The sequence below is a fragment of the Pipra filicauda genome, unplaced genomic scaffold (assembly GCF_003945595.2).
Source record: "Pipra filicauda isolate LSUMZ 115617 unplaced genomic scaffold, ASM394559v2 scaffold27_size4233163_pilon, whole genome shotgun sequence".
In the NCBI taxonomy this organism is placed as follows: domain Eukaryota; kingdom Metazoa; phylum Chordata; class Aves; order Passeriformes; family Pipridae; genus Pipra; species Pipra filicauda.
The window spans coordinates 3,218,246-3,362,424 of NW_024104398.1; the positions used below are offsets into that span (position 1 = coordinate 3,218,246).

Consider the following 144,179-nt stretch of genomic DNA (forward strand, 5'->3'; position numbering starts at 1 on the left):
ACCCAGTGCTGGGTTTTAAAGAACTTAATAGCCTCTCAGTATTTTTAATGCCTATGATATTACACAGCTAACAAATAATTTCAGAATTCAGTTACCACAATTAGGAATTTGAAGCAGGTGGCACAATAATGGGGCTTTTTCATTTCATTTATTAGAAGGGGGAGGAAAAAGCCCAGCAACGCAGAGCTTCATTTATTTTCATCAGCTCCACAGTAAGAGCATGGCAATTTGCAACACCAGAATCATTTCAAGTACAGCTTTGCATACATCATTCATTTCTTTAGTTTTAAAAGCTTCTTATCGTTCAACCAAAATTTGAAAAGATAATTTCCTGTTTAAAGTCCAATCTGGTCTGAGCATCCTGGCTGCTTTTTAACACTATGTTGGCTTTCTTGGTAAGCAGATGGAGTGTCGGTGTTACTGCTGCGTGACCCCCAGGTGAGTGTGACTTTGCCTGCGTGTGCCTGTGCGTAACACATCCGCAAGCAAGAGCTTTGCATGAGATCCAATTTCCAGCTCGAAAGTTTGCCTCACCTTCCCGTTCGCTAGGAAGACGAGTTTAATTTAATTTCGCTTCAGTCCCAAGCCTGACAGCAGAAGCAGCACGCTCCCAGCAGGAGGATGAAGTGTTTGCAGCGCTGCAGCCGCGGGTTCCAGCCCGCCCGGCCCCCGCAGGCCGGGGCAGGCGCTGTGCCCGCTCGGTGCCGCTGCTCCAGCTGCCCGCAGCCCGGCTGCTCGGAGGGCAGCAGCTCGGCAAGGCTGCCGGCAGGGCCGAGGTGTGCACCACCCCTCTTCACACCGCTTTTTACGTGCTCTTGCTGTTGTGCGTGTGAACGTGAGTGGTTTGCGCCTCGCGGAGAGCCCCGCTGCCTTCCCAGGGAACGCCGGTGCCAGCGGCTCCGGATACGCTGCCGGCCCAGGAGTCACTTCGTGACATTTGCGCTAACATGATGTGTTCCTGCTGCTTTGAGAACGACAAAGCTCTGTTGTACTTGTGCCGAAATAAAGGCATTTTACACTGTGTGAACCTGCCTCTTGTTTCTGCACATATAGTAAGGGGTCTGGGCAAGAATAAGGAAGACATTAGTGAAATGTGGTAATAGTCTGGGGCCAGGCAGCAGGTTTTACTGTGCATTAGCAGGGTGCTCAGGTATAAGTAAAACAGAAGCCTTAAACTCGTCCATGGTGTTGCCAGCAGTAGGCTTTGCACCCTCGGAGCATGTCACAATTTAGAGATTGATTCAACACTTCAACCACAAGTGGTGTTGCAGAGTGTGAATGAGCTATTGCTGACCTCTGTGCACTTGGGATCCTGCAGCCCCTTCTATCCACTGGAAACTCCTGTCAGAAACTTTCCTCTGATTCACAAGTCTGCCAGAAACTTTGTTTGGAAGCACTCTTTCTCAAGATTTTGAAGCCCCCCTGCACTGTACCCTGGGCCCTGCGAAGCTGAACCAGCTTGTGTTTGCTACTGGGCTAAGTGCCCAAGCAAAGATAGCCCCTTACCATGGCAGAGAGAATCTGTTACACACGATACTGTATTAAGCAATTAACAGGGTTGTGAATCTGAGCCTAGTGCCTATCCTCTGCAGTTTAATCATTTCTGTGTTTGCAAGGTTTCTAGCAAATAAGACAACCATGTTCCTCGCCTTAGCACAACAACAGTGTCTATGGGGAAGGCAAAGACACAACATGCACTGTTGATCTGATCAGGAAGAGGGTCATATTGGGCACTACTAATCAGAGGAGGTGCAGCTTCTCAGTTGACTGCTTCTGTTCTGATTGCACAGTCAGCTGCCTGCAGACAGATGCCTTTCCAGTAAGACCTTGTCCAAACATGTATGGTTGCACAGAAATTTTGCAATTCTTTGTATGAATGTGTATTTGACAGTAAGAATTACTGAAAAGATTCTCCTTTTGCCCAGAACTTACTGCTTTCAAATCAGGTGGGGAATATTGGTGATAATTTAAAATTAAGTAAAAAGCATATGATTCTTAGCCCTTAGAAACTCTCTTCTGCAGAGGCACAGGAGGGCTACTCGTCTGCACAGTTGTAGCCTTCAGGGCTGTTTGCACCAGCAGCCTCAACACAGCTCCACCAGCCCTCGCAGTAGGAGGGTGCCTTGGCCTCAGTCTCAGATTCTGCAGCCCCAGGGAGCAGTTGCCCGCCCTTGGATCTCCTCCATGAAGTCACACCTCCCGCTCCTGGCACTGCTATCTGCTCTTTGACACGAGCTCAGCAACCTTGTGCAAAACTGTCCTTTCCCATGCTGGAGGGAACATGAACTGATGTTTCACTTTAGATTGAGATAGCCCACAGTGAACATTACCCCAGGATACTGTGTACTACTTTAGTGTAGTTCATTGCAATACTATGAGTAATGGTAGGATTACACTGAAATGTGAACTATGAAACTTGGAGACTGGATCAGTCCATTTACATTAAGGTATTTCTGAATACCTTATATGCTGAATAGCCTGAACAAAGTGAATTAATATGAAGAGAGCAAACCACACCACTCTTTCTTTGTAAACTGACTCACTCTGCCTACAGCCTACACAAAGAGGTAGGTAGGGAGCCTCAGGTAGGGACAGATGCTGTAGAGGATGAAGGAAGATTGTCCAGTGAGTAGAGCACTGCTGCAAAAGGACTGGACAGTACAGACTTGAGCCCCAATCTGAAGGAATCAAGGAAGGATCCTGGGCCTTTCACTCCTCGTGTATAAATGGAGATGTTTTTATCAGTTATCTAACAAAATGATTTCTGACTATAATTGAAATAGAGAGATATGTGTCTAAGATAGATGAATGGACAGATGGTTTACAGTCTCATCCTGCCCACCTGCTGCAGAACACAGCTAAGCCTACTACAACTGTGCTAAATTATTTGTGAAGCATAGAAACTGCTGGTCCAATAAGCCCCTGATGAAAAATGCAATGATAGCAGTAATGAAGGCAGCTCACACATTTGCACAACAGTTCAAATTTTCAAGTAGCTAACAATTACTTCAAAAAGATGTAGTTATGTTTATTTTTTTGGGCAGAAGAAAACTCGAAATCCTGACATGATCTATGCTATGGGTCTCTTCCAAACACTGGTTGTTTTGGTAAGAAAAGTACAGACATCAAGCCTGTACATTGTGACATGGAGTACACCTGCTCCATCATCTGGACGTTGAAGTGACCTGCTGCAGTTAGTTTAGAAAGGGAAACATTGACTAGTGCTTAGTTTGTTTCCAGAACAGAACACTTTTCATCCTATATGACATCCTAAAGTAGCTATACCCAGATTCTGCAGTGATCTATTTGACAGTAGGGAGTCCCATGAAGTCTACAATCGTTCTTACTGACTTACATGTCATAAATTTTACTAGAATGATAGAAGACTTCCATTGCTTTTGTGATCAATGAAGCATCTTCTTATTAACCAGGGATACCAGAGACTTTCAGTCCTGTCCTTTGCAAAGTTAGTGCGAAATATTGTTGCTTCATACATACTTTTTTTGTAAGGCCTTACTATTGCTTCCAGTGCACCAGTGATGAGTTAAATATTGGTAATAACATTGTTGACTTTTGTTAGCTGATGTATTGGTTCCTGGAACCAGGAATGTCATTTCTGGCCATTCTTCTGTTATTATTCTCTCCCCTCAAAGTTTCAGAAGAATGTTGCTACAGCCTTAAATTTATCACTAAAAGCTGATGCATGTTGATGCCATGCAAAGAGGCTGGTTTTATTTAGGCATTCAGAAATTGATATGTAATTAAATTTTGAAATGAAATGCTAAGACCAGTGGGTGACAGACTGTCTGTAGGCGTGTCCCCTGAGGTGCTCCCTATTTCATTTGTTAATGATCTTTCTTCATTGCCCACTCTAAGCCAAGCTCTACCCACAACTCCTATTGCACCATTATTCAGCATTTAATTTATCACAATCTTAAAAAAAAAAAATAAAATTCACACTATACTTACTTATTTGCTCATTTAAGCCCTAAATGGTTGGGTGTCTGCTTCTGTGTATAGACACTTATCTCTTTCTGTTTTAGATGCTGAAGTATTGCTTTGCAGTCACAAGACTCTGGCATTGACAAAAGTGAGGTGATTTGGAGTAAATTAATGAACTCAAATAGTTACAATAAAAATTTGCAGGTGACCAAAGACTGAGGTCTGATTTTAATGACTCTATATAGAAAAGCATAGATGTGTAAAGAAGTGAATTAGGGGCAGATGTGCAGCCTAAACACTGAATTAGAAACTTTTACTTTTTGGAATTTTTCATTGTTTTCTTTCTTTTTTTCCTGTTCCTCTTCCCTATTAAATCAATGCCAAGAGACTACTTCTGTCTAACCTGAAATTATTAGAAATGCTCATCATCTTTAGCTCTTTGCATTTATCACTAAATAGATATTTTTTGTTGCTTTGTTTGTTTGTTTTCTGGGGTTATTTTGGTTGGGGTTTTTTGTTTTGGTTTTTTTTTGGTTTTTTTGTAGACACTACTATATCTCTCATATAAGGAAAGGCACTGGAGAAATGCATTAACATGTATATGCAGTAGTCTTTTCAGCCTGTGCCACTGGATGGCTCAATGTGTCACAAAAGAAATCTCTGTTAGCAGTATAAGTTAAATTCAGTTATTCAGTTTGTGAAGAAACTATTTCTCAAGGAGGATCTGAACATATTTTGCTAAAGATATGAAGATCAGAGCATCCATGATGGTCATGTTATTAAGAACTGTGAAGTTTCCTCTGCCTACAATTCTGTAATACCACTTTCAAAGCCTCCTGTAAAAGATGGATACAAATTAGTCTCCATGGAGAGCAGAAGTGGCTTTGGGCAGCTGAGTTTGCTCTTTGGTACTAAAGAATCAGGAACAGTATGTAAACACTAATTTGGTCATAACTTGATAGCTCAAAATTTGCCTGCTCATGGACTTGTTAAAAAACATGTTGTTGTGGCTGCTCCTTATCCCTGCCTCAAACAGATTGGGACCAAATTAGGTGTATGCTGGAGCACATGCCTCTGTGTGAAATTAAACCAGAAATTAGATAGATGCTTCAGAATAGTTTTGTGCTTAGATAAACTCTAACCCTTTGCTATTCCAAAACTGATAGGGCTGTTTTTTGTTGCTTGTACCCTGTTTTCTGTAGGAACTGTACTAAAATAACCAAAGTATTTGCAGTTGCTTACATAAGTTGGCAACCATTGGTTTCCTACCAGTCTTGATATAGGTCAATAGTTCAAATCCACCCTATGATTAAAAAGTAAAGCTATCCATGCTTCAGATCCCTGAGCTGTCCAGTCTATGTGTTTTGGTTAGTAATGATGGCAGTAAAAACAAACCAAACTTCACCCTTTCTTGTCCTCTCCCATGGATCTTGAAAAACACGATGCAGCTTGTTAATAATACAAACCTTTATTTAAGATGTAGTTCTGTGTACCAGCCTGAAATTTGAACTACTCATTGAATGACAATATATAAATTTGTCTGCATTATAAATATACTTTTGGAGTTGCTCTGTTTTATGTGATAACTGTGTTGGATTCTGAGTGATAAAGGTTATAAAACAGATACAACAGTCTATATTCTGCCACAGAGGGGGTATAGTTCAGCATGACTGAGTCACTGCTCTGAAGAGAGACTACTGAAATTTTATGCAGGGTATTGCAAGTCAAGCCTGAAGTGCACTGGCAGAGCTGCATGGTAGTAGGCAAAAAGCTGCTCCTCAATACGTCCCTAATTTTACTTGTACAATTCTCATTTTTCCAGATACTCCTCTTTATCATACAAACATTCTAAACTACATATTGGCTGCAAGTGACCCAGGATCATTTCATGCAGTGAAAAGGGAACAAGTAAAATTCCGAACCATTGTAAATGGTCAGCTTGGTATGTGCCAAGTGTAGCATGCTAAACAAACTTGGCTGGGAACTTGAAGTTGGCAAGTACCTTCTACCTGCTGCCTTGTCTGCTCCAGTTTCCCTCTTTCCTCAGCTGGAAAATGCTGACTAACAGAGTAATGGAGATCTTTGCAACAGATATGTCTTCTTTTTCCTCCTTCTCCTGCCCCTGCTTGTTGTTTTCTTTTCTAATCAGTGCTGATTTGAAAAGGTTTTCCAGTTGGCCAGGTCTTCTCTCCAGTAATTCCAGTTTGGTTCTCCTTGCCCTTTTCTGTCTGGACTCTCTGCCCTCTTTCTGCTTTACCTATTTCCCAACAACTTTTGTGGCCAGAACACCAGGTGCAATTCTTTTCTCCTTGCCACCAGACCAAACCCCTCAGCTGCCCACTCCAACCTGCTGTCATCTCTGTCACTCATCTGTTAAATCCCCAGGCTTCTTTTATTCCTGGGCAAATGTCCCTTCTGGTTCTTTCTTGGAACTGAAAGAATTCTTTCTTTCTTCTATGGGTTTTCTGAATGTTTCTGTGTGTATATTTCTCGTGATGGTTTTGATTTTTTTGATGTTATTTCCTTTATTAATACACAGCAGGAAGAAGGCCTATTATAATGTCCTGATTATTTTGTTTATTAGTATCCTGAAAGATTTTACAATTTATTATCGATGTGAGATATAAATTCACAATGAATCAAAGGTGAATAAAACACTATTAGAACACACCTTTAATGATTCATATTCAATCCAGGCTTATGTTGCCGTGGCAAAAATGAGCACATAAGGGCAGACAGGTTCACTTATATAATGCTATGTTGTTAATTTGAAAAAAAACCCCTTAATCTAAAAATGGTGTTTCATAAGGAACTTTTTAGGTGCTTTTTAATAATCTGCATCCCTTACCTTATGCTTGCCTTTCCATTGGGGGGAAAAATAAACAAACAGGCTTGAGGCTGTGAGTTAAATATGTCCTTCCATGAAGAAAATGTCCTTTCTGTCTTTTATGCTTTCCATCTTTTGAGGATTTGGCAACTAAAGATTATTATACATAATAAATTAGAAACTTGATAAGTAATAAAACTTCAAATTCTTCTACCCACTCTATTATACATGTTAGGTAAATTAATTGTTCACAGCTTCTGGCTTTTTTGAAACACCAGCTACAAATGTTTTTCAAGATATCTCTGGGAAGGTATGTACACCTATGTGTACATACCTCTTCCTTCCATCCACATTTATGATTCTAGGATGACATGATAGATTTAATATTTCCAGTGTATGGTCTGGAATTCCAGAGATGTGACAAACAACACTTTCAGGAAAAGGTTTTCTTATCTGACCAGTTGTGCACAAAAGTGACAAACGTCCATGCACATGATTTCCCCTTCGGATTCTTTTTATAAGAGAAAGGTTTTTTGAATCTCATTCTGAGCATTCCGAAACACTACCTTTTCTTCTTTCATAAGACACATAAATTGGTCAGTAAACAATTACATTTTGAGCTCAATTTAAACCACAGCACAAAGATATCAGTGTTGAAGTGGCAGAAAGTATATTTTTAGCTGGTTTTATAAAACCTGCCTTTTTTTTTTTTTAATTTATGGAGCAGTTATGCTTGTTTTTTGATGCCTGGGGAGTGTCTGCTGGTTCTCTGTGACGAGTACCATACCATGGGGTCTTGATTAAGAGTTAGAAGCGATGTAGCATCTATGTTGAATAGGCACTCCATGATAGCTGACTACAGAGAAGGAACTTTTCACCCCCAGACAAATGCTTGAATAACAGTCTATACAAGCAGTAGAGAGAGACAGAATGTGCACTTTGGGCTAGTGCAGCTCTATTTGCATGTAAGGTCAAGCAAATAGGATGGATGATTTCATGCCTGAGCCAGGCAGAACTGTCCCTCTGCTCGGAAGGCTCTCTCATGCACAAACAACACAGAGCCAAGTAAAGTACAAACACTTATCAAACATTTTCAACTTTAAAGAAATAACTTAATAAAAAGGGTAAAACACCTGATCAGACAATCTAAGCCTTTTAAAAGTTGTTGTACCCTCTTGAGTTTTCTGAACTAGAAATGCAGGCAAAGCAGGGTCTATTTTGGGGCCCTGCAGATAAATTATGTATTAAAATTATGCTCTTATTTTAAGGATCATTCTCAAAAGATTCTTTGAAAATGAAGGAAAAGCAAAGTTTACTTTGGTCAAGGAGACGGGACACAATTCTAAGAAATATTCAAGTTATATAAAATTCATGAAACTGGAAGAAGTACTCTTTTACCCATCAGTTTGGGCCCAGCTCAGTTACTTTCATCAGAGAGATGGAATGCTTTATACTTATAGCCTTTCTAGCAGTCAATATAGTATTGACTGTATTGCAGCCAATGTAGCCAGTGTGGTGATGAGATACTCTAGTTTTCACAAGCTTTCATTAGGTTTGCTGTGAAATGCCATGTTCTCATATTAGTCATCCTCTCTGCTTTATATCTTAGAAGATGCATTTCAAACTGTTTTTAAAGCACATTATTATTCAGCTGTTCACCAAAATAGACCAATATACATTATAATATGTTTACGAGGTGGCAGCCCTACAATTCAACAATTGAAAACTTACATTCCATCTGACATAGCTACAAAATTGTTTCAAATGGCTGTGCTTACTTTTTGGAGCAAATAGTTGATGACTGCAATTTGATTATTAGCAAGTAAAAGAACATCGATAGAAATATTGCAGTCAGTATGTTGATATTCCAGGGAGAATGAAAAATGTTTAGTGGACAGTTTAGAATACTGTCAGTATATGGTGTCATAGAAACTGCTGAACTTGCTTCTTTATTTATATCATTGATGTAGGTTTAATACCATTTAAATATCTTCAAAGCCATGTCTTTACTGAAGAAATTAGTTGTTTCAACAATAGATAGTAAACACTTTCTTCCTAATATGCTTCAATTGAATGCTATTGGCAGCTGTGGGGGGGACAAAGCTTGGCATCTCCTGTCAAAAAGCAGACAGCCTGCAGGGAATGCAGAACTCCTCACCTCCACTATGAGATATGCAAGGTCATCTTTTGAATGTGTGGATGGAGTCAGGTTCAAGTATGTGAAGGGAAAGAAGGAGGTGGAGGAATGGAAGAAAAAGGAAGAAATTTAACCTATTCCCCAAGAACAAATCATAAAACAGAGAGCCCATCAGATTCTATATGATTTATCTCTGCCCTGGTAATTTCACTGTGGCAGAGGACAAAACTGACTAATCATGTTTTCCTAGTTGCTACTACTACATTAATTAATTCAATGCTTTCAGCAGATGTCTGCATGAAAATATGGCAACTCGACTTGAAAAAACAGATCTTAAAAACAGAGGTCTTAGGAGGTGAGATAATACTCAAGTAAAACAGTAGTTCTCTGAATAACAGGGCCAGTGGCAGTGATATGGAAAATAAGCAAATCAGACCCTGAGGACAGAAAGAAGATAGAGAGAAAGAGCAAAGTTACAGTGTGTCTCCTGAAGTTGAGGGTGGAAAAGTGCTGAGATTGTGTGTGAAGCTACATGTGTGTTTCTGCAACTTCTTAAAAAGCCTTGCATATCTCTCCAGTGAAAAATGTGCTTGCAGTTTTCCTCACCTGCCATTGGAAAGAAAGAATGTACTAATTTACTATCAGACAAGAGATCCATGCACATTTGGATCAAGTTATTCTTGTGGAATACCTGTCTACATATGTCCAAACAAGTGGCTTTTAAAGCAAAGAGCACTGGTCACATAGAAGATGCCTGCATTAATGGTGCTGCACACTGAAAATGCAGCACTGTTGGTTGTATTGCAAACATCCCCCGTCTTCACCTGCCTCCTTGTAGTGATGAAGATACTCTCCTGTCTCCCATCCATTCATCCTGAGCCTGTGCTGCTGCCAGCATGTGTGACAACTATTGCCAATTGTGACAGTTGTTTTTGTGAAGGGGGACGTCTGTCTACAATAAAATCAGGCTAAGGTCTGCAAACTCATTCACAGAGGCCATGAAATAGTCATCAGATGGTAAAAATTACCTTCTTGGTTAAAACACAAACTGCTGTCCCAAAAGTGAGAGAGACTGTATCTGACTAACACTCACCTGAGCCAGGCTGAAGTTTGTAACATATGTGTTCAGGGGAACCCTTGTAATTGCTGACAGATGGATCGCCATCTAAAGAGCCTTCCACCTCTACATGCATCTCTTATGTTTTGAAGTGTTAACATAAAAATACCTTCCCCACCATACACCAAAAAGCAGGAACATGAAATTTTTGAAAAATGTATCAGTGTGTACTATGGATGTCTTAATCAATGACCTGTTTGCAAATGCCATCCAATAGCCCACCAGTTTTGTGGCTTTTCATAGATGGGGTTGTCTCAGAGGAATTTCACCGTGACCCCAACTCTCTAAATCTTTTGCTATAAGCTTAAAAGCAAAAATGTTCTCTGTACAGTTGGTTCCAATTAAGAAAATTAAATCTATTGATTTTTAAACAAAAATAAAAATCACACAGACAATATTTAAGTAGTTAAAGCACAAGAACAGTGAATGGGCAGGTAGTCATATTAACTCTTGACAATCTACATGATGCAACACATTTGCAGAGTAAACGTATTAGCAGTTCAGAGTTTCTTTAATTTTTGCATAGAAGCACCATTTTTTTTTGTCAGATCACATTTTGTAACACAATATCAATCTTGCCATATCCATGTTCTAGACGGGCTGTAGGGATTCTGCTGTAATTATGTTAAAAATTGAAATATTTCAAAATCTGATTGACAGCTTGATTACAATAATGCATGTGATTAAATTCAGGGTGTACTGGTGTAACGAAGGAGGGAATGTCAGTGGTAATTAACTGTATTTTTGTTAAATTTTGTTGAGCATTTCTTGCTCTTAGGTTGGAGTACATTGAAACAAACCAACGAGACACCTAGTGGTAGCTTCTTTTTAGAGCTTCTTAGTGCCATTTAAGACTTGCAGAAAACCAGTTCTTATGCAAATCATATATTTTGTTACATGTCATGTAAATTTTATGTAGATTAGCATGGTCATGAACACCAAAACTATGCAGTACAGCAGCATGACAGGAAGGATACCATGCTATGCTCAAGTACAGAACAGCAGTTCTGTAAGTATTTTTTCTTCTCCAGACAGCTATTTCTACATAATAAAGCTTGCCAGAAGACAGAAAACTATAGATTATAATGAAATGCACTGGTTTATTTGTAATTTTCATTGTATCATGTCTCCTCCCAAGGAAACAATCAATGATTTCTGCCCCTTCTACTTCCTCAAAGAGAGTTTGTATGAGACAATTAATCCACCAAATACCTATTCATATTAAGATGGATTAAATTTTTTGATATTAAAAATGGATGCAATGTGTGCTTATGTTCACTAACTTTTTGGTTATTCTTCTCTGAACAACAAGGTCCTTGGACAAAAACTGCTGTGTCGAACCTTAAAAGAGATCTTAAATATTTAGAATATTGTTTAGAAATAAAAATGTTACCTAAATGATAAATTTTTAGTGCTCTCTCTCATGAAACTGACGGATAAATGCAGACATGAGAAACTATGATATCCTAGATTCAAATAATTCAAGGTGTTTTGCCACACAGTATAATAGACTCAAATCTGTGTTCCTACACTGGTCTGTCGGTATCTTCTAACCTTGATATTTTGCCTGCCCATCTCTTCCACAAGTTTTATTGTCCTTTCTAATGTCTCCCTTATGACTGCAACATCTATTCCAGACCAATACTCTTCCGTTGACCCAGATTTTATTCTCTTTTAAAAGACTGTAACCGCTGACTTGTCAGAAACCTGGTTACTCATATTTGTTCTATTTTTGGGAGTAAGGGGATAGGGTAGAGCAATTAACAAAGCTTTGGAATTTATTTGGTACCTACTGACTGTAATATCTTTCAACAAACGTTATGCTTTCCTCTGTATCTGGGTAACATTCAGTAAACTTTGCTTCCTAGCAAGATATAGATGGTAAAAATAGATAAATTAGATGCAATGTAATATAATAAAGTGAAAGATAAATATATAAAGCTGACATTCTGTGGTGGGTTGACCTTGGCTGGATGCCAGTTGCCCACCAAGCTGCTCTATAATTCCCCTTTGCAGCTGGACAGGGCAGAGAAAATAAGCTGGAAAACAACTCACAGGTTGGGACAAGGCAGTTTACTAAAGCAAAAGCGAAGGTTTGTGCATGAACAAGCGAAGAGAAAAAAAAATAGTTTTATTCTCTGTTTCTCAGCAGCAAGCAATGCTCATCCACTTCCCAGAAGCAGGGCTTTGCCTGCTTCAGAAGGCAAACACCATTGCAAATAACAAACACCCCCACTTCCTACTCCTTTCCTTAGCTTTTATATCTGAGTTGAATCATATGGTATGAAATATCCCTTTGGTTAATTTGGGTCAGCTGGCCTAGTTGTGTCCCCTCCCAGGATCCTGCCCACCCCCAGCCCCTTGATAGGGGAGGAATGTTGAGACAGCACTATGAGGGCTGCTATGGGGAAATGAACTCCATCTCAGCCAGATCCAATGCACGTTCTCGTTTATCTTCTATGAAAGGAAAGGAAGAGATTGCTAGAGAAAGTACCAAGTACATGGTGATTCTTTATTTTTCCAATCACACAAATACATTTTCAAAAAGTGGGCAGAAAGATGTTATTTTTTCTGTTTTCAAGCAAAAGAGTTAATATTGCATTGTTCAGAAATCCACTGTAGAAAACCTGTGACAGCTTGGTGACCTTGGAAGTGATAGTGATGTCTTTAAGCAGCGGGAAATATGGGACTGTAGATAGGGAGTACAAGGCGCAGAGCTCTGCCTGTTTGCATCAAAAGAGGATTTTAAAAAATATAACCTCATTCTTTCTTGCATTTTGCTATAGCCTAATCACCTAAAGAGATCACTATTTGATCAGTAAGTGTACAGCTACGTATAAGCTCACCTCATTCAAGAGATTTATATCCTCTGAGCTACAAAGGATAACAAATAATAAGTTTATAGAATTCTGGTTTCTTATTTAAATAGTGTGTAGTGATAATACTAATATTTAACAGAGTAGAGTTTGGAGGTATGCTAATGACCACAAGAAAATTTCAAACCTCCATAATGTGCTTTAATCACCAGCTGGAGATCAAAAGCCACCATGTGATTTTATACAGCATGGGCAACTTCCAGAACTGCCTTACATGGAAAGAGATCAATGGTAAAATTGGTAGATACAGCAAAGCTTTGCAGTAAAAGCATTTTATGTATCTTGTTCAAAGTATTTAAGTGCCTTTTAGATCACTGATTGAACCATAGACATTATAAAGTGGAACCTTTTAATACCAAAATAAATTTGCAGAGTAAAATTCCATTATAGGGAAAAGCATTGCACTGCAACAGGACAGATAATAATTCTTTCACATGTAATGGGATATATGAAATGTTTGATGATAAACAGAAGTTCTTTGCATCGTTCGAGTTAGATTCCGTGTGCTGTTGTTTGGGCGCATGTGAGTGTATCTACAGCGTAGGAGAGACAGGGCCCCCCACATAAAATGCATGCCTACCTATAAATATAGCTCTAACTAAGATGGGTGAAGACACTTCACAGTCAAGACAATTCAGTCATTTAAGTAGAAAAAAACTGTCCATGCATATGAGTTTGGACCCTGACCAAAGAAAACATACAAATGCTTTAGAAACTCATGAAAGTCCTTTAATTTGGATTAATTCAATGCACTTCAAACAAACGCTAGCCTTAGAAGCTTCAAGTTATTTAAAATTATTCCCTTTAACAGCTTCAAATCACATGTCTGTTAGCATCACAAAACTGCCAGAAAAAAGTGAAACTTTCAATGGATCTCACTCTGTAGCTTTTCTTCCACAACGTTTTCATTAATTCTTCTAATGCTTCATCCCCTTTCCCAATTAAATTATTAGGTACTCTGTAGAGATGGGATCTCTTCTACCCCATATTCCATTCCTCCCTTTAATGATATAACTACTTAATTTGGGGAATGAATACAGAGGATAGATGATATTTTCAAAGAGCTGCAAGATTCACAAAGGCCTTTCCTGCCTCAGTATTTTAATTTTGAATTTAAAATGTTTTGAATTGTATAATTAGTAAATATTTAATGCATAATATAAAGTTAGGAGTCAAGAAATCCGGGTCTTACTTCAACGTTTGTAAAAATTTCCTTTGTCACTTCAAGCTAAACAAATTTTACTCAGCATCTCTGATTCTTCATTTTTAATAAGGGGTAAATATTTATTTGCTGGAGTGATTCTTTATTAAGTTCTTCAGGAAGTTGATCCTATCATAAAACAATATTGTACCTTCCCTCGGTGAAGAAAACTTAGGTGACAACCTTATCTCATATGTAATTTTTTAGACAGATGTGCAGTAACTGTACTGGGCAAATAAATTGTCTTATCAAATGGATTGAGTATTTGAGATAATAGCTGTATTTTCAAGGAATTAATAAGCAAAAATTTAAATTCCTACCTAAAAAATACAAAAATGAGTCTAACTCACTAAAGACATCTGGAAATTTTGTTCCTAGCCACCTTTTAACAGCACTCTGCAACAATAGGATGTTGTACTGTTCTCCTAAATGATGCACAAGCTCTGAGGTTACTGGGCAGATCCCTTTAAATTCTCTTGGAATGTATATTAGTGGATAAATAAGACAACTCTGGAGTGCCATACTGCTATTCCTAAAGAACGGTCATCACTCTTCTAAAGTTTAATAAAAACACATTAGAGAAAAACCCCCACATTTAATTTATATATCTCTTTCTACTGAGGAAAATAGTGTGAAATGTCAATGGGAGGAAAAAAATAATTTTTTCCCTACTGTCAGCATATTCCCACTGCAGTATAACACGTAGATATGATGGGGAGCTAAATACCTTGTACAACACAGTAGGTGCACTGTGGGCAGATAGTAACACAAAGCTACTGAGTCAAGAACTGCTTCTTGGAATGTGATCATACCACTGTTCCTTCTCAAACTGTTTATAAACTCTGACCACAAGATTTTTAGCAAAACTGTTTTGGTCTAGCACTTCATGAAGACTTTAATTTGAAGCAAATGCCATGGTGATTTTTAGGAACAGCAACCTTAATCTCTTCTCCCATCTGTGGTCCTCAAACCTCAGTTAGGACAGCTGAGCGTAGTGCATATATACTCTTTTATCAAGCCTCTGTGGTGGCACAGTCTCCCCATTCATTTTGGAATTGTCTGTTGATTTTTTATTTTTTACTTTTTGCTTTCTTTAAAGCCTTATGTGTAGTATGGCAAGGTGTTTGTGAAATTTATAAGTGCTTTTCTTATTTTGCAAATTAAAAAAAAGGCTGCAGAATGGAAACACATCCTGGAGTTCTGAGACATTTAATTCTATAATCTTTGGAATAGAGGAAATGTGAAGAACATAATGTAAAAATACTACTGCATCATTTAATAACTTTTGAAATCCAAAGGTAATTTAATATTTTTTAATAAAAAAAATAAACAACAATCTTATGATGTTTCATGGCTCTAATTTTCAAGACCAAAATGTACTACTTTTACATTTCTTGATTGTTCCTTGCTTACTTGCATCTGTATGTGAAAAATATGTGCACATCTTCTGCTCCAATATGCCATTCTGATATCTTGCAGAACTTTAGCCCATGAATCACAGCTGAAAAACACTATGGTGAAGCAGAAATAAGCCTAACCGAAGTATAAAACACTGTCCCACTACCTGCAGATATTTGGCACTTTTTTATTTGATGTTTTCACTGGAACTCTCACATTCATGCATTCCTGTGTTGCATTCTCTAAACCTTGTGAGAAGGCACTGAAACAACTCAAGAGATTTCACCTACCCTTTGACCTTGTCTAACAATTTCTGAAAACTTTGAGAAAGTATTTTAGTCAATTCATGCCTCAGACTTATTACTGTAGAATGAAATTGTGAGGATAAATAATTTGAAACTTTTTAACTTTTTTTTTTCCCTTTTTTATTGTGAGGTAGGAGGATTCAAATATTCTTTGTACTATTTTGAGTCTTTTGAGGAACATTCTTAATTTTCTTCTAGTAGTGAGGATGTAAATTGCATATCTTGTGGAACTGATAAGTACATAAAGCTATCCTGAAAGAATAACCATTTATGAAATGGCTATTCTCCATTTATTCTTGAGTTTCACAAAACTGAAAACTTTCTGAAAATTTTCAAGGTCATTCTAGGTAATTTTATGACATGCTGGTTTTGAAGAATTTACACTGTAGTTTGATCACTATTTCTTCAGATGTTCTTGTCAAGACACTTTCAAGATGTGATACCTTTTAACCTATTGCTAAATTGTGTTTCCAACTTCTTATATACTGTAGTACACCATATACTGCATATTTACTACTACTTAAAAGTAGCATTTGAATTCTTCTTAACAGCTGTAACTGTAGTGCATACATAGATTTGATTGCCCATTTCATTTAAGATTAGAGATCTTTTTAAGTAAAAGATACACCGGCCTCTCTTTGGTAAAGAACCAAACATGATTATCAAATTTAAAATAATTCTTAAAGCATGTTTGAGAGTTGCAGTCAGCATATTTCAGGAACATTCTTACTACCTATTACAGTGAAGAATGATGCTGAGAAACCCATTCTATGCTTTTGATCATCCCCCTGTACTCAGCACTGGTGAGGCTGCACCTCTAATCCCATGTTCAATTTTGGGTCTGTCACTGTAAGACAGACATTGAGGTGCTGGAGTGTGTTCAGAGAAAGATAACAGAGCTGGTGAAGGGCCTGGGGCACAGTGATGAGAGGCTGCCGAGGGAGCTGGGCTTGTTTGTCCTGGATAAAAGGAGGTTCAGGAGAGACCTCATTGCTCTCTACAACTACCTGAAAGGAAGCTGTAGACAGGTGGAGGGGTCTCTTCTCCCAAGTAACAAGCAATAGGGCAAGGTGAAGCAGCCTTAAGTTGTGCCAGGGGAGGTTTAGATTGAATATTAGGAAATTTTTTTCAGTGAAAGGGTTGTCAAGCATAGGAACAGGCTGACCAGTGAAGCATGGAGTCACTGTCTCTGGAGGTATTTAAAAGATCTGTAGATGTGGCACTTAGGGACATGGTTTAGCAGTGGACCTGGCAGTGTTAGGTTAACAGTGTTAGGTTGACAGACGAACTCAATGATCTTAAAGGTCTTTTCCAACCTAAAAGATTCTATGATTCTATGATTGTTTGGTCAATACTTGCTTTTCTATGATCTAGACAAACCACTGACAGTATATAGGGAACATGTGAGAAAAGTTGTGGCCACTCCAAGTTTGGTTAATACTTGAAGAATTTCCAGCTGTAGCTGTATCAACACAAATGCATACAGATTGGCTAAAAAAGCCCCATCTCTTTAGTGTATGGAAATGTAACACAAAAAAGTCTCTGCCCTGATAGTTTATTGGCAGAATTTTATGATTTTTTTAGCAAGAAGTAGGACTGACAAATTGAAACTGTTCCTTTTGCTTAAATCTGAACTGATTATTCTGGCTCAACAAAGAAAAATCAGAGGCAGAACAAGGGTCATGTTTTATTCTTCCTGCAAGAAAGATATTCTTTTTTTGACCAAACTTTTATATAGAATAGCAGAATTTACTTAGATCTCCATGGCCTCATCGTTAAGACTGTTTGCAGAATGATATCCTGAAGCTCAGCTTTTCACTGATGTTCTACAAATTTTGTTTTGGAACTTGAAGCCTACATTCTATTAAATTTAAATGTGATTTATGTATAGAAATGTAATATTTAGTAGATTTCTCATTTTATTTTCTCTATCTGAATCTTAGAATGGTTTCATGATCCCAATAATTCAATACTAAAGAGAATGGTGCTTCAACTGAAACGCTACCACATGTGAGTGTTCACTTCTTTCAAACACATTTTTGGTCTTTCCTATGAGCAATAATACCCTAGAACATTCAGAACAGTTCAATTCTTGAACATCTGCAGGACTACCTGGTATTTCTAAATACATTTCTATTATTCTTAATTTAGACGAGGTTTTTTAAGGAAATCTATGTAAGTACTGTCATGATGACCATACTATGGAATTATAGTTCTTTGTTTTAAGCTATTTAGTACTTCTAAAATTGCAGCATGTGAAGATGGTGGCTATGAAAACATAATACCATTTTAAAGATTTAAAACACCCAGCAAATTAACAAAACAAAACCACTGTCCTTTCATTTTTCTGCCTCATCCCCTAAATTCCCTGTTTTGGCATGCCTTTAATCTTCTATGCCTGTCTCCCACTTCACAGCTTGGCAGAAGCAAGTATAGGTGGGAAGACATTTGTACCTGACAATAAAAGAAGAAGGTGTAGATGTAGCACTTAGGGACATGGTTTAGTGTTGAACTTGGCAGCGTTTAATGTTGGAACTAGATGATTTTAAAGGTCTTTTCCAACCTGAGTGATTCTATGATTCTGTGTAGTGACACCAGGTGACAAATAGGTCAGACCTGCTCCAAGAAGCAAAATTCTATGATTTGACTGGGACTGGGGTGGCTGGAGGGGTTGGGTTTGGCCAGGGCATCAGTCACACGGGATGAAGAATCACTTCATGACCTTGGTCCTTGGAAACCCAGTGGCCTGTGTTTTGACCTGTCTCCTGAACAGGGGTTATTGCCACACAGTAAGTGACTCCACCACCTTGGAGTCGACACTTAGTGCTAAGTTCTAGTTGATGTGGTGTTCAGTCATAGCTTAGACTTGATGATCTGAGATCTTTTCCAAGCCAATCGATTCTGTGATTCTGTGGTATCAAAGTCCTTCTTAAAATCATTGTGAATTAAAACACCGTGTTTCCTTATAACTTTCAAAAAATTTCCACTGAGAGGGTTGTGAAGCACTGGAACAAGCTGGGCAGGGCAGTGACCGAGTCATCATCCCTGGGAGTGTTCAGCGAATGTGTGGATGTGGCACTTGGGGACATGGTTCAGTGGTGAACATGGTGGTGGTTCTGGGTCGACGGTTAGACTTTTCCAACCCAAACAATTCTGATTCTAAAAGACCTCAGCCCTTGGCCCATCGCGGGCGCTGTTCCTGCTGGGAAGTGTAGTCCATGATCTCTTCGGGCGGCCATGGAAGGGGCCGTTTCGGACTACACTTCCCAGCAGGTATCGCGTCCAGGGCGGGGCGAGGGCTGACGGCCGCCCGGGGTGGACCAATGGTGGCGGTCGATGCTGGGAGGTGGCGGTGGGCCGGGCGGGCCGGCGGGACCGCGGGCAGTGCGGGAATTTCGGACCGGGAGGAGGGAGCGGCGCCGGGCTCGGCGCGCGGGAGATACTTGGGACCGGCGGCTGCTTCTGCGGTGTAGGTTGTTTGTTTTTTGTTTTAAGAGGCGAGTTTTAGGGCGCTGTTTCGCTTCCCCTTTGCCTTGCCGAGCGTCCCCCGCCCTGCTGGCGGGTCTTCCCGCGTCCCTGGCTGAGGAGGCCGGTGGTGCCGCCACGGCCGCGCCCTGTTCCTCCTCCTCGTCTGCCTCCTGGGGTAGGGAAGGCGCCTTCCTTTCCCTCCCCAGCCCGTGGCGCCGGAGGATCTCCGTGGGCCGGCAGGGAGGGAGAGAAGGGGGGCAGGTGTGGCAGAGCTCCCTCGGTTTCACCCTTGGGGTCTCCTGCCCCCCCTTCCCCTGCCCGGGTTATGGGCTCTAAACCTGCCTGCGGTCGCACCGGTCTAAGTTGCTTTCCTTCCTGTTTGTTTGTTTTTTTAGCCCTAAGGCGAGGTGGGGAAGGCTGAGCACGAGGTGTGCTCGGTGACTCTTGAAGGTTCGTCACCTTCAGAATCATCCCGGTGAGGCATCACCTTGGCTGGGAGGCGTTCCTGGGTTGTGCTTTGAACATAAATTGTTTATTTATTTTTTTAAATACAGGCCTACAAATAACAAAAATCTGCGATTTTAGGATCAGGACAGGCCTGTTGTGTAAGAATTGGGCTAAACTGGTTTCTGCCTGTCAGTGGTCGTGGTTTCTCTTCGTTTCCTATTTTCTGGCCATTTGCCTTCCTTGTTTAAGATTGAAGCAGTCACAGGCAGGGTGAACCCCGTTGTTCTCTTTGTTTCTCGATTCGTGCTCAAGAACTAATAAAATAAAAATAAAAGCTTTTGTTAGTTCATAGGGCATCCATGGGCCCTTTTTATCACTAACAAAAATATCAAAGCTGTTGTGAAGCTTCCTGTAACTATTACTGTGTCAAAAGGCATGTGCCTTCCTCTGTAGGAATTAGATGTCCACTTAATTCTTGGGGATAATCCCTAAGTGAGGTAAGATTCCTAATGAATTTCAGAGCTATTGATCTTTATACAATGGGCCAAATGATCAAAAAGCCTTTAAGTGTCTCACTCACATGTATTAGGCATTTGCAGTTGGTTTGGTGGTGAGGTGATTTGAAGTGACAGATGAGTTGATACCTTACAAGGCTCAGTGGTTTTTATTGCAATAACTGAGTAACGTTCAGGATTTTGAGAACAACCTTAAATAGTGTTCAGAAGAAGGCAATTTAAAATTAGTATCACAGTAATTCCTCTTGTAAATTACTATTTCCTACCTCTGAACAAGCCGCATTCTAGAATTCTAAGCCATCTTGGTTTGTTTAGAAAAAGAAAGGAAAAAAGGTGTTTATTTGGTCCAGTGTGCTGCTGTTGTGATGAAATGCTTCTCAGTAATAGTGGTCCACCAGTTGCATTTATTCATTTTGTCTAAAGAGACATTTTTTTTTATTTCTTGGGCATAGAACCCTAATGCCTCTTCTTCCCTAAGTGCCATTAATTGTCAGATGTCTTAATCATAAGGAAATTAGATTATAGAGGTTTTCACAGGAGAAACACAGTGATAGACCAGTCACAGAATGCCTGATTTATGCAAGAAAGTCTTTTTTCACTGTCTACCTCACTCGGTGTGACAAGCCACTGACGCTTCAGTTATTGTTTTGTGTGGTCCCTCCTGTGAAACAGTTCTACAGTATTCAGAAGCCTTAAACTGTTGTGTTCTTTCTTTCCCACTCCTTGAGCAAACATTTGGTTTTGTTTTCTCCTTGTCTTAATTTATTTTTTTTTTCGAAGCAGACTTAAATTTCTTGCAATGACTGATGAACAGTGTTAATGACAGATAGATTTCAAGGCCTTGCTGTGGGACTACCTACTCTTGAAGAGGAGCACAAGTCCCCAGCATGCCTTCTCTGGGCTGAGAATGAAAATAGGTTCTACTAAGATAAACAACTGTAAAAATGACAATTTCCAGAGAGTGAAAGAGGAGGATGAGGAAGAAACCAGTCTGACTTGACACACAGCAGAAACACTTATTTCAAAATAAATTTGTTTTACATTCATTTCAGAGATTTATTGATAATGGATGCCAACAAGAATTGAGAAGTGGCTATTCATATTTATTCAAAGAGTTCAAGTATCTCTCAAGTAGCAGCCATTGCAGACAGCATTTGTAAAGATAACACCACTGATATGCAGACAATTTTGTATCAATAGTGCTATCTCAAGTACAGTGTATTCTGTTTCTTCCAAGATGTTTTATTAGGGAGAAGAATAAGAACCTTTGTAGTAGTAAGAGGCTTTTGGAGAGAGTTTACACAAATAGACTTCTGTTATTCACACTTCTTAGTAGCAAAATCTTTGTTTTGAGCACATTGTAGCCACATAAAATGCTGCTGTTTACAATCACGTACCTTGAAAATTGTTCTTGTCAGGCACCTTAGCTAAGTAGGGGCAGGTCTGATACTTGAATGATAGCACAGTACTTGACATCCATGGCACTGTTTCCAAGGACTTTACCATGATTGCAGGCACTAATGAATCAAGCTTCACAATACCTGTGGGATAGAAGATATTTCTGTTTATTGATGGGAAGAAGTAATTGAGATGCGGAAAAGTTTAAGATGTTTTTTTCTTTTCTTGGAGGAGTGGCGGTGGTGAATTTTTAAAGGTGACTTTAGGGAGAAGTAGATAACTTTATTCCAGTTGTGCAATCTGTGGTAGGCAGCTCTGTGTAATGTTTGTTGGTTCATAAGTTTCCTGACAAACCCCCCATATTTGCTGTATTGTGAATTGAAAAGCACATAGAATGATAGAATTTGCATTAAAATGTCATTATCTTTTTTTGTGGTTTTTGTATTTTTTTTCCTAGCTCTGTATTTTCACATAGCAAATTTTTGCAGTTTCCAGGTATCTTTGGTTTCAAGCAGTAGAGGATACATGAATGCATTTATCCAAAGAAATGTGAAAGCATGTGCAGCCATTGCTAAAATGTTTCCTTGGATAACAGCTTTTTTTGCAAAAGAGTCCTCAGTATTGTGCATGCTGCCCATTGCAAGCGATCACTGTTTGGCACCTATGACCTACTGATAGCTTGACCAACTTGTAAGTAGGCACAGTGCCATCCTAACAGATGGGTGTGAATATAGACAGCCAAGAAACCATGTCTGTGTATCTAGTGTATTTGTTAAGGGCAGGGTTCCCAGCTGGGGACGTTCAAACTTATGTCCATTTTGAATTTTTGCATTTATGGATAAAGGGAAGTTGCCATTAATGAATTTTTTAAAAAAATAAATATCTTCAGGCATACAATTATTGACCATGTTGAACAAAATAAGGGAAGAGGGAAGTACCAGCTCTTCCTCTGATACCCTTGAGGAGCTATTTTAAGTAAACTTAATTCCCCTTTAAGTGAGGCTGCTATCAAGAGTCTCGCTGTGACTGTCAGAGATGTGAAGCATATCAGTAGGTTTGTTTCAGGGGCCTGCCAGCCTTATTGTAAAAGAGGCCATGAAATCTTTTATGGGCAGCAATCTGTCCAGCACTCAAGCACCTAAGTGCACCTGTCCAAGTCTAGACAGAATTATTTGTAGTAACTCAGAGGTCAAGGGGTGCAGTCCTTCAAGCCCTCTTCATGTCTCTTATATTGACAAGATATTGGCAATAAATTGCCTCTTAGCTTGAGGACAGTATGCTCATTTTGGATACGTTTTGGTATCCTTTAGATGGCAGTGAGTGTGATCTTGTCCACATGTGAGTCATTAGGCAACACTACTGATTTTTGCACTTTTTCTCCTTGTCTGAGTCAGTCTTGGGGTTCCAGACTTCTGGTTTATTATTCCGTTACCACTTCTAATGATTCCAGTCCTTTATTTTAATCCATTTCCTGATGTGGGTGTCCTGAGAAGCTGGTTAAAGGTCTGCAGTGATCTTTTTGGCCTGCTTTTATAAGTGATATCAACGTGTAGCATTTCTGCCACTCTGTTCCTTCTTGCACTTTGACACCATGGTATGGTCTTATCTGAGCTGGTTGGAATTGCACTTTGTGCTTGAAAGTCTCATTTTTCTCTGTAGAAAATCTGGAGAAAGGATCTTCCTCTAAGACAGTAAAGTATGTATCAGCTTGAAGATAAAAAAAAGATGAAGGAATGTACAGAGGAGTTTCTTGATGATCGTGGATAAAGCTGTGGGGTAAAGTTAGTCTTAAAATGTAAGTGTAAAATGTGTCTTGATTGTAGGGAAGAATGTTACTGTGCAGAAGCGGAAATATGGAAGGTAATGCAGAATTTAAACATCCTATTTTGTGATAATGGGGAAGCTTGTGCATTGTAGGTATTGATAAATACCACTCTCTTCCTGTGATGTGAGTTATTTAATTTTGTTTTGTTGAAGTTACTCTTTTAACCAGAGTAGGTATTCACATGTGGTTCTATGACACAAAGATACTTCCCAGATTAATAAGGACTCTGAAAAAACAGAACTTCAGCATAGAATGATGCACCTTTTCTGAATTTGTTTCTGTATTGAATGACTGGTGTCTGCAGACTGCTTTCTGCCAGAGTCCTCTACTGTCTGACCAGATTCTTTTAGATCTTCCATGTATGAAGGATGCAATATTTAATATCAAATTTACTTATTTGAAGATAGTTGGTGCAATACGGGATTTCCGATTTAGGAGACTAATACAAAATATACTAAAAACAATACAATTTTAAGTTACACTTGGCAAACTACAGCAATGGCAATACACAGTTCAGTCACAATACTGATGTGATTCTCAATACTGATCTCTATAATATGTTCACTCTCGTGATTCCGATGTCCCCAGCCGGACGTTCCAGGGAAGGAATATGTGGATTGCAACCAGCTCAAGCCCATTGTTCTCTTCGAAGTTCTTTTGCTAGTTATTTAGTTTTTGCATGCTTATATTGGACCGAGCCTCCTATTTACTCCCCCCACACTGGCCAGGCTAACTCTGGGAGACATTTACACCTCCATTTGATCCACTTAACAATTTTAAGCTCCACTCAACTGTTTTCCTAAAACAAAGACCACCCATCAGCCCCCTTTGTGTTGAGCTCAAGTGCATTATTGCCAGAGCTCCTTGGGCATATCACCATTTTCCATCTCCACGTAGTATTTTATCCACTGTTGGGCTTTATTCTGTCACACTTTGTTTTGACCACACTTCGTTTTGGTCAATCACAGTTGCAGACTTGAGTATTAGGGGACGGAATAACATTTTCAGGAAACTTGACAGTTATTCTTGCATTTAATAAGTAGAGAAATGTTTATGGGCTGCCCTCTTCAGATGTTAGTTGGATAACAGACATTATTTGAGGAAGAAAATTTCCTGAAGATACTACCCAGTCAGAAGAGTCTTGTAGGAGGGGGAGTGCTTTTGGAACAGCTGTTATAGTTATGCAGTTTTCTTTTTGGGAAATTAAAATAAGTCCTAAAGGGACATTAGAACTGAAAGAGGAAAATAACTGATATTAAGGTTATTGTATTGAGGAGCTAGACTAATAGGAAATAGGTATTTTGCTATCCAGAAACTTCCTCAGTTGTGTATTAATATTCCTTTCTGCTTCCAGCAAAATCATAAAATCCCACCAGTCAGAATGGTATCTTTTAGAAAATAACTGTGACTCTACATGACTTTTATCTGCATAAGGTAGAGGGAAAGATCACTTCTTTATAAAACAATTCATGTAAAGACACCCAGTGCACTCTTTGCCATGTCATGGCTACATATTCAGTAAGTTCTTTTACTGCAGCAAAATCTAACTGCTAAAAACTCACAACATTTATTTGCTCAAAATAAGGCCTTCTGCTCAGAAGGACTTTGGGGTGATGGTGGATGAAAAGCTGGACATGAGCAGTCAAGTAGCTCAGAAAGCCAATTGTATCCTGTGCTGTGTCAAAAGCAGCACGGCCTGCAGGTCCAGGGAGGGAATTCTGCCCTTCTGCTCTGTTTTGGTGAGACCCCACCTGGAGTGCTGCATCCAGGTGTAGGGTCCCCAGCACAGGAAGGACATGCACCTATTGGAGCGAGTCCAGAGGACACCCACAAAGATGATTAGAGGGATTGAGTACTTCTATTAGGATAGGCTGAGAGAGTTGGGATTATTAAGCCTGGGAAAGAGAAGGCTCTGGGAAGACCTTGTTGCAGCCTTTTAGTACTTGAAGGGGGCCTATAAGAAGATGGGAACAAACTTTTTAGCAGGGCCTGTTGTGACAGGACAAGGGGTAATGGTTTTCAACTGAAAAAGGGTAGTTTTAGATTTGATAGGAGAGAGAAATTTTTACAATGAGGCTGGTGAAACAGTGGAACAGCTTGCCCAGAGGGGTGGTAGATGCATGAAAACATTCAAGTTCGGATTGGATAGGGCTCTGAACAACTTGATCTGGTTGAAGATGTCCCTGCTCACTGCAGAAGGACTAGATGACATTTAAAAGTTTCCCTGCAATTCAAACTGTTACAAGATTCTATGATTCTGTTCTGCAGAAAGATGCATGTTCCAGTAGGCTGTTAGGTTATTTCTGGAAATACTGCTTGTCTGACACCTGAGGTTGGGGGAAGGCAGCAGTTATACTTTTATTCTTAAGATCTCAAAATAGGTAGTTGTGTACTAGTTTTTTGATGACCCACTCGATGCTGCAGACTTTGATTCTTGTTGCTTGCAGTTATATAGGAGAAAAAAATAATTAACTGTTTGGATAGCTTTTATAAATTTTTTTTGGTGTATTTTTTACAGCTAAGAGGAATTCCTTATATTATTACTGAAGACTTGGAATTTTTCAATATGCAAGTTTAACTCCAGGAAAACTGAGATTTATTTCATTAGTTTACTTTTTTTCCAAGGTTTTGCCACCTGTGATTGGTTGTGATTGATTGAATATGCTAGATTCTGATATTTTTTTAGCATGTAGGTTACAGAAGGTCTTCTAATAGGTTTCTCTTGTGAAGATTTTCACTGTCAAATTTTTTTTGTGATGCCTGGAAAAATGTGGGTTTTTTCACTTAGAATTCATGCCAATGAAACTGCTTACTGCATTTCTTTTAAGGTATCTTTGTAGTAACATATTATAACTTAAACAACACATACTTTTTCATGCTTCTAACAGATTTCTACATAAAACAAATAGGATCAGCATGTAACCTGTGGGTTTTTTTTTTATTTTTCCTTCCCTTCTCTCTCTCTCCAGGGAAAATGCCATATAATAAGAAGACTGCTGGAAAAAGAGTCCCTGCAAAAAGGAAACTTGCTGAAGTTTTTGCTCTGGGGGAGGTTCTAGTAGATACATCAAGAAAAGAATGGAAATTAGGTGTCCCTATAGGGCAGGGAGGCTTTGGACGCCTATACCTTGGTAAGTGTAGTTATCTTTGATAATGCTATAAAATGGAGAGTGAGATGTTTATCCTTATTCAAAACAATGAAACGTTGACTCTGAATTAGAAATACAAAGTGTCTTCATGTGATCTTTGCTAGAACCTTAGCTTGGATCATGATTTTGGAAGAAGATAACAGGACTAAACAAAAAGTAATTTTAAACACTAGTTGTATGATTTTCCAGTGGTAGTTCCTGATTTTTTTAAACCAAAATCTTTATTACTTTTTAGCCATGGAAAAGGTAGTTCAGTATTTATTTAAATTTGATTTTTGGTCTGGCTGAAATATTGGATTTTTGCGTGAGTGTCTTTTTAATGACAAATTCTGACCTGAAGCTGTCTGAGTATGTTCTGTGGAGGCTACTGATCAGCCAGTATTTGGGCTGGTTTTGACTTCGGGGTTGCTTTGATTTTTTCATTGCCTTGTGAACTTCTGACAGGTCGTATACTTTTTTTAATGTAACTAATGTTCAAAACAAATCAAAATTTTGGACTTAATAGTTTAAACTGTCAGTACACTTCTTGTTTTGTGATGCTGTTACTGAATACAAGGGAAATTTCTTAAAGTGAATAGTGTTCCCTACTTAGTTCCCATCTTGAACAGATGCACAGATAAGAGAGGTCTTGAGACTATCTACTTGATTGCCCCAGTCATTTTCCAAACATTTTTGAACAGATGAAAGTTAATGTGATTGCTATAATATGGTCTTCCTCATCTTGGTGAAAAAGTTGCACTGAATTCATACCGAGTTGGAAAACAACAAAAAAAAAAATCTGTCCTGCTTTTAAAGTGAACAGACTGCAGCATAAGTGGGTTAAGAAGAAAAAACGGGACCAGTGTGTGGCTTTTTGCCAGAGAAGCTTTCAATTACTTACTCAGCCTTGCTCAATGAGCTACTAAATTTACTGGAGTTCCAACTCATTCAAATTGTGTAGTTCTTCATGTTACGAATGCCTGCTTTGTGGAAGCCAAAGCGTGCCCTCTGCTTCCCCATCATTTGCACAAGGCTGTGACCCTGACTGTTCTTGTACTTCGTGCTTGCCTAACTTGATGTCCTTCATACCTGTATCTTCTGTCACAAATATCAACAGCTTATTACCAACAGAAAGTCACTTCTGGATACGTGACATGGCAACTCAGCAGAGAGAATTTATTTTTCATCTTTATGTCCACAGATGTGTTATGTTTATCAGAGTCCTAGAAAACAAAAGAAATACTATTGACTAGGGAAAAGTTACTGGATAGTAAAAAATAATTCCTTTATTTAGTAAACTGCCTATTCTCCTCAAACAAAAGGTAGAATGCAAGACCATACCCATATAGCCTTGTCCTATAGAGTAGTTCTTTTACCAATGCTAAGGTACTGGTCTGTGTTCATGTCAGTACTTAATTAGTTTGTCATGTGTTTGTCCATTCTGCATAGCAAATAAGTGTGTGCTTTGTGACAGTTTGCTCTCCTCCTACTAATAAAAGCTTCTTTTTTAACAGCTGATGTTAATTCTTCAAAGTCGGTTGGCAGTGATGCCCCTTATGTTGCAAAAGTGGTAAGAGAGCATTTGAATCTTCACAACCTGAAAATATTTGTTCTAGAATAGCATGTGTAATTTAAAACATCTTCTGAAAATAATGCAATTGCTGTTTAAAATAAAAGTGTGGTGATACAGAGGAATGCAGGTGAGAATTGGGACTCCTATGTATGAGGAACATCATAGTGGAACATCAGTGTAGTTGAGAAAGATTCATTAAATGGATCATATTCTGTTTCATTTCCTTCCTATAAACAGCCCAGATATCACCAAAGGAATGAAATCTGTCTAGCTTTTGGAGAATTTCTGTGATTCAACAGTGAGTCTGTGTGAACTGTTGCTCACCACTGGATGTTGGTAAACTGACAGATGGCTTGGGAATAGAAAAAGCAAAACCTTGATTCCCAAGGTCTCCACAGTTACAAAGTCCTTTAAATGTTTTATCATAAACCACATACCTGTTCTAATTTCTATTGAATTAAAATAGCATTGACACATAATTTTTTTAACCTAATGATTAGAGAGAAGAAAAAGAATTGTTGATAGCTCATTTTTATCCCTCTGTAGCAAATCAGCGGATTCTTTTTATAGCTTGAAATTTTTTTATGTTTTTAGTGTTAAAAAAAGAGTTATTTCATTTGGTTTAGCTATTTCTCTTCCTAAGGTAAAAAGTATTTTTCTTATATTTTTCCAGAGTATTTGGTATAGATCCTACTATCATATATGATTCCTGGTAAAGTCTTAGTAAAAAAACCAGGGAATATGGGAATAGCCAGACCCTTGATTATCTTGGTGGCGCTTCTGTTCCTGTGACAAAAACAAATACCAGAAACCTCTACAAGACAACTTCACAGTGTAAAAGATTAGTTTTTCAGCATAGTTCAGAACTACACTGTTCTAACATTTTATTTATTAAACTATATGATGATACTGAAATGCTTTGCTGCAGTAGCTGGCCACATTTTAAATATGTTAATACTTTTAACATTTGTTCCTGAAACTAAAAGTTCAGGTTAAATTAGAATAAAATACATTTTAGTTAATATGTGCCTTTAATCTTGATATTTACCTCTGCTGACTAAAGGGAAATTCTAGAGTACTGGTTTTGATACTGTTCAGAGGCCCCAAGGTGCAGTTTGTGATGACCCTGTTTCCGAAATGTTGTCCCTTGCTGAAGAAAGCACCATGCTTACCACGCAAATGTCAGACTGCCACACTTTCAACATCAGCCTGCTGCTGCTGCCTTAGGTGTTGTGGGCAGGAATTCTGCACAGACCAGGACCCCCAGCCTGCAGCTGGCAGCTTCAGTATGTTCAGCCTGTGCTGTTGAGGGCGGGGGTGTCCATCATGCAGGAACTGTGGCCTGTTTCAGAGGCAGATAACAGATAGTGAGACCACCAACAGTGGCTTGCCTGTAAGAGGCAGTGGCTTCTAATTGCTGGCTCCTGCTGAGTTTGGACTGATCAGGAAGCAGAGTGCCATTTAACCTTGATGGAAGAATCTGGTTTCACTTGCTTGGAAAATCATCAGATATGCATTAATTTATGCTGTGAGTAATTGCTATCCCCTTCTTTCCCTGATTTGAAACCTGCCCATCTGCTTCTCTTCTCCACTTTAGGCTCTGAATATAGGAGTTGCCCCAACTTTTGGGTTGCCTTTATGCTAGATTCACTTTGCCACAGCATTTTGTAAATACTTCCATTGCTAATATCCCAGATGGCTACTCACTTCTAATTTATCTTTCATAATTTTGTCTTTATGGCAATAAAGAGTAGGCCCAGTCTTTGAGCTAGCCTCACAAATGACCCATAACATATTATGTCTCTACAGTCTAGTATAACACAACTACGGATAAGAGCCCATTTTCTGATGCCTGGGTGGTTGCTAGTTGATCCATCAGCTAAGCAAAGTGGTTAACAGCTTTGAACAATTATTAGTGTTTAACAAAATATGTGCTTCTATAGTAATGTTCTTCAAATTAAGCTATTAAAGCAGGATGGAAATTGGCTTAGTCTTTGACATATCCTCATAGTATTGATGTCTCAACAGTATGAAATGAATCACAGCTTTTATTAAAAAAAGAAATGCTTTTTAACATGTGGACCTTTCAGATGTCATTGTTCAGGAGTGGATGCAGAGTTTAATTACACTTCATTAAATTTCTCACTGAAAAAGATCAGAATTCTTAAAGTACTACTTGAAATTTGTTGGGTGTCGACATGTACTCCATAATTGCTTTCATTACAATATCTCTTTGAATAAGGCATTAATTTCAGTTGTGTAAGTCATATGTTTAGAATGATCCTGGGCATAAAGCTGTAGAAGTTTGGGAACTAGTGTAGCAAATAATGGACATAATTGTGTGAACTTTTTTAGCATAGCTTATGCATTTATTTGTCTGTATGTAGAATGAATGGTATTGTGGGAAAACACCTTCACAGTCAACCTGAAGAACTATTTTGTGGTTAAATCATTTATCCATTCCCTCAAGTATGAAAAGGTAGCAGATTTTCAGCATTTGCTCTGACTAGAGAAAGATATATCTCTTTTTCAGCACTGCGACATAATTTTTTGTGGCATAATTTATTTATAGATAAATATTGTAAGAATTTTTAACACCTACAGTTTTTTGCTGTATTTTAGTGACAAAATAACATTCATGCCTGTGTAATCTGAATAAAAATTATATATAAGATAATTTGTATTTTAATTAAAATAGAGTATTAATGGATTATGCTACACAGAAACAAGTGAATGGGTCAAATAACATCTGCTTGAGATAACTGCAGTGTAGGAATTTAGCTATTTATCGCCTCTGGTCTGCTTATGTAATCTCTGTATTGCCATTTTGTTGTCCATTGTGTATAAATAAAAATCTGTGTGTGTGTTGATCAGTTAGTCAAGCTGGTTTTGGTTTTGTTATTTTTTTCTTGTTCCTGGCTGAAGTCTGACTGTTGGTCCCGCAAAGAGGGAGCCGGAAAACTGTTGTCTTGGCTCCATTGTTTATCAAGGTAGTGCTGCTGGAGACAGTGAGGTGGAGATAGGTGGTAGGTTTGTAATTGAGGGTCCAGGCCTGCGAGTGGTGCCCAGGCCGATCTCTGCTCTCATTCTGACCTGTCTGCCTGACTCTGCCCTGCTCCCAGACATCAGTGTGTGCTGCAGCCCACGGTCATTGGCGTCTTTGATCTCTTTACATTGCTACCTTAATGTCAGACAGCAGTAAACCTCTATTAGCAGAGTGGTATAGTCTGCCCCTTAGCAATTTTCTGGATCATTGCATCTGCATTTAAAAGTTAAAAGTTAAAATTAAAACTGTTTAAAATTGACGTGTATCTTAGAACTTCTCTTAATATCGTGTGATTGTATTATTTCTGGGTTTCTTTGCCAGTAACTGCTTATGTGTTGTTATTTCTTAAGTGTAGGATGTTCCAAAACAGGTATTTTCACTGAGATAGAATTGAATGTGGACATATGTGAGTAACTAGACTAAAATATATTGCTTAAGCTCATCTCAAAATCAATTACTCAAAAATTACAAGAGTTGAAATCACTGTTTTTTTCTGTACCAAGTTCTGGAAATGTAGTGTCAAAGTATTTGCCCATTTGCTATTTTCGCACTTTGGTGTTTTCATACAAATTTGTCCCTTGAACTTTACTTCTTACATGGTTCCCATAGATTTGTCCCTTGAAAATGGAACTGAAATAACTTATGTTCTGTTAAATGCAAGATAGGCTCTGAAGACAAAATAGGTATAGTTCTTATAATTTAGTTTAAGACAAATTTTGAAATCCTCTGTAATTTTTATCTCTGTCATCTAACATGTGAAGGGAACAAAATGCCTTATGTTCAGCAAGAATTTAACTTTTGTTAAGGTTTTTTTTATCAAGTCATTACAGGTGTTATTTCAAGATCACTGATGGCTACTGCAATTGATGCAATCCAACTTTAATCTGGAAAATCTGAGATAATGAGTGTTGTTTAATGTTCTCTGCTAAACTTTGCCAATTATTGGTAATATTTCTATACATTTCAGTCAATTTGTTATTCTTTAGTCTTTTGTTATGAGACAGTATTTTTTGATACCCCTGCTGTTAAGCAATTTATAATAAAAATAACTTTTTAGAGCTAAACTTCTTTTCTAAAAAGAAGATTAAGTTGAGTTTATCAGCACTGGGTAGAGCATTTGAGGGAGAATATGTTTTTATAGGGTGAATGTTATATTTTGTAAGCTTTTAATAATTATTAGACACTAACACAGCAGTTTTTAACCAATTTTAAATTGTCTTAAAGGAACCCAGCCAGAATGGACCTCTTTTTACTGAGTTAAAGTTCTACATGCGAGCTGCTAAGCCAGATGAAAGTAAGCAGTCTATTAAAATGTTTTTAATGAACTACAAGCATTTAGGAAAATAGAACCCATAGGAGTAAGGTCAAACTTTAAGGGAACCTCTTTAGGTAATTTTCAAAATTATTTTTAAATTATTGACATCTAATTCAGACATAAAGTAAATTAGAGATTTTTGGTAAGAAGTTCTATGTAGTTCTGTTGATGGTGATGTCTAAATTGAAACTTGAGTTACATCTCTGTCCCTACAATGAATAAATATGTTGTTAACTTTCCAGTATACTTTGTGTACGTTTCCATGAAATAAGCAGCTCACAGGTATGCAGAAACTGTAAGCAATGTGACTACTCCCTTTTTATGTAGGTCTACTGATGCAAATTCATGAACTTTACTTTATTTGTGTTTTCAGTTCAGAAGTGGACTAAGTCCCATAAACTGAAATATTTAGGTGTACCAAGATATTGGGGTTCTGGCTTGCATGAAAAAAATGGAAACAGGTGAATATATCTTTTGTTGGCATATATTGGAACTTATTTCATTCACAACCACTATCCCTTTTAACCTAATTTACTTTGTAAGGTGTATTTCCCGCGTGCCTTCCTGTTGTTCTCTTTTGCTACAAAGTTTCATGTTCATGGCAGGGTGCCTTTAGGGATTATATGAATAGATACATTTTATCTGTATTCTGTTTTTTTTGCTCCTATTTGTGTCTATTATATTCTTTCTAATTTAGTTTTCATTTGTCGCAAGAGTTGTTGTACTACAGTGATGCTTTATATGTATATGTGGTCTAGAAGCTTTTTATATTTTAATTAAAACAAAGTCAACTTCTAATGTGCAAGTCCTTGAATAATATGACTACCTTTAAAGTTTTTCTTGTGTGCACCTAAAGTATTTTCACTCACAAATATTAAGGACTTAGTGCTCTCTCAAATCTATTTTATTTTCTCTAGGATAGGTTTGGTTTTGTTTTTTTTTTTTTTGCTTAATCTGTGAGCTAGAATAATTGCTAGTCTCATATTAAATTTGTTTTAACTCTAGGGATAGTTTTTAGTATTGTTCCCTGTCACGAAGGGTTTTTGTTACTTGGTCTTTAATGTTAATGCCTCTTTATGTAATAGCACTTGTTTCCTAGTGGGTTTTCTCTAAACATCTGTGCTGCAAAGGAGTTTTAGTACTTCTCTGGCAGTTTAGAGTAGGTCAGGCTTCTCTGTATGGATCACTGCACAGGGCAGTCAGTATGTATGCCTTAGTGTATCAGAAATATCAGTGTTTCAGTATGTCCTCAACTGTAAAACTAATTAATGTAAAACCAACATTAATTTTGAGAAGCAAAAATGAATACAGCAATTTTTTGTTTTTATCCTGCAAATAAATGTGCCTTTGCATTCAGTGTTTAATGCATGAATTTCTTTAATATAGCCACTGTGAATTTTTACAGTTCTTACACCAGTTTGGCTATGGCAGTGAATGTCAGAACACCTTTGGCAGCTGCAGGTCTTTATGGTTAATAATAGGTTAAAAAGTTTGCAATAGATTTCAGTAAATGAACATTTTAAGTAACCATGTTGAATCACTTAAGTAATTTATAAAGTAAGGAATGTATTTTTATAAGTAATTGGTGCTTGGTTTTGCCTATAGTGAGTTACAATAGGATGCTTTCTTCTGTGAGTACTTGTTACTGTGTTGCATAACTAGAATAAAGAGCAGTTCTCTTGATGGACAAGCTTTTGACTAGCTGATGTAAAAAAAAGGTAAGAATTGATGTTCAGCATTAAAAAAATAGTCAAGTATTTCCCACAATTACTTTTGAGAGAATCAGTAATTTGTACAGTTAACACACAGATAAAATACTTTGCTAAGTGCTATTCAGTAACTTTGCTGTTTGGTCTTTTTATTTTTTTTGAATTTAGTTATCGATTTATGATAATGGACCGATTTGGCAGAGATCTTCAGAAGATGTATGAAGAGAATGCAAAGCAATTTTCCCGTAAAACTGTACTACAATTAGGCCTGAGAATAGTAAGTTTAAAAAATACATTATATTTTCACAGTCTGTCTTCCCTGTGCAAGTCTCAGTTCAGTCCCACTTTTGTGCTGAGTCCAGGTCCTCTGCTGGGCGGACCTGGGTACTGCATTTCCATGACTTTTGTTTTGTTAGCTTGATATTCTGGAATACGTCCATGAGCATGAATATGTGCATGGAGACATCAAGGCCGCAAACCTCCTTCTGAGTTACAAGAACCCTAATCAGGTATTTCTGATGCATTTTATTCCTCATGTTTTAAACCTTCTATTTGACAACACATACAAGTGCTTTGAACCTGTGAAATCTAGCAGAAGCTCATTTTTAAGAATGTATATGGTAACATTATTTCTGCTTGACATTTATATCTAGTTAATATTCTATGATTTTTTAATGCTTTTTTCTGGGCAGTTATCAATTGACTATTTGGCCTAAATAATATTCTAGAGAAATTCTTGAGATTAAAAAAAAATTGACTCACAAATAGGTATTTGCAGGTGGAAGCCTAAAATTATATAGCACACTGGTAAATTATGTTTGCCTGTCTGCATTGTTACCTCATTCCTTTGTTCAAGAAATCCATCAGATAAGTGTTCTGTTACTTGGAAAAATTGGTCTTTAAAGTGTTTATTGTTCCACTTGATTTATGGAAGTCTTTCATTTTTCTGCATTTTTAACTCTCTTTACTATTCAAACAGTGCATATTAGAGTTTCAGAATTATGTATGTGTTCTTGCCCAAATGTTTTAGCTTGTGAAAGATGTAAAATAATTTCAGTTCTCTTAAAGTAACTGTGGTGTTAGTGAGTAGTAGTAGTGTTGTAGTATTGTTCAAAGGAGACAGCTGACTTTATAGAGGGTAGCACGGTAAGTGCATTTATAACTTTAGGGACATTTTTTCCTTTTTTGCTTGTTTTTTTTTTTTTTTAAATTTAATTTTACTGGTAATAACTGACAATTTTACTGGTAATAACTGACTATTTTACTTTACTTGGCTTTTGCATCAACAAGAAATGACTTCCACATCAGACTGCTGTATGAAAAATAATAAAACCTATCTGGCATATTGTTTTCAAATCATAGATAGTAAGATTAATACAGCACTGAGAATCATTTAAAGTTGAACAATCACCATTTTTACTACTTTTAAAGAAGTTATGAGAATGATTGGGAGTTGCATTTATTATTTGCATATTTTTTGTATTTATGGTTCTTTAACCTCGGAATTCTTTGTGGAAATTACTAGGTGTACTTGGTGGATTATGGACTTGCTTACCGATACTGCCCTGAAGGAGTTCACAAAGTATATAAAGAAGATCCAAAAAGGTGTCATGATGGAACTATTGAATATACCAGTATTGATGCACATAAGGGTGTGGGTAAGGATGTAAAAACTCTTCTCAGCGATAGGCATTTGTATATCCTTTTTTTATAAATACAAAAGACTTTTAAAAACTCAATGCAGCAAATAAACAAACCAGGTTTCTGAATCTATAAAAATGTTTTTGTTATTTTTCTTTTGTTCCCTATGGATTATGCTGGCCTTTTTTTTTCCAATTCACTAAGTTTTACTTACTGTATTTTTAATGTAACTTTCTTAACTAGAGTTTCTTAATTTATAAAGATGTTTAACATAGTGCTTTTTACTAAGTAAGTAGAAATGGAATAGTGCTTGTGAGATCTTGATAAAAAATAGGGCCTGTTTTCAGGAGAAAAATAGTTTCTGTTATCATTGTGGAAATATTCTTGTTTTTAAGTCAATAGTTAGAATTTTTTTTAACAAAACTTCACTTAATTAATTATACCTATTGTCACTGAACATCAGAAGGTAAGAAGTGAGAAAAGGTTGAACATGGAAAGTACAGGTCTATGTCTGATTAAACGTTTAGGATTTATAGTGAACACTAATTTAATTTTCTTAATTCTTAAATTTTGCTTTATTAGCATAAAGGTGTGTTCTGCAAAAATGAAAGTTGTTGAAAATGATTATTTACTTTAGGATGAACTGTTGCATCTATGCTTAAAACTGAACATGACTTGATTTGCCTAGTTATACTTCTAGTAGTCTGTGGTCAATGTACATGTGGTACATGTGGTTATTTTGGGTTTTTTTTTACTGGTTTATTTTTGGGTGTGTTTTTTCTTGTGAAGACTTAGAGATCTGATCTCTTACTGTCCTCTGTTCAGTTTTCAGGCCACATAAAATAATTCAGCATTGTAGAATATTTTTTCAGGAGGTGGGGTTTCAGCACTATTACATTTTTATGGAAGAAGGGAAGCAAAAACTGTTTTGAACAGAAAGTCAATCACTTTGCTAACTTGTTCTATTTTTTTCCACAATTTGACTACTTAAAAAGCTTCCCAAATTGGGATAAGTGCAGCATGTCATGTTTTTGAATAGAAGAAAGAGATTAATAAAGGGCTTGAAAATGAAGTTATCCTTCCAGATGTAGGAATAATATTTTTTCCTTCCTAGCTTTTATGCTAAAATAAAGAAATAAGTAACAGATACAGAAATGTTACATTTTTAGCATTGACTTTCTATTGTCTTAACATATTTACAAATTTTTAGTGTTGTTAAACTGTGTGTGCTTTATTAGCTGATGTAATGGTTGGTTTTTTATGTGTGGATATGTATTTAGCACCATCGAGACGTGGTGATCTGGAGATCTTGGGTTACTGCATGGTTCATTGGCTTAGCGGCCATCTACCGTGGGAAGATAATTTGAAAGATCCAAATTTTGTCAGAGACTCAAAAATCAGGTGAGAAAACTACTTGTTTTCTTTCACTTTTGAAAATGAAAATGTCTTACTGTAGAAATGCTTTGTACTTTAAGTATGTTCCCGTTTGGTGAGTAGACTATTTTGTATACCCTCCAATTTCCCTTCATCATGTCTCATGTATCCTTGACTTGTAATTACACTTCACTTGTGCTGTTCTGCTGTCTTCTTTTGCATGTGTGAGATGCTTATTTTTCCACCACAGTATTGTCACTTTAGAATACTGCCATCAAAAATCACTCATAGCAGAATGCAGGTAACCATTAGTCCTGCTTTACAAGTGTGGAGTATGAGTGCTGTAGCACCATACGCTGAAGTCAGTGGCAGAGATGGAAGCTGAAGGGGAATCCTAAATGTCTTTGAGCATCATTCCACCTAGAGCACTACTGCTGTGGGATTTTTAAATTATTTTTCATTTTGTCCCCCAGCCTCACTGTTAACATTCCTTCATCTTCCCTCAGCCCCAAACAACCTTCTCATGTCAGGTATTTAATATGAAGGGAGCTGTCCCAGCACAGCAGTTTCAATCTCATTAATAAGTATTCATCATCGGGCTTCCTAAGCATTGGTATGTGAGGGTTTAAAATGGACCGGTTCTTTTTCTTCAGTCTTCTACTTGCTTACTTTTATAAGAATCAAAAGCTGTTGAACAAAAACTTACTGTATTTCAGGTAGCCCATCTGTCATTTGTCAGGTTCTCAAATGTACTGCACACCTAAAAATGTCCATAATATGTCATACCAAAGATTTATGTAGTAGTGTTTCCTGTGTCTCACAGTGGCCCAGGCTGGGTACTTAGAAAGTTTATCAGAACAGGACAAGACTAAAAATTCAATAGAAACAGTAGTTTTGAATAATTTTGTTTTTCAGATGTAGAGATAATATTTCTGTTTTAATGGACAAATGCTTTCCTGAGAAAAATAAACCAGGTAAGAGGAACTGTTTTTAAATACTTGTTTACTGAAGTTTGTACCTATTTTTCTTCTTCCTTTCAGTCAGGAACAACAGTGGCATGAATTAGAATGTTGCTTAAGAGAAGTTTAGGCTCTTCCTTTTGGGTGTAGTTGTATGAACTGCAGACACTGCGTTGCTTCTGGCTAAGGACAGTATTAATCGCAAACGTGGAATGTGTAAATTGATTTTTCACAACTGAATTTTAGAGTGAAAATTAAAAAGCATTGCAAACTTGAAGTATAGATTGTTCCTATTTGGCATTGGTGATTTGCTGAGTACATTAACAAAAGCTAAACCCTAACTCTATTGAAATACACTTTCTTGATATCCTAATATTTAGTTATTTCCAGCTATTCCTGGTGATCAGAAGAGTTTTCTCTGTCAAGTGTGACTTGCCTGTTTTTAAAATGGTCTAATGTTTCATATATTATTTAATATATGTTTCAGCCTTGAACTGATTAAGTTCTGAAATAACATTGAATTTACTTTTCCACATTTTTATATACAGATGTAAGAAATACAATGTAAACAAGCATTCATTAGTGAAGATTGGCCTATTACACTTTTTTATGACTTACTCTTCATTGCAATGAACAGGTGAAAAACAGTGATGCTGTCATCACTGGATAACGAACCTTGGCATAATTTTTTTCTAAAACATGCTGTAGTAAAGACACAATTATTAGGAGTTTATAAATAAAACATTTCAAAAATAGCATAAGTAGTGCATGCATAATTTCTGTCTCTTTTGTTGTAACAGTGAATGATTAAAATGTTTTCAAATAGAAATTAATTGGAGATGCCATTTCTTTAGATGAAATAGCCAAATATATGGAAAAGGTGAAGCTACTGAGCTATGAAGAGAAACCTGTTTATCAGCATTTCCGAGAAATACTTCTGCAAGGTCTCAAAGCCATTGGGCAAAAAGATGATGGAGTACTTGACTTCGGCTTGTCAGAGAATGGAGACTTTCAAACAAATCCTGTACAAAAGGTTTTACTCTAAAAATTCTTGTCAGCTTTTATTGCATTTTGTTGAGCTAAGTAAAAGTTAGAGTGATGTTGGAATTAGGTGCCGTGACTTCATCCAGTAGGAAAGAATTAAATAATTAAATGTTTAAGTCCTAGTCACACGCATTATTTCTCTAACTCAACTTCACTAATTGATATTAAAACTTAATGCAGAATGAAATTTGTAGGTGTACTTTCATAATAGGTAGTACCTTGGACAACAACATTTGTATATCTAAATATAATGACATTTGAATAGATGAACATTTGGCTAATTTACTTATTTCTTTAAATTGGTAAAACTCCAGATGGATCAAAGTACATGTAAGGTAAAATTGGTCTAGTATTTGTTTCATATTAGTTTTCTTTCTGTGACTAGTTCAAAGCTTAGTTTTAAGTATGCAATTTTATGCCAGGTATTTGGTTTTGGAATTCACATATTGAATTTACCATGATCTAATATGTTATTTTTGAGTCTTAACTATGTTCGTAGGCCATGGGTATTATATTCTTTGTATTTAAGAAGCCTTAAACTCTGGATTTGAATTCCCATTTGAATATGGCATTAGGAAGTTTTTAAGCTTTAGGGAAAGTGTATGTTAAAATGGCTTCTAACAATAATCTGGTCAGATAATGGGACAATAAATATTATCTCGTACTTCAAACTGCATTTATTAGTTCTTTATTTACATTTGTTAATAGCAGGTGGGTAGTTTATTGGTTCCTTTAGCATGAACCAGGGAACTGAGAATACAGGGTAATAGTACAAGAATGTTGCCTGCTTACTGACACAATCAACAGTGTGTTAAAGATGGAGAAAGAGTAGGAAAGAAAAAAAGCTGTAGGATTCTAAAGTCTGAAGATGTATGTCCAGCTTTTCTTACTTCTTTTTGCCCAGTAAATAGTATTTTGGCTAAAATTGTACAGCTGTGGTCTCTATACAAGTATTTTCTACTGAACTGCATGTAAAGGTCTGTCCCAAAGGAGAGTTCATTAGCATAAGTTCTTCTGTTCCCCCTGTGGTTCGACATGGCTTGAGACCTGTATTTTGGGGAAAAAAGATAATCTGTTTTTAATGGTTGGCTGGTTTCTTTGCTGAATAAGTTGGCCTGCTGCAGAGCCAACATCTGTGACCTTTAATGTCCTTGTCCAGCAGAGATGTCTGGTGCACATTTTCAGTGGAATAAAACTTCAAAGATCTTATTTCTTTAGCCAATATCAATCAAGACCATTCCCAAAGGGTGGGATAATACTTTTTCATAGGTTCTTACCTACTGGCATCAAATAGGAGCTTGTTTTTACATTGGGTTTTTTTTTGTTTGTTTGTTTTTCTTACTCTGAGGAACCATATGCATGGTCAGCTTGCTCAGTTGTCACAAATAAGTTCAAGCATTTAGATGAAACAATGAGTGTTACTGGCCTGTTTGAGTAAGTTTGTTCAGTGATCTGCTTCCTGTTTCAGTGGACTTCATGCTACTTCGTGCCAGCAACTGCTGGAGTGACCAGACAGAATAAGATTGATGGACATCAGGTTGACATACCTTCTTGCTTTTGATCAAGCACTGGAACATATGACTCTTCCTTCTATGTAGGATTTTGTAGGCCTTGTAACAGCAGTGGTATAGGCTAGGATAGAAGAATAGATTGTTTCAGTCCTTTCTAGGCTGAATTTTTCACTTTTCTTCAAGAATGAATGAAAAAAGGGTCTTCAGCAGGATGTCTCCCCTTCCAGAATATATCTTTGGGAACTCATGCTACTCGATTTTCTTCCAGAGGGTATCAGACATTAAGGAGAGTCTAATAGAACAGGAAGACAGTTTGTGCAAGTTGAGAACAGCTAGACACTTAAAAATACGGAGGAAGAAAGAAAGAACGTAAAATGTTAATTAAAATGATATATATTTTCAACTGTGATGGGGAGCTCAACCTGATGACTTAGAGTTTTAAAATAAGCTCCAGATTCCAAACTTTGTTAAAATCTGCTTTCCATAAAGATAATTTACCATTAATCAGTAGTGTCTTACTTCTGAGAGCCAGTATCTTCTAGAACATGCTGGATTTCTTTTGATATGCTTAATGTCTACTTTGGAAAAGAAAAATACAGTCTGGCATCTATCTTTGAGAAGATTGTGACCTCTAATACGGAATATCTGTGACATTTTGGCTCTACTGACCCTTTAGTCATGACAGGTCTTAACACACCCACTCTTCACTTCTTTAGTGCAATCTACCATATTTTCTTAAATCAGTTATATTTGGTGTTCTGAAGTTGTGCTGTTTCATAGCTAGGAGACAATATTTCTAGCTTCTGTGTAAATACATTCTTAGAATGTAGGATTCTCCTGTGCTTTCAGCTTGTATAGATAATTGAGCCATGGTGGGCATTATATGTTGCATATAAGGATGGTTGTTCTGCAATCTCAGTATGTTATCTGGGTAAAATACACAGATGTCTGCTTTATTAAAAGTTAGCATTTTATTTTCTATATCATGACTCAAGTTTTCCCAGATGTGAAAGTAAATGAAAAACAGTCCACCGTTCTGCTCAAGGTTTTTTGTTTTTTGTTTTTTTTTTTTTTACTTCTGTAAATGCATGTTGGTTTGTGTGTGGTATTCTATAATAGTTCTAGCAAAACAAGAAGCTAGCAGTACTGGGAGTTAAAGGAAGTATTTTGAGCTCTTGACTAAATTATTTAGTGCAAGGAGCACATCTTGCCGTTGTTCAGTGCTGAAGAGTTGCTGGGAAATATTGAGAGTAACCTGGAAAAATATAGGTCTTACTGATTTTTGGTTCCTTCTAATGGTTCAGCTGTGCAGGTGCTGCTTTTGTCAGATGAATGCTGCCTGATTTCTACTGCTATGTAATTCACCTGCATCAAGATTAAGAAACCACTTTTTATTAAATAAGCTTGGAAACAAGATAAATGTATTTTGCTTTTGTGTAGCATGTATTGAATATCTGTTTTTCTGATGAGCATTTAAAATGTTTCCTAGTACAATTGGGAGGAATGCATTATCTCTCATATAAAAGCAGTGCAGTGCTGAAATAGTCCTCCTTAATTTTGGTCAGAATGAACAAAAGTGTCTGTGTTTATTCCTGCCTAATGCATCACAAATCTGCTGACATGCTAACCTTGGAGTCTTGGCTGGCGGTAATCAGGCCTGTGCACCGGCAGGAAAGATGTACCTAATGCACTCCATCAGTGCAGTTTGCATATGGAAGTTCTCACAGGGGAGCTGCCCTGTGCCAGCTGAGGGTTACCTGCCCACTGCAGTTATTGTATGTAATTATCGAACCAATCTGTTCAGCCCAGCAGGGTTTAGATGGTAATCATGAAGCAACACTTTGGAAAGGAAAGATGTAATGCACTGTCCCCTTCTCTCGTGAGCTGTGTGAAGTTGTAGCCGCTTTTAAAGCTGTATTAGTAAAGCTCTAGTCTTACACAATTAAAAAAAAAACCCTAAAAAAAAAAGAAAAGGTAAACTCTTCTGTATTCATCACTTTTCATCTGTGTCTGATACAGGTCAACTCATCCTTTGCAAAAATCATGGCTTTAAAACAATAATTTTCAATAACCACTTTAAAAATACTTTGCAACAGCAAGATTAATTGTAATACACAGATAATAAGAGTTCTATCCATTTAGAGGTTTTAAGATAATGTATCTTGAAAAGAGTTCAGATCTCCCAAGTACCTCTCTTTGGAACAGACTGCACAGTTGCTATTAGGAAAAAAAAATAATAATGTACTGTCAGTGGGTATGAGCTACTTTTAAGCTGTGAAAAGAAATCCTTAAGAAACCAGATCCAGATAAACTTGAATTTAATGAGGTGTAATTGCTTTTAAAAAAGCAGGCATTATGAACTTAATGTAAAATGTTTTTGTGTGTTCTTTAAGATTTTTCAGTTTGCTCCTTTGTAACAGTGATTCAATGTAAATAAAAAAAAAACAGGTTTTGATCATAAAGAGTCATGTTTTCATACATTAAAATTTCGACTCCTAAAGTGATCTGCAGATAGGGGAACTGTCCTTTTAAATTATGTATTGCTTAGTACTAGGATTCTTGTGTTAATATACGAATAAATTTTCTCTATGACTGGAGACATTTTATTATATATGAAGAAATAATGCTTAAAATTAGGGAATATCTTGTGAAGATAAGATATTTTCTACTTGGTATGGTCTTTCCTGCTCTTGAGTTCAATTACTTTTTTTCTTATTTTTTTTTTCTTCAGAAAAGAAGAAAGGCAGCAGCTGCAGCCAGTGAGAGCACTGAGGCAGATATGGAAGATACAGGAAGTCCAAAAAAAAAGAAAGCTACTTCTTCTAGTAAGTCAAAAGATTGTTCTGACAGTCACATGTACTGGTGTGGCAGGATACCTTGGCTAAAGGCCAGACTCCCACATAGCTACTCACTCCCCTCCTCAGTGGGACAAAGGGAGAAAATAGAATGAGAAAACTCATGAGTTGAAACAAAGATGGGAAAATTTATAACTCTTTACTGTTGTGGGCAAAACAGACTCGACTTGGGGGAAATAAATTTAATATATCACAAATTAAAATAAATTTGGGTAATAACAAAGCCAAACATTAGGAAAACACCTTTCCTTCCCCCAGGCTTAACTTAACTACTTTACTCTAAACTCATCTACCACTCTCCCTGTTCAGTGCAGGGGACATAGAGGGGAAGTGTGCTGTGGTCACTACATAGCGTTTTCTCTCTGCTTCTCCGTCCTCCTTACATTTTCTCCCTGCTCCAGTGTGAGCTCTCTCTTTTGGACTGCAGTCCTTCAGGGGAAAAAAAAAGAAAGTGGCCCTGTTTCTTCAGGAAATACCCATTTTCTCCAATGTGGGTTCTCCCATGAGTTGCAGGGGCTCCATCCTGGATCCTTCATGAGCTGCAGGCAATATCTGCTCTGGTGCAGTGGAGTACCACCTCCTCCTCTGACTTTGGTGTTCCCTCTGCTGTTTCTCATTCTCTTCCCTGCACAGCTACTCCCTATCTACCTGTCAAGTGGTTTTTTTACTTTTCTTAAATGTTTTCACAGAGGTACCACAAACAAATTTGGCTCAGCATTGGCCTACAGTGTGTTTGTTTTGGAGCCAGCTGGAAAGGGCTATGTTGAACACAGGACAGCAGCTGGTGTCTTCCCACAGAGGCTACCTCTGTAGCCAACCTTAGCTTACCAAAACTCAGCCACATGGCCACAAAATACCCAGTAGAACCATTTACTTGTAGCAGTTCAAGTGCTTTTGATCTTTCATAATTTCTTTCTAGATTAACTCTAATAATGTTGAAATATTTAAACTTTCTGTGTGAGAAAGGATTATGCTCCACTTACATTGTGCCTAAAGCTGGTAGAATTGCTTGGTGATAAAAATTGGTCACTGAACTGTGTTCTTTTGCCATTGTTCATTCTCTGCTCCATTCTCATTTCTGTCATTTCATCTTGTCCAGTTCACTGTTAGAAAATGCTGACTCTTCAGGATTCCTCATCACAGCGTGTTAAAGCCAAGGGCTAGCAGCAGCAGCTTCCAAAAGCAAGCGTGTTTGAAGTCGAGGAAAGGATCAGCTATAAGGATATAAAATGCTGAAGCTATTATTTCCACATAATTTGGCATAGTTTCAGTGTTGTCTGGAAAAAGTCATGGACAGACAAAGTAGGATTATTGAAAATCCGAGATCAGAAATCTTCAGTAGATCTGTGTAGGGTAAGCTGTGGTGGGTGTCCAATCAAACAGGTTTCTGGTTCTAACTTTCTAATGCCTTCATGTAGATCTGAACTGGTTTCAAGTAATTGCAAAGATATTTTTCCTAAAGAATTTTTGATTCATACTTTCAAGTAAAATACCAGATGTTGTCTGTGGTCAAGTAGTCTAAAAATAATAAAGCAGTAGCTGAAATCTACCCTAAAACAAATCTGCTAGTTTAAAAAGGGTTTGGTGAAGGAGTCTGGCAGGATAGGAAACTGTAACCTTTCAAACACAGTAGTAATATTGATAAGGTATGGATTTACCATAGTATATTTACTCCAACTGTATGGTACAAAGTATAAGGAATGAAGCTCATGTTATTTCACCAAGTGATACTACTTTGTTTTCAGTTGTTCATATTATAGAATTCTAATCATTAAAACCAGTGACTATTTCTCTTACTTGAAAGTCTTTTGAATTGTTGACTTCAATTTATTATGAATTCTCTAGTTTGTCAGTGGCTGAAAAAGTGTTAATTGGATTATATTTTCTTTCAAGGCAATACAATTATATTATGCTGACATTTATAGGTTTTTTTGAATAACGTTTTAGATGTTATTCAAGACTTTTTAACAAAATATTTAATGCAGCTGACTATTTTCTGTTTGTGATTTAATACACGTGTGCAGAACATACTTTCATTCTATATAATATATTATATACTTTTTTCCTGAGATTGTAGGTTGCAATTCTCGTAGAAAGAGATGAAAAAGAACTTGAGGAATCGCAATCCAAGTGGTAGCATCAGCTTTTGTAAATGCTGAGTTTTTTCCACAGTAAAGGTACTGGGGAGGCTGTATATATTTTCAACATAAGCTTACATTAAAAAAGCCTCTTCTTGCCAATTCAGTAGAGTTAGAGGTGAAATGCTTCTAATTTCACCTTTTTATATTACTCAATTTAATGAATACCAAGTGGGGGGAGTATATCAAATGATTTCAGGTGAAATGTGATACATGTATTTATCCATTCGGTTCTCTCCAAATTTGGAATTAAAAACTTTACCACCTATTACGTGATTCATAAACCTGTGTTAAAGGAAAGGGCAACTGTTTCATAACCTTCTGATTTTGATGCTTTTGATAATTTGAAAACAGCTGATCATTATAGAAATACAACTGACTAGTTTTTTGTTACCATGGACTTGTTTCTCCATTATGTGATTAATCCTGTGACTAAAAAAGATCCTGAATTCCAGTAAAATGGGTATTTTCTCGGTACTTCTTAGTTGTAGAATTTAAAGTTTAGTCATACAGGAACATTTTAAAAGTTCTTGAAATTCTATTTTATTGGTTTCTAAGGGGGATAAATGTGGTGGGATAGGGATTACTCTTCAGATATTCAAACAACATCTCAAGGAGTGGCAAGAGGAGCTGTGCAGCCTCTTGCTGTTCATCTCATCAGTGTTAACTATATCTGACTATGCAGTTTTTCTAATCCAGTCCAAAAGATTAGTTGTCCCCAAAAGATCCTGATCAGCTGTGCAGCACTTGGAGTACTCCAGGATGGTCAGTGGCTACAGGGACTCTGCCAGTGATTAAATCTGCTGGGGCTGGGGAGCCACCAGACTTGGTGGAGGAGGAAGAAAGAATGGCACTGAGAAAGGACAGACATCTGGAAATTCTTACTTCTGCCGTCAGCTCTCCCTGGTTCTTCTCAGCATAAGAGCGGCCACATCAGATGAGGTCATTGAAAGCCTTCCAGTCGTGTCAGCCACTAGTGTTTCTAGAGCTGTCAAGTCACTCTTCTTTTTAAAAGAAACACAATTTCAGAAAGCCCTTGAGAAACAAGTTCTGCTGTACTTCTAAAATAAGTTGCACAAAATTTGGTGGAATTCTTAAATTGATTTTTATTTACATTAACATGTTATCAGCTTTTTCTGTTTTTTTTTCCTGTGATAACTGCAACCCATGGGCTTTCCTGAAAGGTGAAGTTTTACAGGGTATCCTTTAGAAAGTAATATGGATGATGTTGAAGTATTATATTAGCCAATGTGTCTTCACTAGGAACAATTCTGTCAGAAGACAAGAAGTTTTTTTACCACTCTGTTACAACTCCATTTTCAGTATTAACTGCCTTCATGTGCAGTAGTAAAATACACAGAAAATACACAGGCTTATAAGTGATGGTACTGTTAAAGCAGAACACCAAATTTTGACATACACTGTATGTATGCACCAACTCGTGCAGGGGTGTAGTGCATAACATTAATAGGATTAATATGCTTATTTTTGATTAGTTTGTTGGAAGAGGCAGATGGTATAGGCATCTTCAGTGAAAAATCACATAAATGCTGGAAAAATAAGAGTTTTATGAGAATTTTTGAATAATCCTATGTTGAAAGCTATAACAGAAATAAAATATCTACCCCTGGCAGATATTTTTTTGATCTTGGGGTAAATGTAGATTGGATTATAGCAATACAGAGTTTTTTTTAGAATAGCCTTTTTCATTTTCTGTTGTGAGTTTTTAGGACAGTTTTGGGGTTTATTAATTAGGACAGTAAAAAGAGACATGCTGAAGTAGATATGGCAATAAAAGTACTGTTTTTTTAAATGTAATTTTGAGTAGTCAATACTACTAGGGCTAGGAATTCTGCATGTCTGTATTGCTGGATAGTATCTGCCACGTTAAGGCCTTAACTGGGGTTTTTGGTTACTCCCGCAGTATAAATAAAGAACTAAGTGAACAGTTCCAATCTGAAAACAGTCATACTGATGGATTGGTTAGAAGGCATTCCCAATGACGGTTTAATAGTATTTCTCAATTAATAGGTACTTAGCTTTATGTTTATTTACATTGCATGGCTTTGCATAAATCAGTATCTGGGTTATTGTCGTAAATCTTTTTTTCTTTATTAAAGCAAGATTTATCAGTTAGTGTTGGATTAAATCTTCACTTTGGGGAATTTTTATATTTAGACAATTATTGGCCTTGTTGTCAGGCTTTGGGACAAAGCAAATCATGTTGTTTTTTGAGCTTGTTTATGGTGCCAGTTGATACTTGTCTTTCTACTCCATACCAGTGCCCACATTCTAGGTAGATTTTTTAACCTCATAATCTTATACCCTAAAAAAAATTTTTTTCTGCAAAATCTGTACTGCACAATAGTTCTAATTGTGTTATTCATCTGTTCCTTCTTGTGAAGGATTTGGTATTACCTAGGATCTGTAACAGACTCCAGGAGTAAGTAGGTATTAGTCTTAAGACTGGGTATCCATCTCTGAAAGATCTGTCCTGTTCTTAGCCTTCCCTTACCTGTGTCAGGAATGTTGCAAGTTAAATGTTCTAGTAGAAGAGTTACATGATCTGGTTAAAAGCACGTGCTGTGATGTTGTACCTAGAAATTAACAGGAACATTTGGGTTTTAAAGCAGAGAAATACTGCTTTTGGTTGCCTGCAATATTGACAAACTCACTTCTGTATTTTTCATTAAGTATATTCAAACACAATATGTGATCTGTCTTTTTATGGCCTGCCCCAAGATTGTTTGAGAATCTTTAAAAGCTATTTAAATTAGAAAAGGTATGGTAGAGGGTGCTTTTAAGTATAAAGATTCTTAAATATTATGGTTAGGAAAGAAAATATATTTGGTTTAGATTTAACTTATCTTTGTGGTTCTTCCTGAATAATAGTTTTTCTTGGCAATTTGCAAGTGACAAATTCAGTGAGAAGCATCTTGAACATGTTCCACTTATCTTAATAAAGAGACAAAATTAATGTCCAAGATGTAAAATATGGGAGTGTTCCTGTGTGCTCCTGTGTCTGCTTGGAACACAGTTTTGTACTTAGTCTACCATTATATTTTAAACTTATTTCTGTTTAATATCTTCAGACCATTTCGAGCACATAAACACATTTAAAATGTAAATAATTGAAGTTCCTTGTTACACTTCATGGGACTTTGTTGTGTTTGATGCTGTAAAAAGTATTAAATTAAAACAGAACACCTTCTGAAGAATATTTTCCATGAGTAAGGTTTTGTATAATGACTTTACATGTAGAACTAAGTCATTTAAGAAAAAAAGTGATGTCTGCTTTTTGTGTTGTTTTCCTGTGACCTGAAGATGTATTGCAGTATGCTGAACAAGTATTGCAATTCAAACTCAGATATATAATTTGCAAGTGAAATTTTTCTACAGGAAAGAAAAATTGTACTACAGTGACTCAGAATTTTACAGGGAACTAACCTTTTTCACGATTGCAAGTAATATATTTGAATTAAACTTTTTTCCTCCTGCAAAAAGAGGAGGACTAGTTTTAGACACATTCTGCATGGAACTGCTTATTTATATTATGTGTGTACAATTGTGTTTTGGAATGTCTTCAGTAAAGCAATTTTTTCAAATAGAAGTAAACCAGTTTCAATTTCATCTGGAACAATTTTATATTCAAATTTTTAAAAGAACACTCATAGATTTGATGTTATCTGTAAGAAAGACACAGGCATAAAGTCATCAGATAATACACTCTTGTGTTCTGATGTTTTTCCGTATGAGAATATGAGAATATTCCGTATGAGAATATTTGTTGCAGGAAAGAGAGGACTTGGAAGAACAGAGTACCTAAAGCCAAGACCCATCCCAAAAATTTACAGACTTTTTTCTCTCTCATTCCCACCCCACAATCATATATTCCTTGGAATTCAAGTCCATATTTGCTTTCTTCCAGTCCCTTTGTTCTTTTTTCCTGAGTCATATTTCTGAATTTTTTGTAGAAAAAGAACTGCTGAGATAAGAGAATACACCAGCTAACCAAAACTACTATTTGTCACCCTTGCAATTTCTTCAGCAGCCTTCAGAGTCCTGAAAAATTCTTGTTTGAGAAGTGTTATAAGTTTTTCTCAGTTATGCAGGGGTTCCCTGGCTGAGTTGGGAAAGAGCTTGTCAGAAGACTTCATTCTCTTCCTTATCTCATCTTCTTGAAGGAAAGGTAGATCTTCATTGGCACCATCTTCAAGCTGCTCAAACTGCTTTGAGAATGGTGGTTAACTCTCCTTAAATGCTGCAGCCTGGCTTAAATCCCATTTGATGTTTGCAACTGGTTACTGAGTGTAGTCTTTCAGCTTCCAATACTGGAAATATTTTTTTTCCTTAGTCCTTCCATATGTAAATAGCAATTCCATTCTCTTGTTTCCCTTTTCAGTTTCATGATTGTAGAAGACTTCTAAGGGGCAGTTGAAGGAAAAGATCTCCCAGAGAGCCATCTAGCAAGATGACTTGGTTATTTGATATGAACAAAGACAGCTGAAATATATAACTGAAGCACATTTAGCAAGAGAAGAGGGATACTGTGGTCAGTGGAAGAATTTTGAGTAACTGGCAGTCCTAAATTTATCTGCTTTGGAAATCATGAGTCCATATTTAATTCCTTAAATTAGTAACAAATTATTCTCGGGATTGATTTATTGCACTGAGATCTGATATAGTGGCATATGCAAGGTCACATCTAGTAGACTAGGGACAGCTGTGTTAGGTCAGTGGCCCTCTCATTCCTACTTCATCTCTTTTTAGGTTAACTATGGCAATTCATCATATTTGGCATGAAGTTGCCAGCATTAAAGAAATGTCAGTCCTGTCATAAGACTGTCCCGCTGTGGCACACTGGGTGTCGATACAGAAATGATGATTAAGCTTCAAGTGTGTGGAGTCTAGTCTGAGAACATCTCTTCCAGAAACCACTTGACAACTCTCCACCACATGTCCCACCACTCCAGATTTACTGACCTTTGTTTCTTAAAGGGTTAAACATATAGCGAAATGTGTGTATAAGGTTATGCACATGTGTGCACAGACATTAGGTTTAGAGTTTTTTTTGAGAAAGGAAACCTCGTAATGTCTGAAAAATGTACTCAACCACTTGGGCTTTTTTCAGGGCCAAAGATGTTAGCTCTGTTGTTTAATGGTGACTATTATAAGTCTAATTTAAGAGCTTGCACAGACAATTGCTGGAACTCTTCAGGCATTAGCCAGAGACTGGCATGTACTCACCCTTTGTCAGGTGTAAATTCAGCGTATGCAAGTGATGCAGTTGCTAACCTCCAGCGTGCCTGCTATTAGATATTTTTCACTTACCTGATGTTTGCCTAGAGTCTAAAATCTGTGTGTGGTTCTGTTTTCAGATATTCTGACCTATAATGTACCTTAAAAGTCGCCATTAACACCTAAATCATACCTGTTTCATCTGCTTGGTAGCTGTGTTTTCATGTTCAGAATCTCTCACTGTCCTCCTTTCTATTAAAGAAGGCAGCTAAGTGGGAAATGTAGGACTCTGGTTTTACCAGAGGAACCTCTGTCATTTTATAGAAATTTTCATTTTTTTCACTCGAGCACAGTTGTATTTCTCTTAGTCATAAGACTTATGTGTGTTTCTAAAATGGTGTATGGAGCATTAGAAGATGAGATGAGATGGGACATCTATACACCAGTCTAATCAATTTATGTTGGTGTTAATCTTGGCACATACCAAAATTTTATCTTAAAACTCTGATTAAAATTCTGAAACATCCCTGGTCAATACCACTTGTAATACTTAACTCTCCTTACTACTACAAAGGATTTGATAAGGCAGATTCTTTTCTCTAGATGTTTGTGGTACCTAATACGAATTTTCCTTAAGCTTAGTAGTTGTCCTAGACACTATGGATGTGAAAATAGCTAAATAGCTCTCATTTTATGCAGCAATCCTTTGCACATCACATCTCTCTTCCACTTTTTGGTACCTTCTTCAGATAAACTAGTTAAATTTTTTGTTTGTTTCTGTTAAAAAGCTGGTTTATTGTTTTTGTTAAAAAACTGGAAACCATTTTGTTCTCCATTTTTCTCAGAGCTTTCTTGAAGGATAGAGCCCAAAACTATACACAGTACTGCTGGGTTTCATAGAAATTGTTTGGTTTGCATTGTTCTCTGCCTCCTTGCTTTCCCCAAGTTTACTCATTGAGGTTGAATGATCAGTGACTCATACTGCTCAAAGGCTGTTGTCTTAAGCAAACAGCTTCTGTCTTAAGGACTTCCATGAAGCTCAATTCTACCTTTCTCTTTTGCCTGAACAGTTGACAGGAATGGTGAAATTACATGTAATTTTGCCAGCAAGAACTGAAGTAGTTAGGCATGCTGTCTTCAAGAAAAAAATTTAGGATTAAAAAAAGTGTTAAAAACCCCCCAAAACATGACTAGGAGATGAAAAACATTTCATTGTTACTGTATTTGTAAAAAGGTAGGAATTTTTATTATATATAATATTTTTTGTCAAAGTGACTACAGTTAAATGTGATTCACAGAAATGAGCTGTAGTGTTTTGTTTTCTTCCTTTCCCCTGCTAGTGGGCAAGAAAGAATCAAAGATCAGGCACATTTTTGTTATTGCTTTTAGATATGGTCTCTTTGAACAACCTGCTTGCCAGGTTTACTAGGAGTCTTACTTAGATGTCATTATTCATTACCTTTGTTAATAAAATATTTTCAAGTAGTAGCTTGAATCTGTAGGTAAAGTTACACTGATAGCTGAGCTGATTTAACAACTTGATATTGCCAAACAAAAATCTTCCTTTTTTTTACCTGTGTGCCTTCCACCTCCCCTTGTTTAAGCTGCATTCAGAATGCTTGAAGATGCCACACCTCACTAAACTACGAGAATACCAGACCAAAACAAATGGTTTACAACTGAGATAATTTTCTTCCTTGTAGCTGTTACAGTGCTGTGTTTTGGATTCAGTATGAGAATAATGTTGATAACACAGATGTTTTAGTTGTTGCTGAGCAGTGCTTACCCTAAGTAAAGGACTTCTCAGCTTCCTGTGCTCTGCCAGTGAGGAGCTGGGAGGGAGCACAGCCAGGACAGCTGATCCAAACTGGCCAAAGGGATATTCCACACCACAGAACGTCATGCCCAGTATATAAACTGGGGGAGTTGGCCAGGGGGTCCGATAGCTGCTGGGGAGTGAGCTGGGCATTGAGTGGTGAGCAACTGTGTTGTGTAGGTTGGGCTTTCTTTGTGTGTGTGGTAATGCCTCTCTTTTTACTTTTATTATTATTACATTTTACTTTATTTGAATTATTAGACCCTTCCTATTTCAATCCATGGTTTTTTTTCCTTTTTCTGATTCTCCTCCCCACCCCACTGGGAGGGAGGGTAGGGGGAGTGAGTGAATGAACTCTGCATGGTAGGTAGTTACTGTCTGTGGTTAAACTATGATACCAGGTTATGAGCTGGGTCACCTTAGCACAAGGTCCAAAGAGCACTAAAAATGGCTTAGTACTGGAAGACATTATAGAACTAAAAGTTGGCACGTGGAGAGGAAGGAGGGGTTTAGATTTTGAGAAGGATCTGATTCTTTTGGTGAAAGTGAGCTAAAAAAAGTGGCTCAACTCCATGTAATGCTACTCTTGGAGAAGTGTGCAACATGTTTTTTAGGAGAAGATAATAGCTGTAGATTCTTCTATGTCCATGTTGTGTTCCCTATCTCCCCACTCAAAGTTCAATGAATGATATGAGTTGATCTATCCTCTTAAAGGCTAAAAGTATTTTCTTGTGATCTGTTTTTGCCATTTTATTTAACAAAAGGTCTGTATTTTTGTTTTGTTTGAATTGCAGATGCAGTTGCTACCAGAACCCGGAAGATGACCTCACCAAAATCCAAGAAAAGCACAGCAACCAGAAAGAGAGTCCAGAAGTAAATAATAGATGGAGTGACAAATTAAGTTGTTCTGTGGCTCATTTCTGGTTGGTTTTTTTTTGTAGCACTGGAATCTTTTTCTTTCCTTTTTAAATGATGAATCCTGTAAAAACATGGACTGCTGTTTGTACCTGTTTTTGAAGAATAAATGTTTTATTAAAATATTTGCATAATTTATGTATAGTTAAATACTAATGCAAAATTTTACCAACTATTGAAGTGGGGATGCATTTTTATTCTTTATATAATGAATTCTTGTCTTAAAGGCAAACTAAAAGAAAGTGCTTTTTTTCTGCTTTATAATGTAGAGATAAAGCCTTATTTAATAGTTTCATTACGGGTACTATATGGGGAACAGCAGTGTTGCATCTGATTTCTCCTAGTTTTGAGTAAAGTCTTATTGGAGGTCACTTAGATGTACACTGAGATGAAGTGTGAAACAGCAGAAATATCTTTTAAATGTTTCTCAAGTGTTTGAATAAAAACCAGAACATAAAACAGACATCACATCCTTCCATTCTAGTTTGTACAAAAAGCATTTAAACAATTCTTTGGAAGACAGGTAGTGAATTTTAGCTATTTTTTTGCATACTATTTGTGTTCGTATCACTTTTCTAATTATTCAGAGTTTCTCTGGAAAGAAATAGACCAGACACAGGGCCCAGGGCAAAGAAAAGAACCAACCAAAAACCAATGCTTATTCTTAACAGCCCTCTCAGGTTTTCTTTTTATATTAGTGAAAAGGCTAGAAAAGTTGTAACTGTGAAAAACTTTACACAGTGTCTATTTCCAATGAAATATTGACTCACATCTGCTTCTCATAACAGCATAATGGTTTACCTTTTTTAATAGTTGAGGAGCATATAATCTTCCATATCTTTTGTGAAAGTACTTCCTTGCTTAGCTTTGAGTCTTGAGAGTTGTAAGTCAAAAAATAGTGTTGAATTTGTGTGAAATACCACTACTTTTAATTTAGATACTGCAAAATGCACATAATTAAGGCATGAGCATCATTCTTATCAGGGAGACTACCTTATGAAAGTTTGGTAAACCAAAAGGAATCCATATGAGCCAATGAACATTGTATTTGTGTGGATGTCCAGCTTGCTTGATTGTATAATGTCTGGGTAGCTACTCACTAGAATAAGTATGTTTAAGCATGAAATGTTGAATAAATATGTTTTGTAACAAGGGAATCAAGTTTTTTGAAATAAAACTGGAATACCATATTTAAAAGGTCCTTTCTCTTTTCTGTTGACTGCTACACAAACTTGTTTTCCTGGGGTATTAGCAAAGTGTAGCTGACAACTTTTAAGCATTCTCTTTGTTTCAGATGTAAAAGTAGGGCTGCTAAAGCCTCTCGCATATTTAAAACTCCTCGAATCAAACTATCATTTTAATGACTTCGTTTAATCATTTTGTTCAGAAAGTATGTTACACTATTCTGAATAGCTATTGTCAGGAAGGCATATTATATTCTCTTGCTTGTCACATACTCAAAGTTAATGTCTTCTTTTGTACTTCAGTTGTTTGACATTTTATTTTTTTAGTAACTTATTTACCAGTAAACTTCCTTTCTTTACTTTCCACGTTTTCAAGGAGCATGTTGTATTTTGACACTACCAAAGCCAAATGCAACAAACACAGACATTTCAGGATATCTGAAAAGAATGTTTTGAGGTGCAAATTTCATAAGCCACCCCTACCTCCTTCCATCCCAAAAATGTCCTGGAAAAAGATGTCCTGGCAAGTGTTCTGTGAAGAAAAAAGGTCCTTTCCATTCTAGGTGAATGTTGGTTTAGGGCTTGTCTCTGCTCACAAGACACTGCAAAACTACAAGGCAAGTTACTGCTGTAACTGCTGTGGTGTTTAAAGCGTGGGATGGTCAGGAGGAGCCAGGGGAAGGCTGTGATAACACCCGCAGTGCTGCCGTATGTATGGCATACAGTGTGTGCTTGCACACACATGTTTTTGCTGCTTTGCAGAGCACTGATGGGGAAATACACCACTTTATGAGAGGTGGAGGGTGTAGTAGGATTTTGTTGACATCCCTGTTTGAAAGTAAAGCCCCTAACACAAAAGAGGCAAAGCTGCCTTTAGACTGCATTTACTGCTCTTGATGACTCCAGTTGTGTGTAAATATTAGAAAACAGCAGGGTCCTGCATTCCAAGAATCACTTGAGCAGTGCCATGAAGACAAGTGTCCTTACTAGTATTGTAGTCATACTCCCAAGCTCTCCTGCTGTTTCTAATCTGTGCGCGCAGCCGTGAAAAAACTGGACTGACATTTACAGGCACAGCAGGGAGACACTTGAGTAGGGAATGTTAAAGACTCCGCTACCTATGTTTCAAAGTGGCCACCATACATGATAAATCTTCACAGGAGAACTAGTCGGCACTTCAGCTGATGCTGTAATGAGGATATTGATAATGAAGCTCAGAATGCTTCTTTTAGTGCTTGAACATTTTGCAGACAGATTGTTTATATTTTTCCCCTAATTTAAAATATCTGGTGAGAGAATCAAATTCAGGATGGGTATAAGATATTTTCTAGGTGGTGCTGATTTGATAATTTTTACAGGATTATTTCCCAATAAATTAATATCAGCTAATAGCATAATTCCCAGTACTTTTTTGCGGTTAGCATTAAGAAGGGGGTCAGTTGCTTTCCTGAATAGTTTGACAGACTTTTCTCACTGTTTTGTCCCAGTGAGCTGCCAGATTTGGGATCCCATAATACCAGTAATGCAATTAGGTTTTCTGCACGTTGTCTGGTTGACTTCTCAGTTAAGAGTTTCTTTCCCTTTGGGAATAAGACTAGACAGACTGTCATTTGCTATTACTAATTCTGCTTAGCATTATCACTGGAGCTTTTTTGTAATTAGCTATCTTAGTTGGCTCTTAAATTTTAATAGCCAATTGAAGCTACATTTTAGCCAAGTTCCATATCTAAATTGCATTCAGTCCATTAACAAAGTTGGTTAAAAGCCTATTAAAACAAAAGCCAATATATGGTGGTTAGCGCTTACATCTTTGCAGCAGTAGCAGTACCAGCTTCCAGTGAATATTCTCAAGAAACAGCACTTCCTTCTACCAAAAGAAGTCACGAAGAATGACCAAGATTTCTTTTGGGAACAAAGGCTGATTATGCAGAATAATTGTAGAAAAAATTAATAAATTGAAATGTGTCTTTTCTGGAAGAAGGTGGGAGAGATGGCAGGGGGAGATGCAGAAGGGGGCAATTAATGGTTCTGCTCAGATTTGACAGGTTCTGGAAAAGCCAAATAAACAAAGTGATGTTTTTCTCCATTTCAGCTGATCAAAATTATTAGCAAAACCATCTGAAGCACCTTCTGGTGGAATTGTCATCTTGCTGAGTTTAGTTTGTAAAACATCCTGCCAGACATTAAAAAAACTGTAAGCATGCCAGCACATAGGCTCAGAGCACTGCTTCTCTAATTGATAGACCCTATAATTTTCTTTTTTTACTGAAGACCATGGCTGGATACCTCAGCCTCCCGAGTAATTTAATGTAGCATCAGTCTGAATTTTTTTATCACTAGTAGCATTTGTTTAAATTAGATTTTTCTCCTCTTTTCTTTCTTAAGGTGTAGACAGGAGATTAACAGCCTTTGGTTCATAGTGTGACTAATAATGTCTTTTTCTGACTTTCCTGCTTTAAAAAAAATCTTTACTGTTGTGAAGATATCAGATATTAATACTGCTACAGCTTTAATGGACAGTCTACCAGTTGCTGATGAGATGTTTCAAGTGTAGTTTGCAGTGCCCTGTATAGGTGATGATAGGTGAGTATCAGTAGCTTCATCGTCGGAGGTGTGAGGCAAACCCCAGATTGTGTCTGAATAACCAGTATATAGATTCTTTTACTAGCATATATAGTGAGACATCTAAATTAGAGTTTACAGAATGTAACAGTTCCATGTAAAATGAGACACAGAGCTGGTGCTCATTGAACATGAGTGGCTTATAGCTGCACCGTAACATCAAACTGTAAAATCTCTGTGGCAATAAGTGCCAATTCCTTTGCCTCCCATGATGTTTTGGGGGTGCTGGGCTCTTTGCAATGATGTGGCGCTCAGAGGGAAAAGGAATCTGTTCTGTCTGCCTCAAGACTGATTTTCATGATGTCCTATCTCATAGGCAGAGAGAAAGCAGATGTAGTGTTATCAACTTCTTTGGAAAGTCCTAGAGTCCTATTTGGGAATCTCATGGACAGCTTTATGCAACTGTATGCTAACTCACGTGCATTTCAGTTTTCTTCACTGGTACTTTCAAGATTCAGCAGCTGAAGATTTAGAAATGCGATTCCATGAATTCTTTGCTTCATTTTAGGCCTTAATCTCTGTGGATGATACTGCTATAGCACCATTCCGGAGTTTAGAAAAATGCGACAGATCTAGCTGGGTGCTACAAATGGACTAATTTTCTCTGTGTGGATGTACCATGTTTTTAAATATGAAGTCACAAGAGTATTTCACTTGTACTTTCTAGTTGTCTGTGTTTCTTATCCCAACCAAAACCTATCTTCTTCCAGACTGGAGCATACTCTGCTCATGTAGTCTTCCATGCCAGATTTTAATGCCCTTGCATTAGTTCTACTGTGTACAAATACCTGAAGTGTTGTCAAATGGAACTCAAATTCCGCAGCTGCCTAAGCTGCTGACAAGTGAATCCTGACAGCTTTTTCTTTACCATTGTGAATGCTGCAACAAGTCAAAATTGAGGTTTTGCATTCTCTCAAGGGTACCCCAAAGGGTAAAAGAGTTGTGGAGGAACTGTCATTTGATGGGAGAAAGATTGCCTCCCGTATTTTTACCCCTTGTCTTAGAAGGTCAGCTTTCCAACCCTGCAGACCTTAGCTGCTGTGATGGGCTTTCATAAGTATACTCAAAAGAAAACTGATGAGAACACAATGAGACAGCTGTGAAGTACAGTAGAAGTGACAAGAAAATATAATTTTTTATGAACTTTCCCGAACTAATTCCTTTTGCCAGACCACTCCAGACAGGAAGAAGCTGGCACAGTGGTAATCTGCATCTGAAGCTTCTGAGCGAAGAAAAATACTTCCTTGGCAAATGAAGCAAGAAACACAGAAAATTAAGGATTAATATGTTCATTTATACAGAAGCAGTGAGAACACAATAACATGAAATACAACCAAGGAGGATGCATTTAAAAGACAAAAGAGCCCTGGAAGGGAAAGTACTTAGCTTTGTTCGGAATGCAAACTCTAACATGCAGTTCTGGGAATTGGTGAATAGCACAGCTTAATGTTAAAAGAAATTGCTTCATACCACAAGAAATACACGATCTGTGTCTTGAAAACCTGAAGGTACTTTCCTTTCTCTTTCTGCCAGGAGAGGAGTGGAACACTGGATCTACTTGAATGTAAGTAATCCTCCAGCTAATTTTGTCTATCTGCTGCTAAACCTGAACAAAAAATAGTGTAAGTAATAAACTGAATTCCTTTGACAAGGAATTCCTATCTGAAAACAGATATATCTATAGAAAAAAATTAATGCCTTTATTCTTACATTCTCACTAATCTCTCATTGTGGAGCTGTTTCCTTTGGAATGTGCAAACGTGCAATCCCTAACTCACTTCTAATAACGCTTGGCGATAACCATAGCAGAAAGTAGATAGTAAACAGCACCATATTTAGCAGACAAGGTGATGCTGAAAATATCTGAATGGTTCCTTCTATCACTGACAGCTGATCATCAGTAATTTCTAGTCTTTGCAGTTTTTTAATCAGTGTGGTCAAATATGGAAGGAGGCAGCATTTGAAATTCATCTCTTATCCAGACCAGGTATCACCTGATACACCTCTTTGGAGACTGGCAACAATTTTTGCCTTTATTATTTTTATACATGAACTGGTTCATGTGTAGCAGCGAGTTGTCTCACAGATTGCTTGTTTCCCTTCCTCACGTCAAAGCCCTCCTAAAAACAGTTTTAAAATTTTTCATCCATTTCTGGTAGAAGCACAGCCCAAGGTTTTCTCTAAATCTTTCCAGCATACTTTGTTTCTCTGCATGGAAACTATTCTGTTTTGGGGATGGATTCCAGTTGTTTGTATGGAAAACCTGACCTTTCAGAGGTAGTAGTTCCCCAAAATATTGTTGGAAGCCAGTAAGAACTATGGGTAACCAGTATCTCTGAAAATCAAATTTATGTTTTCTAAAAGTGTACCTTTTGCCTGCAAGGAAGATGATGATATTTTTGGCTGTTAAGCACGCTGCTGAATTATCCTTAAAGATTTGAATTAGAAGTAAAATTGCAAGAGGGGCCCTAACAAGGAATGAGTAATTTATAAGCGAAATTAATTGCACGCTACAACACAGTAACTGTTAAGCTAAACCATGGAACTTGGGCTTGAACTTGACATTCCTTGATTAACTAAGGGTGACCAAGGGAATGAGGGACCGCAGGAGTGAGAAATAAATATATTGAAATGCATTTGTGTTTTTGATGTATTCTTCACAGTTTTTTGCATACTGTCTTTGTTATAAGCTCTTTCAAGAGGTGGTTGTCTTCTTACCCCTCTGTGTAATACCTGGTGTACTAGATTGTGGGAAGTTGAGTACCTGTGGTAAAATGAATTTCATTTTATTAGTTATTTTGCTTACTTCACAGCAAAATGCATCTTCCTTCTGCATTTCAGGGGATTTTTTGATTATTTAACAAGTAGTTATTAGACTAATTGTTTAGCCTCATTAGACTAATTATTAGCTTTGAAATTCCTGTTGCCCTGAAAAGCACTGAAAATGAGGGGAGCCTCAAAGCAGACCTGGGGCTCTGGCAGGCACTGGAGTAGGCCAGGGCACAGCAGACCCTTGTGATTATAGCTGAGGAAAAGGGATTGCTGTTCTGGACTGGCTCTCTGCTTCTTGCCCAAGGCTGATGATTCAAGGTGTGGTCCTTTCCTACAGCAGTCATTGCCTTGCTGCTTCCTCTTCATCATATATGCTTGGCAAAAGCAAGACGGAGCCATCTGCCTTGGGGCTTTCCTTCAGCTGTCTCTTTCAGTCCTGTTCTTCTGATGTCTTCCCTCTTCCAGTGCAGACAATCCTATTTGCTGCACTCTTCTAATAAGAGTCACACTTGCAATGTTCAAAGCCCTGAACCAGAAGTCTGAGTACCTGCACAGGTACTGGGGGACCCACGAAATCACTGTAGGTCAACCGGGTTTCACAGTTTGGCAGGGGCTGTTATATTACATGCAGCTTTCAAGGGGACACAATTAGTAGACAAGGATTTCCTTTCCACTCTCCCCTAAATTCTCACCTTTGATTCCTTTTTTTCCACTGTAACATCTCCTCAGATATTTATAGCTTCTACAGACGTTGTTCTTCCTCTTCTATTAATTTTCCCTCTACTTCTACAGAAACATCTGACAACTCATCAGAGAAGCCTACAGTTCACTGTTTCCACATTATCATGTTGCCTTCAACAATCCCATTAGTTTTTCTGAAAGACCATCAAACTGGGAATGAAATGTAGCGAGGAAGCAATTTCTTCTGGAAAAAGGTTTTATCCAGTACTATGGTGTTTAGCCACCAGAGTATTCTTTTACTTCATAAGCATGATAGTTTTCTGTGTATATGTATAATCTTGGTATGGTTTCTCAGGAGTGCTTGAGTTTCTTAATGTATTAATATTCCCCAAGGGAGACACAGCATTGATTATAAGCCCCTAATTACCTCTTGAATTCTTAAGTATCTAGATTGAAAGATGGACAAAGCATTTTGTATGTCATATCACATTCCACTGGGATCTTTTTTATTCTAAGGAAACCTTCCTGAATGCATGGATAGCCCATATAGGTCAGCAGCAAACACTAGAGTGTCCAGCTTAAAATTGCATGTTTTATTTCTACCTTCAAGATTTCTTTAGAGGAGTGCCCAACAGCTGATCATTTTGGTAGAACACCGGTCAAACACGGATCTGAACCTCTGGTGGCAAAGGGAATGGCACCATTTTCTGTCTTAGGAATGGCTGCCCATTCAAAAAGAGGAGCTTTCACTGCAGAACAACAGTCATTGAATAGGTTGTTCATAAATAAAGACAATGAATGTCTACTAAGAGATTTCGATTCTTTTGTCTCCTTTGTTACAACCTGAAGATGATATCTTTGTCCGAACTGCTAGATTTCATACTCTGCCCTAGTAGGTGCATTCCAGTAATGGGCAAGAACACATCTGCTGTTGTATCACAAGCAGTGACATGTTTCTAGTATATGATCTGCTGGCAAGTTAGTTAAGCCATCAGACCACAAAAGACTATCAGACTTGCATAACTACATACCTTAGAATAGATTTTGTGAGCATTGCCAATTAACTACGTTAACTATGCACCAGCTATGCTGCAGATGTGATCTTTCTTCCCCTGTTCCTGGTGACATCCCAATGTCTAAAGGAGGCATTTGTCAGGAGAAAGGGTAGGGAACATTTGGTGACTGGATGGGAAAGAGGGATTTTAGAATATCTGCTCCACAGACACTTGTCTCCAGAAAGTCCCAATTCCATGTACACTTGCTAATCATCACCTCTGACTTTGATACTCGTTTACTACCCAATTTACTGCCACCAGCACTGTCATAGGATGCACTAGAAAGTTTTTAATCCTGTCATAAGTTCTTCCAGGTCTTACTACCTGTAAGTATCTGTATTTCTTTCTCCACGTTTCTCTGAAGGAATCAATGAAATTACATGATGACTGCTGATTTTCTGCATTAAATTTTAGTGGTAGATTAATCCTGATAATTAATGAAGCACTATCCAAACTAGTGAGACTTTTATAACCTTTCCAACAAGAAGGTTGGAAAGGTTAGAAAAGAAGGTTGGAAAGAATTAGTGTCTCTCTGAATGAAGCAATTCCCTCCTTTCTGGAGGCCTGGGATTTTTTTTGTCTTTGTGGAGTATCAGCCCAGTCTAAACACTGAAACAGTGGGTGAATAAAACTTCAACAGATCTTTGATCATTCAGACTCTGTAGAAATTCAGGACAAGTCATTGCTGCTTAGTTCTGTTTTCAGGACAAGGTTTTTGAGAGCAGTCGAGTTCAGCAATTACTATTTTGGAAATTTAGACGGATCACTAAAATACATTAATCTTTTTTTGCTTCCTCCTCATCAAAGTTTTGATTACCATTTGATGGTTGTAGGACATCACAGTGAGAAACCCTTTGCCTCTCACTGCTGCATCCTTTGCAAAGCAGCAGCTGAGTTCAAGACCTGCCCCAGAATTCATGCCTAGTTTCTACCTCCTTTTGAGAGGCTGAGTGGTGTTAAGAGTTGTACATAGCTTACAGAGGGCATACACATAAGTGATACCAAATGGAATTGAACTATTTCTGAAATGTCTGAGTACCTTTGATGCAGAGCACAGTTCTTTTAAGAATTAGGGCATGCTATTCCTCTACAGTTCTTTGCTGTGGCAAAAAAGGACAAGTCAGTGGATTAATTATGTAAAACTTGTATTGAGTTTTGCTTCTTATTAATGATGAGGATAGCATGTGGAGACATTTATTTTTACCTTCTAGATTTCTTCCAGTTGGCCTATTTTACCAAAGTTAAGACTCAGTCCATTCTCTGACTTTTTTGTCCTTATCAACCATCCTGACATTATATTGATGAGATATAAGTATGAAAGGGAAGACACTACAAGCTCAAACTCAGAAAAAGAGCTTCCCCCCCTTAAGCCGTTTGTCCTCTCTACCCTACAGAACATAAGCAAGCACTAGAAGAAAATTAATCAACAGCAAACCAAATTATATAAAGAGAGACATTATTTTTCACCTATCCTTTTTAGAAGGGTAATTGAAAGAGACAGAAGTCAACTAAATTTAGTACACTAAAACAATGTGCAGTACTGTGAGTACCTCAACCTAATGGATCAAATATAGTTCTTTAAATCCTTCCCATTGCAAATCCAAGGAGACAGAATTAAAAGAGGCTTTATTTTCAGAGTTGTTAGTCAGTTAACTGCAAAATAATTTCCAAAGATAAAAAGACGTCCTTAATGCTTTACAATGTGTGGATTCAGGTTGGAATATTTTTGTTCTGCAAAAAGTTTTCATCACCAGAATCTCTTTCCTTCCTTGCTCAGGCATTTAAAACCCACATTCAGACCTGTCAAGTCTTATACTTGGAGAATGAGACTCATTCGGTTGATTCCTGTCTCACATGTTTCTGCAGATAGGCTTGATATCAGTCAGAGAGTAGATTCCCATTAAAACTAAGCCAATCCAATGGGCACATGAGGTCAGTAGCACAGTCCCATTTTCTTTTGCTGCTCCCTGGTTATGTGTTCCTGCCCCCTTTGCTGTGCCAGCCTGCAGTGAGCTAGTTAAACCAGCTGAGCGTCCAATCCTTTGTTAAAACAATGCTTGGGATTTTTCTTCATTTGTTTCCTGAAGTAAATGTTAAAGCCCTTTTAAAACTAAGAAGTAACTCTATAATTTAATACTTTAATATCATCTCTTACTGGGCTGGGTGTAAATGATTCAGATACTGGCCAAAAGTAGCTGTTGGACAGATCTAAATACCTGCCCTGTTCCAAGAGTTCCACCCACTTTTCTCAGAAATTCCCTTCTGCCTTTAAACAGTGGAAAATTAGCCAAATATCTGATCAAGCTGCATCATTGTGCCTCATCACTGGTATTTTCCACTTGAGAAATACACATATTAAGTGGAATGTGAAAGTCAGTTATGAAAAACAAACTTTTGCAGGCCAAAAGAAGGAACAAAAAACCTACAATTACCTCCAACACTGCTCCTGGTAGTAGAGCCTCAGGCATCACCAGACATTGTCCCTCAGCCTGGATCCTGTGCCACATTCTGCTGCTCTTCTTGTCACCAATTTAGCAGGCCGCAGGGTTAATTCTAGAATGTCCATTTCAAGCTATTAGCTTTGTAGTCAGAAGAAATGTTGGGTTGGAATATGATGAACTGATTTAGAACAATTTTCAGGGCTATCAAGATGCACATGCTAGCCCTGTGACTCCAGGAGATATGCAGTGGAAGTTGAATGTTTGGAAGAGACAAGCTGGAACCAGTTTGCTCCTAGGCCAATGCTCAATGGATCATTGTATTATCATAAAGCTATGCATATACAATAGGTGGATTTGATTTTTCATGAAATGGGTTACCAGTAAGTCTATGAGGTGGTTATGACATTATCTTTCACTGTAACATTAAACAGAAACAAAATACACATCCTTCCATGTAAAAGCAGTGGTCCCCAGGCAAGTCTCTTTGTGTTGGAAGGATAATGAGAGTCTTCAAAATTTTAGGTACTCACCTGAAGTGTGCATGTCAAAAGCTTTGTGTGTTGTAATTATGAAGGGAAGGTATTCTTCCCAGTAGTATATTACTTGTTTGAGAGAAAGAGAAATTACAAAGGATGTGGAGCATAAAATGAGTCTTGATGTTTTAAACAGTATTGACTAGGGCCTCTAAAGAATTCCATAGTCTGCTTGATAAAGTAGAAAGAGACAATAGAGATTCTTCTACATACTGGCTTTGCAGAAACATGTTCTATATTTGATTGTTTCATTCAGTGCAGCAACAGAGTATACAAAACATTTGAGACCAATAATGTTTTTGTACATCTTTCTTCTGAAGATCCCAAGCTATTTTACAAACACTGAGCATCAGCAGGAGGAGGTCATATCTAGGAACTAGGTAGCCTTTTCCCTTTAAAGAAAGAGAAACAGGTGACCAGAAACACTGTTCAGCTAGCTCAGCATGATATGCTAAATCAGGTACTAAGTTGCGTATAAAATCCCCAGCCAGCTCATGTCGTTTCATCTCCTAGTCCTTCATACAAGTCCTGAAAAGTGTTTGTTCTTGATTCATTTCCCTGCTAAATTATTTAGGTACAATGTTAAGGCCTTATGAAGTAAGGCAGCCTCAGTCCATTCAGCCAAATCTAAGGAGCTATCTATCTGCAGCAGAAACTATACAGGTTCTTCTCTAAACTCCCTTATATACCACAGATGAAGAGCAGTGTGAGTATGTTCTGGGTTATTTCTTTTGGTTAGTTGCTTTTAAATATGAAGGGTTGCGCTGAACTAATCATCTGGCCTCTCCTGGGCTGGGAATTACATTAATCACCTTAAGATGGCAAATGTATGTGCTGCACCAACCAAGCGTTCGCATGGCTGCCAATTTCCCAAAGCCCTTTAACAGTTAAAATATAATTACCTGTGTGGACACGAGATGGCTGACTGAATGGGTTATGTCATCAACTTAATTATAATGCTAGTACTCTGTAGGTGTTATAGAGGCCAGAATTTCGCACATTTCTGCCTTTTTATCTGAGGGAAACTTCCTAATGCTTACAGCAGGGTGCTGGGAGTCAGCATGCTGCTGGGTTCAGTGCCTGTTTCTGTTGCTGAGACTGGATTCATTTTTGAGCCTTAGTCACCTCTCTTTAAAAAAATGGGCAAAACTTACAGACTGCTTCTGAGAAGTTCTACGCACTTTATAAACAAAGAATCCTATGCAAAAGCAAATTCTGATTGCCTAATTATTTGCAACATCTTGTGCGATCTCTCCCATTACATTCCTGAAACCTTCTACTTTGTATAAGTAGGTACATGATCAGATATAACTTTTCTTTGCATTTTGAGGATCTGGTCTTTTCAAAATGGTAGATACTATTTTATAGGAAGCTTCTAGTACATAATTAGTAAAAGACCAGGTATATTTACCTTTTGAAGTAATTATTTGCAATTTGACAGTTTTCTACGGGTGTCATGATTGCAATTAGTTCATCAGTTTGTGAGAAGAATTCTAAATATATATTTATAAAGGATATTTCCTCAAAAAGGGAAATAATAATGCACAACATGGTGTATTAAAGCAGTAAAAGTCTTCTGTTGTTTTTACAAGTTTAGTTTAAATGTAAGGTATTTTGTAATGCTAGTAAAAATAGCTGTGCTTCACTTTCTGAGGGTAGTGAGAGGAGATAAAACTGAAGCCTCCGTCTTCTAAAATTTCAAGGGGGAAATTAGATTGTTAGGAAATGGTTCGAAACAGACACTCAGGTAGTGTAAGGAATGCAAACTACAGTGTCCAGCATTCCTAGATCCATCAATGTTGCATACAGCCTCTCCAAGTAGACATGCCATGCTCTTTTGTATTAAGTGTAATAGCTCATTACAGAAATGTGTTCTGTCTTTATTTTCTCACTGCTTGCTACAGCAGTGCAGAAAGAAGTTGACCCTTCCTGTTACCTTGAGTTTTAATAGCTTTATATGTAAAATCTCCAGTGCTTGCTGAATTACTTGCTGGAAGCCAGCTGTAGCCTAACATCAAAAGTTATTTATCAGGTTTCAAGACCATGTCATAGTAGGGGGGTAAAACCAGTAGGGCCACAATATTACTGTATGTGGTAGTGTATATAAGGTCTGCTGTGCAATCATATAAGGTGAGTTTTTTACAGAAATAGACTCCCAAGATTCAACTGCCAGGTACTCACAGAATGGACTATATCACTGCCTACAGTTTTGTTTGAGGACAGACAAAAGGTGGGAGCAGGAAGACCCATGAAGAGAAGCCCTGGGAAGTTTGGGCATGAAATGCAGGACAAAAGACTAAAGTAAGGATGAATTCTTCATCCAAGAGTAGTTGCTGACTTGCTGATACTCCATTCTCCCACTCCCCAGTGGGGTCTGCCATGATTTGTGCACAGCAAGGCCAGGATTAAGTCATGCTAAGGGCCCTCCTGCCTGGCAGAGGAAGACTATGGCATGGCACACAAGGCATGCTGGAGGGTGGGCCAGGCCTGCAGCTCAGGCCTGTCAGAATCACAGAATCTCAATGCCGAGCTGGAAGGGATCTACAAATATCATTGAGTCCAAGTCCTGGCCGTGCACAGGAAAATCCGCAAGTATCACACCATGTGCCTGAGAGTATCATCCAAAGGCTTCTTGAACTCTGTCAGGCTTGGTGTTGTGACCACTTCCCTGGGGAGCCTGTTCCAGTGCCCAACCACCCTCTGGGTGAAGAACCTGTTTCTAATATCCAACCTAAACCTTCCCTGACACAACTTCAGGCCATTCCCTCTGGTCCTGTCACTGGTCACCACAGAGAAGAGATCAGTGCCTGCCCCTCCTCTTCCCCTCACAAGGAAGTTGCAGACTGCAATGAGGTCTTACCTCAGTCTCCTCTTCTCCAGGTGGAACAGACCAAGTGACCTTAGCCACTCCTCTTATGGCTTCCCCTCAAGGCCCTTCACAATCTTCATTGCCCTTCTTTGGATGCTCTCTAATAATTTAATATCCTTTCCAAAACTACACACAATATTCAAGGTGAGGCCACACCAGTGCAAAGCAGAGGGACAACCACTTCCCTTGACCAGCTGGCGATGCTGTGCCAGGACACGATTGTCCCTCCTGGCTACCAGGGCACATCATGTGCAAAGCAGTGTAGGCTGCAGAAAGGCCAGGGGGTTGTGAGGCCTGGGGTGCCACTGGGAGATGACAGACTGCATGCTCATTCAGACAGCTGTGGGGCTCTGCAGGTCCCAGGAGGAGTGATCTGAATGATTACAGTGAAACAGTCAGGAATTTGTTGTTCAAGGGAAAATTTTTTTTAATACACAGAAGAAATCCTCTTCATGTGTGATACAGCTTCCACTTAGCTCCACCTACAAGTCCATTAAGGCACTTGAAACTTTCCAGCTCAGGCCCCATAAACACCCACTAGACCTACACCACAGCTCTGGCTGAGAAACTGCCAAAGCTTTTAAGACTTTATAAAGTTATAAATATATATAAACTATATACGTACCCTGGAAACAATCCAGATTCAAGAAGCATCTGAGAAGGCGTGTGGTAAACACAAAGTCGGTAACTTTTATATAACATAAAAGCTACTGGTTTGCCTCAGAGCTGCAGAGATCTGACCACAGTGGATATGGAAAGCTGGCTGGTGTGGCTTAAGGCAGACCTATTTCTGTGCTGGAGAAGTGATTTCACAGGGATTTGAGGGATTTGAAGGCGAAGTAGTATTCCCCTTTAGCTAAATGTGTCTCTGTGTCTCTGATTGCCTCATGGAGCCAACTACACTAAGTGCACAAAATATGCAGTTTTCATCCAGGGCGCAACTGAATCTGAGCAGAGTCAATAGATTACCGTTTTCTCCTGCCATGCTAAATCTCTTCAATTTATAATTTCTTTTTCCTTATACTTTCATGTTCTGCAGCTGGTTGAAAACCGAACCGTACCCAGTTCAAGCCTCCTACTCCACAAAGAGCATTCACAAAAATGTAGCTGTAGGCTTTTGTCCACATAAAGACATTTCAGCCGTGGGTGCCTCTGTTGTTGCTGAACTACTTGCCGGCCTTTGAGCCTTCTGTGCCCCATTTCAGACAAGTGGTCTGTTTGTTTAAAAAATCTTCACACATATTCAGGGCTTACAGCCAGGATTTACAGCCACTTACAACCACAGCCATTTTCAGCCACTTTGTGACAACAAAGAGGAACTTTGCTACTAAGTGGGTAAGAAAGGAGCTAAAAACTGTTTTCAAAACAAAACCAACCTTTAAGTAAGGGAGTTCTCACTGTTCCATCAGAAAGAAGATAGCTCAGTGTTGGGTTGGCCCAAGGCCTGGGGTCAGGCTGCAGTCCCCGTGGATGTTGCCAGGAGCCTCTCACAGCTCACTTGTCATTTTTGGAGGTTTGTTTTTAAAAGAATATTTATGCTCTCACACTTCTCAGCTTCTTGCTTCTTTGCTGCATTACCTCTGAAATAGTTAATAGGGGAATGAGCTACAGAGCCCGGAGACTTATGAAGAAAAGGGACCTGAAGGCTGGGAAGGGCTGTGGCCTGTGATGAGGGGCTGGGCTGAGGATGGGCACTGCCAGTTGGATCAATCATCTGGAAACACAGTTTCGGGGGCATCGTCCCTGAAAGAGTAATGGATGGCTCATCACACTCCCTGCTTTTGCCCTTTCGGCAGGGTTAGGAAGGAGCCTCTTGAAGTATTTGATGGGTGTTGATTTAGAAGTGAGTGGGCTGAGCAACGTGCCATGGGAGGGCAGCATTGCTCAGACACACAGCCCGACGCCTTCCAGCCTTGTCCTGCACGCATCCATGGGAGGGCTTTTCCTTCTCCGTGGAGCCCTGCACACTCCCTGTGTCATGGGACCCACTGTCCCAGTCATCGTCCCAGGACACTGCAGGGAGCCAGGCTCACAGGGGAACTGCTGAGCCCGTGGTCAGCCTTAGCTGCTCACCTGCCCCTCCACAAACTCTGCTGTTCTTGAGCTAGTTTGGTGGTTCTTTCCCTTTTGTCTTCGAGTGTCTTCAAAAGATAATTACATGGAGCTGGGGCCGCTTGCTCAAGTTACTTTTAATTCCCATGGTGGTTGTAATGAAGTGTGTACTGCACATCCATTTTACTAAAGTAGTGTATAAGGACACACTTGACTTGCTTTTCCTCTGCAGATGAGAAAGGACAGATCATTAAGGAAACAGAATCGCTACCTTATTGGAGCCTTCAAACACATCCCCCAGCCTGACTCCTTTAGAAGAGATGCAGACTGAGCCTCTGAAACCTACCGAGGTCTTTGGTAAAGGGCTTTAAAATGCTTCCTTTCCCCCTCCAGGTCGGTGCTGCTCCAAGCATCATTGCAAGTTTTATCTCAAAGCAGACAGTCTCGCTTGTGAATGGGAGGAACATCCATTAGAAGAAACGAGGTATGAACACCCTGTACCAACAAACAAAACAATTTCTGAAGTTTTCCACTTTGTAATAATGCTGGCAGGTGCCAGCATTATTTGGGTGTTTAGGTGCTGGCTGATCTACCTCATGCTGAGTGTGCAAGGTGCTGGTAGGGGACAGATATTTTCTCCTTCCCAGTTCCTCCTTCAGGAGGAAGGACTCAGTTCCTCCTTCCCAGTTCTTGACTGCACAGAAGTTGCAGCATATACTCAGATGCATGCTCATTTATTATTTCCTAAAAAATTGCCTCCTTGGAGCTGTTCTTCATGGAAGCACTATCCTGTAGTCCCTAACAGAGGAACTGACAACAGGGATTTAAAACAAGCCCTTCCTGTATGTCCAAAGAGTACTCTCCCCAACCAGAGTGCATTTTGAAACTGAGATTGAATTGAAGCTTTCAAGATAAATACATTTTATACAAAGTAATTGCACAGTTTTGTGTTTAAGATATCCATTCAAGATTCTGTCTTTGATCTAAGAAATGCATATTTCCCGAAGTAATGGCCAGTCTTCGCGAGCGAAGATTTGGGAAAGGTCATTAACCCTTCCAGCCTGCGCAGTGGATTTTTAGGTGAGGAACAGTGTCAATAGGAGATATTTGTACCTCAAATAACTTTATTGCTTCAGGGCTGGGGTGCTGTCCTGGGAGACTGAAAATAGGGCTGTTCTGTTAGTGATGTACCTAAGCATTGCAATTTGTGAATAAAAGTCAGAGGTGAAAGGGAAAGTTAGCATCAGCAGTTTTGTAAGGATTTAGATTTTCATTTTCTGGTTTTTTTTGTTTGTTTGTTTTTGTTTGTTTTTGTTTGTTTGTTTGTTTGTTTGTTTTTAAAAAAGAAGCTATCCCAATAATTCTTTTCAATCCAAACAAAATAGAAGGGGTTTTATTATTGTCACAGAAAACATAAAAATATATTTGGGCTGGATCAATTTTATTTTCTTCTTTTATTTTGGTAAATAATATTCTTAAATAGGTTTATAGGGGTCTATGCAAATATTCATTGAACAGAAACCTGTCCATACTTTTACAATGCTTTGGTCACTGGACTTGACATGGTCTGTCAAAGCTTTGATTAACATGACAACATTATGACAAAGTTTTGTCTATGGTGAGTAACCCAACATCCTTCTCTAGGAGGAAAGGGATTTATATTGTTTTTTCATATCTACAGAGGGATACAGGCACTAGGAAGGGATAGCGATAAATTCACAAGATTTGTTGATAATTTGCCTTTGTCTTATCTTGCCATCCTTAATTTCTTCTGCCAGATTTCCTAATGTCAGGACACACTAGGTTGAAAGTATTAGGTTAGAGGTAACTGGGGACTGAAGCTCTGGCTTCTATGAACAGGGACATCACTTTGACATGGAAGTGTCCCGCCACTGATGAGGTTTTGCTTCGCTGTTCTGCAATTCAATGGAACTTTGAAGTCCACGTATGTTAATGATAAGCGGAAACTCTGAATAACCACGAAAAATAAATCCATTTGCTATTTATTATTTTATAGCACTGCTGAATATGTTAATTACTTCAGAATTGTGAAAAGAGAAGACCTCATCCTTGGTTGCCCCTGCAAAGCATTTACAGACGAAGGAGTCAGGAGGCACTACTAGGGTATTTGTAATCGGGCTGTACTCTGCTACATTTTCATAGTAAGGAAAATATATTCTCCTTTAGGAATTACTGTGTTCAATCCTTTGCCCTATGTTAAACAGATAGTTGCTCAGACTTAATGGGCCTTCAGCCCTTAAAGAATGTCAGCTAAGTCTACTACTCTGAGTTAAAAAATTGCCATTGCTGTATTAAAGTGTTAGAGTGTTTCACAAAAAAATCTTTTTAACTCTTGATTATAATGAAGAGATCATACAGAAAAGAGACAAACAGTTAATTTTGCAGTGAGAGTAAAACACAGTCTCTGAACTCCCCAAAGAAGGTTTTCCTGTGGTGAAGTCTCAAGAGGAACAGTAAGCAGAAAGTGATTCCTGTGATGTTTAGGCTTGTGGTTTACTGCTTTACAACGTGACACATAAATTGGCTGACAAAAAAGTTTATTTTCAGCTGATGAAGCATCCGTATTTCTTTGAGAGCTTACAGTGCACTCCAATGCTGCAATGTTTTGTTCTGCCATTGATAGCTGATTCCTTCTCCACATTCCCCTATGGCAGCCTTAAATGCCTTTATTTTGCCATGATGCAAGATAGATATCAGTCTACTTTCTTTCCTTTCTCACTGTCTCAACTTGAACCGAGCTTTTGGTGGGCTCACCCCATGCTTCCCTTAGTATCACATTTAAGGCGTCCAGATGGGGTGACAGAATGGAATAAGACACCAGCCCTCCATCTGTTAAAAAAAAAGAAGAAAGAGAAAAAAAAAAAGAAATACAAGGTTTTATTGTTCTTTAAGTAAGAACAGATACAGTCTGTATGTCAAGGCCAAACTATATGCTATTAAATCTATCCTTTGAAGACTTCCATTGGGCTGACCAAGGACAGATGGTAAACTGTTATCATTTGATATGGGATTAGGTCAAGTCGAAGTTCAAGTTTGGAGGTAACAGTGAGAGCCTCAGTTCAGCTGTCAAATGTATTAGTTTATTTAATGAATAGCTCATAGTCAGCATCTTTGCTATTTTCTGCTAGTTTAAAAATTAGGAGATTTATTTATCCATGGTTCTCCACACTCTTTAAAAGTCTAAAAAGGCAAATGTATCTGTTGTAGCTTAATAGCTGAATATCCATAAAATCTTTATTCTTTTGGAGAAGAAAAGAGTTTAGGTCTAGGATGTACCAGCTTAAAATGTACTGCAAGTTTTAATTTTTTTTTTTTTTATTATTTTTACCTGGCTCATACATTTCCATCATTTGCCTTTGTGTTTCCATTTTCTTTGCATATGCACTAAACCCACAATATTCTCATCGGAGACATTGATTAGTAGTTTCAGATGTAGGGAAGGCTGTAGCAGTGTTTCATTTCTTACACTTTATTTTCACACCCAAATAATGAATGAAGACCATTGACCGCGAAGCTGAAATGCAGCATACATGTCAGGCTGTCTATACTTTAAATTTGGCAGAGGAAATGAACTTGCCTTAAAAACAATCTAACCAAAATATGTTTAGAAACAGCTTTCGCAGAACTGGCTGATGTTTGCCATATGACACATTCGATGGACATTAGACACAATTTGGAAGCAAGCAAAGCAGTTAAGCATATGCCAGTTAAGGAGCTGAGACAAAATGAACTTTCAAGATCTGGTCATAATCTTACACAATAATCCTGTGTCAGCCTCATAGTTTAATAATGTGCAGGGCTTATATAAGTTAAGGACTGATGGGATGAGCCTTTTCTGGCAAAGTTAGAGCTAAAAATGCTCAAAATAACTTCCTACAGAACAGCTCTTTATAGTTCTACATAATTTTTTTTGTCTTCCCCATAAGTCCCTTAGAAATTCAGTGAAAAGGAAACTCTCCTTCATAAGGTGTGCTGAGGCAGAAAAGAGGAGCAACAGTCATGAACTCTGATAGTGCGAAGTGCTCTACAGTCACAGGAGAGAAAAGTGCTATTGTAGCATAGACATTATCTTTCAGGTATGTAAATCAAGAAAGTAAAACAATCTAAGGTTTTTCTAATACTGTTCACTACATTATGGGTACGCATTAACTTCTCCATATGACATTTGTTCTTTTATGTACTTATTACATATGTTAATGTGTCATGTGAATAAGTAAATATTGCCAGAAAAACAGGACTTTTGAAGTTATGACACTTTGTGCTTCATCACTTGACATTCAACAGCTCTTCTTAATTTTTACAGTTGGGATGATGTGTATCGTTATACTGTGTTAGTAACACATCCAAACTAAAAAAAGAGACAACCCTAGAACTGCTTCTGGTTCACTCTCAGCTCAAAGAGGTTTCTATCTAAAGGCTCAGGACTCAATTCCCATTTAAACAGAATTTTAAACTTGGCTGGAGGTGGTGGGAAAATCACTTCATACAATTTTTCCTGTTCCTTGGACTTGGTCTGGTTGAGACTACTGTTGTAAAAGGCTTCTTGCTGTCAAAAGGAATGCTGTAGCTCCCTGAGTATTGCTGAACTTTGGGGCTCAGATGTGGCACTGTCTGGTTTGTGGAGTCCTTTGCTATGCTCCTCTCTCCCCTTGCTGCCTCCTGTGCAGTGCTGAGCTGACACTGGGCAGAGTGAGTGTGAGATCTGGTGGCAGACAGATATGGCACAGGCGATGGACAAGGCAGAGCATCACCCCACAGGCTTGCTCCTTCATTAGAGATCCGCAATGCCCTGCACTATTGGTTGACCGTTCTCCTCCCTTGTACAACCTAAATTTTTTAACTTCAATTTCAGCTTCAAGACTGGTATATCTCCTGGAAAAGTCACCTATGCAGACTGGACTTTTCCTTACCCACACCTTCCAGGAAGCTGCATCCATGTTAAAGAATGGAGATGGAGTGAATGCAGCAGTATCACTAGGAGACATATCCATTAGGAACCTGTTGAGCCTTTTCTCACCTCAGTGTAAGCTTTACACAATTACCATTGACTGCAAAAATGGAAAAACTAAAATATCAGGTGGAAAGAGGCTAGGATCTACTTTCCAGACATGTTTTAAAGTCACTCAGCAAAAGCAAAACATTTTAATTTCAGGATGTTGGTCTTTTCCACCTTCTTTTTCATTAGCTGTTTATAGTGCATACCTTAACCCATGTCTATATTCCCTACTCGAACAGGAAGAAAGCTTCCATTATACTCCACAACATAAAGGAATGTTCAATAATCAAAACCAAACTGCATTTGCTCAGTATATTTTGGTATCCAAATGTATTCAAAATATGCTAATCTATACACACTTTGAGGTCCTCCATGCACACTCCTGCTGTCATTTCTCACGCTTTCCTCTCCGCTCATTCCTTTGAGAAGGGGTCCACAGCCTCCTTGGTTTCAAAATTCTCTGGCTACTGTAGCTTCATTTATTTGAGTCCAATTATGTCCCTGAGGCTTTGATTAGTATTGTTTCTTTTAGGTGAGCAGACTGAATCTCACATGGTGAGCAGACTGAATCCCCACAAGAACTTGGCATCCCACATCTAGTGTTAATGTTTCTCTTTGGGAATTCACCAGGCCCTATACTCTTGAAGCTGGAAAGTTCTGGGGAAGATCCTGAACTTTCCTTCCTTTCCTATTTGAAACCAAGCTGACCTCCCCTCAGATCTGCATACAGACCTATTTGGGAATGCTTCCTATATCTACTTGTCCCTATGACATTTCTCTTGGCCATCAATGTGACTTCTCAAGAGACCTGGACAATTCCCAGAACCTGATGTGCTTCCTGTGACCCAGAGGAAGATACTGTCTCCTTAGGGTGAGAGGTGCTCACATCAGAAGGGTGTAACACCCTGAAACTTATGAGTCTCTATGTCCCTTTGGGGCATGTCCCCATACTCTGTTCCACTCAACATGGACTGCCCCTTGTATGTTTGCTCTGGGACAGACCTAATGCAAACAATGACTATATACTAAAGCAGATTAGACTTCATGGGTGCAGACTGACAATTAGGCTTGTTGTCATAATTTTTCTCCATAAATGGTAGCAGCAATTGCTTTGTAAAAGGCTTGGATACAATAAATATAAATGGTACTCTCTAAAAAACCAAAAAAATCCTGTTCTGCAATATCCAGGGGCCATGGCTGTCAAGGGCCAGCACAGCCATCAAGAAAGTCTAAAATTAAAACAGACAAGTTGCCAATGCATAAAACTGCCATCATCGTGTTCAGTTCCCAGTTTGTTTCAATGACCATCCCATCTGTGAAACATATTTCTGTGGGACAGTTAAGGGTTGCAAGCACAAAACAGCCCATTCAAGTGAATACCACAACCCAGGTGTCACTCTCGTTTGAAAAATGCCGGGGTGGCCTCACTGCCAAGGATACAACTGCAGATAATACAATCCAGAAATCTCTTCCCAAAGCAGTGAGTAATTGAAATTTATGTACTTGCATAACTCATTTATTGACGTGAAAGCGATGAATTCAAAGTTGTCAGCTTCAGCCATAGGGGTTGTTCCCTGATCCAAGAGGCCTGTGACTTTATTGCTTGAATGGGAGAGTTGAGGCTGGTGATTGGCAGTGCTATTTAGAGGCTGGGATGTATGGCTGGGGACATGCTGAATGAGAGGTAAGGGCACAGACTGCTTGCCTTGGCATGAAGAAAAATACCTCAGCGGGAATGATTTAAGTGGGTAAGGGTTTGAATCTGAGGCCTCAGGCCAATCTGATAGGCTCTGTTTTCTAGAATGGAGACTCTCTGATTTGTCTCGTTCCTGGCAATGTAGTAGCATCCCCTGATTCTTTTCTATTTCAAATCCAAACATAAAGGCTCTCAAGGTCATTTCTGGTTTTATGCGTTATTTTGATTGAGGTTTGGGAAACAAGTTCAGGATATCCAGAAGAGTATCATGCTGGAAAAATTCCTTACATCTGGGAGATCTCTTTTCCGTATTGCTATTCTGTCATGGATTGAGCTGAGTCTGTAACTTCCCTGGAGCTTATGAAGACGTATATCTGGTGGCAAAATGGAAAGAGTTTTTTCTGTGATGGGTCTGTGGAGCTCTTAAATGGCAGGTGCTATAGAAATACTAGATATTACTGCAACTAATAAAATGATTTGGCACAAAGCTTTGTTTTAACAAGCTGGTACTCTAGCGTCAGGCATTCAAGCAAGGACACGCAGCCTCAGCTTCTAGACTTTGGGGCTGACCTTATTTTATCTTTTCCAAAGCACCTACCCTTCTATTTTACTGTCTGTTGTGATAGCTTTTTCCCTCTTTCAGAGAGATAAGGGAATTTTTTTCAGAAGAAGATGCTCCTAATGTTCCGTAGAGTGGACAAGAGATATAACATACTATCACCAACTAGCTTATTTCAATGGTAGAATCTTCTGGGAATAACACTTGAGTTTTCTGAATACTGGGACAACTGAAAACAACAACAGTATTGCTGGTACCTCTTCATTTTTTAAAACAAAATGAGACAGTACATTTTTTTTAGAGGAGAAGGGAAAGAGAATTTTGCTTTCACTTTTAGAAAAAAATTAGAATATTTTTTGTCTCCCCTCTTACATGGGAAAATGTCAGTGACTGCTATTGCTTATGGTGACAAACTTCTCATACATTGAAATTAATACCAAGAGGCTTTACACTCTGAACTGGGGCTATTCTTGGCCCCAGAAGCTCTGTGTGCTCTACAGATGGTGGAAAAATTAAATTTCATGGCAGACTTTCCTAATCAAGGAAAATGGGGCATGGAAAGGTCAGTCAATCTGCTCTTTCTAATGGGGGGACTATAAGCTCTAGACACTTCTTTTTACCTAAGTTTTTTTCTGCACAGACAACTGTCCTATGTCTTGCCCTGAATCCTGGGTCAAACAGATCTATAGCACAAGGACTGCAATAAACTCTGTAACTACATCTTCTCATCTTCCTTCCCTGGTGGTGAGAGATACTGGCTGAGCTGAATATATGACTTCCTATGTCCCTTTAGCCACAGGCCTGACCTTCTTCATAAAAGTTTCTATGTTATGATAGTCTTGTCAGGATTTAGCGGTTGTGCTTATTATTAATTAAGAGGTACTAAGTTTAAAAAGTCATTAGAAATCAAATCACAGAGGATAAGTTAAAAACCTTCCCATGAACTTTGACATGCCCCTGTATTACCTCTAAACCCACACCAACAAAAAGAGACATTAATAAAGTCATCATATATTTGAAGAGTAACATCTTGCCCATGTAAAGTTTATGGCTACAAATGAATACGTGTCAGGGAGCACCATCAAGTCCATTAGGCCAAAGATTTCACTGTTACTATTCATTTAGAGGGGATGGAACTTGAACTTTGCCATGATGGACAGTAGCATAAAAAATTTAAAAGAGGGATAAAAGACCCTTTCTCCTTTGTCAACCTGGCCTTATAAGCCATACACACTCCTAGGGAAGTATGAATAAAAATAAAACTTGCTACCGTGATTTACTCATTCATAAATCTTTTTTTTTTTTTTTCCTTTTAATCACTAGAAATCTATTCCAGTGCATGTAAAGTCTTAATGAGACCTAGCAACATTATGAGTGCTGGGAGCAATCGCCCTTCAGCCTCATGCCTGCAAATGCTCTTGAGGCATGCATATATCTCATTATGGCCGAACGCCCTGTCATGTGTTATTCCTTACTTAGTGACAATTTGTCATTGTCACCCTTGACATGTCACTCTGCTGCAGAAGGATTTGACTTCAGCGCAAAATGTGGCAATCAGATGAGAGAATTTTGTAATCTAAACTGAAATATGGGGCTGAAAGAGACTAATTTTATTCAAAAACAATCCTAATATAACATAAATGGGAAGAAATGTTTGCATTTAAGGATTTCTGTCAAGGTTCCCTTCCTTTGCCTTTTCCCAGCCCTTACTCCCCCGCTTCAATTATTCCTTAGGATAATGCTTTTATTTTTGAAGGATGGAGCTTTATGTTTTAATACCATGAATTTTCAATTAAGTGCACTAAGATCCATGGATATAACTATTACTTAAACTATAAGTAATGGTTACATGTAAAAATTAGGGAAACATATTGTGCTTTAGATAAATTACATTCAGATTACTTCTTATTATAAATGGGGTAGAAAATGGATTTTTAGCTCTGGCTGGCCAAAGAGCCAACATTTGTATCTACTTCATTTGTTTAAATATATTTCAAGCCAGATTGAAATCCATATTGCCTGACATTAATTGAGTACTGAAGCATCAGTGTACTCAAGTTTCATAAACCACTGATGAGTGAGTTTCTACAGGCTTGATTTAAAAATATACTATCCCTTTTATATGAAAATTATATTCTGTTTATAGTGTAATTCTTAAAGCCCACCATTAAATAGTATAAATCTTAATAAGATGAATGTAAATATGACATTTGTACCGTTGAGTTGAGATCTTGTTTGCTAGGAAAATTATATCTCTACTTGGTATTTATTAAAATATTCTTCTGTATAATATTCTAGGCAAACAGGTTTTTTTCTGTTCCAAAGCAGAAGAGTGGGGTGGGCCGTGAGATGGACTGTTCCTGAAGGTCACTTATAGGGATTTGCTAAAATATCTCATCCTGGGCAGGATGTTCCATTCCTGGGCATCTTTTGACAATCAATCCTATCAGGTTGCCCAGTAATTTATTGGCTTTGTGGCACTGATAAATAGTCAATCAGTTCACTGGTAGCTTATAGGAAGTAAGGTTTGAGCTCATGTTTCCATGTTTCCAGAGGTGAAAGTCTAGGGCAATTTAACCCATTTTTCACACTTGTAATCCTCAGAGAAGCAGATATTATTTGAACTAGACTCTGGATTCTGGATTTCACAAAGAAGGTGCAAAGCTATGGTTTTTCCTTCAAGTTTCATCAAATTTCTCTGCATAAGATGAATGAATGAATGAATAAGTTACTAACTAACTAACTAAAGATGCCCTCATCAAGCAGCTTTTACTGGCTGAACCAAGTGTCCTATGGCCTTCATCAAGCTGCGCTTTCTCTGAGGTAGGGAATGACTGCTTTTAAGTGAACGCATTATGAAGTGCCATCTGCAATGTGCCGTCCTCCTGGATATTTTTATCAGGACTAACATAGCTGTCAGGATGTCATGCAATGAATGTCGGATAATTTGTACACTTGATTTTTTTTTTCCTAAAGCTCTTTCATGCTATTATAATGATAAAGGCAGCTTTCTGCTTGAAGTGCACTTGCCGCTTTCTCAATGTGCTTACTGAAGTTTCTTTCTTTAAAATCTTTAACGTTAGAAATTTTGTTTAATAATACAAACATTGTGAAGGAACACAATAGGCATTGAATAATCAAATATGGATTTTTGATGTACATCCTATCATCTGCCTCTGTAATTTATTGGTTTCATTTTGGTCTTCAGAATGAGGAGCAACTTGTCCTTATTTTTGCACACCAGAGAACATTCCAGGAAGATCCCTATTTTTTATTTGAGTACCCTCGGTTTCAATTCACCATCTACAAGACATGGGTAATCTTAACTACCACACAGAGAAGTTAATGGAAATGCACTGAGATGGCTGCAGACATTCAGATAAGAGGTGGGTGAGCATGCAAAACACCAGGTGAACTTATAAACCATGACCAGCAAATTTTGCCTATTCTTTTTATGCTGTTTTTTATGCTGTACACTCTGGTCTTCTCTCGTGGACTAGCTTGACAATTATTCTATATTTTGTTGTGCTAAGTCATCTCTTCAAGCCAGTTAAAAGCACTTTTTCCTCTCCTGGTTTGATGCCTGTTTATTCAGCAATTTAGTTGGCTTAGCGGGACCTCCTTTTTTTGGTAATGGTGAGATATAACTTCACCAAAATTGTCACTGGAATTAACTTGGAGTAATTTCGGGTTTCTGTGTTCCAAGGCATTTCTTCAGGACCATCTGAGCCAAAGTATCAGATCATCACTGACAAGGAGTGGAGCTTAACTCTCCTGTACCCTAACTCATGGCCAGTCCCGGCACTGCACTTCTGTTATTTACTGTGCAATGAGTCTGACTTGTGTTGGATGCTTCAGTTAGTCAATTTAACTCACTTACCTACAGAAACTAGGCCAGGAATGAAAACAACAACAACAAAAAAAGTAAGATATTTCTCCACTGAGTTGTATTTGAGTTATACTGACACCAGAGCCTCTGACCCAAGAGAGGGAGCAAGTCCACCTTCTTTCAACAAGAGTGAGCTGTTAGGCATTGTTTTGTCTGTCATCGTGGGCTAGATTTACAGTTTACCATGGTTGATTCTTGGAGGCCCCTTCCTCCCCTTCTGGCTATATGCCTCTGCTGTTCACCTCATGTGATTATATGGGAAGTAGATCCAACAAGGAAAACATCAGAAAACCAAAAATTTTTCAGCAAAAAGAAGGAGATTATGGAATCATAAAATGGTTAAAGATCATCTAGCTCCAACCCCCATGCCACAGGCAGGGATACCTTCCACTAGACCAGGTTGCTCAAAGCCCCATCCAACTTGACCTTGAACACTTCCAGGGGTGAGGCTTCCACAATTTCTATGGGCAACATCTTTCTGTACCTCACCACCCTCACAGTAAAGAATTTCCTCCTTATATCTAATATATATTCTATATATTCTTTCAGTTTGAAGCCATTACCCCTTTCTCTGTCACTACATGCCTTTGCAAAAAATAAGTCCCTCTCCAGCTTTCTTGTAGGCCCTCTTTAGGTACTGTGAGGCTGCTACAAGGAGTAGCAGCCCTGCGAGTCTTCCCTGCTCCAGCTGAACAATCCCAACTTTCTCAACCTGTCTTCATAGGAGAGATGCTCCAGCCCTCTGCATATCTTCATCTCCTCTGATGTCACTCCAACAGCTCCACATCCCTCTTATGTTGTGGCCACAGAGATGGACACTACTGCAGTGGGGTCTCAAGAGTGGAATGGAGGAGGAGAATCACCTCCCTTGACATGCTGGTCACACTTGTGTTGATGCAGCTCAAAAAACATTTGGCTTTCTGGGATGCAAGTGCACATTGCCAGATCATGTCCAGCCTCTCATCCACCAGCACCTCCAAGTCCTTCTCGGGACTGCTCTCAGTCTGTTGCTGCCCAACCTGTATTTGTGCTTGGGATTGCCCTAACCCTGGTGCAAGACGTTGCACTTGGCCTTGTTGAACTTCATCAGGTTAGCACAGGCCCAGCTCTCAAGCCTGTCCAGCTCGCCCTGGATGGAATCTTTTCCCTCCACTGTATTGATGGGACCACGCAGTTTGATGCCATTGGCAAACTTGCTGATGGTGCATTTGATTCCACTGTTCATGTCACCAATGAAGATGTTAAACAGCATATCTCCTTTCCAGGTTGATTAATTAAATCAGCAAGCTATAAACATATATAAAAGTATCAAATAACTTGTAGCAGAAGGAGGGGCAAAAGAGGAAAAGAGGGAATTGGGGCAAGAGCAGAGCAGAAATATACACCCCCAGTTCCCTGATGTCCCCTGGGGAGACCACACCAGAGACCCCATATGCCTTCCCCTCCTTATGCATTCTTAAGATCCTGGAGATATTGATAACTTTTACCTGTACTCTCTTTCTCATTAAGAGGCACTTTCTAGCCATCAGTGATGAGTAACGTTCCATTCTGTATGGTTAGCCTAGGTTTTTCCTTCTCTAGAACAAATTATACCTCTCTGCACTCAGCTGGACCTTATTTATGGGAAAGGACCTCACATTAGCCTTATCATCTGTTAAAGGTTTGGGTTGATGAATCAGAACTCAAAAGCTATTGGCTGGAAGGAGTTATTTAGTAAAATGAATTTCAAAGTTAATCTATTCATAGAAATGTACCAGATCACAACTCATAACTAATATAATTTCTGCTCCCTCTCACCCTCAATATCTGCTTCCCTTAGCATATTTCTCCCAACTTATACTTTACTAACAAGAACTAAATTTATATTTTTAAGGAAATCAAAGTTTCTAATCCTTATGTTCTTCTAGCAGCTGGTGTTTTTGGCATTGGACTAACACAAGAAATCTATTGCTCTGAACTGGTATCTCCAGACACTCACTACAGTGCCCAGGCCACTAGTCCTGTCTCTCCCTTGACAAGGTACTTAGTAGCTGTTTTTCTTTTGCAAAAAACCTCTCTGAAAACAGATTGTATTCCCACAGGATAATTTCCTTGGGTTTTTTTTGTTTGTTTTATTTTTTACTAAAACTTTCAGGTTTTTATTTTTTTTCTTTGATCTTTGAAAGCTCAGAGCAAGTTTTTCAGCAGTGGGTAGAAAGAAAGCCCAGGTGCTGGTGGATGATGGGAGTGTGAGTGAAGCATGGACACACTGTTTGCTTTCCTGTCCTAGTTTTCTTTTTGTGTGTGTTTTTTTTTTTTTTTTTCCCCTCTCTCATAACTTTGCAAATGTAGTTCTGCTTTTTTTCAGGGAGCCATATTTTTCTTCCCACTGATATGGTTTTCCAATTGAAGTGGAGAATCAGCCAGCAAGGAAGGCATCCTAGTAGCATCTTAGGACCAAGCTAGGAGCCTAAAACTCAGAAATTCAGGTAAGAAACAAGAAAACACTTTTAATTTCCTCTACTAGACATGTGCAAATATATATCTGGTGCTGAACCATTTACTTTGAACCTCTGCATACCTTATGCATTTTATCTCTACTCACTTGAGCAAATTCAGAGGATCAGCAGCTAAATACACTTCTTTGTGGCTATGTCATCAGCCTTTTTTGAAACTGAGGTTGGAGCAAGTATACTAGGAAGGTTAGAAAATATCTTTTTTGAGCATATAAAAATAATAATAGCTTGCATACGTTTCCTTACTGAAAACCTAATTTTACCTTGGCAAGCTGACTTTGTAGTATAATTGCCTGTGTATTTTTGTGGTTAAATAATTGGGCTTCTTTTGTAAAATTTGTCTTGTCACAGCTGTTTCAAAAAGGTGGTAGAATCCACTTTCCTGAGAATGGAAACATGTCAGCACTGTCTTTCCACACCACTGCTGAAATTAGTGAATTTATCATCTTCTTTTTCATATCCACCCTCCTGACCTCAAAGAAAGAGCTGTAACATATAATTCCTGCAGTGACTTAAACTTCATAGTTCATAGGAACTTATGCTTACTCTTTAAACCTGCAGATACTGTGAACTCTGAGATACAATCAAGGTTAATTTCAGTATCCTAATGCCTTGAAACTGATACTTATGGATACAGAAATCGGTTAGCCCGGTCACAACAAGAGCACAAGTCGACTCTGAGTGTCACACACAAGCTGGTCTTTGCATATGGGCAGAATTGCATTAGGGGACAATTAAATGTTATCAGTTTAGACCAGGGACTTTGCAAAGCAGATAGCCTTTAGAGCTATTGTGGTTTTTAAACGTCAGGTTAATTGAGAACTGCTGTATATTTAATAGGGGGGCCTTTGGGATATGACTACAAGGACTCTCTGTTGTTCAGCAGTACATTAGGCAGAAACAGTAATTCTGAAATGGTCATAAAAATCCCAGGAGGCATAATCATTAATGGGACACTAAGCTCCAATTAAGGGCATGGCCCAAAAGACCAAGGTGAAAAACATGGTCCTTAGCACCCGTCTCAGAGGATCTCTCTGATCCATCTGCTTGATTTCAGCAGCAGAAACATAATTGCAAATAACAAAATATTTACTCTGAAAAAAACCCCCTACTCCTTGTTGTCTGGAATGTAAATAGGGAAAAAAATCCCTGAAACCAAAGGGTCTTTCCAATTAAATTCGCCAACTCCCCTAAAACAAGACTTAGAAGACAAGATAGCTGCATATTATAGCTAGAAGTCCTGATGCCTTTCGCCTTTTCAGGGTTTCATAACACTGGCAGTCCAGCACTCTAAACTTCACCTTATGTCTCTTTAATGTTAAATTGAGCATCTCCATGAATTTATACTCAGGAACTGTGAAGGACTTTCCCCTATGACTCTGTTTAAGTTTCATTCCTGGAATTTGGATTCTCTGAGTTCTATGAGACAAGCTATCCATTTTAGTCAGTGTGCTAGTTACCTCATAAATGAGTTTCTCGGTCTTATGGCCTGCTTCTGGTCAAAGACTGCAATTCTGCATCAGATAGACACAGATTTTCTGAAATTCCATAAATATACAATTTTGGAAAACATTGGGTCCTGAAAGTCCAGCTGAGAATCCATCCTGACTGGCGTCTTTTGAAAATTTTAACCTCGGTTACTTCAAAGAGCCTTTGCAATTAAATTAGTAAGTAAATAATTTGTGGCTACATGTGAATATCTCCATTGTTTTAATCTGCTTATAATACAAACCTTGCACTGAAAATGCCCAGAGAAAACCTAGTTGTTTTCCATCTATGCAGACCATTCAAGTAGGATGTTAATTAATATGACACTATGGAATTCAGTTTAGTGAAGTACCACAAAAAAGGAAGTTAATTTCAATCATTGACAAACTTGTCAATTTAGTGGTATTGATTTTTTGATACCTCATAGCACATGGCAAAATTCATACATTGTAAAATACATCATTATTATTGGCTCACTCGGCTGGATGTAAGGGGACTGTTATTTTTTTTCAATAAATTGATGTTCTTTAAGTATATGAAAATGCAAAATTATGTGACTTTTATTACTATTTTTAATACAATATCAATTTATTTTCTTTAATGATGATGTCGCCGTTGTTTCCTAGTGCTTTAAAGACATCTGGTCTCAGATCAACCTGAAAACAACAGTTTCTTGGGTTGGCAAAATTTAGCAGAAGAAAAGCACATGAATTTGGCCATTAAAAGTCATTGGCCTTGAGCTTGCTGGTGGGAGCTGGTATTCTTTAGAATCTCTGGGTCCTCCTGGGGTTGGTGTGACTGTGGGCCCTGAAATGAGAGATGCTGCTAGAACAGGGAGTGTGGATCCCTCTCCTGCTGTCTCAGGCAGGGCTGTGGTGTCAAGCTGAACACAAAACAAAGTCCTCTTTGAAAGAGCACAGATCAATTGCAGGATGCTCAGTCTCTACAATGTTTTAGAAGTCAGTGTCCAACACTGTATTTTGCTTTTCTCAGACTTTTGTGATAGAAAATAAAAAAGCAGTTGTGGTTCTTCTGAGTCCAACTCCAGCAAAAATAAATTGAAGGTGTTCTTATTAAGTTTCTGATTTTGGTCTGTCTCTTCAGAGGATATAGAGCAGCAGAAAACCTACATTTCGCTTCTGCCTGTAAGTTTCCAGCTTTTTAAATGCAATACTCTCATATTCCCACCTGAGGTCATTAGCCACAAGGTAGGTTAAAAAAAGTTTGAAGGATGGATGTAGCTGCACACAAACACCGGCAATCTGCACTCATGTTTATGCTGATGCATCTGAAATTCATTGTGTTACTCTGTTAAAACTCAGGACTACAGAATGTAGTGCTTGTCTAAATTTTCAAATAGAATTTTTATACTGAGGAGTGCAGGTAATAGAGGAGCAAAAGCATGTATTTCTGATGAAATGCAATTGCTTTGCATTTCAATTACGGGACAGGTAGTAGTATCTGAGTTTTGGTTTTGGTTTCGGCTTTTGGTGCTGTTTTTTTTTTTTTTTCTTTCTTTGAAGTGTCCCTAAACATTTTTTCAAAGACAGCAAGATACACATGAACTTCTGAGACAGGAGTAATATATGAGGGAGGAAGGGGAAATAACTAAAAAACTAAATTCTAAACATGTGAGGCTGAAAAAATTTTTTCAAGCATTAAGGGTATAGTAGTGGAACCAATATTCCCTATAAGAAAATGCATTTAATTATTGTCAAGAACTATTTGGTGAATTTTAGTCCTTCAGGCAGTTTCAATCTTTCTTCACATGACACAATGGTTCAAAAAAATCAAAATACAAGTTTCCGCGGAATTAAATTTCAGAAACTTCTCATTTGGTTAAAATTTAAATTTGCTGACATTTACCATGGAAATACTAGAGCTTTTGCATTGATAAACTTCATAAACAATAACAGCAAAGAAATAAACTCTGCCGGAATCCCTAAATTAAAATCTGTTTATCTCAGCTGAAATTATTTAGACCAGTTTTAGCAGTAGTAAGCCTTAAGCATGACAGTGAAGTGTCCTCTTTTCCCCAAAAACTTATTGACTTCCAGGCTGGAATTTCAAAGCTGCTTTGTATGATCAGCCAGTGTTCAAGCCATCAACTCAACATGGAGTTGAACACTTAGTTGCTCATTAAAGTCCTGTTTTAACACTTTCTTCAATAAAGAGGAAACTGAGGCAGAAATGGGCAGTGACCTGTTCCGTCTTCTTGCACATGCTGAAGCTAACATTATCCATTTTCAGTCCTAGGCTTACAGTGTTTTTCCAAGAAAATGTGCAATGCTATGTTTTATCTTTAATAAGGGAGAATATTTGCTGTCTCATTCCTTAGTAGGGGTGTTCAGATTTAGCTGTGATAAGAGTAGCAGCAGCAGTTTCTTTAGTTGTCACAGTTCAATTTGATGGGGATCCTGAATCAGAGCCCTGAGGTGACGTAATTTTCCGAGAGGGAAAGACTGCTGGGTGATCACTTCTTTGCCACTGAGTGAATTGCTGCTTTTGTGTGTTAATACAATTAGGTGCCTACAATTAGTCAGTCCAAGGGCATTATCTATTGGCCCAGATAGCAGATTGGGCTCCAGGTCATCTGATGTTACTTCATTACAAGGCTCTAATTATCTCCTTAATTTTCCCTTCAGGACCATAGGGGTAGGGATACCTCTCAGGAATGTTGTGAGGAATAATTAATGTTTGCAAGGAGCCTTGAAGAAAAAATGCTGGGAGAGCACATGGGCTTGGATTGCTGGTGCCTGAGCACCTGACTCCCATTGAAACAACTGCTGAGTGCGTGTCTCTGGGGCTCTCAGCATTAGTATTACTCACCAGCTAAAGACGGGAAGAAGGGAAGTGATTCAGCCTGCTCCTGTGGATCTCTTGTGTCAGACCTTCAGGTAGGATGCAGCTTTCTGGACTGGCAAAAAGAGTAACACTTTTTTCCTTTTCTTCATGAAGAGTGGAGGGAGAAGGAGAAGAAGGACAGCCAATTGAGTTCTCATGTGTGATTGCAGGGCAGAGTCTGACCTGTAGGATTTAGGCACAACTTTTAAAATCTGCCCCAAAATTTCACTAGCTAGTTCTGGGGCCATGGTGCTGCAGTGGATGTAAGCCTAAGAAGGCACTCTGGCAAACTTTCCAGATGAAATCCTCACTGCTAAATTAGGGACTCATGCAGAGCAAAGCTGAAGTTTGCTGGCAGGATCAGGGCCAAGACAGTTAAAAAAACCTGGGAAACAAGAGTGTGTCTAAGGGTACAATCAGCTGTTCTGTGACTGAACTGTGTTTTGTGATGTGAAACTGTACTCAGTATCTAAGGCATATTTAAAGTGAATGCCAGGTACTGCATTTGGCCTTTCAGCTATTAAACATCACCACAAAACAGTCAGCAGAGCAATGTCATCTAGATCACTTTGACACAATTGCAATACGCAATTAACAGGCAATGAAGGACTTCCTAAAAGCACATGTTCGACACCCTGCTTTGTCATGGGTTTTTGTACTGTTGCAGGGATTAAAAAAAATTAAATTAACTTTGTGCCAATGCATATTATATTTGGACAAGGGACTAGATGAAATGATTAGAATAATAGCCTTAGAAAAGATCACATTTCCCTACTGTGCCAATGTATTTGACTGCATACGGCAACCCTTTTAGGCCACTGTTCACAGTGAATTGTAACAACTTCCTGCAAAGATCTAAGTTCTGCGTCTTTTGAATGGCAAATTATTAGAACTAGGTCAGGTCTAAGAAGAAATAACCATCTTTATTAACCAGAAATAACCAGCTTTATTAATATGAACTCCACTTTTAGGGTAGTTCACATGAATAAAGCTCTGCAAGCAAAATACAAATTCACCTGATCCTAATTACCATCCCTCAACAAAGAAGAAATGCATCCTTTATCATTGCTAAACAGTACAGGTAAAGTGTCACCTGGCTTAAGGGAATCTCTTGGGGTTTTTATGTGAGGTTCGTCATTAGTTCTCTATTTTGAAATGAACTGAGCAATGAAAAGTAAAAAAGCTTGAACAAAAAAAATTTACCGGTATTTACATATCAATTTTCCCAAGAAGTATTTTACAGAGGTGGGTAAGGGTTATCATTATGAGACTCAGAACAATTGAGGCAGAAAGTAATATACAAAATATGTAGCTACATTATGCCAACAAGCATCTTCCTTGTTTGACTAAAGTATATCTGTAGCTCTCCAATGTGTTTTGTAAGCTTAATACTAATATTTTCTGTATTTTAGGTCAGAACTGTTTCATAGGGCAGGAGCTCTATGTAATACTCACGTCAGACCATGGAGGTAAGTTGCTTATGGACGTGTTGTACTTATTCCCTGCTTTATCACCCCCTTTGCCCCAGCAAATCTTTTCCTTAACCTCTTTTTCATTTGAACTCCCTGTCTGTGTGTGTCTTTGTTGTGGCTTTTGTGTTATTTTACTTCTTCTGTACAATGTTCCTGAGTGCTTGATTTGTTAAAACAGAACGAATTTTTCAAAGGACCCCAAGAAAAGTATAACTTTAGTTGTAGTTTTGTAGGATTAGACTTCTTTGAAAATTTAACCCACATAAGAACTAAATTCAGATGATAAGTATGTTCTCTTTCAACTCAGATAACTATGACAGGCCACCTATCATAGACTGACTCCTAGTTAGAATAACATTTGCTGGAACTATTGTTCACTATTAACTATCCATGTGGTTTTTAGAAGCTCACAGTATCTTCCTTTAGAAAGTTAAGATAAAACACAGGGTAAATGCACTGGCTGCTTTGGAGAGGAAGTATCATGTCATATTTTAAGACTGCTCAAACTAACTACTTTTATAAGGCTGCCCATTTTTCCAAGCTGTAAGCTCAGACTGTTTCACCAAAGTATCTTTATAGATGATCTTGGAGGTATTTTTCAACCTTAATGATTCTATGATTTCTTTTCTTTTTAAGAAGTCAATTTTCACTAAATATCAACTGAAACAAACAGAAGGGTTAGAAAATACTATTATATTTGTATAGAATTTCCAGTCAAGCAAAATTTTGAGATTTTACTTGAGTCCAGTAAATACACACATATTCACAAGCACAAACAACAAAAAAGATTTTTGTTTCAAAATAATCTTCATTACATGAGAATTATCATAATTGTCATTTCAATTGACTGATTTTAGTCTTTAAAAGAGGGTATAATAGCATTCACTGTCTGAGACTGAATTACTGTCATTATGTTAAAGGTGCACTTTATCACTTAGCTTTTCTCCATTATAAATGCTCGCAGACGCACTCTGCTTTCTGCTGCTACAAAATCTTCAAAACATAGTATGACAAAGTTTTGTATCCAGACACTTTGTTACTAAAACTTCAGAACAAAGGGTTACCAAAGGCAATCTGCCATTGCTAATACAATCACAGTACCAAAAGATAGAGAGGACATTTTAGCAATAGCAAATTCCAAATTCTTGCAGAAGAGTGCAAACTGTTCATTGAGATAAAAAGGTATTTTGTGTATCTTTTGCCAGGAGGGAAGATGCAGAGTTGCTCTTCTGCTCAGAGCAAACTTATTAAGGTAAGAGCAGATCAAGCAAATATCAGCCCAAATGAGAGAAATAGCCAAGCCATATTATCCCAGACTTGTCAAACTTTTCCTGGTAATGTTTAGATGAAAATCCAGACATTGCCATGATATTAACCTGCCAGTGTATAAATGACATTTATCATTTCTGCAATCTTTTTTGATCTAGTATCTTAAGATTCTTCATACGTAAAAGTTTTCAACACATTGCCCTGTCATCTTAATACATATGGGATACCTTTTACTTCTGCAGGCACAGAAGAACCAAGTCTGGATATGTCACTACGGCACAACACTTGGGCAGAGCTCTGTTGAAGTAAATGTCACTATGCCTGGAGTAAGAGGCTATAGAGAGGCATAAAGGTATAAACATCAGATCTAGTGAGATCAAGGACATGAATTTGCCTGAGGAGCACAGCTTTTTCTTTAGGGGAAGAAGGTAGCCTCAATTCTGAGTTACTAAAAAAGGGGCAATTTAAAGAATCTGATCTTTAGGGGCTGTGGTCAGCATAAGATAGGCTAATTATACCATGCTACTTGAACAATTAAGTCCCCCCAAATAATTTTAAAATCTTGGGCTAAATGCCAGAGCACTAAAGAACCTTGCAAGTTTTCTTGTAAGTGGCAGCATTTCAACAGTTCTTCTGACCTGCCCTGGACTATACAACTCTCAAAGGTGAACCAGAGGACCTATGTTTTTAGTGCTCTGCTTGCCTTTATTCAGGCACTCAAACTTTGGGAAATACATGCCTGTCTCTTGAAAATCAGAATATTGAGGGAGGTTTGAAACTTGTAGCTCTAATCATTTCTGAACATTTCAGCTTACATTCTTCCACCCCTTTACGTGATTTTTTTCATGTTGTAATGTTTTCTTCTTCCTTCATAGTGATTATTAACAGATTTTTCTAAAATGCCCAAAGCAGCATACTTAGGTCAGAAAACAGAAGCTAGCATGTTTCTGTCTGCCAGCTTCCTCTCTTACTTATCTTATAACATTTCCCTTATGTTTCCCAGGGTCATGAACAGGTCTGGTTCCAACATTGCTTTGTGGGGCAATGAGTAGGTCCTTGCCTAGAAACAGATTTACAGTACAAAGGTTTGAGAGTGAGATATTCCCTTATTTCATTACTTTTTTAAATCGAAGATCTTATATAGAAAAAAATCATGGGCATTTAGAAATACCTATGCCATAAGATGAGTTTGTGGCATTATATAAAATGTTTCTCTAGTGATTTTTTTTTTTTTAATGTTCAATAATGGAACTATAAAAAGATAAATACTCTAACTGTATTTAAGACACTTAGAGAAATAATACTGGAGTGGACTGAGGTGTTAAGGTAGGTATTTTCTTCAAATTATATAAATGAAATGAACAACAACAAAAGAGATATTATCCTTACTTTGTCAAGGTTTTTTACTGTATGCCACATTTAGCTCAGCTAACCTTGTGGTTAAATGAACATTGCCTGGTTAGGGGTTTGAATGCAGTCAGAAAAGTGTTCAGGTGTTGTCACACTGAACCAGACTATGTTGCCTGAACCTGAAAAATTAGAATGGAAACCTTGCAAGAGGCTTTTTACAGTGAGAGATGCTGCTGCCAGCATTTTGTAGACTTTTTTATAAGCTTTTCAGTTTTTGTTTCCTTTTTTTCTTTTATTTTTTTTAGTCGAGGGTCAGGTGGGGGATGCATTCCAGGAAATCACAGTTATAGGATAGGCAGGTATGGGCAAACCTCAGCTTAGATAAGACTTCTGAGGCTTCAGAAAGATACTTGAATCAAATGTAGTTGCAGGATATGCAGAGGGAATTTTCCTTTTATCTAAATCTGATCCTCTACCAAACTACCATTTTTTTGACAATAAATGAAGCTTTCTTTCTAGAGAAACAACCAGATATTCTTTATTCTGTTTTTCAAAACTTACTTATTTCTATAATACTGGAACTGACCCTCAAATTTTCTGTATTTAGCCAGGGAAAAATCATTTAATCTTCAATGACTCTAAATGTAGATCTCAGCCTAGTAGGAAAAGTATGGGAATGCAAAAGCACATCTGGTAATTGGAAAGATGAAAAAGGTAATAATAAAGTGCTCATTTTGAGGCAACAGTGATGAAGATAATGGATGATAGCCAAATAGGCCATATGCACTTGGCTAACAGAATTAATCACGGACTATGCAATGCAAAGCAAGAAAGACAAGTACAATAAAACACTTAAAGACAAGAATGGATTTTAATTTTAGGACCAGTATAAAACAATATGATAATAATGATAGCCAAGTTAGCCCTGTGATTGTACAATCCAAACAGAACACAAATTAAAGTTATAAATAATATTTATCTGCTGAACCAATATATGTTAAAAAGTAATAATGACTAAAAATTATTAGAATTAATCAAATGAGGAATTCTGTGTCTAGTATATTGAGGAGGGCTAAGGCAATTCTGAAACTGTCAGATGCGAAGTCAGGTTTAGAAATGGAAAAGGAATATTGTAAGTTTCTAACAGACTTTAACAAAGATGATGTCTGAAAATGTGAGCTAGTGCTTAGATTTCGATTAATAAGGGAAGACTTATTATTAGAGCCTTGTGATTAGCAGTGTAAAATTCTCATAAAGCAATTTTGTAAATATCCCATCTTGAAGCCATTTTGCAGCATCATCTGTCACTAAGCCTGCAGCTACGGCACCTAAGGGATCATGTTTTCTGTCGCTTGCTGTTACATTTTTCTGTTACATTTCTATCTACTTGTATTTTAAATCATCCAAACAGTTTGTGTGTAACAAGCCCTCACCCAAGTACAGGAACTGTCTGTTCAGTAATTTCAGAGGAATCTTTAAGGCTTTCTGCTGGGCCAGAAAAGACTGTAATGAGAGGTGGCTGAGCACCCTCGCCTTCCCTTGAGTCACAGTATCCTTTGACCTTTACTGAGCAGAAACAATAGTCATACTGATAGTAGTAAAAAGTGCAACAGAATTACAAGTACTCTCTGTCGGTAACACTAAAATGAGAGACTGCCATATGTCTTTCTGAATTACATGACAAGGTTTCTTATATCTTTAATACAAGGTATAAAAAAACCCCCTTATGATCACAAATGAGTGATTATTAATTTGAACAATATCAGGTATGATTATGGCTGTGTTCTAAGTGGTCTGACGCATTTAAAAAGGAGAATGAGTACCCGAATGTCGGGATAGAGAACAGAATAGAATGGAATCATATGGGTTGGAAATGATCATGGAGTCCAATCATAAACCTAACACTTCAAAGCTGACCACCAGACTATGTCCCTAAGTGCCACATCTACACATCATTGAAATACCCCCAAGGATGGTGATTCCACCACTTCCCTGGGCAGCCTGTTCCAGTGCTTGAAAACCCTTCCAGTGAACAAATGTTTCTTCATATCCAATCTAAACCTCTCCTGGTGCAACTTGAGGCTGGTTCCTCTTGTCTTTTTGCTTATCACCTGTGAGTGATATCATCGACTCCCACCTCACTACAACCTCCTTTCATGTAGTTGTAGAGAGCAATGTGGTTTCCCCAGTTCTCCTTTTCTCCAGGCTGAACAACCCCAGCTTTCTCAGTAGCTCCTCATCAGACTTGTGCTCCAGACCCTCCCCCAGCTTTGTTTCCCTTCTCTGGACACACTCCAGCACCTCGATGTCTTTGGTGTAGTGAGAGGCCCAAAACTGGACACAGGATTCCAGATTTGACCTCATCAGTGCTGACTACAGAGCGGAAAATGACTTCCCTGGTTCTGCTGACCACACTACTTCTGATACAAGGCAGGATGCCACTGGCCTTCTTGGTCACCTGGGCACACTGCTGGCTCATGTTCAGCTGCTATTGACCAACACCCTCAGATCCCTTTCCACTGTGCAGCTTTCCAGCCGCTCTGCCCCAAGCCTGTATCACTGCATGGGGCTGTTGTGACCCAGGTGTAAGACCCTGTACTTGTACTTATTGAACCTCATACAATTGGCCTCAGCCCATTGATCCAGCCTATTCAGATCCCCTCTGCAGAGCCTTCTTATCCCCCAGCAGATCAATAATCCCACCCAACTTCGCAGACTGACTGAGGGTGCCCTCAGTTTCATCATCCAGATCATTTATAAAGATATTAAACAGGACTGGCCCCATCACTGAGCCCTGGGGAACACTACTAGTGACCGGCCACCAGCTGGATGTAGCACCATTCCCCAACAATCTCTGGGCCCAGCCATCCAGCCAGACTTTTATCCAGTGAATAGTGCACCTGTTCAAACCATGAACAACCAGTTTCTCTAGGAGAATGATGTGGGAAAGGGTGTCAAAGACTTTACTAAAGTCCAGGTAGACAACATTCACAGATTTTCCTTCATCCACTAAGCAGGTCACCTTGTCATAGAAGGAGATCGGGATGGTCAAGCAGGACCCGTCTTTCACAAACCCGTGTTAGACCTGATCCCCTGGTTGTCCTTTATACCTGTGTGTCCACAGTGCTTTGTGATGGCACTGAAAATTATCTGTTCCTGGCATCGAGGTCAGATTTACAGTCCCTGGATCCACTTCTGGGCCTTTTTGTTGATGTGTGTCACATTTGCCAACTTCCAGTCACCTTGGTCAACCTTCCCAGTTGACCAGGACTACTGGTCAACCCTTCCACCACTTCCCTCAGTACCCTTGGGTGGATCTCATCCTGCCCCACTGGCTTGTGTGTGTCTAAGCAGTGTGCAAGTCACTGATGATTTTTTCCCTGAATTTAGGTGCTTCATTCTGCTTCCCATCCCTCTCTTCCAGCTCAGAGGGCCTGGTACCCTCAGAACAACTGGTTTTACCATTAAAAACTGAGACAAAGAAGTCATTAAGTACCTGAGCCTTTTCCTCGTCTTCACATTTTCCCCCAATTCTAATAAAGGACGGAGATTCTTCTTAGCCCTCGTTTTGTTGTTAATGTATTTATAGAAACATTTCTAATTGTCTTTCATGGTAGTAGCCAGATTAAGTTCTAGTTGGGCTTTGGCTCTTCTAGTTTTTTCTCTACATAGCCTCACAACATCCCTGTAGTCTTTCTGAGTGGCCTTCCCTTTCTAAAGGACATAAACTCTCCTGTTTTTTCAGAGCTTCAGCCATAGGTCTCTGTACATTCAGGCCAGTCTTCTTCCTTGCCAGCTGGTCTTTTGGCACATGATGATGGCCTGCTACTGTGCCTTTGGGATTTCTTCCTTGAAGAATATCCAGCCTTCCTGGATCCTTTGCCCTTCAGGACTGACTCCTCAGGGACTCCCTTAACCAGTCTCCTAAAGAGGCCAAAGTCTGCCCTCTGGAATTCCAAGGTAGCAGTTCTGCTGACCCCCTTCCTTGTTTCTCCAAGAATCAAGACTTCTTATCATTTTGTGATCTCTATGTGCAAGATGCACTCCAACCATCACATCACCCACCAGTCCTCTGTTCGCAAACAACAAGTCCAGCTGGGAGCCTTCCCTAGCTGGCAAAGAAAGCACAAAAAACTTGGAAGTTGGGAGTAATTACTGATTTGAATAAAAATAATAGAAAAAAAAAAGAAAAGAAACAACCACAAACAATGAAAGGGGAGGTTGACAGTCAAGCTACATCAATGTGTTTGCATGACAGGGTAACACCATTTCAGACGCAAATAGAAGGATGGAACACAAATGCTTCTAGAAATATTGTTTCTATCTCTACAAAGAGAATAATTCTGTACTAAATACAATGGTGGAACTCGATAGTACAAAAGGTATTTCTCGTGGCTTTTTATTTGTTTCCAGTGCTTTTTCTAATTATAGTGTGCATGCATATCTCTAAGACCTAAAATTTTAAACAACACAAGTTTTTCAAGCACAAAGGACCATGCTACATACCAGTGAGTTCTTCTTACCTAAAGAATTGTAATCTGAAGACTGTATTTGATGATAGCACTTTTTTTTTAAGGTCAGGTTTATGTTAGAGGTATGCGTGTTCATTTTTATGCAAGTTTGTGCTTATTCAACTGGTCAAATCGCTTTTTGCATCCCTGACTATCTCCTTTGCTTGCTGCGGACTCTCCAGATTATCATGAGGGCAAGGATGATCAGCTGGAAACAGCTCATAGTTGAACTTGGGCAGGAAGCCAACCATGTTGTCGGCAGATGTTTTGTGGTATATGGGTCACTAGGAATAATCTAAGTACATTTTCCCCCCTTTTCAGCACTGTAAAGACCCTCAAGCTGACAACTAGAAGCACAGTTCTTCTACCCTAAAATATTTGTTATTTAAATACAGTAAATTGTTAGTCTCCTTTGGGATTTGTGTAGTAAGCTGAACAACTGTTGTGTCAGAAAGGTGCATGTGGTGTGTGTGCTGCTCTGCCATGGTAGCACAGTGACCTGGATTGAAAACATTTACATTTCTTTGAGAGAGTCCTGGAGTTGTATAAATCCGAGTGGTAACCTGTCCACATGGACCTGAAATCTTTGCTTACCTTCTCACAGTCTCAGTCTCTTCCACTTGAAAGTAATTCCTCCGACTTTTTGGCTTGCTATTGTGCTACATGCATTTTGAGAAGCCCTCTTCTATCCTCCGTGCCCACCCTTTCTTATGCACCCATATCTGTCAGGAACATACATTCATATATATCTGCATGAATACACACATGTATACCTATATAGGTAGATCTTTTTCTGGTGTGTTGCCTAGATGTGGTAATTGTGGAAAAGAGGACAGGAGTTCTCTTTGCAACTGGTGCCCCAAGACGTTGCAGAGGATATTTTATAGCCTGATTCCAAATCACTCAGAGCAAAGACTGGTTGTAAAAAATCTAAACCATGCAGTCTTTGGCCACGTATAATGATAAATTTTATCTTGCACACTCGGATCTTTTCTGCCTTTTTTGGTGCGACGCCTGGGATAGAATCAGCCTGAGGCTTGAGCCTCTAATAAAGGGACAAAAAATTGTTGTGACAGTGACTTCACATTTCAGTGAATTACTGAAACCTTTTCTCATGTCAGTTTCTGTTATGCAAATTATGACTAAAAGTAATAAACTATTGCAAGTGAAAAGTATTATTAGGCCTAGGCAGAGTCTGAACTAGGATTTATTTTGTTCCTTGTAGGAATAACTATCGGACAGTCCATTCTGCACACTCCAGCTACTTTCCCCTTCAGGTGCTGTATGAACTGTGTAGTAAGGTAGATTTTCACATTGTCACAAGCACTGCGCTGTTTGCAAATTGTTTTTCTTTCCTGAAACTTCTTTCTGACTTTTTGGACAGGCAAATTGTCTCTCTCAACACAGTCAACAGTTTTCGTGTGGGTTTTCCAACTCTTTACAACAGAGGAAAAAGAAATTTAGTTTCAAACGTCATCGTTTTTTTGGTTTGTAAATGATTAAATGCATGGGCATGAAGGAGGTAGAGAAAAGAGTCAGTGTTCTGAAGTTACCAGTACTGAAGTGTTCTGGTAAAACAAGAAACCTATCTTGAAGGAAATTTTGTTTCTTTTCTCAAGCTGATACCATACAAAAAATTATTCCTCCTGAGGTTTCATCATCCTAAAATGCTGAGACTTACACTGTGGCCATTAGCTGAAAAGGAGGTTTTAGTGTTAGTAAGTGCATGATACTGCTTGTCTGATGATCTGAGACAGAGGCTACTTTGGTAGCACCACATCATCAGGTTTTGGGACCTGAGGCTCTGCCCCAACAGGTGCATGACTCAACCCAGGGGGTTAACAGTCATTATGAGGGCTGTGACAACACTACGTGTAACTGGGGAATGCTCTGTGTGAACCTTGCCTTGGTACTAGCAGGACTGGAAAATTAAACTCCCCCATCCCTAGTAGGAAACAAAAAGTTTATATTGGTAAGAACTTCAGCAGCTATCCTACTTGCTGAACAGCATGAAGCAGCATGAAGGTAGGCAACCATGTCGGACACAATTACTGCTCCTTTTGTAGTAACCCCCTTTTTTAATAGACAACCACTGAAGTGAATTATCAGCATGCTAAATCAGATGTAACATGCTCAGATCTAGGCAACACTTTGCTTTCTGGGTCCCCTCCAGCTCTGTTACCCCAGGAACAAGCTGCTGGAGAAGCCCGCAACACTCCATGATGGTGTGCCGGTCACCTCTCTGTAGGGGGAGGCTGGGGAAGGGCAGGAATATGTGGGGAAAACACAGTTCTCTTGGCCACGCTAATGTGAAGGGTGAGAGGAGGGTGGAAGATATTGGAAACACCTTTTTGTACTCTCTCTCCTCTCTTTTCACTCCAAAGCACCATTCCTCCTCAGGAAAGCTGCTCTTCCCACTGATCAAAAAACAAAGTCCAGTGGTCGAGAGGGGTGTCCTTTCTGTCAGTTTTGAGGCAGTTGTCACCTCATCCTTCTCCTTTCTGAGTGTAATGCAGGCTGTGAGAGTGAAATTTCAAACATTATGGTGCTGTAGCTGCTCTGTATGTGTAGAGAAATTGGAGGATTAAGAGTAAGAATGACTGAGTGGAAGACCCTTGTATAAAAATGACAGATGCCCTGGTTTAAAAGATGACGATTTGCCTATGCAGTGAAATGGTTCTGTCAAGGCATCAGGAAATTTGGGGACTCGAGTGTAGGGAAAGAAGCATTTGAAAACTCAGTCTACCTTGAGCTTTTGAAGTAGCCTCCGAGCTCCAGAACTGATGTTTTGTAATTTTGCCTTATTATCTGCTTGGGTTTATCATGGTGGTAATAGGGATAATGACAGAGAGTCAGTCATTTCCACTTAGATGCCAGTTTTTAAGTAATAATAAGCTCACAGCGGGTTCGATTTGGTCTGTGCTGAGAGTACCTGGGGTTATTTTCCCTTTGCTTTCTCATGGTAAATTATCTCAGCCCACCAGGGCCAAGCTGATTTTCTAGCTGTAAAAACAGAGAAGACGAACATGCAGCACTGCACCGTGCTGTACACTTAGCTGCTTCCTCCTTTGTTGTTTTCTTTATGTTATTTAGGAAGAGAAAATCCTCTGAGCCACCCATTATGGTTCGAATCTAGGTCATAAAAAATAGTGTAAACTAATAGTGGTCTGTCTCCCCTAGCCCTCTCACCCCATGCATCTCTCCTCTGTATTACAATCCCTAATGGGAACATTTAAAACCAGTGCTTATGATAATGCCCTTGTTCCCATGGACACCACAGCGCTGCAGAACCAAGATTAATGGAGGACCATTGAGACTGGTCCTAAAAGATTGTCCCTCTTGTGTATTATGGCCTGTCATGCTGCATCCATTAGCAGAGGAGCGGAGGGTCCTCATCGTGTTGGTATCACTGGGACCAAATCGAGCTACTGCAAGATGGCATTTCCATAGCACATCAACAGATCATTTCACCACTGCTTAAGGCATCGTAAATTGGACTTATAGCTCAGCTGCTGGCATAAATAAGTCCCTTTGATAGTTAGTGGAAGACGTTATGACACTCCAGGGTACAGGAGGGGACATTGGCACTGTCATTTTTTTTCTCCAGCCCTGGCACCCTGGTGCCTCTGATCTTTCTGAAGATTCAGGGCACGCGCTCTTCATTACGGTTTGGGCACCAGGGACTTGTTTTTTTTGCAAGATTAATGAGCGCCACGGAAATTCTCCAGCGCATCTCGATAATTAAGTCTTTGTTTATCAAAAAACAAGTTATATTAGGAGCAGAAAATTCGCAGTAATTATTCATAATTCTAACAATTCAAGTATAGCTACCTCATTTGCCTGGGTAATTCTGCTTTTTAATTTCTTGCATACATTTGCATATTAATTTTGCCCGTCGGCTGCAGCAGGCTTTGACAGTTTGTTACTATGTGATGGTTTTCACAGGGGTGCGACTCAGTTGGGTGGCATTTCGACTGGGTGCAATGATAAATTATGAATTTTCTAATTTGCTGCATAATGAAGTAACCCCTTCCAACCCAATTAAAAAAAAAAAAAGCAAAGATGGTGTCTTTTAAATAATATTTCCCAGGTATTTCATCTCTCCAGTTTTGTTGTTGTTTTTGTTTTGCAAGCATTTTTTTCACTTAAAAAGCAGATGACTGCATTTGCAGCCTTTCAGAATGACTGTGCCTTTCCATACATCAAACATGATTCATGATTCATGTATCCCCAGACTATATTCATGCTGTAAATTGGCCACTCCTCAACCCTCAGGGCAATCATGGATGATAGCAGAGAAGTCCTAGTTTCTTCTCTGATGTCCAATTTGGGCTGTAGTGATCTGTGTGTATGAGTCTGTCTGTCTGTGTGTCAGGGAGCAGGGATTTCAAATGAGGGAAATAAATGATGTGTGTTTGTTTTACATACTTCCTCAAGAGGCTGTACTGTTGTAAATTAACTGCTAAACTACTGTGTGGGTTTCCTTCTAATTTCTTAAAATGGTTGTAGAAATAAATATATATGTATTTATCACTTCAGCATTGTAAAAAAGGATCTGTGGAGACTTAATTTGTGGGTGAGAGAGAAGGGATTTCAGTTCAGTGTTGGTAAGTGCATTCAGTACATTTGGTAATTTTATGCTCATAATGCAGCACTTAGAAAGCACAAGTAGTGCTGGGTAAAATTTGTGGTGTTTCATTATACAACTGCAGACGGGCAAAACAGTTTAGAAATACTGTAGGCCTGATGCCATCCTGACTTTAAAGAATCTGAAACAACCAGCCAATCTGTTTAGCATGATGCAAATATTGTAATTATACAATTATGCTGCATTTTTAATATAAAACAATTCCTATACATTTTGTTGTGTCTTAAAATTCTGTGTTATTAAGGAAAGCCATGATTTTATCGGAGGCTACACCACAACCACATGGCAGTAGATCACGGAAGATTTTGACATTAATACTCCACAACCAAGCAGCAGAGAGCACACAGCATTAATGCAGGAAAACCACAAAGTGCAGATTACATAACTTTAATTCTGCACGTCCCCATAAGGCAGGCGAGGAGCCCTCCACGCTGCCATCGCCCAGCCTGGCAATCCAGCTCACAAAGCCCCGACACCACCTTACATGAACACAGGAGAGCTGCAAAGTGCCATTCAGCGCTGTCAACATTATTATAATACACAGCACACAATGTAAGCCTGGCACAACTGGGCAACGTGGAGAGCAGTGATATTATAGCATAATCACACAGCTAAATTCATGCCTACAGTACGGAGCGAGCAGCAATAACACTGAGCACAATACAGCATTGTCATAACATATATTAAGGCCGTTCAGCACAGCCACAAAGTGTGGTGGCATGTTGCATGCTTATACATAAAGGCAGAAGCAGGCTGTACTCAGTCCACAGATGGTGCATTGCTGGTGTTGCTCACTACAGCTGTGTGCCCACCCCACACCAGACATGAGCACCTACAGCCACACAAGCACAGTGAAACACGTGCAGCAGCACCGAACCACAGCTTGCACTCCTCTGGTACAAAACACAGACCCACAGCACAAGTCCATAACAAAACCCAAATAAACGCCTGACATATGCACTCATTAGTGAATGGTTTAATTGTGCTGAGTGATGCTATAACAGTGTCGCAGAACACTTTACCTCATACTGTCCTGAAAGAAATAAAACTTTTTTTAAATGTACCAAAGTGACTTGAAAGAGAACACTTTGTTACTGATTTATATTAATCATGAGAAAGATTCCCTAGATGATCTTTTACCAGTGAAAAATGCCAGTTTTCTCAAAATCAGGTTTTCATTAGGAATGTCTTGCTTTAATGACATTTTAACAGAAGGGGAGGGGAGATTCCTTTTGGTTTCTTCAATGTTAACTAATCCATTGAGACTTTTTTTCATTTTTGCATACCTTCTTTTCTTTGAATTTTTGCACAATTAAGAAGAGTTTTTAACACATCAAAATTGCCCAAGTCAATATTATTTTAACATTGATGATTAACCTCAAATTTCCCACCTAATTTAACTTGATGGTGAATGCAGTTGTTTGTTTGATTCTGAATAGGAACAATTTTTTTATTAATACTTTCTAAATATGTGGGAGAGGAAGTCCTATCTCTGTCTTTTTATGAAGGTAAGTGCAAAACCCAGCAAGTGCCTAGGTGAAGCTACCAGTGATCCAATAAAGTCATAAAGTTCCTCAACACCACAATTAGTGCAGCAAGAACAAGATGCCTAATGTTTAGCTGCTGTGATACTACTGAAATGATGTGGTGCATCTTCAAAACCAAGTTCCTCCCCCCTCATAGTCTTTGATTGAGAAGTGTCAGTCTGGAGGGTGTCTGTAGCATGGGCTGCCCCATAGAAAAGCACAGTGGGGCCCCACAGTGTGAGACTAGCATGGTGCAGCGTTGGGGAGAGCTGGAGTGAACCCATATGCTGCTGTAAGGCAGCATCACAGTACATTGCCACAGTCTTTTTTTCTGATGTCTGCTTGACAAAACATTAAAACTGTGTAAAGGAAAATGACTGATCATTAAATGTATGCTAATATCGTGAGCCTTTGACTGAAGACATCAATATACTCCAGTAAAGTGCACAGTTAGTACATAGCAATTAATATTTATCTAATCTGATTTATATTAGGGCTTTCTATAATGCCCACTGCTGTATCATCTATGCTGTGATCAAATGCAGCAGACATACATAGCAAAGCATCTTCGCAGACTTCAGTCTTCTCCCTTCCCTCATTCTCTTTCATTTTGTTATTTATTATTATTCAAATTTATACATCACTAAACAAAAGAGCACTCATCCCAAGCCACTGATAAACTCTTAAAAATACATCTCATAAAATGAGCAGGCTCCATAATTATCCATGGATAAAAATGCAACAGCAACCATGTGACTATACTAAATTTAATCAAAATTACTAACAAATCACCACCAGAGTTCCTTCCAACCATTTCTTTGCTTGTCTTTTGTCAATGAGCTATACAGAAAAGACTGGTTTTGCACTGACACCTGAAGGTTGTTTTGAATCAAAAATCAAGTGTATTTGAATGGGTAGATCCTATCTGGGAAATCCCCTTTCCCTTTTAGTACCTCTACTGATTTCTTAGGAAAACAGGAGTGATGCCACAGGTGTATTGAACTAGTGAATTTATCAATTAGGTGTGATGTGGCAATATGGCAATGCTACTGTGTGAATATGGGTGACTCTAGGAAAATAAATAAAATTTAAAAAGTTTTAATTCTTGAGTGAAGACACAGCCCTACAAGCAATGATCATTTAAGATAAGATAGCAATTTAAAGTCAGACTCATTCACCTTCTTCAGTGGGACAGTAGAAACTTTCTGATAGAAACCGTGTGTCTGCTCTGTTTCTTGGTTGTTTTGACAGCTGCAGTAACTCAGGGCTTTCTTGTGAGGGACACTTGGAAAGGCTTGAGACATTCTCCTCTGGAGAGGGGTCACTTGCATACATGGACTGACCTCAAACCCTTGTGACAGAGATTAAGAATTATTTTTGTTGATTATCTTCAGGAGAGAGCAGTGGACCAGCAGGGAGAGGTCTCTATGGGCTTGTGGAGGAGGAGGAATGGTACAACTAAACTACATAAACAGGCTTTTGAGGCATGAACGTTCCTGGAATGGTTCTGGTGAACTTTGTAAGATAGGGAATGTTGAATTTGGGATGATCTTGTACGTACCACTCTTTGGGATTATCCTTAGACCCAGGCCATGGTTGCTATCTGAAAAGTGAGCTGAGGGTCTAAAACAAAACCCAAAGGTGAGATAATTATCAGTGAGTGTGGACTATTAGGGTTCCAGAGGCGAAGGGCACTTTCTGAACTGATTTTCTTTAGCTGTGTAGAGGTATCCAAATTACCTTAATCCTTTGCTAATTTCGTGAATTACTTTTTCTCCTCTTGTAGGGAAGCGGTAGTGGGTTTGTCATTCATTTAAACTGACCTGAAATCTTTTTTCAAAATTGGCCATAAGGTGAACCTAATTTAGGGATTTAACTCTGTAGACCACTCTTTCATGGACCATTTCCTTTCCTTACACCTTAAGCCTCTGTGTTTGACTATTACAAATGCTTCACCATGTGGCTCACTGTAGGTGTCCCAAATAAGCCAGCCTTTTTATGGGAAGTTAAATACATTATATTCCCTTTATATATTCCCATTATTTGAGAGGTGACAGAGATTGTTCTGCTAGTGTTTCTTCCTTCAAGGTTCTGTGTTGCACTTCAGAATTGCACTACTTTTGAGGGGTTGAGGACAAACACCAGGGCACCAGGGCCGCTGGCTTGCAAACAGTGTAAAAGGGCTTCTGTGTATCCTTTCATACAACTCATCTCTTACTCGTCTACTACGTTTTCTTAAAAGTGGGGAATATTTTGCCTGGAAAAAAGATGTCTGTACACCATTCATATATAAAAGATTTAGATATATATATCTAAATTACATAAAAGATTTAGAATGATTTGACACTGAAAACTGACTCTGACTCCAAAATTGTTAATAATAATAAAGAAGATCAGCAGGACATGTAACCCATCCACTCATCTTTGTTATCTTGTTCCTGTATTCACCTGCACAGGTATACATACAAAAATTTCTCCCCCACTAAAACCGGCTAGAGAAACTTGTCACTAGAATATTACAAGCAGAACGTAGTGTATTTAGTACAGCAAGATATAGAAATAAATTACTGAAAACCTGATGCATAAATGTGCTTCTATAAGAATACCATTTCTTTAGGATAAATTTAAAACTATTTTACAGTTACTAATTAAGTATTTAATTTAGATTTTAAAAGCTCTGTCTCAAATGGAAATGTGGATGAGGGGAAAACCCAAGATTTTTTGTTGATGTAGAAAACCTCAAACTTACTTATTATATCCTTCCTAAAGACAAAAGGCCTACAAGCCAGTGACATTTCAGACATTTCAGACAGTCTTTGCCTAAAGAAAAAAAACTTTGTACATTATTCCCCAGGTATTGCCGTATCTATGAAGTTTCAGCCTGGAGGAACTGCTTGTTACTTTTTCTTATGTGGGCAACTATTGCTTACTGCTTTTATTTGCTATTCTTCTAGCTATAGTAGTCAGGGTGAGTACACAAACGATAGAATGTCTGGGGTTGGACAGGACCTTAAAGATCATCTAGTTCCAACCTCCCTGCTGTGGGCAGGGACACCTTTCATTAGACCAGACTGCTCAGAGCTCCATCCAACCTGTCCTTGAACACTTCCAGGGATGAGGCATCTACAACTTCTCTGAAAAACTTCCCTGTGCCTCACCACCCTCAGAGTAAAGAATGTCTTCCTAATTCTAACCTGCCCTCTTTCATTTTGAAGCTGTTCCTGTAGGCTCTCTTCAGGTACTGTGAACTTGCAATTAGGTCACTGTGAAGTCTTCTCTTTTCCAGGCAAAACAATCCCAATTCCTGTAGCCTTTTCTCGTAGGAGAGGTGCTCCTTCCCTCTGATCAACTTTGATGGCCTCCTCTGGACTCACTTCAACAAGTCCATGTCCTTCCTGTGCTGAGGACCCCAGAAAAGGATGCAGAGCTCCTTATGCAGCAGCAGATAAACTCGGGCAAAGGTCAGTGACATTTTATATTCAATTACACATGGTGTACTGTGAAAGCACTTCATGTTGATACTGGAACTCCTTATTCACTTTTCAGCAGTGACCATGAGATTCTGTATGCCAGCAACAGACATTCATTCTCTCCCAGGAGGTGATTCTCTAGGCCTTCACTAATTAGATCAATCAGTTTGCTTGACACACAGGAATAGCTTTAACTGTGAACCAGAGGCAAATTCTGAGTCCAGCCAGCCAGGGCTTGGACACAAAACCCACAATGGGGTTCCCCTCTGATATCCTCTACTGCCTACATCAGTGGTGGCCAGCTGTTGGGTCTGGAACTGTATCCACCTTGGAAACAACAATGGCTATCCATTTTTCCATGGACTGGAATAAGTTTGCCAGGCTTAACGTCAGAAATGCTGACTACTACTTTATGCTGCTGTGTGTCTGTGTTGCTACGTGTACCATTCATCTCCATAAAATATTTGTGTTCCCTAAAAAATTTGTCTCAGAATTGTTCAAATAAAAAGGATAGCAACCACTAGCAAATGTGTGGTAAAATGTAATTGGCAAAAGAGACTTGAATAATATCTTTCTCATTTTTATGCAAATAGTTTTAATTTAACTTTTTGCTTCTAAATTAAGTATGTGTATTTAGAAAAAAGAAAAACCTAAAAAAAAAAAATAGATTTGAATTGCCAAAAGAAACCATTCAGTTGAAAAAATATTTGGCGTATGACTGTCTTAAAAGAATAAATCCTTCCACCACATTTACTAACAAAACAATATTTATAAATCATCTTCAGTGTGACAACAATAACTGTATGTTAATTAATAATAATAAAGTATCAGTGAAGGGACTGAAAACTTTTTAAAATGACTGTGCGAAAAATATGCAAGACAGCAAGTTCAGAACCTAAAGCTATAAATACACAAGGGAATAGTTATTTAACATGTGCTGTAATTTGCACTATTTAAATCTAATATTAGAGCTGTGGCTTTTTTATGTCAAATCTGGAATGCTTCAGCAGTGTTAGATAAAAATGGTCATTTCTGCATTTGCTGAAATAGATTGTGCTGTATTTTATAAGAATGCCATGTAGATTTAATCCCTGTTAACTGAGATCTTTCTCATTATATGAGTAGGACATAGAAAAAAATGTTTTCATTTTCTTACATGCAATAAAACCAAACTATGTTTAAATTTCTGTAATGATCTGCAAAGACTGGCAACATGCAGTAAAGTTCGTCAAAAAGGATGACGTGCATTGATTTAACTCTCCTGGTTAATGGGTTCAGTCCAGTCTATTTTTTTGGGCATGGGAGGAAAAATTCAATGTAAAATTTTGTGTCATTTAAGGGAATCATAAATGTAGAATCAAGTGAGGGAAAACGGGAAAAATAATAACTGTTCAAATAATTTTAGCCTGAGAAGCAAATAGATTTGACTGCAGTGCCCAACCCCCCCTAACTGTATTTGTGTACACTGGTTCAGAGTTTAAGATTCAGATAACACTCAGTATTCAAATTTGTCGTAAGCCATATGTGCAGGTGAGAAATTGCAACGTTTTGAACTGTTTAAAATTCATTTTATTTGAAACTGTGCTTCAAAACCAGAACAGTCCTGCTAACATTCTAAACGTCACTTGACTCTTTAATAGAATTGCTCAAGATATTTTGAGGAGAGCTAATTTTAAAGTACAGGTAGTTTACCTAGAGTTTAGACCCCTCGCCAACTAAGCAAGTTGTGTCACGTTTACATAAAACTTGATTATGCTATTTGCTTTTAGTAGGAGATCATGTGCATATCATAGTTTAATTTTATTTTGCTTATAATTAGCACGGCACGCACAGCACTCAAAAAGAGAAAAAAGCAACATTTTAAGTGTGTGCTTCTGTAACAGTGCTTTGTATTGATGTATTAGTGTATAAAAAGAATTGAGTACAGCATAGGAATGGACAGTACTCTTCTGCTGTTTTTATATAAGATATAAACCTAAGCCAGTATTTCGGCACTCTAGGGCTTGCTTATTTCACTGTCTCATATTCTTGATGACCAATTGTGGAGGTATTTGTGAACCAAGAAACTTTCGTGTTGAGGTAGGTCTCAATGGGAAGCAGGGCTGCTGGGGTCTAGACAATCCTCATCTTGTCTAACTTCAGCGTATTATCTTCTTTTCCCACCCAGCTTGCTAAAAGTTTTACAAGCCTATTGTTTCTTAGCCACCAATGATGTATTTTGGAATAACCTTTAATTTAGCAGCCTGTCTTTATCAGCCCACAGTGCTTTTTGTTCTCCACAAAAGCAAACTTGTTCACTAACCCAAAAGCAGTGGCAATATTGAGGAGAGAAACCAAGAAAAACAAAAGTGATTAGGGCAAGATTTGCTTTCAGAGAACCTATTTCTGTCACAGGGGGATGTATAAATAAAATAATGTTTCAATAATTTATGCAGTGCACACAGGAAAAACATTGGAAATGTGAAACAAAAAAGACATGTAAAGAACAACTGAAGTTGATAACCACTTTAATCAGCCCAGATGATAATTCTAAAATAAATGGAAATTTCATTCCTGTTTTCAACTCATGAATGGCAAAAGACTTCTGCATATGTATCCTCCTCCCAGAAGTTCACTGCAATGTTCTTCTCACTGCAATGAGAGAGCAGATAAGATGTGGCCATGACATGGATGTGAACTCTCTTGTTGTGACCAAGAGGCAACAGGGGCTTGTGGTCAGCACAGAGGAAATAAGAGCCTAGCACTCAGTCCTCAGCTCAAGACTTGTTTTGGGAACACAGTTAAGCTGGTGCCTTACCTTAACTGTGCCTCTGTTTACCTGCCTGTAAGATAAGGGGTTTATCTCTTTCCTTGGGGAATCATGAAGTATAAGGAATACAGAGAACATGCTCTGGGAAATTTTAAACCATTAATCTCCCTAATGAGTGATGAGCACCTTTGCCTCCTTTTCTCTCCTGGAGTCTCTGTACATGCCCTTGGCCACAACATTTGTCCTCAGATTCCCGTGTCAGCTCAATATGAAAAGAAAAGAAGTTGCTATGGCATCAACTTGGTGCTCACAGAGAAGGTGGAGAGGAGCAAGGAGGGCTGCCTAGGGCCTGGGAAATGGTGGGGCCAAGTTGGGAAGGTGACCAGGAGAGCTTGGGGGTGACACTGGGGGCTCTTGCACCCGCAGTTGTGCAGCTGCCCTGTGCAGGGGTCGGGGTCTGACAGTCCCTCAATACGAACCCTGGGTGTTGGACTCTTGCAGGATTTATGTGGAGGCGTGCTATTGTTTTGCAGGAATTCTTTGTGCTGGCTGCTTGCTTTTCTTGGCCTGCTGGAGGCAGGGGCAGGTCACTTGTGTCACAACTCTGACACAGTGTGGGGGTGGGCAATATTGGTGCTACCGTGGGAGACGAGGGGCCCCATGTAGGCTCAGAAAGGTTGGGTCCCCAATGATTGGGACCGGGAAATTGCTGGCATGTCACTGAGAGAGACTACTGAAGAAGTTGAAGCCTCTTTTTGTGTCTCTCCCTCTCCTCTTTCCCCTCCATCTCTGCCTGCCCCCCCTCCCACCAGCCCTTTGTCGACACTTGATCATTTACATCAAGTTGACATTCGCAGAGTTTACTCAGGGGTCTGTAATTGTATTCTTTCACCGGTTCTGCATTACCAACCATGAAAATGGAATCTTATCATCCCTGACCAATTTTTAATGTACAAAATGATTTGGCCGAGGTTCAAAGGGAGTCACAATTGAAATCAGGTGAATGATACATGTAGGGTTTTTTTTTCAGTTTCTCCGTGCCTTGATTTGATTTTTCTCGTATGGCATACAGGGAGATGTAGCTTATTTTTATATGTATGTGTGTGTGCATACAAGCTATATAAATGCATGTATATACTCTGCACATATATCGATGCACTATCCGCCTATCTATATTTTGTGTACATATCACTCAAATTTACCCATTTGCAATGCAATGGATGACAATGAAGTTTGCTCTAATCCCTAAAAAGCAATCAAAGAATTGGAACAGGGTTAAAGCCTGCTGATAGTGCACTGCGATTAATAGGACATTATTAAATAGCCCCCCTCATTCAGCTTCTCTTCCCTCCACCCCCCTCCTCCACTATCTTGCCAGATGAAAAGAGGCCTCGGAGACAAAATAAATAAATAAATGAGGTTACATTTACATTATAAAGAATAGGGAAGAAAACAATAGGGAATCCTCCTCACTGAAAAGCATACCATTTCCAAAGGGACAGAGTCCTTAAAGTATGAGGGGGCGAAGGGGAGTTCCTGCTCTCAAATATCATTAGAATGTTTTTTATCTTTTGGCAGTTTCATATTGTGAATAATACGGACATTTATAACTCAGTCAAGCCGCTTCTTTCAAGAGTGCAGTTCCTTAAGATCAAGGAATCTATCAACTTACATAGCTCCCTTAGCTATCTTATCTAAGTGCCTCACAAACAGGAATATATTTATCCACACAATCCCTGGGCAGGAGGAAAATGTTCTTGTCTCCATTTTATAGGTCGAGGAGAATGACAAAGAGATTCAGGGCCTCAAAACAGCTGCTGTTTTTGGAGGGCCTGGCTTGAGGGACCCAGGACTTTCTACCTCTCCCCTTCTATAGGAGCTACCCCCTCTTCTCCTGCCCAGATGTTAGAGACCTTAACTGTATTGCTGAATTAAATTAATGATTTCTGAAAACTACACTGAAGAAGTGCCAGGTTTGACATTTCTGAGTCATTGGCCATTTTGAGAACAAATGACTTCCTTAAGGTAATGCAGAGAGCAGGTGACTGTGCTGGGAACTGAACCTGGCCTTTTTCAATCACAGGATGATGCTTCCTAAGACTGTAGAGAGTATGTGCTGGGAAGGGAGGGAATCTGTGCTTGAAATATTGAGAGAATCAACAGGAGGGGCTTTTTGATAAAGGCCCAGACTGGACAAATGATTGTCTAATTGCTTTATCTATAACAAGTCTAATGTGAGAAGATGAAAGATCTAATGTGTTGTCATCGTGCAAGGGATGTGAGTAGACCTTCCACGAAGGCAAGTTGTGCAATAACAATAGACCGAAGTCATTCCAAGTGGTCTTAAGGTTAATATTGTCTGAGGGTGGGACAATGGCACAACTGGTAAGAAAGTATATCTTTGGTGGGGCTTGGTATTGCTGAAGTGACTAGTAAAACAAACAGCATTCCAGGACGTTCTGCTGGTGACATCAAACTCAAAGCTCTGGGAAAAAGAAAAACCAAACCTGGAAGCATGCTTAAGCCATATGTGCTATGAAGTAAACCTTGTGATTGAATTCTCACCAGATTCAGTGTGCTGTGTGATACATCATCATGGCTGGGCTTCGCGAACGAAGATTTGGGAAGGCTCTATGCACATTTGCTACAGGCACGCTGGTGGCTTATGAGGCCAATACGTGACAGACATATCCGATTGCAAGAGGCACAACAGAAAGACTCCTTAGATGGTGTATTCTGCAATACACGGTTCTTTCTGCGTTGCCTTTTTTCCTCGAGAGTGATCCTGCGTGTGTTCTCAAAGGAGACAGCAGCGTTATAGATGGTGCTGTGTGATACATCCACTGCCTTAATTGGCAAGTTGAGTTATTTGACATTCTTAAATACATTTGCAATTTTAATCATATTTGGATTCTAAAGAAACTCTTCCTGAAATATTTGACCACCATTAAAAAAATGGTTTCTTTAAGCAATCATCAGTTTCTCTAATTTTCGTCTGAACTCCAGAACTGGGAAGATTTCTGAAGTCAGTGTCCACATGCCCTTTTTTTTGTTGTGAAATAAGAAGTGCAAAACCTGTGCTTCTAAAATTAACTTTTATATAAATTGTGGCCTTCTGATAAATAATGTTATGGGAAAAATGACAAATTTCCCTGTAATCTGTGTGTCTGTTAATGGTGATTATATTGGCAAAATATAGACACCTCTGAAAGTTCTCATTGAAGTGGCTTTTGCACATTGCATACTCTATTTCTCATCTCATTCATGTAGCTGTGATTTTATACTAAAGACCAGAGATTAGCCTGACCAGAACGAAATTATTGTTCATCTCCCAGATGTATTCAGATAGTGTTTTGATGTTTCATGGTGAACAGTGTTACTAAAAAGGATTTGCATACTCCCTTTGGAGTTGTTCTGGCAGGGTGGTTTTCCAGGCTGGAGTCAACACATTGCACACACAACTGGGAAAGCACAGTTATTTCTGTACTTCAGAAGTATCCAGTGACACATCTAAAAATGTGATGATGGTTAAGCACTGGCTCAAAGATGACAAAAATCAAAAAAATCTTTTCTATACAAAGCTTTGTTTTCATAGTCTGTGTTCTCGAAAAAGTGAGTGTTGGTGACAAAAGTAGTGGGCTAAGGTATTCCTCTCTTATGTAAACCTTGTGATGAGAGAAATCAACAGAGCTGCAGTTGTAAATAAGAGTTTCCTTGATGCAGAGAGAAAGGCAATGTTTTCTAAGGAATAGGAAACAAAATAGCAAGTAATTCCTCCTTGGGGTTCTTGCTTGACGTGACTGGTGGTTGTCCTGAGAAACACGTTTAGAATGGCTCCCTTTTTGTGAAGGAAAGCTTTGGATCTTGTTTATTTGTGGGGAAAAGGAAGCTCAAAGGAAGCTCAAACATGTTAGTGCAGCTATTTTAATGTAATTTTCATGACAATAAAATAATGCTATTTCTGCCCAGAAAATAAAGGTATGATACTGGGAAGGTGAGAAGTGTTCATTTTCTGCAATTCTTAGCCTGGCACTATGTGTGCTATGTGACCTCATAATGTCCATATGTGCTGAAGTTTTGTTGAGCATGTTCCAGGCAAGAGACAAACTTTATACCTCGGCAAACTGGCCGAGACTAACTTCAACAAAATCATTGTGAGTAGCCTGAAAAGACAGTGCTGCTGGTGTCTGTCAGGATGATGATGGCTCTCATCCTGGCAAAGGTGAGGTGGGTTGCAGATTGCCGAGGTGTTTTTACAAATATTCAGTTAATTGACTCTTGTATTCTATATTTAATGATCTAAGTATGATTAAAGACTTTCTTTTGTCTTTGCTGTGGTACAAATCTGTGAAATGATATAAAAAATATTAACATCCATTTTGCTGCTTTAGATATTATTTCAGTATGATAACTTCTGCATTTACCTTTACTGTAAAAATGATTATGTATATAGCATATCATAACTCTTCTGCTTTTGGTCACAATGACATAGAGGATAGTAATATATAGCTTTTGTTAAATAAGAATGAGATGAAAATTTATAACAGGCTATAAGTATCATAATGAATACAATAAAGTCTGCTTTTAGCTGTTGATTTTTATTATTGTAGGATCACCTGTATCACAGGAGCATTCCTGACATTTACCAGAGCTAGAAAGATTTATCCTTGGGCTAAAGGGAAATGCCACAGGCAGAAACTGTGATAAATTGTGAGAGTTTTTCACTGTAGATTATTTAGAATTAATACTAAAAGAAAGACAACTGAACAGAACCTCTACACCCTCCGTAAAATCAGTTCTGGAATCAAAACATCATGTCTAAAACTACCTACTTAACCCCATTTTATTTTAGTTTGGAGAAGCTGTGAGTGAAAAAGAGGAGTTTGTTAACAAAATCTGGAAAAAAAAGAGCAGAATTGCAGGTAATTAAATTATCTCTTTTGGGATACTATAATTTCATGGGAGATGTGTCAATCTTTGGAGAAAAGGAAGCTTGAGTGTTATCCACAACGAAGTAATAAAACTCAAAAACTGAAGCAAAGATTCTGATGCGACTGATGGAAAAAGATATTTTCACAAAAACTATTCTGTATAGAAGCTTAAATTTTTGAATGTCATTCAGCATAGGAAGGTGTCTAGAAACCAAAACTGATCAAAATTTGAGTTTTGATCTCAAAAAAGACATATCAGCTTAAAAAAATCAAAATATAAAAGCATTGCAGAAATAAAACTTTCAGAGACATTGTTTGATTTTTATATTTTTAATTATTTCATCATTAAATGGCATCCGCTATGATTCTTACTAGAATTCTGGTTTGCATGTGTGATGGCCCAGCTCCATATATTGGGTTCACAGCTGAGTTTCATTTTCTGTGATGCAATTGCTTGGGGCTGTGCATACTCGCTGTAGGTTTTTTGTAGAAGGATAAAAAAAGTGGTTCTAATCCTGTTTCAGCTTCTTGCCTAAGTCAGAATTGGTGCACGGATTGACTACAAAGGCATGTTGGCAAAGCATCCTGGAACAATGTAATCAAGGTAGGGACCTAAATCTTACTTTTCTGTTGCTACAAGGGAAAAATATCTACCCGTTTGTTAAAAAATGTAATAATTTTCAAAGAATATCCTGGGTATTCAAAAATTGCATACGGCATATGGGTAATGTCAGACACCACCGGTTGCAGTCAAAGTTCTGTATTCTTATCCACAGTCAGGTGTAAAGTGTGCAGCTTCTCCATTTTTCTTTTTGAGATTATCCTGGTTGTGTATAGAAGCAACAAGAACCATAGGGAGGTTGTTTTTTCATGCAGGTCGAACAGGATTGGGCTGCATTCCTAGGGCAGCTCTATTTTTGCATAGTAGGCAATTTCTTGTTGAGTTGAACCACAGAAATGATACTTGTTGTTGTTCATGGGTAACTTTGTAAAAGCTGTTATAAATCTATATACTTCCTAATTTTTCCTTTTTCGTTCCTTCATTCTTTTTGCACTGAGCCTGTTTAGTTCTATGATACATAAAATTCTCTTTGTCTGGGTTTATGTAAAATATCTATTATTGTAATTTCTTAGTATTTGGACAAACAAAAATTTGAGGAAATATTAGAATAATTTGTAGTTTAAAATTTGGGACTTGGAAGTATTAATGAGGAAACTGAGAAGTAATTGAACATCTGTGAAATGGGAAGCAATTTTCTAGGACATGAGAGAGTTGTATTAGATAAAAGCTGTGGGCTGAGCAGTAAAAGTTTCTGCATAAAAAAAAGTCTGACTAAAAACCTTGCAAATATGTTCTTGGACTTTGGCTTTCTATTGTCTCTCAAAGCCTCTTATCAAATAGGCACACTTCCTAAATTAAAGGACTTGACCAGTGCCCAGAGCACTGCAGACCTGTCCCCCTGTGTCTGAGATCCCAGATGAGGTATTGTCCGGTCCTTTTCAGATCTTACAGTTTGCATGGTTTAGTTTAGCCTCTGTGCAAACACTCCATCATCAAGAAATCAATACAGAAGACGCTGGATATTTACCTCTGTGAAGCAGAAATGATAGTAGCTACAAGCAGTGAGTAGTGTGCACTCACTGGCTTTTCTGAGTACAGACATGTGAAACACCCCAAGAGGACACAGTTATGTGGAAGGGAAGGATCTCTCTCTTTCCAACTTCCAGTTATGTTTGGGTCTACATGCCAAGACTATAATCTATTGCTGCTTTTTATATTTTACTCATTATATGAGACATTGTCAAGTCAATCTAATATTAAAACAGAGGTTTTGTAAATCAATGATGTATAAAACCTGGCAGCAGTAGAAAAGCATCTATGGCATTAAAAAAAGTCTGGGGGATTCTTAATTTTAAAGAAGCAGCATTGCTCTGCATTGTTTGTTACTCAGACATCACTGTATATTCATGTGTGAAAAAGAGGCAGAGAACCTGATTAGGAGGCACAATCAATAAAATTGAAATTGATTCCCCCTTCCTTCAGTCTCTGAGTTATATATGAAAAATAAATAGAATGTGTACATGGGGAAATGTGACTTTGTTGTGATAATCCTATGCCTTTTGAATACAACTGGGATATATATTTTTTTTTGTTTTTCATTACTACTGTTTATTTTGTCATTGCTTTTTGTGCGAATATTTTCTACTCCTTGTGCGTTCGCAAAATTCAAAATAATATTAGGTTTCCAATTATTTAGATTATAGAAGGCACTATTTGGAAAAGGAAGGAACTGATCTGACCTTTTATCTGCTGTTGAGCAAGAAGGTCTAGAGATTTTCCAGATGTGTTTGTTGTTTGGTCTTCATAATGTTACTGTTCAGTTAATCCTGGAAGACCTTGCGAGTCAAAGCAGTAGCATCTAATAGATCAAGGTATGTGGCGCTGGGGCCATACTTTGTGGATAGACTTGATAAATACCTAGTTAAAGTAACAACTCTGTTAAGTAACTATATTTGGGTTTAGTGTACTTTGAAAGTATTTGTAAAGAACTGGAGTTCAGATTTCTTATGGATAGAGTGAATTGCATCCGTGGTTTCAAATCCATAGACTTTTGAGAACCCTTTCTCCTGACTGCTTCTTACTAGTTATCAAATATTTTCTTTCTCCTACTATTCCTTTCCTTCCATTCCAGTTTCCCAATAAGCCATGTTTCTTTCCTTCTTACCCATTTTTGCTCTGATTTCTGCTGTCATCCTGAAGCTGCTCACTCTACCTCCATTTGAGGGGCCCAGGAAAAGGTTGTGTTTTTTCTACTTTTGATCCCTTCAGGTGTATTGAAGGAGTTGAAAACACAATGTTAAAATGGAAGGCTGGCCAGCAAGAAAAACTTCCATTTAACCAATGCATATGGAGAAAGGAACTTGGTGAAATACAGTAGTGACTGAATCTACTAGAGGCTCAAATACTTCTAATAATTTTGCTTCTGCAGGTACCTACTGCCTCCAAAGAGACGTACAAAGCTAGCAGTGATTTTATGGAATCCCATAAGTCAGTTATTTTGCTGATATGCAGTAAATTATCTGGATCTTGCTGATATGCAATACATTACATTCACCAAATGTTGGTAGAGCTAAAGACAAGGGAGGCAGTGCTTTATATTATTCTCCCTGTTCTTGTCTCTATAAACTACCTCAGTGTTTATCCAGAAAATTGAGACCTCTGTGGACAGTTCTTTGTTTGAAGTTTTAGCACTCTCTTAAATAAATTCTTCCTATTAGTAGATCCTAGTGACATCAGACTGCTGTACCATGTTTAATTGAAAGTGGCAAACAAACACTGTACAACTGCTTCTAAAATGCCTGGGAGGTATTTGAAAGCTTTAGCATGTTAAAGGGAAAAATGGCCTGGTTCTATCTTCCTTTCTTGATGGAGGGGATTGGGTGTTGAGAGGGAGAGAAAATTAACCTTCCTGTGCTCCAGAATTGCTTTGCCTATGCCTCTCTAGCCTTTGGGATACTACTAATTTTTGGAATGATCGAATTTCTGTGGATACCCCTTCTGTGATGTGATTATCAAAGCAACCAACTACTTGCTAATTGACAGTGAGTTTGTTCAGGTCCTGTTTATTTTTAATTGGTTTTAAGGGAGTTTGGCTGTGCTAGTGCACTTGTTTGTGCTATAAAATAATGTACTAGGTGAGAGACCAAGTTAATAGCCTTAGACATTTAAACAAATTTAGGAAAGGGCACTCCCTGTTTTATGTACTGAGAGCTAAATGGCAGCCGGGTGCCAACGGTGGGGAATGACATTTATAGCATCTAACAGTTAGAAAACCTTCAGATAAGCTACCCTTACATTTCCTAGTAGGAGTTCTTCTGTCAAGGAGGATCACCTTTAGTAGGCTAAGAAACTATTTATTTTCAGTCTTTAATGTAAAGTAAGCATGACTTTTGTCACCTTTAAATATTTTTAAAATTATATTTAAACCTTTTATTTAGCATATTGTTGAAGAATGCATGCAATAAAGCAGTGCTTTTTTTTTTCTCAAGAAAAAAGCCCGGCGAATAGAATTGTGGCCTACTCAAACTCATTGTTCTCTCTTTATGTCACGTCTTCTATGATTTTGAGGGTTTACCCAACAGTTGATTAGATCTATTAGAGAGCTGCTCTTGCTTAGCTGCCAAAGTATTGTGATTTTAGAATTTTGTGATGAGTCTGTAATTAATTCTGTGGTGTAGATTTGGCAATTTTCTCTACATTATTCCAAATGGTAAAAGTTTGCTGTATAGAACCATGGCTATTTAGCACTTTTTAGCACCTTGATACTGAAGGACTTGTAGCATCATTTCATACATAAATGACAGAGGTAAATATTCCTGTAGCCCTATTGACATCAAACTAAACCCCCTTTTGTTTTCCTGGGATATAGTTAGTTGACACCCTATTGAAGTTCTTATTTATTTTGTTAGAAAAGCCTGTAATTGGACATTGTTTCCACCCAATACTGAAGAAATCACATGCAAAAGTGTTTGCTTTTGTTCCAGTAGTACATGCCTCTTCTCAGTGTAAGTTTATTTGTATTGCAGAGCAACCTTTAATTTCTATTCAATATGTGGTCTTTTGTGGCCTGTGTGTGAGCACTACTTCACAGTCCAGAGGTGAGACCACAACTACTACACCACAAACCATTCTGGGACTGTAGTGTATCACCTCAGAGGTCAGTAAATGGAGAATAATAGAGAAGGAAGGGGGCAGATAGAGAAAATCACTTATAAAGAAAAAAGAGTAAAATAAATGTCTAGAATGATTTGGAGACTGTAGGTAATGAGACGAGAAAAATTGCTTGGCATATTCCAAAGAGCATATATTGGGTTTGTCTGCAAAGTTTCTCTTAGTGGGGAGGGCTACAGGGGTGGCTTCTGCAGGAAGCTGTGAGGTGCTTCCCCCATATCAGATGCAGCCTATGCCAGATGGACCCGCCACTGGCCAGGGCTGAGCCCATCAGCTGATGTTGGTAGTGCCTCTTGAATGACATATTTAAGAAGAGGAAGAAGTTGGTGCGTAACTGCAACGGCAGGTGTAGAGAGGAGTGTGAGAGGAGCAGCTCTGCAGACACTCAGGTGAGTGCAGAAGGGGGGGTAGGAGGTGCTCCAGACATTGGAGCAGAGATTCCCCTGCAGTGGTGCAGACCATGGTGAGGTGGCTGTTCTGCTGCAGCACATGGAGGTCCATGGTGGTGCAGAGATCCACCTGGAGCCTGTGGAGGATCCCACAGTGCAGCAGGTGCATGCCCAAAGGAGGCTGTGACCCTGTAGGAAGCTCGTGCTGGAGCAGGCTCCATGTCCTTATCTTGACCCAGAAAACCTCTGTCCAGCTGAGGAGGGCAGCGAGAAAGCAGCTTTGGTGGGCACCCGACATACAGCCAAGGTCAACCCACCACAGAGGGATTATCAGCAACACTTTCAGGCTAGTAGAGTTGTATCTATTGAAAAACATATTCTGTTGTTGAACTCTGTTATGCTTCATGCTATAACTCTTTACTCAGGTGAACCATCCCACTGGAAGCAGATAGACTTCTTCTTTGAAAAGCTTTCTTTACACAAATTTTGAGGTCTCTTAGACTGTAAAATACTCTTGATGGAAAAGCAAATGAGGTTCTGGTAGGGAAGACATTCGGGAATGGTCTGGATGAAGCATTGAGTAATTAATTCTGGAGGCAGAGGACTTTCATGAGTCTCTTTCTCAAACAGTAGATCTGAGCTTAGGACTGAACTGTAGGACCTGGAGTTGTCCTAATAGTGTAAAACCTCAGCCATGTTGTGACTCAGTATTACGGCAAGAAATAATTTTACCTTTTCTCCCCCTTCATTGCAGCTTCAATTGCCAAGGAAATGTGGACCACGGGTGAAAAGTATCATGCTCCAGCCAAGGTCTGGACCTGTACACGAGGGGCAGCAGGGCCTTGGCATGGGGCACAGTTCACATAGTCCATAAAACTATCAAGAAGGAATGGAAGATCAGAGGTACCTGATTCTCCTAATTAAATTGCCTGTTGTTAGATATTTTGTCACGTATTTGAATGAATCGTTTATGGACAGTGCAGTATTCTGAATTTGTGAAGTAAGGAGAGACAATTCTCAACACTAAAAATCTTGTGAAGGCTTAAATGCTAAATTCTTTCAGGTAATTTTTTTCTTTCCCTCCCCCCTTAGCCCTCTCTGTTCTTTTTTTCCCCTCTAGCGGGCAATAATCAAAACTTTTACTTTTTCCAGATTCATTTTTTAGTAAATTCTTTAAAAAGGTAAGTTTTGTGAAAAGGACAGAGGAAACCCAAGTAACCTGTTTTTGATTTTGTTTTTCTTTATAGACAAAATTTGAACGGGACACATGGTGCTTCTTATTCTCATTATCAGTCATTTTGTCTACATCATTAAATCCAAAGATTTGCTTTTTTGGTGCCACTGAAAACCATGAGCTTGAGTATAGTTGCAGTTTTGTTTTGGGACTGGGAAACATTACTGGAGCTATAATCAGAAACCTCTCTCTCTTCCTTTAGCCAGTACAATCATTCTCTCAAAGACCTGTGTCTGGGATTAATATTTTATGCATGAAATGTTTTGTGTACAGTAGTGACATAATAAGAAGAGGCATTGTATTAGTTTGTGCATGAAGAATTGATTATAGAAACAGGAAGTGTGTAAGCGCCTTAAGATGCCATTTTTATTAACACCTAAGTTCATCATTTTAAGGCAAACATGGTTCATGCTTTTTAGTTTTTTATTTTAAATTTGCCATGCCCTGTCTAAAGAGGTAGCACCCCATTTATTTGTGTTCTTCATGCATATCTTGCACAGAAAATAGTCCATGTGGAAAGACAGCAAGCAGATAGCTGCAGCTGTTGCCACTTATGCTCCACAGCACAATTTTAGAAATTAATGGTTTCTAATCCCAAAAATAATATAGATACAAAATGGTGTTACATTCCAAACTGCCAGGCTGAAGTCCCTTGCTCTTATTTCATAAATATGTTTATGAGTCTGGCTTAATCTCTCAGCTGCAAGAAAAGCTTTAGAGATCAGTTGGGTTTTAAAGCTAAAGTTATTGACCCTTGGCAACCCGTTGGTAGCCAGGGAAATACACTGAGGTATCTCTTTGTTGAAATATTTAAGACAATTGTAAGGCACCAGAGCTATTGTTAGATAAAGCTCCTTCTGGTCTTGCCATCTACTTCACTGACTGAAGATAAATGCAAATGCTTTTGGCACTTTTGGGCTATTGTCGAAGTGAAGGAATAAAACATGCGTGTCTGACAATTGCAGGTTATTAAAGACTATTATATTGGTAATCCCCAGGAAATGGAGGTAAATCTCTCTTCAGTAGCAGCAATAGAATAACTTTTGTCTAAGATTTTGATTATGATTATTACTTATGGTTTAGTAAAACAATCTGCAAATTGTTCCTGACCTCAGATTTTCAAAAATCATGAGTCAAATCCCTTTACTCTCAAAACATGAAGCAAAATATTGTCCTGTCTCTTTTCAAAGGCTCTATTTTCAAATTATTCTTTCCAATTGAAGAATTTATGCATTCTGAAAAAATAACGGCAGAGTTATTAGCATGAGCTGTACTATAAGGAAAGCACCCAACAGTATCAATATAATGGTAGAATCATGAGTACTGGATATGTTGTTACACAAATATTCTGTTTTAATAGATTCTAAAACTCATCTCAAATGAACAAAGTTATTGACAACATAGGTACAAGTTATGGGAGAGAAAAAGTAATGAATGGCAACAACTTTTTTCCAGCACTTCTGATCTCCCACACTTCCAGATGAAAATGAAGAGACGTGCTGGTGCATGGTGTTTTTGAAAATCAGACTGCTGTTCATATCTCACCGTATTACCAAAGCTGGGTGACAGTGACAATGTATTGACAAATAAGATGCCTTCTATTCCATCCTTCTCTTCATGCTACATTAGTTTTACTCTCATCAGTAGAAGTGTTATTAAAATAAGTGATATCCAAGATGACAGAGAAGGAGCTACTGTAGGGAGCTTCATGTTGCCAGGGTCATGCCAGTCCACTTGTTATTAAAGACTTATATCCATGTGCCTAGTTTTATCTCCTTAGTGTCTTTTTTGTTGTTGTTGTTAACCTTTAAAAGTAAGTAGGTTACCTATTCTATGTGCAGAAATTTTGGTTAAGCTTTTATCACTTCAGCTGTCTTTTCTCTCTCATTACAACTGCTGGTCACTGGCAGTATAAGTACTGTATAGCCCTCCACTCCCCCTGTCCCCTTAGTTCTCAACAGTACCCGACATCTTGCTCTGTACCATCCTGGGACTGTGAAGGAAAAAATAAAGATGTGTGAGAAAGCATCCTGGAGCTTGAGTGAAGGGTATTGCCCTACAGTCAGTAGAGGTGTCTTGTTCATTTAATATAAATTTAATATATAGGACTTTGAAGAGGCCTGGACTTCTACTGCCTTCTAGTTCTTGAAACAGAGCAGGCAGTACAATGGGGCTTGAAACATGGCTAAATTTTCAGACAAAAGACAAAAAGTTAACGAGAACATGAGGGAAACATTACATCCTCCACTCACTTTGAAGCCTCAAACGATTCTTCATATTTTGGGGGCAGGTGAGGGGATTGCCCTCTCCAAACTCAGGCTACACAACACATGGAGTTTAAACATGTCCCATGTAAACTGGACATAGCAGCATGGAGGGCTGAGTGGACTAATTCAAGCTGTCTTGAGGACTGTCAGTGTGTTCCTGCAACCTGTGATACATTTCAAAATTGGGTAATATTTAAAGTCCACAGATGTCTTTAGAGTTTTTTTTTTTTTTTTTATAAAACACTTTGCCACCAAAAGCAGGTGCAAGTGGTAAGTATTTGTGAAGGAGATAGATATGCTTCCAAGGAAAACTTTCAGGCTAAGTACATTGCAGAGTCTCAAGCATTATGCTCTTCCATCAGAACAGATGTGAGAGTAACTTTAGAAAATAATCAGATTGATGGGCTACTAATGAAATTCATCATATAAGCTCTTATACACAGGTTAACCAGCAACTAGCTCAGATAACAGAAGGAGCAAGGTCAGGTCTTTGTTCTGACTGGCTAAGCCAAACATAGTAAAATCTTAAGAAGATTGACCAATTTGCCAGGGAAAATATAAGGTTTCATAATTTAAGGTTTTTGAAAACACCAGGCTGGAAAAGTAAAAATATTTAGCAAACATCATAATGATCCTAAGAAAAGATGATGAAAGCAAAATCAGTTTTATCTACAATACGGAGCTGAAGTGCAAGAAGGAAAATCAGAAGGCTGGGAAGTATAGTAACGAGGTGGGGAGTGTGCGAAACAACAGAATCGACAGAAGAATGGAGAACTGAATTGTAGAATATCAAATAAATCAATCCATAACTATGATGAAGTTCCTGAAAAAAAATAATAGATTAGTAGTAGGTTAAGATCAGATGAGGGGATGTAAATAATGTATGGGGGAGGAGGACAGCAAGTTTTTCACAGAACACAGAATTTGCCTTAGAGAAGAGTGGAGAAAACCCCAAACACTGGCTGGAATGCAGGCATGAAATGGTCCCACTGCATTCACTTGACATAGCGACAGAAGGTTTTTACAGATCGTCATCTTGTCTCTCACTTACTGCAGCTCTAGTGTTCAGTTCTGGGAGTGACTTGGGAAATTTGTCCTAGTGATGCTCTTGTCAGTGTTGCCTCCTCCTTGCTGAGCTTCTATTTGCCTGGTATTATTTGTTCATGTTTTTTCAGTGTGATGAAGATGAATTGCATGAAGATGCGACTCGTCAGAGCTAATGCAGGTTCTTTGGAGGTACATCTCAACACATCATCAAACCAAGGCTCAGCACTGATTTCTGCTGTTGTCCTTGGCTTTGTCCACCATGAGTTTTCCAGTTTGGATTGTTTTATGAGCAAGACAGTTGCTTTACAACTTAGTAACATGGACATACCTTGACAGGGAGCTGTCAGGCCTTTTTAAGTATTATTAAAACCTCGCCTCAAGGAATATTTTAAATCAGATCATATTATAATCAGCCTGGACTTTGTGTTTGTGTGCTAACTTCATATGCTCTTGCATTGGTTTATCTGAAAATACTTTTCTTAACTCTTGTGATTCACTCTAGAGGTCACTTTATCTGCATAAATTTTTCCTTCCCTCATACCTTTTTTTAGATTTTTGTGACCTGGCAATAGATTTTGATAACTCTCAAAATTGTATGTTATGTCATTTTCCTACAGAATAGTCATCAGGTGGAGGGAGGAGGATGTTTTCTGTGATAATTCCGAATTCTTAAAGGGTCGAAGTTTGGGAGTGACTGTTGTGACGACTTAGTCTAACACCCTACTGGTCATACATAGCACTATTTGCAGAATTTTCTTGGGTGATTCCTGAGTCAAAGAACATCATTCAGCAAAACTGTCTGGTTAACCTTGATTTAAGAATTGTAGGTGATGAGAAAACCTGTCGCAAGGCAAGATGCCTCAGTATTTAATTGCTTTCAAAATTTCTATCTTATTTCTTTTTTGCATTTATCAATGTAGATACACATTATGCCTGGGATCTAATACCTTTTTTTGTCTTCTGATTTATGCTACTTTCACCATCAAAAGTCTTTTTCCTATATGCATACCTATAATCTGACTGAAACTCTATATTATCCTTCTCCTTGCTAAATTCAGTACTCATACCTTTCAACTCTGGCAGTAACAGGCATAGCAATAAAGTTTTCATTGAAAGAGGAATGGCTGATGCTGACTATGGTTTTGATTTTGCATTGGTAGTGTATTAAATAAGAAACTTGTTCCATGCTTCCACAAGAGTTTTGCTGAAGTATGTTAACTGTCTTGTGATTAAATCACTACTTTTTGGCAATGGAGGCAAGGGTGGAATCTTTGACATCTTTCTAATTGCTGGGAGAAGGAGAAGTGAGGGAATGTGTAGAACCCCTGGATTGCAGTCCAGGTTGCTTCCCAGTCATCAGAGATGCAGAAAGCATTTGTTCTGCTCTTGCAGAGGCAGATATCCATTACAATTTTTAATTTTCCTTTTTCATGCTGCTGCTGATGTCTTTAAATAAAAAATCCATCTGCCCCAGGCCCATATTCTTCACTTTCTGTAGTGGCATATTATGAAGTTATATAAGAGAGATACAGCCTCATTGAATTATAACTGCCAAATATGGAACTCCAGTCCTATTATTATCTTCCCTGTTGTCCTACCAGATATATTAAAGCACATGGAGAGGTCTTAAACCTAGTGGGATTGTTAATTTCCCTACAACAGCCTTTTAATGCCTTTGGACATTATCCTCCGAGAACTTTATCCTCTGTGTGATCCTAAATAATAGCATAAGAAATTTAGGCAGGGAAACCTACTTTCAATTAAATTGGAAGGGGACATGACACATGAAAGAAGAGGCCCTTGAAGTATAGCACTGACTTCCTTATACTTGATCTGACAGAATCTGAGTCTGTTGATCTAAAACTCACCCTTTTCCATACTGTGGAGGATGACAGATGTTCTGAGGGACCTAACATGATTAGTGTTTTTGCTCTGGGAGGCAGAAGATGTTATGATTTACTTATATTGTTGATTCAGTGTGCTTTGTTCAGAAGTATGTAGCAAATGCTGCGGTTGCTTTTCTGGACTAATGCCTGAATTCTATGTACCTTTCCACTCCCCATCCCCCTCCCCAGTAGCGGTGGTTTGTTTTGACTGAGTCTGAAGGGTTTCACACCTCAGCTCCAAGACTATACCTCCAGATCATATTGCTACCATTGGGATTGCTTTTTTCACTGTCATTCATCTGTACTTCAGACAGTCATCTAGGACAGGCCCTGTACTTAAAAAAGCTCTGACTTCTTGTTATTTTCTATAATGATGCACAAGGCAGAGAACTTTATGGTGGCAGTAGAAATATAAATATCTTACCAATACAGGGCAGTTAGGTCTTTTGGTTCCATAGTAATTGTCTGAGGAGCAACTTGAATTTCAAGTAGGTTTTGTATTTCATTGTGAATATTTCACATACTTCTAAGAGACAGCCAGAATCCATAAAGGTCATGTACTATTGCTGATTCTGTGTCATTTGTCACAAAACAGCCAGCTGCTAAGATCCCCCTATGACCAGCATTACCTGGCAGCTCAGATAGTTTTGGGAGGGCCATGTAAGAAGCAAAGGAGGATCAAGACGGAGATGACACTGATGCTGGCAGAGTGTCAAAAGGCCTGTTCAGAGACATCGCTGTTGTCTGTGTTCTCCACAGCATCAGTCCACAGCTCATATAAAGTTAACCATTGCATGATAGGAAAACTCTTGTGCCACAAGTCTGCAGCCTGAATACCACTACTCCATCAACTCCAAATGCCTATTAAGCCTAAATCTCTACTTTCCTTTGTCTCCTGTATAAACTTAGTTTTTCCTCTGCTGGAGTGGTTTTAAGTCGGAGGCAGTATAAAGAAAAAATTATCATCATCCTCAACATCTTACAAATGAAAATACTCCAAAAATGATGGCAAAATAAAAATAAATTGAAACAAATCCAGTAAGCTCTGCTTAAGGTAGAATATACTGCCAAAAGTGCTCTCAACACTCTGCAATTCCTGTATATGTTACAATAAGAAGATGCTCTTTACCTTGAAGCCAACATAAATTCAGTGTGTTAATACACAGGCTGCCAAGGCTAACGCTGCTTTTATTTAAATATTGTCCTGAGCACAACATACAACCACAGTACGTTAACAGCATGTAAATCATTGCTCTGCTATAGCTGCCTCAACCTATTTCTTACATTTCTTTTCTAACATTGTCAAACTTTTGTTTCATTTCTCCCCTTCTCTTGAATAAATGCTATTTTCAGTGCACAGCTCCAAGCTACCTCTTTATTGCCAGTTCCAGACCTATGGTACCTGGAGTTAATCACCCTTCAGCTACATATTGTTAACTGTGGTGTGCCTGCTACCTATAAAGAAGGAAAAGGCTTCTTTTTATACTAGAAAATAAGATATATTCTCCTGAATTGCTGGGGTGGGGGGGAGCCTTTGTTGAAAGAAGGGGACTACAGCTATTTTTATTAGTATTATAAAGAAATCTGTGCTCCATTGAGAGCATGTGCTGCAGTGTGAGGGAATGTAACATCTTCTGTGCTATCAAGACATTATTTGCAGCTTGTCTAATAAACTCAATTTCATTTTTATCTATACTTTTTATGTAGATAAAGAAACAAATAAAGGAATACAAATAGGAGATTTCTCTGGCAATATTTTTTGGGAAGGGGAAAAATGATATAGCAGTCTCAACCACAGATATCTTGGTCACATTGTCAGAATGGACAGCTCAGTCTGTCATTCATTGCCCATGGCGCTGAATTGGGACACGAGCTGTTGATATGCCACTAAACAGAGAATTACATTTTTCTATACTGTATGGAAAACATAGATGTATTCTTGTTCTCTGTGCCTCTGAACAAGAGAACAATGCTGATAGGAGCCTACTACTTTAAATCATTGTTGGCTTTTCACAGCATTGACAATAGAAGGCCATTGTGAACTGGCAAAAAAAAAAAAAAGAAAAAAATCCTACTGAAAATGACAGGAAACTGTTTGGCATAAGGTGAACAGAAGCAGGCTGGATTTATTCAAATGATGGTTGAATTCTTAAGCAGTTGTCAGGTTTGTTTTGGGGCTTGGAGCTTTAGCAGGGTGTCCTATTCTCTTTCCCCCCAGTTTGATTTCAGGTCTTTGGATTCCAGAGCTGAAAACTCCCAGTTATATTTAGAAAAGCAATGACTGCTTAGTATTACCCTTCAAACAGACAGAAACTCCATACAAAGGTCCTCCCTCAGTACCAGGAATGGACATATAGAGATATCTGTGGGGAGGGAGGTGTAGCTTGTTTGGTTTTTAGTTTCTTGATCAAAGTAAACTTCATATCTGAGTAACCACCTGAGATTCTCCCTATAGTGGCATGTAACCTCATGGTACTGAAAGAGATGATACTCCCCTCCAATTCAGAAAATAAGTACAGTTTTACTGTGTTTACAGTGGTAAAAATGAGTTTTCAAAGTCCCGTTGTGGCTGTTTAGAAATAAAGCTTTAAACCCCCAATATGTTCAGCTTCCACACTCTGTATTTGGACTATATAGGGGTATGCTCTGCCTCCTTATTTAGGCCTTAATTTCTTCAAGCAACTGTCCCTTATTTATTTATTAATTTATACTCCCATTAACCTTTTGACTATTACTCCTCTCACCACTAGTTGTGCAGTGTAGAAACCTTCTGGAGAGCTCAAGCATGTTGGAGCAAGCATTGTATTAATGTAATTGCTTGCTGCAGCAAGGCCCAGCATGACTGAGTGTTTATCTATGTTTCTGTTGCTGTAATTCCACAGGTCCTGTAATATTCCGTGAGCTTAGGTGATGAGGAAGAAAACTCCAATAGCTAGGGCAAGGAAAAAAACCCTTGATTTTAGAGATGGAGGGAAGACCAGAATGGGGAAGAACCAGATCTTGTGACCTCTTGGCTTCAGGTCTCTAAAGAAATGTCTCAGGTGACTGTGGGCAGCTAACCACAAAATTGCCACCTTCTATGAAAATTTGCTGTGATCAGAGAAATGCAGTTTGGCATACTCTTAGCGTCCATCTCTCCTTCCACATTTTTTGTGTTGCATGTAGATTTAACACAAGGACATAGCCACTGCCTGTGACAAAATTAGGGTAGAACACTACAAGGGACTTAATTTTGTTGTTGGAAGGCTTTTTCAGTTGGGAGTCCTGAGGTAGAACCTGTGGCCCCTCAAGGGCCATGGGTAGTGAGGGTTCCCTTCCCTCAGTGACATTGTCTTTTTTCTCCCTCACCTGAATTCTTGAGACAGCGTCAGAAACTGGCTCAGTGGTTTTATCGCCCTACCCTGATGCAACCACACCTTTTCAAACCTGGGAGCTAAGTTTGGGTCTAGACACTTCAGTCCCGTAGCAACAGAGGAACTGCTTTGCTGACTATTTTGTGCTGTAGAAAACTTGTGCGGGCTGTGGAGGAGGCTGTGATGGGCGGCTGGAGATGCATTTTCTTGGAGAGAGTGAGTCAAAGCAAACCAGAATATTTATTGGTGTTGTTAAGTGTGCCAAGTGACCCATCCCTGATGGGATATGGGAGAGATCCCTGTGTTGCTCTGCCTGCACAGCCAGTACATGTCTTCCCATCAGTGATTTACTGAAAGCTAAGAGACAACCAGCTAGGAAAACTGATGGAGTTTTGCAATTGTTAAATATCTGGCAAAAGAAAAAGGAACCTCTAGTGATATCTCTATATAAGCAAAGTAACATGACCTCAAGCAAACAAAGCTACCGTCTATTAAAACTGTCCCACAAAGCCTGCCCTTGCAATACGGCTGTGCTGCTCAGCTTCTGGTCTGTATTATCCAGAAAGCTCCCGGAAAACATTGTGTCCTCAGAGATGAAACGTGTACATTTTCCTTTCCTGCACATCTAATAAGAAACTAGCTTTTTGGTCTTCTCTTTGAGGGTGCAGAAGTTCTTCTACTGTTCATTTGCAAGGGACAAGCAGAGCTCTCTATCACCTTTTGAAGTTTTTATCTACCCTTTCCTGAGTCATTGTTTTTGCACTTCTGCAGCTGCAGTGTGAATACTTCAGAAAACTTCAAAGTTTTTGCAAGAGGAGGCTCTTTACTGTGCTGATGTTCTCCTAACTTGAGGCTCTTGGGTCTCATGACAGTATCAGAAACAGAAGGAACAGGCCAGAGAGAATATGTGTATATTCCCATATACAGAGGTGGTAGAAGTGTCTTAAATACTTTGAGTGTGGGTATAATTCTGGTCCTGGGGAAGTGATAAGATAGGTTTCAATACAGAGATACAGATTATTTTCCTTGATTGAGAAAAAAACAAATTCTGAACAGTACTGAAATATTTATTTGAGCAAAATGTTGTATGAAATGTGGGAAAGGATTCTAAGAAACCTCTTCCAGGAATTACTTGTAGATATTGGCCTATCATTCGTTGTACGTACTATGGGTTTTGAGACACTTAAAGTAGTTCTACAACTCCTTGTAGCTGGTATACATGTTAAATGACTGTAAGTGACGTCCTCCCTGAAGTTTGAATCAAGTCCAAATGCTCCCCTGCTGATATGAGCAGCGGTTAGACAGGCAAATTAGGAAGTCACTCTGTCTGAATTTAGGAAGATTAATTTATTGCTTCTATTTTTGCAATAACAATTAGTAGGCATGGACAAAAATGACGAAAAAAATTTGCAAAAAACAGATCCTCTGATCCTCTGGTGGAAAAGGAAGGAAATAAAATAACAATTTCAGTGGATTTTTTTCTGGCTCAGTCTATTTATTAGTATTGTTTCATGTTCAATATGTTTCAAAATACTCTTGTAAACACAATTGCAGCTGGTGTTGTCAATTCACTTGTGGGGAGAAAAGGAGTGAGAGAATAAGCATCTTGAAAATTAAATCGCATCTTTTATTCAGATGTCTTTTGAAGTCAGGACACAGGTAACAATGACCATATTCAATTATTAGCTTTATAAATTTGGGAATAATAAAAATTGCTTAGAAATTTTAACTGCTAGCTTGAGTTCTTCACAATTGCCTTATTGACATTAACTAGAATCAGTCAGTTCTTGTCAGGCCTTGGAGCAGCTCCTATAATGAAGGGAATATAGCTGAAGATAACAGTGAAAAGTTGTAATACTTTGAAGTCTGTTCAGCAGGGTTTTCTTCTCTTCTTTGGTGGGGACCAGAGGCAGCCAGTGTGTGTTTGGGTTTTTCACTTTTTTAATGCAGTCTAATTGTGCCTTGGTATTAAGACAGTACATCTTTAAATTTTCATATGAAAGTATGAGCTTTGGTATGACAGAATATCAAAGTGAAAATTAATGTCCGCCACTTGTATATTGCCTAGACGTTACTTTAGAGAGAAAACAACAGGAGCGAGACGAAGCCATACATATGTTAAATTCACATCAGTAATAAAGATTAAGTAGAAGTTAATAGCATCCCAGTCATGCTTGTGGAGGTAATCTCCTTTCTGAAAATTCAAAATTAGATTTGGAGGATCGAAGCAAACAGGGGGTGAGACTTTGGCGTAATATTTTAATCAAATTGTCATGAATGAGTGGATACAATTAAGAATTCTGTCAGTCAGAGTGCTGAGCCCCTTTTGTTAGTCAGCTGTTGTGAGGGATGCACTAGGGCATCGTGGGTAGAGATTAAACTTGACCTTTCCCAGGATCTTAATTTTTGACCCTCTGGCTAGGCTTTGCTTGTCAGCTGGCTATTTTTTTCAATATTTATTTAGTTATTTATTTTAAAGATACGGTAGTAGGATTTTGGGACAGACAAAGATGGTCCCCCATTTGTTATTTTTTTCTTCTTTTTTTCTTTAGCTAAATACAGCAGACAAGGCTCAATAACAGCTCCCTGTCAGCTGCAAAGTGCCCATCTAAGCCTCTTTCCTTCATTACTCCTCTGATGTGTACTGTATGTCATTCCTTGGACAAATTTGCAGCTGAAGAGTCTGTGCCAAAGGCAATACAACTTAACGTGCAGAGAAATGTTTTCTATTCAATAAGTTGTGCTCTAACATTGCTACAGCAGGGTTGCTTGGCTTTTCAAGTCCTTTAGATAACTCGGGCTTCTTTCTAGAAATTTTAACTGTATTTCTCAGGAGGATTTCTAAGAGTGTTTTTGGACAATTTTCTGTTGCCAAGAAATTTTGTTCTGTGCACAGTCCTCTTGAGATTAAAACAGATTTAACTCTGAGATTAAAAAACAAATACTTTTTCTTTTCCAGTTAAACCAAATAATACATATTTTAATTGCTTTTTATGTAAAAATATTCTGAAGTATGGAACTTTGTGCACTGATTCACAATGGAAGTATTTTTTTTTGTGAGAGTTTCTGTGAATTCGTGTTCTCTAAGACCAGACTAATAGGTGTTTGTCTAGTGGCCTGTTATAACAGTTTGTATTGTTGATGCTTTGTGGCTCCAACTGAGACCAGACCCTCCTGCCTTAGTCACTTTAGGTATGCCATTGGAGACAGTTTCTCTTTTCTGCTTTGGGATCTTAGCTATAGAATACCTACCCAAAAACTTGCTTGAGAAGAGATCGTTTTAAACAAACAAACAAACACCCCAAATTCAAATCAATAAAAATTTATATTCTGAATTTATCCTGATCAATATTCTTCTTGTTGGAAACCTCTATCGAAAAGTGACTTAGAAAAGATAAAATGAGTGATTCAAAAGGCTGATTTAATGTCTCTTCCCAATGGTTTTACTAGCATCCAAGCATTAAAATAGTCTGTATCTGATGCTAGAAAAACTGGGTGGAAAGAAAACAAAAATCGTGTTATTTCAACACCATGAATGGCTCCCCAAGGCATTAGAGTACATAAACACAACTACAAGAAATGCAAATATTAGAATCAAGGCTCACCACTCATTTATAAATGAAGATAAATCAGTTGTATGCAATAAACCGAGATTAACTTGATGCCTGAAGCATGTTCTATATTAGAGGTTTCCACATGCTCACACATAGGTGGGTTATCTTTTTTCTTTTCTTTTCTTTTTTTTTTTTTTTTTTTTTTTTTTTTTTTGTTTAGTAAAAAATGAACTTATTATTTTAAGCTGATCCCAGATGATTCTTTTATTATCTGTCTTATTTTTTCTTTTCCTTCCCTGCCTTTTTATACAGAGTGTTTAGTAAATAGAAAGAAGTGCTTTTGACATTGGGTGACAGTATGTAATCTACATTCCCACTGTTTGTTTTACCTTTTGTTACAGAAAGAATAAAGTCTGGGCAAGTTGTGCTAGTACATCAGTTTCTTTGCACTCCTCTGTACTGTAGGACCTAATTATATTTTAACACTGCATTTACTCCACTTGCCTGGAGAACTATTTCAAACAAACTGACAGACTTATTGTATTGTGACATCATAGTAACTATTTTTTATTGTTGTTTTGGGTCTTTGTTTGTGCCTTTAAGAAAAAAAACACAGAAAACAAGCCCTTCTGTGAATTCAGCCATAGCACAAGAAATTGCATTAACAACATTTAAGCAAAGTGTTGAAAACATACCGAAATAAACGCTAGTGCACTTCAGGGGTTGATAGGAATATGCAGCAAAATGCTTGGCATTTAATTTTTTTTTTCTTCGGGAATTTAGCCAGTGAAATATAGCTGCCAGTGTCTCAGGCCTGCGTGTGTTCTTCTGCAATATGCTCTCGATCAATCAGATTTGCATAACTAAACTGTCGGCAAGCCCGCTCGGCTGCCCAGGTGCAGGGCCATTTGCATATAGAACAGTGAGGAGGTCCCAAGAGTCACTTCAGACTCCAGTGACTGCTGAGCCCGCAGTCCACACCGCACTGGAAATGAAATTGGAATGACAAAAAAATGGTTGTGCTAGTCTGCAAGGGTGAAATATGCACTTGTGTTTCAAAGGTTATGTAGAGATCACAAGACAGCATTCAGGCACAAGAATATGCACAAGCCTCCAGGAAAGTAAATGCTGTTGTATGTGTTTTGTTTCCCTTCCCCCAAACACAATGATACGTATTTATTTATTTTTATACATATATATCTATGTACATAGATATATATGTATATACAAAAATATTTATTTTTTCCTTTAAAGTTGAGTATGACGTTTCATATATTCTTAAATACTTAGGTATGGAGGAGGCAAGGAATGCAGGTGTGCTTTAACTATATAGTTCTTTCCAATTAAATCTCCTGGGGGACAAAACATAAATAAGAGACCTTTCTCTTCAGTTTATTTTTCTCTGGAATGTGCATCCACTTTTTCAACATGTTTACCTAGAAGTCTATCTGCTGCTTCCTGGACTATTTATTACTCAATTAGAAGAGCTAAATGGTGAATAATTACCACAGTATCGATACAGCTGGAAATAGGATAAGGAAAAAAAAATGGATTACAATACTGATTACTGAAAGCTCTTTATCTGAGGCTTGCTATAGGTACAGCTGTCCCTACATTTAGTTATCCCAGGAAACAAAAATGTAGAGTGCTGAAGTGATTTTCCTCTAGGAAAACAGTGATCTATTGGCACTCTGAAAGAAACAGATTTAGTGGCACTGTGAGAGATCTAGTACAAGATTCTCTGTGCCAGTCATTAAGGAAGGTGGCCTCCTCTTCCCCTTACCGCATCTCACTAAGCACTGAAGGCAAAGGATACTCTTCTTAGCTCACTTGATCAGGCTGCAGTGTCAGATGCCATTTTACCAAGGAAGTTTTTGGGGTGCAGTATGTACTGTGTGGGGCTGGAGCCAACTGCAACTTCTCACAGCAGAGCACGTCCCAGCCCTTGCAAGGGAAAAACAGTGCAGATTTGGCCCCTGCTGCAATGCACTATGTTGGTGGGGGAGGGCAGGAGACAAGGTGTCCCTCCTGGTTTGAATGTCAGTTGTTGTCAAGTTGGCATCCTGAGCTGTTTCCATGACAACAGCTTTTTGTGCTGGGGGACGAGGTCATGCACCTGTGATCTCGATGAAAAGGACAATGAGAGAATGTACATTATTTAAAGCTTTTATCTTCCAGTACGTGTTTGAGTATAACCTTGAAATTGGGTGAATAAAGGGCAAAGTATATTTCTATGCATAGGGGTGAGGCAAACTAAATTGGTTAGGAAGAGCTGTGAGAAAGATTGGGGGCATTTTACAACATGGACGCTTCTCTAACTTTTCATAGATGGGTCCAACTGTCTCATCAACCTTTTATCCTGTATATCAGCACAAGTTTCTCTGGAGTGAAAGGAGTCCATCATTCTTGTGAGACTGAAAAGAAGGGCAAGCCATAGGCTGTGACTTGGTATTTTCCTGCGAGGGTTGGATTAAGTTGACCCTTATGATTCTGCTTAGGTTGCCCACCACAGTTTCTATTGTGTCAGGCTCTGGTTGAACATGAAATGAAAAAATAATTTTTGACCCAAAGAGCTTCCGGTCAGAGTGATTATGTGTCACTCTGCACCTTCATTTGTTAAAAATACCTAAATATTTTCAAAGCTTCACATAAGGCTTCAGTTACGTGAGACCTGCTAGAAATAAACAAAAATTGTATTTTACAAAAAATAAGCTGGCTACTCCTTACATTTTCCAAAAAAAAAGGAAATTCTGAAAGACAAAAATTAAAACCAACTAGAGATGAAAAATTAAAACCAACCAGGGTTTTTTGGTAAGAGCTTCTTATTCTGTCATTGTTCTAGGTGTTGTCAACTAACTACAATCAAAATGGGTTTGGCTGGCTATAATTTTCTTCTTTACAGAAACACTGGAAAACATTATTGAAGTATTTGTCTCATGAGGAAAGAAACATATGGGTGACTTACTGTGACTGAAAAAGAAACCAGAAAGACAATTCCATTAAAGAATACTTAAATAATGAAATCAAATAAACTAACCCAAAATGAGGAAAGAAAGAAAACCTCAACTGACTCAAATGGAAACACATATTATTACTATTCATAAAATATGTTTGTATTTTATATGTGTGTATGATCTATATAGGTAAATCAACACATTGACATTTTACTTCAAATACTTGTGCCTTTTTGCCTGTGAGAGTCATCTTCTGCACGACATATTGAAAGAAAACCCGTAGACCATGGTAATAAAGCAGGAGGTGCAATGAGAGCAGTTGAACAAATTTTTCTTTGGTTATAAGTCATAAACTTCAGAGATGATTTGGATTGGAATTTTCACAGCTCATACACATCAAGTATTTCTTTAAAATCAAAACATTCAGAGTGGCTTTCAAATTTCTGCTGTTATGGAATGAAAAGAACTGCACCAAGGGAGTAGAAATAGACATCACAGAATGAGAAGAATCATTAGAACAGTATATAGTCCAAGGAATGGCTACAATTGTTTGAAAAGACCATAAAGGTTAGGTGGTGTAAGCACAGATGACTGCGGCCCATATATATTTTTCCTCCATTGTGCTCTTGGAGGGCAAGTGATTCCTTCAGTGCTGTCCCAATGGATAACAGAGATTTCCTGCCATTACTTCTCCTTGTACTGACCGCCTTTTGCCCCATATGGAACTACTAGAATATATGGGTGTCAGGAGCAGGTTTGTGAGGCTGAAATGAGAAAAACAGGCCTATACAGATGCATAGATGCCCAGTCACCAGAGCTATGAGGTGTGTCCTAGAAGATAAACAAACCTTTGCCAGGCTAGAAAAGGACAAGTTAAAGTACAGGTCCCCCCAGTGTTCCCACCAGCACAGCTAAGATTCCAGGGTTTGGTAGTTACACATTGAAACTCTCCTCTCCTCTCTTGATATGCAAGAGGAGACACTCACTGGCTCCCTCCCTCCCATCTTAGTATAGGTCAGCTGCTGTGCTTTGTGCCACTGGGCTTGGGGAGAGCTGAGCAGGGAAAACAATGCACAGTAACTGTTACTGGTGATATATGAGGGAGAGAGAGATCACTGTCACAGTATATCTGCTATTTTCAATTTAATTAGTAGTCAGAACTTCATTTGTCAACTTAATCATTGCAGGCAGACACCGCAGAGGTGGGAAGTGGGGGGAAAAAATCAAGAAAACAAACAAAAAAAGGCCCATTTGTGGCTCTGGGCACATTTTATTTGTTTCTCAGCTCAGTTTATTTCAATATTTCTTATATGCCAAAGTTTAGATTAAAAAAATGATGAATGTATGTAGTCTTGTCATTAAGTATTGGATGCAGAGGAACTGGTTTCGTCAAGTTCTTTCAGTAAAATTGTGCTGTAGCCTGCAAAACTGCTCGGCTTCTCCGTGCTTCCAGTTTCTTTCTCTGTTAAGTAAATAAACATGTATTCTTGTTTCAGCTGAAGAAAACTAGATTTTGTCATTTGGGTGCTGCTATTGATGGCCAAACTGAAGGAAATTTTGCACAAAACAAGGAGAAACTCCATCTAGTTCATACAACTCAGTAATTGTATTTGCCTAACTTTGGGTTAAACCAAATTTTGAAAGAGTAAAAGTGGGGAAGTTTTAGCCCTTAACTGCACTCTCCCATGAGAAGGAGTGATGTGGTAAAGCTTTAATGGGCAAAGCTTTGATGGGCATAAATAGTGCTATCCTTAGTCAGGTGTTATGAGCTTTCTTTTAAACCCATTTAGGTTCAGTATGAAATAAGAAAACCCTATAAAACAGGTCAAGTTTCTGTTCTCTTGCCTCAGTTATCCACTCTTGTCTGATGAAAGGCTGTAATCAGAACACAGAGCCTGGAGAAGACATTTCTTAGGTAAAACAAGTGCTGCACCATCCAGCAAGCACAGCCAGGAGAGGCTGTTGGGCTTGCAGTGGCAGTGGGCTGAGGGCTGTGTGTGTATGAACATCAATTCTCAGTGACAACAGTGGCACAAAGGATCAGCTCAGGCTGAATCACTACCCCTCCATTCCTGTCAGCTGCTGCTGCTTCAGACATGGGAGGGGAAAAATGTCCACCCATGTCATTCATGCCCACACAGCTACCCTGCTGTGCCCTGAAGTGAAGGAACCTCTGCCCTGCAGGCTCTGTCCCTCACACTGGTGGCAAGGCAAGAGTTGCTGGCACTACTAGCATGGTTAAAACTTTCCACTAGTCTTCAAGGGAGTTGAATGACTTGTTCTGGTCTTCTCTCCTGCAGTGAGACTGTGAGGAAACTCCTGCTGCAGCATAAAGTTCCTTCTTCTTAGTCCTGTTGTCTTATGACAATAATGGTTTAAACACCCATAAGTCTATTATCATACTTTTCTCTATGATCATACTTTTCAAAGTGGATTAATAGTAGTATGCTATTTGAGGAAAACTTCAATGGCAGGTGGTAGTTTTTTACAGGAAGGCAGGGGTTTTGCACTTGATGAATTTTAGCTTTCAGCTTGACTTCAAGGACTGCTGGTGGCACAGGGACCCTTCATGCTGGCTTGCAGTGTGAAACCCCTGCTATAGACCCTCAGGGCCCCTGTAGCCTCCGGTTCTGCCTGCAGTGAACTCAGGCCAGACTGCCATCATTTGCTGACCTCTAGGCCATACCTGACTTGCATCTGTTGCCGTTCCTCACACTGCTGCCCAGCACTACTTTTAGCAAGGAAAAGAGAAGTAGAAAAGTTTCAGGAGAGTGGAATGGGTTGGGACTGAGGTCAGTGGGAGCTGATGGATTCTGTGAGGGAGTTGTTGGGTAGCATGTCCTCTAATGCATGAACAAGAGCAGGAGGATCAAAGTGTGTAGTTTAGGCTGCAGCCTACCCCATGATTGAAGTCCCTCAGGGCAAATGGTCCTGTGTAAAATCATATCAGAATTGCTGAGTAATGGAAAGTCCTTGAGGAGGAGAGATGGAGAGTCTTAGGCCTTAGCAAAAGGTGATAGTGGTGGTATCATATTGATGCTGGGAAGTTCCAGTAGACCCTATGGAGTATATAATCTGAAGAGATTGCATGGACTCAAAGGCTGGGGAAGAAGTCGTGTCATGAAGTGCTGTGACCAGTCACCAGAAAGGCAGGTGGCAGAGCTGGGACTGGACTCCTGTCCCATACTAAGTTGCCTCAGTGAGAAAAGTTTGCTGTCAAATCCCTACTATGGCTGCCACTCTTCCAGATGAAGTGTTATCTCCTTTGTCATCAGCTGCTGAACTCTGGCCACAAAGGACAAGATTCATCATGTGTTTATGTGGATTTGCTCTGTGAAAGAAACAATCGTCCATGTCTTAATTCAGGTGTTATGAAATATGTGTGCTGATGATCTCTGTTTGGATGGTTCTTTTTTTTCCATAAAAATATAGTTTGTAACTTTTTATTTTTGATAGGCACTTTTGGAATTGCACATTTATTTTGTGAATAAATGTTGAAAATAAATTTAAGAGGGTGTGCAACCATTGTCAAAGCACATTCTTAAAACGTGTGTGAATGTGCTTCTATGGCCTTCTAACCAGATGGGTTGGAAGACAAAACTGCCTGGCTTCTTCTATGGTGTGATGATTCATGAGTCACACCAGCTCCCTCTGTGCCTCACCTCTTTCTTCCCTTTGTCCACCTCAAGGCTCTTCAGCAATATTTTCTTTACAGCCTTGTGTGGCCTAAATCATAGTTTCAAGCCAAAGTGCTATTGTAACATAAATAATATGTAAAATTTTGCATAAGTATTATAATTAATTTATAACATGGTCTCTTATGCAGGATTCATGGACCTTTTAGGTAATATTGTTCTGGTTTCTCAAATGAGTTTTACTGTCAATTGTAAAGGTTCTCTGAAGCTTCTTTATTTTGAATATTTCTGATGTGTCTGAAGTATTTTGGTACACAACATTTAAATACAATAGGAGTAATTAAAAAAAATAGAATACTGATCCCGACAAAGTCACTCTTGCTCTCTTTCCTTTTGTCAGATTTCTCGTCAGTTTTGTAAGAATGTTTTGCTTTAATGTCTAACCCAAACCTGCTATTACAGAAAAATATTGGTCAGAACTAATGAAAATGAGCCTTACTCCTACTTTAGTAATTTCCCACTATGAATTCTTTGTATCTCAAAGGAACCCTTCATTAGGAGAGCTCACAGCTTTTGAAAGAGCAATGAATTTGTATGTCATTGCAACAGCCTGTTGAATTAAGTGGTTATGATCCCCATTTTACTGATGAGCAATCTGAGGGACAAGAGAAGTAACTTGCCTAGGGCTATGTGGTAAATCAGTATTTGAACATGCCTAGTTTCTGTCTTCGCCACTTACAGTATTTTTGTTCTTTCTTTTTTTTTTTTTTTTTTTAATGTATATGTGTGTGTGTGTGTCTTTCCTGACATTTTTATTTTCTTGCAAATTAATGTAAATTGAACAACCACTCTTGTTGGTACTGGTTATTAAGGTTCACTTTTATTTTTTATATATATATGTATATATACACGCATACTTTTTATATACACACATATGTACTCTCTCTCTCTCTCTTTTTCTCTCTCTATCTTTGTAAAGATCCACATCTAAATGTGGGTGCTACAGTGGGAATGTAGGGGCTGAACTATTGTTTGAACTAACTTTGCTTGTTAGTTAGATGTTATGGCTCTAGGAAAAGGTGACTGTTTACTTGGCATGTTCCAGTAATCTAATTGGAAAAGTGGAATTACCACTTAGAAGATGAGCAAGAATGATGGGGAGAGAGGATCTTTAAGTCATGAAGCTAAAATGAACTGAAGTTATATGCTGGAAAGTGCTGCCGTTGCTGCTGTGGAGAGAAGCTTTATTTGAAATTACAAAATGAAAATTACCGATCAATGCAGCCAGAATGGAATGATTGATACCTCAATTGCACTTCCAGAAAATGTAACATAGCATAAAGATACACTATTTACCTTCTTTTCAATTCCAAGTTTTTGCACATTACAATAACATATATAAATGCATAAATGGGCATTTCCAGACAGTGCAGTTGGGAGCAGAGATGAAAAGAGCTGCAGTATTTATCAAACTTCAGGCAAAGCTCAGCTGCGGTAGTATTTCCTTCTGGGAAAATGGTGACAAGGGTGGTCTCCCATGGCTGAAGCTGTATTTTCCTTCTCTATGTGAGGCTGTGGAACTTAAGGGTCAGGAAAGAACTGCACCTAATGTCATCTGCATGGACTCTGTTACCTGTGCAATCACAGGATGCAGAATGACTGCTCAGAGCACAGGTCACATTAATGTCTTTTCTGTCCCTACAACAGTTCCTAGCAAGGAACCTAAAAGTTCAAAAGTTCTCAGCTTAATTCTTCCACCTTTAGGAACCTTAGTACATCTGCCCTTGTACCTCTTGATATGTTTATGCAATTGCCAGAAGCAGGCTTCCTGGGACTCATGTTTTCGAGTAGTGACCTAAGGAGAAGAATTTGTGCTCCCTCTTTGGTGGATGTTTTGATGGATGAAGTATGGAATTTACATCATAGAGGTGAAGTCCTTTGCCTCATTTTACTTAATGCATGAAATAAGAATGTTTCAGTGTTTACACACAGGATATAAATAAATCACCATTCTAAAGCCTGGGCCAGATCCCTCTCCTTGTATTGTTCCTGCTTATTATTTATGATTTCCGGGTTTGGATAAGCTGTTGAGCACATGCTGAAGAAATGGGGAATACTTACTGGTTTACAAATATTCAGCACAAAACTGCACAAAACTTAAAGAATAAGAGTTAAAAGTTTATTTTGGCTTTTGGAGAAGCCTTGTTTGTACAATGTCTACACCTCTGGCTATGTTTGACCTGCTGCTACTTCAAGAAGCTTCCTGTGAGATTTTACAAAAATATGATTTGAGAAACTGCCTGTTCATTTTTTCAATTGCTAAAAGTATCTATATATAGACAGGTTAAGGTATTTATATAAATATGCTGGTATTCAGGAATGCTTAGCTCACTGTGTTTCTGTAACCAAAAGGAAAGGTCAAGTCCTGTGTGTGCTTGTATAAGAGCAATAGCACAATTCAGTTTTCTGTTACAGACTTCTAACAAATTTACACTGCTGTAGTGTAATAAGGAGTTTGGACCTGTAATATCTTTATGCCCTATTCATCACCCTTCTCAGAAACTCTAATTTTCTATGACATCATGAGTGGTTGCTACGGATATGATTGCTGTGACACAAGCATGATTAGTGATTAGGACATCAGATGAAAAATGTTATGTGAAGATGAACTCTTCAGGATCTATGGTCTGTTTTCATGCAAATGTCCCTAGTATGAAGTGGAGGATGAGGAATGCAGAAAATAGAATAAATAACTAGAATTGCCTCTAAATGAAATGTTTTACCAAGTTTTCCCTGAAGCGTCAGCAGCTCTTTAAACATGCTAGTGATGGCCCATCACAAAGCCAGATGTTGCCATTTATCAAGTAAAGTAAAGAGCCCCTCCTGCTTCCACAAATATGAACTGAATATGAAATCAAATGGGAAACCGCTGCACTAACACTGGAGAAGATATAATGCAACTTTTAAGCTATTGGCAGTCTTGAGAATAAAAGAAGTGTCTGACAGGAAAGAGCAAGTGTCAGAGGCATTACTTGATTTGTCTTTCAAAGGTGAAATTGCCGTTATATGTATGGACTTAAATCACCTGGTGGATGTCCTACAGGTCATATTTCCTTCTCCCCTCTCTTTGTTACCTTCTCTTCCCATTCCACACACAGGTCAAATGCTTCTTAGGGAAAAAACTTAAGGAAGTAATCCTTTAGCAAGCTTCCTAAAGCCAAGCCTAGTGAATGGGCATGCAGGGCACACAGGTAGCAGTTGTAAACACTTTCTGTTAAGCATTCTTTCTCTTCAATGTCAGTCTTAAACCTGGTTAAAAAAAAAAAAGAAGTTGGTCTCCATTTAGGTGGGCACAGCTGAGCCAGCCCTGGACGACAGAATTGTGCTAATGCTACCCCATTCACCAGCAGCATCAATCTTCATGTTTTGTGAATGATGTAAAGCATCCAAATTCTGCTTGTCTCCAACACTGGCCTATATGGTCAGGCAACACCAGTAGTAGAAGTATTCTTTTCTCATGGTGTTTTATCTCGAAATGTATCATTTCCACTCAGATGAGGTCCTGGCAATGTAGCATGTAGTAACTGTTTTAATGGTGGACTGATGTAACTCACTGGCTTCAGGATTAAATGTAGAGTCATTCAAAGACTTCAGATCTTAAAAAAAGGCAGTGCAAAATGACAGAAGATTAGTGTATGTAGCTGTAACAGTCCTTCAAATACCTCCAAATAGGTTGGGAGGGAGAGGTGTAGGAAAACAATAAAGTTGGAAAAAAACAGATGTACTTTCATGAATGTAAGTTCTTTTACAGATCTGAAGATTAAGCAGAAAACTTGAGTATATATTGAAGGTAATTGTTTGGCTAACTTAGTTAGGTTAACTATAATTAGACAATTCAGAAGAAGGACAGTTGGGACCTGTAGTACACTAGGTGATATTAGGAGAAGAGATGTCATGAGGGGTGAATGGATTTTTTATTTTTTGATGTATTGAATTTTGAGGAGTTAGTTGGAATGGCATATAAGGAAAATTATAAAATGTCAGAAAACCAGTACTGCTTCCAAATGTATGATTTTAAGCACTACGTTGAATTATTTTTTAAGTTTCAGACTCTTTTTTTTAGAAGCAATTTGTATGTTTCCTTTACATACAAAGCCTGAGAGATCATGATCTGAAAAGCTGTACTGTGAAAAATGTTATCTCACTGGAAATTATTGTTTCTGTGCTTTGTGTGTTTCAGTGTTCGCTCTGGTGCATAGTGATGAAGTGTGTTGTATCCTGGGATGAATAAAGAAAGGATAGTTCCATTGTGTGATGTTGACTGTGGTGGCTACGGTAATACACCTGCATTGCTGGCTGTGTTATGTATTAGCTGGTGCCTTTCAGCATTTGGCTTGATACTCACACATGGGCTATAGGGGTCATTTTTGTAACTACAGTTATGGCTGATTTGTCCTGGGTTAGGTATACTGCTGAATATGCTGCTGAAGTAAGTGAAATTAGTTCCCAGTTTCCCCCTGCCACACAATAATATAACTGCTGTCAAGCGTAGATAGGGGTCACTCTGTCCCAGTGCCACTACTAGGTGTACTTTCTCCTCCAGAAGGAGGACTGAGGCAAAGTCCAGCCCATCTACAGAAGCTCCAAAGGGCCCTGGGCACATTTTCTACCTCTCACATCTTCCCCTCACTTTGGTGCCTGTTGTACAATTTGAGACCAATATGTTTCAGGAGGGTGGTTGTGGAAGTGGGGGAGGGGTTCGTTAAATTATGGTTGCTGTGGGAACCATAACTTTGAATTTCTTGACATCTGTCCAATGACAATCTCAACATTAACGTTGCATTAACATAGTTTTTTTGCATTTAATTAAAAAAGATGATGGCCTGGAATCTGTTAAGGAATTTAAAGCCAACATTTAAACTGTTTGCTGGGAGCAGATATGTCAGAGCCTCTGCTCTGGAAATGCTCACAGAAGAGTCTGACAATGTACAATAGCCACAGAGATGAGAAATGAAAGCAAAATGTTTGTAACACCATTGCTTGCCTCCTTCTGGTGGCTTTGCCCATCTTTCTCATCTGAAGGGAACTGCTCTGACTGAGTTTAAAACAACTTGGAAATGAAGTCATTGTTTCCAATTCCTCTGTATGCCATCACCAGTGCTGGCCACTGACCCACTCGTGTGTGCAGGCTGAGTTTTCTGGGGGCTTGCTTCTCCACCCTACACTGTCATCCTGCAGTTTCTTAAGAGACTATGGCAGAAGCTCTTGCACGTATCAAGATAGAGGC

At 38.5% G+C, this 144,179-nt stretch overlaps 1 protein-coding gene and 3 long non-coding RNA genes across 8 annotated transcripts; 2 read left to right on the plus strand and 2 right to left on the minus strand.

The window, feature by feature from the left end:
- Positions 1-273: 273 nt before the first annotated feature.
- On the plus strand, positions 274-54,915 carry VRK1 (VRK serine/threonine kinase 1). 5 transcript variants are annotated; one of them, XM_039382678.1, is made up of 13 exons: positions 274-438; positions 26,426-26,587; positions 28,099-28,154; positions 32,428-32,497; positions 32,892-32,979; positions 34,396-34,504; positions 34,644-34,736; positions 35,753-35,885; positions 37,149-37,269; positions 38,158-38,216; positions 39,056-39,234; positions 43,488-43,581; positions 53,598-54,915. In XM_039382678.1, the coding sequence occupies exons 2-13, from the start codon at positions 26,431-26,433 to the stop codon at positions 53,678-53,680; spliced, it is 1,242 nt and encodes a 413-aa protein (XP_039238612.1). In that variant the 5' UTR covers positions 274-438; positions 26,426-26,430; the 3' UTR covers positions 53,681-54,915. The 5 variants fall into 5 exon arrangements, with proteins under 5 accessions (XP_039238612.1, XP_039238613.1, XP_027574195.1 ...); XM_039382679.1 differs by lacking the exon at positions 274-438 and adding an exon at positions 19,188-19,279; XM_027718394.2 differs by lacking the exon at positions 274-438 and adding an exon at positions 19,188-19,276.
- A 28,086-nt stretch (positions 54,916-83,001) lies between these two features.
- LOC120323516 lies at positions 83,002-90,994 on the plus strand. The gene is made up of 5 exons (XR_005564035.1): positions 83,002-83,107; positions 83,436-83,556; positions 87,717-87,968; positions 89,328-89,384; positions 90,899-90,994. It is a non-coding gene; the product is annotated as an uncharacterized LOC120323516 (long non-coding RNA).
- Positions 90,995-133,026: 42,032 nt separating this feature from the next.
- On the minus strand, positions 133,027-134,290 carry LOC120323520. The gene is made up of 3 exons (XR_005564039.1): positions 134,120-134,290; positions 133,683-133,825; positions 133,027-133,288 (listed from the first exon to the last, which is right to left on the minus strand). It is a non-coding gene; the product is annotated as an uncharacterized LOC120323520 (long non-coding RNA).
- Positions 134,291-141,049: 6,759 nt separating this feature from the next.
- Positions 141,050-141,381, minus strand: LOC120323521. The gene is made up of 2 exons (XR_005564040.1): positions 141,285-141,381; positions 141,050-141,155 (listed from the first exon to the last, which is right to left on the minus strand). It is a non-coding gene; the product is annotated as an uncharacterized LOC120323521 (long non-coding RNA).
- Between the last annotated feature and the right edge of the window lie 2,798 nt (positions 141,382-144,179).

Bases quoted from the DNA above. Each gene is read 5' to 3' on its own strand.
- VRK1 (XM_039382678.1), top strand. From the start codon at position 26,431: ATGCCATATAATAAGAAGACTGCTGGAAAAAGAGTCCCTGCAAAAAGG. The intron at 35,886-37,148 runs GTAAGGATGTAA...ATATGTATTTAG, and splicing joins TGATGCACATAAGGGTGTGG to CACCATCGAGACGTGGTGAT. The intron at 43,582-53,597 runs GTAAGTCAAAAG...TTTGAATTGCAG, and splicing joins AAAGAAAGCTACTTCTTCTA to ATGCAGTTGCTACCAGAACC.